Source organism: Centrocercus urophasianus, unplaced genomic scaffold, assembly GCF_019232065.1.
Source record: "Centrocercus urophasianus isolate 14NV4802_14NV808 unplaced genomic scaffold, USGS_Curo_1.0 seq_14, whole genome shotgun sequence".
NCBI classification, from domain to species: domain Eukaryota; kingdom Metazoa; phylum Chordata; class Aves; order Galliformes; family Phasianidae; genus Centrocercus; species Centrocercus urophasianus.
The window spans coordinates 30,363,953-30,491,890 of NW_024884586.1; the positions used below are offsets into that span (position 1 = coordinate 30,363,953).

The 127,938-nt window shown below is 38.9% G+C and overlaps 2 protein-coding genes and 1 long non-coding RNA gene across 8 annotated transcripts; 2 read left to right on the plus strand and 1 right to left on the minus strand.

The window, feature by feature from the left end:
- Positions 1-14,080: 14,080 nt before the first annotated feature.
- FOXA1 (forkhead box A1) lies at positions 14,081-17,862 on the minus strand. The gene is made up of 2 exons (XM_042814091.1): positions 17,509-17,862; positions 14,081-15,619 (listed from the first exon to the last, which is right to left on the minus strand). The coding sequence occupies exons 1-2, from the start codon at positions 17,578-17,580 to the stop codon at positions 14,363-14,365; spliced, it is 1,329 nt and encodes a 442-aa protein (XP_042670025.1). The 5' UTR covers positions 17,581-17,862; the 3' UTR covers positions 14,081-14,362.
- A 1,977-nt stretch (positions 17,863-19,839) lies between these two features.
- LOC122157894 lies at positions 19,840-22,479 on the plus strand. 4 transcript variants are annotated; one of them, XR_006168049.1, is made up of 3 exons: positions 19,840-19,964; positions 20,787-21,027; positions 21,274-22,479. It is a non-coding gene; the product is annotated as an uncharacterized LOC122157894 (long non-coding RNA). The 4 variants fall into 4 exon arrangements; XR_006168048.1 differs by lacking the exon at positions 20,787-21,027; XR_006168050.1 differs by lacking the exons at positions 19,840-19,964; positions 20,787-21,027 and adding an exon at positions 19,971-20,198.
- A 5,226-nt stretch (positions 22,480-27,705) lies between these two features.
- TTC6 (tetratricopeptide repeat domain 6) lies at positions 27,706-82,298 on the plus strand. 3 transcript variants are annotated; one of them, XM_042814977.1, is made up of 31 exons: positions 27,706-27,779; positions 28,144-29,007; positions 36,085-36,174; positions 39,137-39,276; positions 42,590-42,799; positions 48,856-49,012; positions 49,479-49,583; positions 50,579-50,677; positions 51,414-51,476; positions 52,968-53,392; positions 54,766-55,249; positions 56,522-56,651; positions 59,311-59,486; positions 59,880-60,016; positions 61,156-61,325; positions 61,788-61,908; positions 63,220-63,370; positions 64,614-64,696; positions 65,162-65,238; positions 66,036-66,196; positions 67,319-67,453; positions 68,682-68,831; positions 69,048-69,188; positions 70,312-70,425; positions 70,849-70,968; positions 73,556-73,629; positions 74,955-75,165; positions 76,798-76,950; positions 77,147-77,317; positions 79,194-79,419; positions 81,511-82,298. In XM_042814977.1, the coding sequence occupies exons 2-31, from the start codon at positions 28,453-28,455 to the stop codon at positions 81,645-81,647; spliced, it is 5,166 nt and encodes a 1,721-aa protein (XP_042670911.1). In that variant the 5' UTR covers positions 27,706-27,779; positions 28,144-28,452; the 3' UTR covers positions 81,648-82,298. The 3 variants fall into 3 exon arrangements, with proteins under 3 accessions (XP_042670911.1, XP_042670913.1, XP_042670912.1); XM_042814979.1 differs by lacking the exons at positions 27,706-27,779; positions 28,144-29,007; positions 36,085-36,174 and adding an exon at positions 41,502-41,506 and having other exon boundaries at positions 39,199-39,276; XM_042814978.1 differs by lacking the exons at positions 27,706-27,779; positions 28,144-29,007; positions 36,085-36,174; positions 39,137-39,276 and adding an exon at positions 42,116-42,474.
- The last annotated feature ends 45,640 nt before the right edge of the window (positions 82,299-127,938 follow it).

Here is a 127,938-nt window from a genome sequence, read left to right on the forward strand (position 1 = left end):
TGCAGTTGATCTTGTTGGTTTAGTTGTGTTCCATGGTGATTTTAATTGCACTGTAATTTGAGCTAAGTCAAAGGATGGCAAGAAGGATGGCTGGGCAGAGGCTGGTGGAATGTGCATGAGAAGCAGTGGTGCTGGTGTTGGTGTCAGTGCTGGGGCAGGATCTGAAGGCTTTTAGGGGGGCCTTGGCACAAAAAGGCGGTGATTGGCTCTGGGGCAGGCAGGGCTGGCAGTGGGGGTGGCAGCCACTTACAGGTGACATGATGATATAGTAACATGGTGCTGACCTTAGCAGGGGAGAAACACAGCACTGAGGATGTTTAGGAGGAAGTCAGAAGGACTCAGGGCTGTGAGAAGGAATATCACAAGAACAGGACTGCAGAGCTGAATGGCAGCATGGGGAATCCACCAACCCAGGCAGGCACCACACAGAATATCTGAGGCCATACCTTGAGTCTCTTTGAGTTTTGCTTTAGCTTACAGCAAGACCTGCCCTTTATAACAGGAGAGGCAGCCAGCCCCCAGGAGTGGTCAAGTGCCCAGGCCCAGCAGCAGCAGCTGCACTCTGTCGTTGTTATGGCATTGAGGAATCATAGATGACCACTGTTTAATTGAGAGATGCTATCAGGGATGTGTGCTCTGCAGCAATTGAAAGAAAGGTCATGTAAGTCAACTGGTATGGAGTGGCAAGAATTTTTGACCAACATATTCCTAGGAACATTAACTCTGGTTGAAATATAGTTGGCACAGCCACTGTGGGCTCTAAAGATGCAAAGGATGAAGTGAAGTTTCACTCCTTCAGACTGTGCTGCAGCCTTCTTACAGTAACAAGGTGCTGACAGTGAATATTAAGAGCACTCATTTCAGTGATATTTGATATTGATCAAACAAATGAAAATTGAAATGAATTTGTGTTTCTGCAGTATATACTATGCATGTGGCAAATATTTCAGAGGCAAGACATGGCAGTTTGTGCTGGCATGCAGCATATCTAGAGGCCTCATATTAGAAGACAAAGCAGCTGTAGGAACAAGGCTGGCTGACAGAGCAGTGCAAGTAGAGGTCCTGGGGCTCCTCTTAGAGCCAGGAACTCCCCTTCAGCAAACCCTTACTGCCTCAGGGATCGAGCCCACAGATTTCCCCTTTGATTTCTCAAGAGCCCTTGTCATACCAAAGAAAAGACAACATTAAATGTGTGCCACCTTTGTCCCTGAACTTTGGGGAGCTCTTATCACAGGAGAAACTGCATTTTGACTACAGATTTTAGCCAGGCACAGAATCTCCTGCACTTCCTCACAGTGCCCTGAACACTGCTTCAAAGCAGAACACCAGTGATGGACAGGTTGCAAAACAAATGCCATGGGGTTTTCTTTGTGAAGAAGCTGATCCAACTTTTTTTTTTTTTCCCACAACAAAAACTGTTTCAGAGGGACAGCTAGAAGCCTCGCTACCTTTTTCCCTTCAATGCAGCACCTAGTGTTATAGATTTAATAGCACATTTCATATTCAATTTATTTCTGTTACATACATGTACAGAGGAGATTTTAATTTGCCTTCAGATTTTCAAGCGCTGGAAAGTAAGAACTGTGACATTTTAGGAAAAATGACTTGAGCTCCATGTATTATTTTCATAATCCCCTCTCCTATTCCTGTACATCAGCATTTTTTCTGTAAAGACCCTGTGGCTTCTATAAGGTCCAACTTTCTATAGTGTTTCCTGCCAGGTGTTGCCAGGTGCTGAGCAGCCTCTGCTGCCGTGGCTGTGGGTGCGACACCACAACTCTGAGCTCCATTCTGTGGAATGCTACATTTGTATTAACATGTATTTCCCTTTGTGACTTTTTTTTTTTTTTTTTTTTTTTTTTTTTAGAACTGAAAATGATGTCCTTTAAAACCTCTTCCTGGAGAGAGAGAGAGAGGGAGGCAGGAGGGAGGGAGACTGAGAGAAAAAAATACACTCCCCCTGGAATTTAACCTTAATTTGAACCAAGATCAGTGAAAGAAAAGCACTTTCGTGCATTGTTCGGCAGCTCCACCCAGCCAGCCCCTTATCTAACCTGAGTCTCTATTGCCCACAGCTTTGTAACTTTTGCAGCAGGAGCTCCACATGCTCTTACATGCTTTAAAGCAGGCTTGGAGACAGGGTGGCATTGGAATAGCAAGAAACACTGAGCGATCCCATCTTGCTCATCCCCAGACTGCACAGCACTGCACCTCTGAGGGCATAGAGGGGCCTGGGAGCAGGGCTTGCAGCCTGGGGCCAGCCCCCGCCTGTACCCTGAACCAGGGGCTTTAAAACGTTTGTAACTCTTGGGTTTAACCCAGCTCCTTGGATTTCTTCTGCCTTCAGAGGGGCAGACAACCCTTGTATTGCATGACGTCAACTCGAGGTCAAAATTCAACCTTAAGCACACACATAAACCAGCGAGCTTCCTTGTTTGCTGTTCAGAGGCGGACTTCCACTGTACGTCTCCTATCGTCTAGGCTGGGGGAACAGCCCATGTATTGCCTTCCTATCTCTTCTCACTTCCTAGAGAAGGCAGGCAGCTGCTCCAGGTGTGGTCCACATTTACACCGTCCACAACTCCTGCCAACCACCTGCTCCCTGCAGCCACCTCCCGCTCCCTGCTCCTCCTTGGAACTCTCCTGTCCCTGCATGCCTGCTGCTTGATATCCGTTCCTCCATGTCCTGCTTCCTCCTCCTTCACTCTTGCCGTCCTTCAGGCTCTGCTTTTCCAGTACCACAGCCCTTTGGGCCTAGTGCTGCCTCCCTTCACCCGCACTTTTTTCTGTGGAGCAAATGCTTTAAATATGAGGGCAAGGCATGTACAGCAACTACTCAAAATAAAGACCCAATATCACAGTTATAGAATCGTGGAATCATTAAGGTTGGAAAAGACCACTAACATCATCTAGTCCAATCACTGACCCATCACCACCATCACCACATCATGCAGTTCACATGGAAAGGAGGATGCTTTTCAATGCAGAGCACTTTACCACGAGTCCTCCCCTTTTTAACAACTGTCGGCTGCTTTTCTTCCAAAGGGAAGTTTTGCAGAATGCTCTTTGGTTTTGTTTCAGATCGAATGCAATAAAACTCTCCAAGGAAACACGGCATGTGGCTCTGTTCTCATGCTCCTCGAGTATTTGAAGGACCCCTTGGAAGGAGTGTGCACTGGAAGATAGAGAGAGGAAGCAGGAAAAAAATATAAATAAGAAATATCAGGGAGACACGGTCAGCGTGAATCATTTCAGGCTCTCGATTGAGCCTGGGATGAGATCATGTTTCACTTCTACCCTCGATGGAGCATTCTCGCACCCTTCAAACCCATGGGCACAGAGTCTAGTGGTTAGCAAGGAGTCATTGGCAAATGTTTCAACCAAACATACACGAGTTTTTTTGGTGTTTTAAGGTAACCACTGATCAGAAGAGCAGTTATGCTTACGTTTATGCTTAAAGCAAAGAAATCACAGGTGCGGGCAGATGGGCAGCTGGGGAGGTCCCCCGGAGGGGAGCTGCAGGGGGGCGGGGCGGGAGGCTCCCTGGCAAAGCAGCCGCAGCCCCTGGAGCCGCCTTCCACGGCTTCCTCCGGGGCTCGGCCGGCGGCGGGAGGAGGAGATTGGGAAATCCCCGGCGTGCGGCGGCGCTCCGACCGCTGCCCCTCCCCGCTCCTCCTGGGCTCGGCGGTGCCCGCACAGTGCTCGTTGGGCGGGGGAGGGGAAGTCTCTGTGCCCTGCAGAGGGCGAGGGCTGCGGTTCGGAATCCCTCTCCTGGTCCCAAAGCCTCACTCCGTTCCTCCAAAGCACCCTGCCAAGTGCCGTCGCTGGGAGATGCCACGTGTTTAGTAGCCCGAGCGATCCGTTTATAATTTAAACCAGTGTTATTCTGCATACCCTTCTTTTCACCTTTTTTTTTTTTTTTCTTTTTCCCTCCTCCCGTTTTCCAGTACCCCGCTATGCCGACGCTGGCGCAAGCGCCGAGACGCAGAGCCCACGGAGCGCAGGTCCTTGCAGATATGGAAATCTCGAGGCTGCGACTGTGGGAATTGAGGAACTCCGTGTCCTCATGTGTCTGTGTATTGACCAATTAAGTAAGGCTCTGTCTGTGCTTGGCATCTCAGTACTCAAAGGCGTTATGATACTTAGAGGAGAAAGGCGAGAAAAAGATGGTATTGGTATTAATGGTATTGGTATTTCTATGGGTATTGGGTACGGGTGCTGGTATTAACGTTAGTGTTAGTATTTAGTTTCCCCGCTTCTGTTGTATTCCCATCTCCATGGAGAGGACTGCTGCACTGTACCTCCAGCACTGTGTGCTGGCTGCAGTCTGAAGGCTGTTAGAAATTTTCCATCCAACGCGTATACACTGGCTGGCTGTTGCCCTGTCACAGACAACGCACCCGGTTAGGTACAATGATACTCCTTTCTTTTAAATGAGAAATTTGAAAAAGAAAGACTCGTTTCCATGAATGGCTTTTCTGGTTAACGCACGCTGCGGCTTTTATTCTGTTCCTGTATTTCTAGGTTGGTGACAGTACATAGAGTGGGAAAACAATTACACTCAGAAAATTGATTAATGCACATTGAAGCCTTGCATGTATACCATGACTTGGAGACATTGCCAGGCATGCCAGCATAGCAAGTAAGGTGTTCTGATTTCTCAGATAAAGATGTATTTGCTACGAAGTTCAGAACTGCTGTGTGAAGAAACCTCATTATCAGATAATGTGCACGAAAATGTCCCATCTCGTTTTTACTTTTAGTGAAAGGCCATCAAGATGAGACTGAAAACACACATCATTTCTCTAAGCTTTTAAATCCTCACTGTGGTTAAGACTCCTTGAGCAGCTCTCGCAGGACCGTCCTGCACAGTACTGTGCAATTCGTGGAAGTGCCCCAAATCACTGTCATTTAACTTCGTGTTACTGGCTTATGGCATTCCCGTAGGGCACGAGCTGCGTTGTGCTCTGTAGCTGAGGGACTCCGCGGCAAGGTGTACCCCAGGGCTCCCCTAGACACCTACAGGTACCCCGCAGAGAGAGAGAAAGTGAAAACCACCAGCAACACTGAGCCCCTGGCATGCTTAAGCACCCTTGTCTTTCCTAAGAAGTTTTAAGACCTCAGTTGTCCTCGAGCTTACAGCAGGATGGTTTCGAGGAGAGATGGACCAGTCGGATACCTCTTTCATGTAGAGGGACACTGCAAATATCTCTCGGGGCTGTCTTTCCTACCCATCTCTTTTCCCAATTTTTACTGAACCAACTTGCATTGCATTTACTGAACCTGGTTTGGCTTATTTGTTTGTTAATTTGTTGGTTGATTCATCCATTCATTTATTCATTCGTTCGATCGTTCAGGTATTTGTTTCTTCCAGGAGATCACGGACCGTTCCCACCTCACTGTTGCCAAACGGCAGTGATGGGGAGAAGCTGAAGCACAAAGGGCGAAGGGGCCAGGCCCGTGCCGCTGCCCTCGCGGCAGCTCTATCCCAGGACGGCGGTGGGGACCCGGGGGAGCTTCCTCGAGCCCATGGAGCGGTGCTCTCGGGGCAGGCTGAGGGCGGTGGGTCGCGGTTTGGGGTGCGCTCGTCTTTCTCGTCCGCTGCGCTTTTCTTCCAAATTGCCGCCGACCGCAAGAAATGAAGAAACCGGAGATCAACGCAAATGGAACTGCTATTGTAAATCCAATCGCCATCGCATCTGTTTCACTGGAAATGCGGACTGCACAGTGAAATGCACGGAGCTCACTTCAATTCGTTATTTAAATCGTGACTGGGGAGGAGGGGGGGGAAGAGAGAGAGAGAGAGAGAATTCTGATTGATTTGGCGTATCTCTTACGTTTATTTTTGCTTAGCACTGCATGCCTTACACGCAGTTTTTGGCCCTGAGTTGTTGAAGGGCAGATTCAGGGCAGCGGATGCGCTGAGCAGTGTCCGCCGGGAGCAGAAGTTCGGGTTCTCCTCCTACCCGGAAGGGGTCCGGATTGACAGCAGGACCCTTGTTGCCTAGGAATTAAGTTGTTTCTGCTGCTTATTCCTTACCTGAAGCCCTAATCCTCTGTTTGTGCTGCAGCACAGAACAAATTATTTCTTATCAACCAAAGAGCTCCCTTGTAACAATTAAAGTCTATTGTGTAAAAGTATAAATGGCGCCTTGATCCTTAAGGGAAGATGAGCTGTAAAAAGCAATCTTTGGGCATGGTGTGGTCATTGAATGGATAATGTGGAGAAGTTCAGGGAGATAAGCTACAAATAGCAAAGCCCTCGGTTAGCTGACGTGTGTGTTTGGTCTGCATAGACCTCAGCAGAAAGAAAGTGAGGTTTGCTTCCATTTCTGTGGAAGATATTTTGCCACTATTTTCCGTGGGAGCATCCACATTATTCTCTACTTTTAAAATCATTATTATTATTATTATTATTATTTCTTAAGCAAAGAAACACACAAAATCCTCAAATAAAAATAAGCCCCAGGGCATTTTACAAAGTGGGACATTTTCTGAGATCCTTGAACCTCGGACTCTGCTGAGGTCAGTGCAATCTCGGTCCATACTCATTAGGGGAAAAAAAATCTCTCCCTGCCCGGGGAGTGTTTAAAAGCAGTGAGGATCCATATAAACCAGCGCTGTCAAGGTCAGCTTTGCCTTGTGAAAGGAAAGGCGACAGGGTCAGCATTATTGCACATGAGGAAATCCCCACGGGGATAGAGAAAATCATCTCTCTCTCCTTCTTTCTCCCAAATGCCAATGCGCCCCTATTTGGGGGCCGGACCGATGGGAAGCCCTCATACGCCCGGTTTGGGGCTCCTGGCTCCCGTGCAGGTTGGGAGGACTCGTGCTTCCCGAAGAGTCCTCTGAGTCGTCGAGATGCTGTTTGGGGCCCCTTTCCCTGGGAAACGTGAAGGGTGCCGTGGTGGGACGGAGGCACGGAGCTGAATCTCAGCCCACCGGGCACACGCATGGGACCTCACGCACCCCACGCACAGGGCCCCCGGCAGCCTCCCGCCCCACGTGCGATGCCTTTAGCCGCTCCTTGGGATATTTTGCTTGGCTTTGAAAATTAGCCTGTTTGGATAATACGCGATAGAAAACATTGACGCTGGAAGCCAAGCAGACAAATATTTTGATCTCTCATATGAACACAGCGGGTTTCCTATCGGTCGGGTTTTGTGCCCTATTATTTATTTATTTGTGCGCATGTTATTCATTCATCTACTGCGCTCGTTCATTCATCCACCCACTTCCGCCATTCACTTGCCCAGCCACCCTACACACTCCACCGACTTGACAGGACTCGGCGTTGGGGTGCGTTCGGTGCCGAAGACCCCTCCCCGACTCCCATTAAGACACATTCCGGGGGTCCACCCGCTCCGTGTAGGAGTTTCTGGGCGGAGGGGACTGCTCGCCCACTGGTTCTCGCCGGTCCCGTTCACTGCGACTAATTCGACGCTATGTCCCCTGCTGCTTAGGGGACTGCGGATGCCCCGATGGTACACAGGGTGTCTAAAGGCAGGGAGAGCCCCATGCCCGCCCGCAGCCCGGCCGCCGCGAGGATAAGTGCGGGGACAACAGGGCAGAGCAGGCCAGGTAGCGGCAGCCGAGGGCAGCGGTGGCCGTGGCCGTCCTGAAGGGAGACATGTCAGGAGTCTCTAACTCGCTGGGTGCCGACTCGGCCGGCAAAGGGAGGAATTCGCAGTCGGACCACCAACGCGCCTTGATCTGTACAATACACCACTTAATGCACTTCTGTAATTTAAACTGCCGGGGACCCCCTCCTTCCAAGCCGATTTTCGGTATAGGTGTTTTCTCATCCCCCCTTTCCCTTTGAAATGCCTCCACCCCCCCACCCTCTCGCTCCCTTTCTTCTGAGCCCCGCTCTCTAATTCTAGATGAGTATTACTTTGCTCTTTTCGTTGGCCAAGCACAATTGTGTTATTGGAGATAATGAATTCAATCCCCATCAAAGAGTATTAGGAGCGCCTTGGCCCTGTAGTGCCTTTTTTCAAACAGGGAATGAAAGGCAGAGAGAAAATTCTCTGGGTAGCCTCCGCGATGGCCGCTTTTGAAGTGAGGGGAGGCGGGCATTGTTGTTCACATTTTTGTCCATACGGCTGAAGAAAGCCCGGCGGCTTTTGATGAGATGAGAACCGCCTCGTAAGTTGAGCAACAAGTTCGATGGCGGAGCCTCAACCGCTGCCCGCTGCCTGTGGATAACATATGTCCCGCATTAATAAGGGCTCGGGGGAACAATTGCTGGGGGGTGGGGTGGACAGAGCCGTGCACCGCCTCACGGCCCCTTTCCCCCTTTCCTCTGTGCTTAAGGCAGAGACGGAGATAGGCGGGGAGGGGGAAGCAGTTCGGGGCTCCGCGGCGGGTACCGCACTGGGGCGCGGGAGGTTGGGGGTCCTTTGAGGGGGACATGGCACCCCCCTCTGCCACAGCCTCTGCCTGGGTGATGCTTCTGGGAGCGATGCTGAGCGTTGGCACCCCCCGCCGCCCCCCCGAACAGGGTTATCTCTCTTTTTAAAAAAAAATTTAATTTTTTACTAAATGTGTACTTGAGACTTCCTTTAGTTTCCTTGTTTGTCTGGTTTTTTTTTCCCCTTTCTGTGTTTTACAGCTTAATGTAATACCTGAAGTCTGCGAAGTACTTCCTCAGATAAAGCAGCCAAGCAAGGAAAAAAGGGCAGAGGGAGAACGTCTGTTGGTACTATCAGATAACCTCAGAACTGGAAAACTTGTTGCAGACATGTGAATGAGTTCGAACGCGCTCTTATTCCCATCTCCTGCCCCTCAGTTCAGAGATTCCCCGCCCCAGGGTCTTTATTATGCTAAAGAGGTCATTACTGGGAATCGCAATGGAGAGATGTCGGTGTGCAGAGTGGGGCCCACCTCCTGGTTACCGACCTGTTTACATTTTCCGCCGGTCAAAACCGGAGGAAATGCGTGCTAGCAACCTGCCGGGCAGGCTGGGTGTAAAGAAGGAATAAAAGGGAAAAAGAGATTCCTGCGTGGTAGCTCGCAGATGGAGGTGATGAGCCAGCAGCCCCCGGAGCTGAGGGCAGCGGGGCGGTGTGTGCCGCGGGATGGGTGGCGGCTACCGTCCGGACCCTTCCCCGGGCGTTGGGCGATCCCCGCGGGTCCACTCGCGACGGCATGGGAGCTCCGCACCCCGCCGACTGCCCGAGAAGGGAGCGTCCCTTTCCCGAGGGCAACCCCGCACCCTTTCATAGCCGGGAGATATTCAAATGAGGCTGATTTCCCTCAGACACCATAAGCACGATCAGCCTACAGATGCTGCCCCCCCCTCCCCCCGTAGCTCTCTCTGGTCCACAGGGCGCGAAGCCCCAGCCCTGATCACGCTGCAAGTGGGAAGGTGCTGCTGTCCGGCCCCGCAGCTGGTCCCGGTGTGACCTCGAGCCTGCTTGGGGACCCCGGACACCGGCCAGGCTGTGGGAGCACGGCGAGGCTCGGGCTCGCAACTGAATGCAATGGTCATCATCACCATTAATAAAAAATTCCGTTCTCTGGCAGGTTCCCCTTGGAATGAGGAGCAGGTGTAAGAGCTTTGATGGGTAAATTACAGCACCGATAATACATCAGTCGTGGCAAAATAACGATAAAAGGCAGCGAGGGGGTTGCCCCTAACAGAACCCTCCTGGTCAGAGCCTGTTTGAGCAGCACTCCCGCAGCGGAGACGCCATGCGGGAGTTCAGTGTTCATGTGGGAGTTTCGGGGCGGGGGGAACAGAACATTTTTGGCCTCTCGCGGAGACCGATGGATCCCGTCATGAGGTTATATGTGTTTTAAATCCTACTGCCCCGAGACAAAGGTGAGCGCTGGCAGTTTGATCCGTCCAAAGTTCAAAGTTCTGAAATCTCAGAGAGTTTCTATTGGAGGTGAAGGGAAGGGACACAAACACGGCGGCACGGGTCGGGCCGGGCGCTGTGCGGTGCGGGGCGAAACGCGGTGTTATGTACACTAATCTGCCCTTAACTGCGACTTTGTCACAATAGGCAGAATAATTAGCAGAAAATGACCAGGGAGAACAAAGGCAGGTTTTTTTCTTATCGCCTCCCATTTTCCACTCTTCCCTCATTTGTTTCTCCTCCTGTAATGATCCGCAAAGCGCAGAAAAAGCACATTCCATTTCTTTCTTTTTTTTTTTCTTTCTTTTTTTTTTTTAATGAGCTTTTATTCTGCATTTGCTGGTGGATGAGTTTGCCTTAAGATAAAAAAAAAATGACTCCTTTTCACAATGCCGCCCTCGACATTTAAAAAATCAAACTAATTGCGTTTTGATTTCAGCTGTTAGCCGTTATCCCGCATTTCCGAACCCAGCACCGCAGCGTGGGAGTGCGGCGCCCACATTCCTCTCCGCTGCCACTCCGCTCCCCTTTGTGCGGTGATTTTCTACCGGCCATTGTGTGCTGTGTATATTTTCCACTTGTCCCCCTGGAAACAAATACATATTAATTATCCATATGTTAATACATTCAATATACGCACCTATGAGCCTCCCGAGAGAACTTTTCATCTCATGTTTTATGAGGATAATTAACTTCTCTATGAATTAAGATGCTCACTCTGAATGCACACGAGAAACGTCAATTCCTTAAATGTCTGTTTAAAACCGCTTTTATCTTTTTTTGAGTAACCGAACACTTATAGGCACACCTATGTGTCCAGATCCCGCTTTGTCCCAGAGGAGAATTAATACTAGGTGCGCTACTCCCGCAACCAAGAGTTTTAGCTACAGTGTCTCTATAAAATTAGAAGAAATCAAATTTCGTCTTAAAGGAGAGTTGGAGCTGCAGCGAAAGGATGCCTTTATTTCTGGTTTAGCCATCCAAATCTTTAGCATCAACTCCACCATTCAAACCAATATCTGAAACCACGCCAAAGGCTGAAGTATTTTCTTGCGCCATCCCTTTACGAGTCACTTTTATCGACGCGACTCAGTTTCAAAGGGAAAAACTGACCGGGAAATATTTTCCCTCATCTTTCAGTCCCGAAAATTTTAAATTAATTCCTTCCAATAAATACACACCCGCGGCCGATGTATGTGCCAGTATTGTCCATCCGGACCCCGACACTAGACCGAGACGTTCATGTGCCTTTTTTTCCCATCCCCGATTTCGGTGATGGAAGAGCTTTTATCCTACCGAGCCCCATGGGTGGGGGGGGGGGGAGTCGGGTCGGAGGGACCTGGACAGTGCCGCGGGGGCCTCGCAGTGCCCGGGGGAAGAGCGGAGCCGGGGGGGCAGCGCCGGCCCCATAGAACAACGGGGATCGCTGCCGGCCCCCACTCTGCGTGCGGCATTCAGTGCCCGCTCTCTGCGTGGGTGTACAGCGATCCCCACCGCCCCGCATCGCTCCCCGCTCTGCTGCACTCCGTGAGCTTGTCTCTCTGCCTCGCACGTGGCAGAAGTAATCACCGTGAAGCAAAAGGCGAAAAGTCCCTGTGAGCGGCGCTGGCCGTGGAGGTTGCAGCTCGGCGGGTTCCGCTTTGCTATGCTCGTGGCCGAGCCCACCACTGGCCCGGGCACATCCCCGCACCTCCCTCCGCCTCCCTCCATCAGCGAACCGATCCGGCCGAAGGGAGATGCTCGCACGCTGATGGAGTGGGGGGCATTCGGAATTCGCCCTGTTTCTTATCGAGCCCATTTACAGCTTACTTTCATATGTTGCCTGGTGCTACTTGAGCGTGGGCTTAAAATGGGGCAGAAAGTACGGGGCTCCTCTTCCTTCTGTTGGATACCGAGCATTACACTGCACTCTGCAGTGCCCGCTGAGGCAAGGACCCTGATTTTTGCCCGGAGCCATATGCCTGCGGTGTCAGCGGGTCACTGCCCACCATTCGCCTGTAGCGAGAAAAGGAAAGAACAAGCTCTCGGCGGCGATGGGGCACACGCAGTCTCTGTGACGGGCTCTGCTCCTTATCTCTGAAAGGCTGGGAGCCGCGGCGCTCCGCTTAAGCCCTTTTACTACCCACGCCCCGAATATTTCCATTACACACGGTCTGTGCTCCTCAGCTGATATGCGAAACCCGTTGCCTTATCGCTGTCGGTCGATTGATATTTTCTGTGCACAAACCCAAGGCATTAAATCAATGTCTCCGCTTCGAAGCTGCATATTATCCATAGAGTAGCCTGTGGGAGACAAGCGAGGTCCTGCCGAGAACGGGCTCCATCCTGCCGCGGTGTCTCACCGAGCAGCTCTTGGCAGCAGCGGAATTGGTACTTTGAATATCATCCACCTGCCCGGATCCGGGGCCGCGCGGATGTGGGGCTGTGGGGACGAGCCAGGCGGAGGGCTGAGCCGGGGCCCCAGCTCCGTAAGCCTATCCGTATCACAGAATCACAGAATGGCCAGGGTTGGAAGGGACCTCAAGGATCATGAATCTCCAACCTCCCTGCCACATGCGGGGCCACCAACCTCCCCATTTAATACTAGAATGTAGCAAAGCAGAAGGACTTTAAAATATTTTTTTCTCCTTTTTCGCCGAGTAACAACGTTGGAGTGGGTTGGCTTAGGAGATTTCTGTGACTCCTGCTCGTGTGCTTTTTTTTTTTTTTTTTTTTTTTTTTTTTTTTTTTTTTTTCGTTGTCTTTGGCCGCGCCGCTCGGCGCCCCCCCCCCATACATCACCTTCTAAATGTAGTTTGTTGCCGCTGTCCCTAACCCATCAGGAGACAATTATGCGATAATTACGAGAATGACACAGAGCTTTCATCGGGCCGTCTGGCCCGAGGGGGCTGAGCGCAAGGAGGCCTGCGGTGGTGCCTCTCGTGGGGGATTGGAGCTGCTGTTGGTATTCCCGCGGTCAGCCCGAGCCGACACAGCGAGGGGTATCTCCCTCAGTTGGCTTCGTGCCTTCTTCCCGCCACCGGAATGTTAACAACAACAGCAAAAAAGGTATATATGTATATATACATAAATACATATGATACCAAACCAGGCGCAGGCAGCCCCTGCCCATTGCGTGTGCGAGCTCTACAAAAGGATCTCGAAAATCCACCCGCACCGACACAAGCTGCGCGCCCCCCAAAGCCTCGCGCTCCCGAGGCTCGCACCGATCGCCGCACGGACGGTGCCCCTCCGCACCCGCTCCCACGGCCGCGTCCGCCCGCACCGCGCGTGGCTCCGCGCTCCGGGGCCCGCCGCAGAAATTTCGTAAGGAAACGGTGGCAGTCGTTCATTGTTAACATTTGATTTATTTAAAGTCCTTAACTGCAAATGATCAAAAAACCATACTTCACGCGTTAAATTCTCAGTTATCGTTTTAAATCAAAATATTTTTTTTTCAATTACAATCACATTTATAAAATTAACAAAAAATTCTTAAATTCACGTGTAATTCTTTTTACTGTCATTTAAAGCAATTTGCAGCTGTAAAGAAAGAAAAAAAAATATAAACCATGCAATAAATTAAGGACATTGAGACAGCGAACAGGAATAATAATAAAACCCGTCTGGCTATGCTAACACCGTGTAAAACTGTGGAAAGTGCATTAACACTGGATGAAACAAGCTAATGATGGCGATAATTAAACGGCCACAAAAATGATGGGTGTGTAATGTATTAAACGAGGTGGGAAAGGGGAGAGGAAGGGCTCTCCTCTGTTCCTGGCGCTGGTGTGAGGGCCAGCGCCTCCCGGGAAGGGGATAACCTTGTTTTCAGTCCATAGCTCCGCTGGTACGCGACGAAGAGACCTTAAATTAAATAAGCATGTCATCCACACGTCGGCGAGAGTGCCTGAGGAACGAGAACCTTCAGTAACAGATGGGAAAGAAAAAAATCCAACTGGCTGTGACCTCTTGTAACTTTATATTACATCCCAAGACAGGTAACACTTGGAAAAAAATATAGGAAGGTTTGGGGGGGGGTGAGGGGGTTGTCTGTCCCGACCCCGGGCTGCAGCTGGGACGGGTGCGGGGTGCGGCTGTCCGAGCCGGAGGTTTGTTTTGCAAGTATCAAAAGGATGATCCGAGAGAGCAAACAGTCCTCTTGTTGCTTAGAGATTCTCTTAGTGTGTTGCTACTTCACAGCAGTATTGTCCTTCAAAGCCTTCTTAATTAAAAAAAAAAAAAAAAAAAAAAAAAAAAAAAGCCTTAAATCTCTACTCGCTTCTTCATCTCCGTATTGGTAAAGTATTGCCACATACCTTGTAAACTTACATGAGATTATAGAGCGGGGCAGGGAGCGGAAAGCACAACGAGTAGTTTACAAGCTCACCCATTTCTTTTCAATGACACCCTGCGGGGTGCGGGGCATATATACAGCGAGGGGGGATGCGGGACAGAGACAGCGCACGACCATCGGGAAGTAACAGTCCTGTGCACGGCGTGCGCCCCGATACAGCGAGCTACGAGGTGTTGAGCACGGGTCTGGAGTACACCCCCTGGTAGTAGGAGGGCTCCAGCGCCGAGGGCTCGATGCTGCCGCGGGCCGCCATGGAGCCGCCGCCCAGGGGCAGCCCGCCGGGGATGGCAGCCCCGTACGAGGAGTACTGCAGCGCCTGCTCGTAGGCTTTGAAGTCCAGCTTGTGCTGCTGCTCCGAGGAGGACATGAGGTTGTTGATGGAGAACGGGTGGTTGAAAGAATAGTGGGGGTCCCCTTTGAGGTGCAGCTGGGGTTCGTGGGCCAGGGAGTGCGGGGGGTGCGGGACGGATGCCAGGGCAGGCACGGAGCCGAGCGAGGAGGCGGCGGCCGGGGCTGAGGGCTTCAGTTCGGCGCTCGGGCCGCTGTGGTCCATGGGCTGGGGGCTGGCGGCTGGGTTGGGGCCGGGCAGGGGGGCGGCGGCGTCGGGCTGCGCCGCTTTACCGTGGGCGCGGGGCAGGGGAGAACCGGAGCCCGAGGCGGACGTCTGGTCCTTGCGGCCCTCCGACGGGGCCTTGCCGCCCGCCGGCTTCTCACACTTGAAGCGCTTCTGGCGGCGGAGGTAGCAGCCGTTCTCGAACATGTTGCCGGAGTCGGGGTGCAGGGTCCAGTAGGAGCCCTTGCCGGGCTTATCGGGGGAGCGAGCCACCTTGACGAAGCAGTCGTTGAATGAGAGCGAGTGGCGGATGCTGTTCTGCCAGCGCTGCTGGTTCTGTCTGTAGTAGGGGAAGAGGTCCATGATCCATTGGTAGATCTCGCTCAGCGTCAGCATCTTGCTGGGCGCCTGCTGGATGGCCATGGTGATGAGAGAGATGTACGAGTAGGGCGGCTTGGCGTGCGGGTAGCTCCGCTTGAAGCTCTTGGCGTCCCGCGTGCGGCCGAGGTTGGACTGAGAGTAGGCCATGGGGCTGACGCAGGGATTCATGCCGCCGTAGGGGCCCAGTCCGTTCATGGCAGCCGGCTGCCCCGACATGGCGCCCAGCCCTCCGGGGCTCAGCGCCGCGCCCATGGCCGCCACGCCGGCCGTCATCCCGTTCACCGCACCCGCAGAGCCCGCCGGCATGGCGGCCACCGCTCCGGGACTCAGCCCGGCTCCCAGCCCCGTGTTGGCGTAGGACATGTTGAAGGAGCCGGAGGTCATGTTGCCGCTGGTCGTCATGGTGTTCATGCTCATGTAGGTGTTCATGGTGTTCATGGAGCCCAGCCCCGAGTTCATGTTGCTCACGGGGACCGAGGAATAGGCCTAGGGCAGCGAGACGAGAGAGGGTTAGCATGGAGCCCGGCACCACGGAGCCTCCGAACCCGCCCAGGACGATCGCCGAGAGCCCGAATCCTCGTGACGGGAACGGAAAGAGACCGTTCGGTGCCGCCGAGCTCAGCCCCGGCACCGCGGGCCCTCAACTTGGTCGCCCCGAGTGCTGCAGGGCTCTGCGGGCTCCGTGTCCCGTGTTTGAATCCGTCCGATTACTGCAATCTATGGGCGCACGCCGGTGTGCTAGGGAAAACTTTCCCGGAATAACCGCACGAAGGTCTCCCTCCGCGCTGATTTATATTTCTGTTCCTACAGATAGTGTCTTGTCACAAATAAAAATATTTGAAAAAAAAAAAATTATCAGCTCTGTCTGCACATAGTACCTGTGGAAAGCTGCCCCTGTTAGCATTTCCGAGTCGGGCTTAAAGTTCAAACCCACGGCCCCAGCCTTCGAGAAGGACGCCGAGCTCCGGCTCCCAAAGCACGGGATTCTCTGTAGCCCCCAACGTAGGGTATCGCAGCCCGATCCCTCCTCACCGCTCTCACAAAATGCAGAACCTGGAGCCCCCAAAATGTGCGTTCCGGGTCCGCATCTGATTTCACGTGAGGGAGAAGGGCTCTGCAAAACGCGTTCCCGTTCACCTCGAACAAAGGCAATGCGGCCGAGGAAAGGTTGTTAGGCGCGGGTTAAGCGCTCTGTAACATTCCCCATTATTCCCTACATATTCCGCGAACTTCTCAATGCGGTTTGAATTTGGAGGATCTCAGTAATTATCCGAAGGGCTCAACACTGTGGGGCTCCCACCTCACACCCAAACAGCGATTCCAGTTCAATAGCACAGGAGGAGAAAAGAGCGGGGCTAAAAAACAGCAAAAGGGCAGGTCGTGTAATTTAAGGTGCGTGGACAACGAGCATGGCGAGGAAAAACGAGCGCGGTATTGACACCCCACGGGGATGCCCCCCTTTTCTCTGAGCTCTCCCCGCTGAGGAGGTAGCAGCGAGGTAACAGTGGCGTGGCAACGGGGTGGCCGTGGGGTGACACAGAGCTGTGCGGCCCTGCAGGCGTGGGGACGGCACCGTGTCCGGGTGCGCTGATGCAATGCCAGTGCGCACCTCGCGGCTCCCGCACTTCCTTAAAGCGGCTCCTGCCCGGGCACCGCTCCCGGTTCTTCCACGGTGGTGCCACGCTGCTTTCCCTCGCGGACCCCCGCAGAGGCCAGGCTATACCGGGGCCTGGATCACGGCGCTCCCCGGCCCTCTCCTAACGGCCTTCGGGCCGCTCCTCTCACACCACGCCGGAGCACGGGGGGGGCCCGGAAGCGGCTGCCGGGTGCCGCGGGTCGGCGGCGGGCGGCCGGGCCGGGCCCCCTCCGGGTTCCCCGGCCGCTCTCCGCAGCGCCGCCCGCCGGTATCGGGGAAGCAGCGCCCACCGCGGACTGGCTGTCTCGCAAAATCCGAACAAACGGCGATTTATTCTTTTTCTCTTCCTTTCTTTTCTCTCGGCTCTAACAGGTGAGGCCCCGGCGGCAGCCAGCAGCGTGGGGCCCCAGGGGAGGGGGGGGAGGCGTGGGGAGTGTGCTGCCCTCGGCCCGGCGCGCCCTGCGCCCGTGCCATATGCAGTGGGGAGTGGGACGGCAACGCAGCGGTCCCCTGCTCCGAACCAGGAGTTCTCTGGGGCGAGCTCAGCGCTGCCCCCCCGGTTCTCCTGCGGGCGGTGCGGAGTTTCTCGGGGCGGCTTGGCCGAGGAGAGACACGATGGCGCTGGCGGGAGCCGCAGCGCGAAGCGATCCCCCCCTCTCACTGCCCCCCTCCGCACCCCGGCCCTCCCCAGTCCCCTCTCCTCCCCCTCGGAGGTACAGCGGACCTGGGACTCGCTCACCTCCTGCGTGTCGGCGTAGTAGCTGTTCCAGTCGCTGGTCTCATGCCCTTCCATTTTCACAGTCCCTAACATTATGGAACCAACCTGCCCGGTGTAACCATCCAGCCCTCTTGCAAGCGAGCGACGGGTGGCAGGAAAAGAGCCCAGGAGGCCGACCTAGCAGGAAGCCAGCTCCCAGGAGGGGCGGGAGTGCCGAAATTGCCTCTATAATGAAGTCAAAAAGGAGGCAGGGAGTGGTGCGGGGCGAGACAGTCGAGAAAGTGAGGAAGTGCCGGCTGGGATGTGAGTGGAGTTGAGCTGATGTGGATCTTACGTCGCACAAAGTACCCTCCTCCTCCTCTCCCCATTTGTCCGCCTCACAAAGGCGTTCGCACCTACAAAGCCGGAGATGCACCTGCCAGCGAGGCAGCTCCCCTCGCCTGCGGCTCCCCCCGGGGCGGCACTTTATTTGCAAAGCGGCGTAATTGGTTTAAGCTTGCGGGGAAAGAAGGAGAGACGGAGGTGGGAGAGGGGAGGGAGGAACTCCCCCCTCGTAGACGGACAGGACAAGCTCTAGGAAGGCTCACTGGAAATGAAATGAGGTAGATAAGGGAAGGGCAGTCCCCTCTGTTTGAATAGAATGCTAAAGGCCATCCAGCCCTAAAACTCCGAGATTAGGGGCCATATTTACTGAAGTCTAGTAGATGCTCCTCTAATAAAATGGCAGGGAAGTCCTCGCACGCTTCCCCTCTTTCTCCCGTCGAGGCACGGGGGTTCGATCCGGGTCCCCGAGCCCTCAGCCCGCGGAGCCTTCCACCCGGGAGTGTGACGGTGATGGTGATGGTGATGGTGATGGAGATGATACCTCTTTCTTGTTGTCTTACTTTTAGAAACTCTATGAGTCACCGCGCTGAGCGGTAACACTCTAGACACCCAATAAATGCGGACAGAGACTCGAATGCGAATCCACAGAGGTCAGCCTCCGCCTGACAAACACCAGGTGAGTCATGGAACCATTTTATTTCTTTTCTGGCGAAAACCTCCAGGCCAGAAGGCTGTTTGAGAGCCTTGGAGAGCCTTCTCTGGGGCCGGGCACCAGGAAGCACCATTGCCTTCTTCCCAGCTTCTCTTGTGGAAAAAGGAGAATCTGCATAGGCTGGAGGGCGAAAAGGGGCCACAGAGATAAAGTAAATGGATATTGGACAAAGCTCTTTAAAGTATGGAACCTTAGTCTTCACAGACGGATCTAACACGCTCCCATTCTGTCCCTGCCCTGCCCGGCTCTTCGAACTTACACCAAGACCGCCGACTGTTACTGGGTTTCTTGCTTTGCGCTTTTTCGTTCCAATCGACATTTACCATCTGATAGCGAAAAAAAAAAAAAAAGAGTAAACAAACCCAGAAACAAAAATAAAACACGCCACACACACGCCAACGAAGCAAAACATAAAACCCCAAACTCAAGTAGCTGTTCGTGGAATGGCAATTTGAAGGGGAAATAAAGGTTGTTGGGATTTTGAAAACCTTAGGCGTACCATATGACACAAAATACAATGCCTGGATCTGATTTTTTTCCGGGCGTTTATCGCCCAGCTCCTGGTGCTCCCACACCAGTGTGTACTCCAAGGCTCTGCGAGGACGTCACCGCCACAAAAACGTTCTTTAAAAGAAGTTTATCATACAGAGACGCGGGACCGAAATTCCAAGTTATAGGTTATCTCCTCCTCGAGAACAATGTTTTAACTTGTCCTCTGAGTTTTCTGCTCTCCCTTTCTTTGTTCTTTCCCTCCTGTCTCGCCCCTTCCGTCCCCCTCCCCCCCGCCCCCCCCTTTTTTTTTTTCTTTAAATCTGGGAACAGAATTAAGTCAAATCCCTGAAACAGACGCAAACCTGGAATAATCCAGCTAGAAAAAGGGATGAGAATGTGTTTTCAAGGAAACAAAATTAAAAAGGTAAAAGCAGCGAGTTAAACTTCTCAAGTGGTCAAACTGCACAAATGGAGATCGGATAAAAACCCAGAGGAAAATCTAACAGATACTGAAATTGCGGTCTTTATGTATGCACCCTCTCTCTTTCCCTAGTGGAAACAGTCTGAACACAGAGACCCTTCGGTACCGGCTCGCTCAGCCCGGTGCTCCGGCTCCGTTCAAAGCCTCCCAAAGGGAGGGAGGGCTCCGGCAGCCCGCTGCCCGCCGCAGGGTGACCTCGGGGCGGTGCTGCCGCTTCCCAACACGGCCCCGCGAGAGCAACGCCCGGCGGGACGCGGGCAGCCTGTTCAGGGCTCGCCGTGTGCCGGGAGGGCAGCAGGCACGGACCCCACGGGCGGCACGTAGCTCTACGCTGGGGCACACGCTGAGTCGCGCTGACAGTGCCGTGCTGAGCAGTGCCGAGCGGTGCGCGGAAGCCGGGGTTGTGCAAAGCCGCAGCGCCTCCTGTTGTCCGGCCGCGGCTTCCTGCTCCTAACGTTGCCACTGAAGGTGAGACTCAGGCAGGCGGTCTGTTATCTTCTTAGAAGAGAGCGTTTCAGCTTATTGCACAGATGGATCAGTGCGCCTCAGGCAGTGACAGCCGGTCCTGGAAATCCCCCTCCCAACCCCGGCGGCCAGAAGCCTCCCGTGTGCGCAGCAGCGGAGCGCGGCGGTGCGGTGCTTCCCGTCGGGCCGGGGCTCAGCGCTGTGAGGGATGCGCGGGGACACCGGCGCGACGGGACTGTATCCTTCCGCAGCCCCCGAGGGGAGGGGAGAGCAGGGCTCTGCGGGGATGGAGGACATAGAAAGACTTCTGCCATTCTAGCCGTTAGAACAGTAATCGCGGCCCCAGAGCCTTTCCCCGAATCTCGTTAGAGCAATGCCGTTTTGTCGGTTTCTCATCAAGCTGTACCTGCTACATTTTTTTTTGGCCGTGGGATGGCATCAGGGCCGGCACATTGCAAGATCTCCGCACAAACCGGGAGACCCGGCCCCGCGCTGCTCGGGCACTGACCCACTCGTGGAATGGGAGAGGGAATAGGCGACAACTATCATTTTGACTTCATGGGGCGGATGGGACAGCGCTACTTCAATCCGCTCCTGCGTAAGAGCTCCTTTTCCTCTGGAAGAGGCAGCTCTTAGTTCAACTTGTAGGGTCTTGCTTGATTATTTCCAGTGGACGGGAACCTCTCGGCAGCGTCCGTGCGGGGCAGGTTTCAACCTCGGGAAGGAACCGCGAGACTGCATCAGAATGCCTTCCCTGTTCATCTCTGTCCGGACGCCTTTCCGTTTCCCCGGCTCTGACTCCTACCCACCCATCCCTCCCGGCAGTAGGAAATTCCCGTTCCACCCGTTTCCGATCTGGAATCCCCCCCCCACGTAAAAGTGAACACAGGAATCGCGTGCGATCGGTGCTCGCAGCCGGATGAAAGCCCCTGGACGCTGTCAGCGGCGGCGGCGGCCGGCGGCAGCCCCGCACCGAGGGACGCACCGTGCAGTCCCCGCCGGCCTTTGCCTCCCCTTCTTCGCCCTCCCTGAGCAGCGGGGCCACTCTTCGGCCACAGCAGCGCCGGTACGGAGCTCCCACTCGTACCGGGGCGCCCGGGGTCTTATGCATGGAGCACGTTGCCTTCCACGAGGCCCCGAGGACGCTGCAGCAGCGACTTGACGCTGCTGGATTTTGATTTGTTTCATTTTATTTATCTTTGTTATCTATTATGTTATTACTCTGTTTCAATTTATTTCATTTCTTTTTATTTTTCTCTCTTTTTATTTTTCGTTACATTTCCTTAACATTCATTACGTTTCTTTTTTTCAGGCATCATTCAGCACACAGGTAGCGACTTGATACACTCCTGACATGGAAAAAAATATGTTGCCTACACCCAAAAGCCCTCATATATCACAGCCCAGTTAAAGGAGAAAGAAGCACAAATAACGAATTGAAAAGCTACATATAACCTACTGTCCGACGGCCACAGCATTCAGAGTAAGGAAGTCCCTGGGTTTGGTTTACTTTTTTCTTCAGTGCAGCAATATAGTTCTTAAGCGGGTAAATCACACCCCGGTGTATTCAGTCACTTCATTTTTGTTAATAGGGCTGGCTGTGGGCTTGCAGAAGTTGAGCAAGCAGGATGCCCACCCTGCTGTGTGTTGTTGGCAAAGTCTGTTTTACTCTTCATAAAAATAAATGCATTTCATGCTTCTCACTTGAATCAAGAACAGCCATATTGTATGCATTTCAATTAGTGGGTGTATTATTTATGTTATATTTCCTGAAACACGAGTGGCAATGCTTCTGATGCTTATTTTAATCAGTGTGCCAATTCTGATGCAGCCACTGTCCCTTTCTGAAATTTTTGTTTGCAAATTTTTTAAAAACCATATTTTGTTTCAAAGTAACTGCAGTAATACAGCACAAAAGAAGCAGTATCAGAGGAGATGGGACTACACACAGATAAACAAATCTACTTCAATGGCACCCAGTTTGTAGAGTTTCACCTGAATAGAAAAATTAATTTTTTAAACAATTTTTTAAAATAAAACATACACAGACTTCTGCAACATAAATATAAGGAATAAAGAAATCAAAGCCTGCACAGTTAATCTACATAAACCAGTATCAGAAACAAACCTTGGGAGGAGACACACTTTTGTGTAGAACCTAGAGCTGGGACAGTGACTTCGTGGACCACTGTCTGTCCATCTTTTCCAATATTATTTGCTGATTGAACAAAAGGTATTTTCATACCCCATGAATCTTCAAACACTGTGATGAGTTCTCTGGGAGAATATCTGTTTCCCTGATATAAGCCAAATATTGCTGTACTGGTCAACTGATGCAGAGCTGATCAGCGACTTGGGATATTCACGTCAACAGAAACACATCAGTTCTTCTGCAAACTGACCTTCCTATGCAGAAGATTGAATTCGCAACTTGGATTTAGCACCACATTTTTAATTTTTCCCCCCCATTTTCCTTACCAAAAAATAAATAAATGAAATAAAAGATTATTTTCCCTTCTCTTTGTCTACAGTAGTTTTACAGAAGATAGAGAGCAGTATCCACTATAAATAGCTTCCTTGACTGCCTTCAGCTCTGAAGAATCAAATGTATAAAATCAAGGCTGGCTTACTTAAAGTCCTCCCCAGGGAGCAGTTCTGCAGTGTTACTTGGCTTGCACTTCTTAGAACACAAATTAGTTCTGTCTGTATTAACTGCACCTTTTTTGAGCTGCGTTAACAAGGACACCCAGAAACTGTGGGATATGTGGCAGTGTGTGATCACATACATACAGAAACACTTTGGCCATTTTCTCCTTCATGGGACATGCATGATATCTGCCCTGAAAAAGGATGCATAGAGGCTCTATGTAACAATGTCCGATAGTTGTACATTTTATGTTGAAAGTGAGACTCTAAACAGCATGAAATCATAAGCAAGACTTGTAAAATAGGACAGTCAACTCACTTCTATGGGAAAGTAGAGGGTGATCTGGATTCAGAAGCGTTTTGGGACTCCTCAGGAGCAGCGGTTGTTCAGCAGTTTGGAGAGTGGCTGGCTCACCCAGCAGTTGGTCTGAACTTCAGCTGCTCTTCAGGCATTTTGGGGGCGAATCTTCCTGCTGAGCAGATTTAAAGCAATGGCAACAGGAAGGTCACTTTTCTCATCACATGCCTTCCCTTCTGCCTCCACACAGACTCTGATCTCTGTGCAACTACTGGCGAGACAAGGAGAGCCAGGTTGGGCAGATGCAATTCATTCCTCCTCCACCCTTTCCCAGGCAATGAGGCAGGTGTCAGAATATTCCTGAAGTTCATGTGGTTTCAGGGTTACTCCTTTTTAGGTAGTAACTTAAGGTAGGATGACTGGGAGAGAATCCAGCGCTGCTTTCCTTCATCTCCTCCAAAGAGAAACTTAGTCTTCCAGCCCAATAATTTCATTGCTAGATGAAGGTGGCTTTCTTGTTATCTGTTGAACTTACAATCTTTTGCCTTTTTTCAGGATCAATACCAAGGAATATTCCATTCACTACTCGCTCTGTGTTTTTTTTTTTAACCTTTCCCTTAGATACAACAGAAACTTCAGCCTCTGCAGATCTCTCTTTTCACCCCTTGGAGGACATGTCCTTTTGCTGAAGAAATAGAGCAGATGTGAAAATTTTTCTTGTGATTAAATGGGATTTCTATGTTCCCCAATGCTGATACTCCAGCTGTGAAACCTACGAGATCTACAAACACACAGACTTGTATCTTTCTATATATCCACAGTCAAGCTGCTGTCCTACGAGAAAAGAGGAGTTGGACAGGAATAGGGGTCTGGAAAACCTGCTGTTTTCTAGTATTAACTGAAAGACAATGGAGAACAGAGATAATATGGTCAAATTTTAGAACTAAAGCAAGTAAAGGGCTGAACCCAACAAAGACTTCGGCAGGTGCTTTGCTGTAATTTCTCTGTTTATTGCTTACAGCCCTTTTTAAAGCCAGGAGTGCCTCTGACCTTGTGCCTATAATAAAGGCTGTGAGTGATGGGCTGCTAGAAAAAACTCATGTAATTTCTCTTGGGCTCTATAATAAAATGGCACATAACTGAAAATATTACAGTATCATCATACCAAAAAATAAACCTGGGATTCATGATCACTCAAGACAACCTGATTTTATCATTTCAAGTATAGTTGAAAATGAAAAGGTTTCATCTTGTTTCCATCTTCTTACTGCATTTTATTTTGAATTATAAGGGAAACATCATTATTTAAACAAAGTCTTTCAATTGTGTGGGGGGAAGCAAAGCTCAAAATCATAGGAGGAAGAAAAAATTTAACTACTTCTTCTGGCTTAGTACCAGCAAGTACAGATATCACACAATCACAATGGAGATTAGTAGGGGCTGGGTGTGCGTATTTGTAATGCGTCAAAGAGAGGATATAGTGATTAGAAGCATGACGATGCTTTCAACACTCACAGAGGGATTGAATGTATGATTTATAATACTAATTCTGCAAAACCTTTCTATGCTTGTGCTTACTGCTCAAGGGATTCAGCATGGATTGATCACCGAAAAAAAAAAAGGTGTTTTCTTCAGCTCAGCTGGATCAAACTCTTGCGACTAATCAAAAGCCTTTTCAGTATTGACACTGTCTGATCTAAGAGATTGTTTGCTACCTACATCTTTACTCCATTGTTCTGCTGCAGATTATTGTTCCTACAGTGTAATTGTCATAAAAGTTTGTTCTGTGTCCACAGTGGCAATACTTCACTGATCGGTATTTTAGATGATAATCATTTGATTTTCTCTGCGTATTTATGGCCATTTTTATACATATATGTGTTGGAAACATTAAAACAAAGATGTTGATGCCCTTAAAGAGCAAGCAGTAACCCATAATCTGAGTTCCTGGTCTCTGAAATGGTATACTGGACACTGATAAATAGCCTTGAATGAGTGAGTCTCCTTTTGAGGCAGGGCATGCTTTGGCTGTACCAAAGGGAGATCAAGAGCACCCAGCAGAGCTGCTGAGAATTTATGCTTTTTCAGGTGAAAAAGTTTTCACAGCCAGCTGCAGCTGGATGTTAAGGTGAGGCCCAGCCTCTAGTGGCTATCTGGGTGTAAGCCACAGAACTAACAACGTAATTCTGCCCTTACTTGCCTTTCCTTTAAGTGATTGCTATTTAGCTTCACAGGAACTCTTTCTGGCATTGCTGGGCAGCACATACCAGGTTGTGCATATTTCATGTGCTTTCTTCCCCTTATTCACAACTGCCAAGATCAAGATGGCTTCCAGAGAGCACAGTGCTTACTCCTGATTTCATGTCTGCGTCCTTCCAAAGCCTGAGGGACAATGCCATCAATGTTTCACTCCAGCTTGAAATTGTATTATGGCAAATGTGTGCACCGGGGTGCGGACTCAGATGATAAATGAGAAAAGAAGCTGCTTTCTGACCTTTTTCCAACCAACAAAAACAATTTTTAATAACTGCTTTTCTTCCTAGAAAGAAAAAAAAAACCACAATTCTCTGTAACATTTATGGACAAATAACCTAGATGGCAAAATTTATGTGATATTAGAAAGCTTAGTGATCTGGTAAGATGTAATTAAAATAAATAATAATAATGTGTACCAAGGGAATAAAATTGCACAAGGTTTTCCAAAGCTAGATCCATTTGCTCAGTATAAGGATTCATCTGCTCATTAAATTTTGGACTTTGCATGCTACATAGATGAGGCTTAACCTGTTTAAATAAATACTTCACATTAATAAAAAAAAAGAGAACTTGCTGGTCTCAAGCGGCACTGTGATTATGAAAGGAGGGGAACATACTAATAATACCTGGGGAAATGGGAGAAAGATTTCCATTAATTTCTGTGTATTGGGGCTCATTGTCATCTTCAGAGCTCAAGCTGAGGGTCTAGAGGATATACTTACTCCTGGGTTGAATGCTAAGCAATGTGTGGGGCTTAGCAGGTAAAATACGTCACATTTTGGATTTAACTTGTCATCAGCCACCCTTGGGTGCTAATTCCCTTTGCTACAGAACTGAGAACCTCAATGCTGTAGCACAGGAAACATTTTTGAACTACTGCTTGAACCTTTCATGCAACTTAACTGCATCTTCCTGTAGCCAGTCCCTGCTTTACTACAAGCAGAGCTGATGAATAGCAGACACAGTAAGATAATACAGAATACTTGTTTTCCAGCTGCACACGACCACTTTACCACAGCTATTAACCTGAAGAAGAAATCCATGCCTAAGGATTTTTTCTCCTTTCTAACATTTCTTTTGATGCAAATACTTCTTGCCATTCAGCAGCTCCTTCCTGGAACTTCCTGATGCAAATACCTCTTCACATGCAGGGCTTTTCCTCCTGCGTCCCACTGTGACTCCTGCAGAGAGGAGCTGCTCTCAGTAAACCAAATTGCTGGGGCTTCACTGGCTGTGTAACTAGTTTGGAATTGATCTTCCCTCTCGACTCAGAACTACATTAAACTGCTGATCAGGTTTATCTTCAATGAGGGAATTAAACACTTTCATTCCTGTTCAGAACATCTCCAATATTTTGGACAGGCAGTGGGAATCCTTCCACACAGAACAACTGCTTTCTTTTCCACCCACTCCTCTTCCTGCAATTCTGATATTCCTGCTAGGGAGCACGAGAAGTTAAGTAATATTAAATAGATAGTGTTCCTAGGGTGTGTTACATGGCTTTCATCAGTTATCTACAATAAAAAAGAAGAAAATCTACTTTAAATTTGGTTTTAATGTGGCTGGCTAATGAGTTTTTAATCTTTAACAAGTCCTTAGTTGCCTCAGGAAGCCAAAATTTGGTCATGAAACCTGGTGCAAGGCGTGTTGTCTGCAGGAAGTGCATTGGCCACCCCCTTGGGCTCCAGGAATGCAATTAAGAAGGAAAAAAGCTGAAGCTGAAAGCCACAAAGAAAGAAGAGGACAATGGAAGACACTTTTCCATTAGATCAGTGGAGGCTTTTAATCAGTTGTGTGGCTTATTTCAATCCAATCTGTGCCAATAGTTGCAACAACCCCTTGTTACATGGAGGTATTTGGTGATCCAAACAACAACAAAAAGATTTTATTTTTTACCCATCAAAAAGGCATACACTAGTTGCAAACTTAATTTCGTGAAGTGTTACAGCCCAGGGACTCCTGAAAAGCAGTTCATTTTTAAAGGTCCCCTCCAACCCAAGACATCATGGCTCTGTGAAGCCCATTTTCCCTCTTTATGAGCTGTGGAGCTGTGAACTGCCTAAGGGCCCCTGTGAGGACCTTGTAGACCTGTACTTTTCACACTTTCCTTTAATTTATGTTTTGCTTTGGCTTTTTTTTTTTTTTTTTTTTTTTTTGGCTCTTTTTACCTGGTGATTTTTGACACGTGCCATCATTCCCACAATTCCCCTAAGAGAGCTTTTTCAGACTTCCAGACACATTAACGCTGCATAAGATCTGCAAGAAGCCTATCCTACTAATAACTGACAAAGCTATTGGTGATGGTTAACCAGGCGCACGCAGCTGGGTTTATCCATTGCGCCCCAGCCGCGCCTCTGACAGCAGGAGTGTGTGTGACTGCGTGGCACACGCAGGTGTCCTCCCCTCCGGTAGGGGGCGCTCGCCTCCCTGCTGGCCCTCTTGCCTCCCGGTTGCTTGGTTACGGAGCGCGTCCTTCCGTACGACGGGAGCGGCGTGGCCCCGTCCGCGGCGCTGGGCGGGGAGAAGCGAGCGGCGGGGTCTTACAGGGTCTCGGGGGCCGTGCTGTGCCTGCTGGATGTGTTTGCTGTGTCGCGGCTGCTGGCGTGTCCTCGTGGGAGGTACTTTTCCTGCTGTGGGGGGGGGGGGGAGGAGGAGGAAGGGGGCTCGCAGGGGTCTGAGGTCACTTGTTTTTGTAAGTGGAAAGCCTTTGTAGTTACTTTAGTAAGTGCAGAGCTTCAGCCTGCCTCATTTCTTCCTCTGCTGGGAGTTTCTGTGCAACTTCTGGTTTATGCTCCCAAAGATAGCAACAGTTCAGTTCTTTCCCCTGGTAGAATGGTACTGTCATTGGTGCTTAGTGATATGCACTATGTGGTGGTCATAATGAAATCCATAGAGACTTCAGCAAAATGCAGTCCTCTTAAAGGGATTGGGTTCTGCATTGGTATATGAAGTATAAAAGCTAATTTCTGTTTGAGTTTACAGGTTGTGTACTGCAGGAGAGAATTGCTGGAAAATGTGAGCGCTTTGAACTGAGTTATCTGGAAGAGCTGGCTGTGGTTACAGGACCAGGCTGTATGTGGGGAATCTCAGTGGGACAGCCTGAAGATCAAATAGCAATAGTTACTGCTTCTAGGAATGTGAGCATGTGCAAGATTTAACACCAGGTCAATTGCACTGTTTAAGAATATTATCCTCTCCAGAGGTCAAAGAGTTCACATAAGCCTGCCATGAATATAAATAAAAATATTCCTTATTAATTGCTCAGAAAGTAAGGAGATCCTCGGAAGAAAAATGAAAAAACAAGCTTCTGATCACAGGGTAATGAACCACAGAAATAGAACTTTGGGAGAAGACAGTGATGACAAAAATCAAAGTTGCTCTGAAAAAGGTCACAGTGAAAATGCCACTTATGGAAGTTGCACTGTAAAACTTCCAGTAATAGCATCATTTGCAGGTACTGCTAAAAAAATTCCACCTCAGAAGCCAAGACATGGCAGATCTAATTTTTGCACCAGTAACTCCCCGGTCTTGTTGGAGAAGACAAAAACTGTTAGTAAAGTAAAGGATAGAGCACGTATGCTACAGGCGAATCTCTACAACTTAAGGAATGATAAAGCTGAAAAAATAGGTACTGTGATTAAAGATAGTGATGAGTTTAGCTCTGCAGACTTAGAGAGAAATGAAAACATTCCCAGGAAGGGAAAATTAACCAGGGAAAGCTGTAAGAAGAGAAGCAAAGAGATTTCAAAACTAAAGCAGCAAGATTTATGTGTTGAATTGGGACAAGTGCTGAGAAAAGGAAGCAAGCAGCCAAGTGTGAGGTCTGCTCAGGAACAGTTGGAAGAGGTAAGAGATGTGACTAGACTAGACACTTCAAAAATATATGAGAACTTCCAGCAGAGCAAACCTGAAGAACCTACTTCCACAGCAGCATTGCCTGTGAAAGTGGTTGCAAGGATTGTTGATGAAATAATCGCTTCCCCGCAGTCTACTTCTCCATCTTCCTCAGAACAGATGATCAAAGAACTCCTGGAGAGTGTTCTTGGCCAGAAATGCAACATAAAAATGGAAGTAGGTGAACCAGAACAAGAGCAATATTTTTGTCTTAGGTAAATATTACTTTTATAGGAGTTGTATATTTTTTTCCAGCTCCTACAACACAAAAGCCAGACAAAACAAACAGACGCAAACACTAATGTACCATAGAATATTCTTCACTGTTTCTTCTGCCAGATCTTTAATTCCCTTAACATATGAAAATGAGTCAATATCAAAATCTATTAAAACATAAATCCTCTGGGATGGGAATTGTTAGTCTATTTATAGATTAGTACAGCTTTTTCTTTTTTCTCTTTCCCCCTTTTTAAGATGGCAATTCCAGTCTAAGAGATGATGAAGTGCACTAAGTATACCTGAAGCATTGTTCCTTTCAGTTTGGCATACGAAGTCTCAAGAAAACAATTTCATTATTGTAGTTAAGTAGATTGTATCAGCTGTTGTAAGAGTCCCTTCACTTACAGTAAGAGGCACCAGTAACATCAATATCATAGAGGACTTTCCTGGATTCTCACCAGAGGGTAGCCTCTTTTGTTGCTGCCAGTTTATTTGTTAACTAGTAACTTAGATTTACTAGTAAATTACTCTCAGTACTTTGTCTTCTCTGAGCAAGAGTAATGGTTTTGTTAGAATGAACCATTTCACAAGGGCTGAAACTCGTGTTATGAAAATAGCTATCATACTTTGTATGCATACTAGCTTTTGTTGTGAGGGGTGGAGTACACCCATATAGGATGCAATACTTACAAGAAGGAACTGCCATTGCAAGGAGTCGTATGGAAGACTGATGTGTTTGTGTTGTAGGAAATCATGATGGAAATTGTTTCCTACAGCTATTAAAATGCTACCTTTTATGATTACGGAGTATCTTGCACAGAATGTAAGTGCAGTACCTTAATATTTCTTTAATGTGAGATTGATTGTCATTGGTTAGATTGAAAAAAAAAAAAATTAAGACAAGAAAGAATACAGAACTGATTTAATTATGTCTGAGTAGCAATAGTCTGAAACTCTATTTCTAATAGATTTACATCCTATGATTTACTTTTGTTCTCAGAGCTGTTTGTGTGGCTCAGGTACTCAGAATGCCTTTTACTCTGTATATTTTCTGGTGTATACTTGGGTTGAAATGAGAGAAGCCTTTCCTCAGTGTGGCAGCATTGTATAATCCCTCTTCATTGCTTTACTCTGATTTTAGCAATGTAATAATTTGAGTCTCTTTTCTTGTTAAGTGTGGTTGAAGTTTGCCGAAAGGCATCAGAGGAGATTGGGAAATGAAGAAGACTAAAGAAAATCCCAGACATGGAAAACCATTTCTTGTTCAACTTACAAAAAAAAAAAAAAAAAAAAAAAAGTCATTAGTGTTGTGGTAATTATGTTACATTGCTTGCCCTGTCTTACTCATTTACAATTGCATTTTATGTTTTATAGGTAAGATTTTCAAAATCTGGCCTCTATCAGGTCCTGGTGTTCTTGATTTGAAGTGAACTGAGTTTTCCGTTGTTTGTATTGGGAGTTACTGCACTCTGAGCTTTGAAAGTGATCTCTGGAGTACTGTGATAACTAAACATATCAATCAAATTTAAAGTAAAACAAAAGTTGAGACTTGGTGATCAGACTTTCTGGTCCAGTTGTTAGTTGTTTAGTGGTTTGTTTTTTTGTTTTTTTTTTTTTTTTTTTTTTTAGATATGGATTTATGGAAAATGCATATGAATGACACTTACTGATTGCACTTTTTAAATTAAAGGCATTTACAGCTGGCATCTTATGAACTGAAGTGACCTTACAAATAGGATGAGGACTCTAGCAATTCTTTATTATTATTATTATTATTATTATTATTATTATTATTATTGTGTGTGACTTGTTTGCTTTAGACTGAGCTTCAAGACTTGTCTTCTCTGATGAAATAAGGAGTATATTATTTTAAATGAAATAGAACAGAACTACTAAAATGAAAACAAGCTTTCAGAATTAAATGTGATTTTTATTCCCTAAAAAAAGAAAGAAGTATTTTATTCTCTTTATCTTATTTTTTATTTTGAATTAATGACTGAGTTTGTACTGCTGCTGTGGAGTCTGAGCATTTTTTTTTTTTTTTTTTTTTCCCCCACAGTGTTACAAAGAACATTACATGGGAAATGGGATGCCAGCTCTGTGGGACATTAGTACTTAGCCCTGTTTCCTTGGAGGAAATCTGTTATAAATAATTATTCCTATCACGTTTTCTGTTAAAAAGTGAAATGCTTATTATAATCAGAATATTATTTCCAATGCCTGGAGTCACTTTGTTGCCTTGGGGCATGTTGCACCCCTGAAGTATCTTGTTATCAAGTTGTATGTTGGATTTAGTATCCATAGGAGGGTGTTTATATTCATTCCAGAAATACATTTTCTTGGTGTTCATCTTCCTTAGTGATGAGTTTGCAACTCATCTTTTTTTAGTTGGCTTATTGTTTTCAGCAGATCAATTGTTTGGTATCTCAGATGAGCATGAGAAGGTGGTAACTAAAAGAAAATACTTTTTTGTTTTGTTTTTCTCTCTGGAAAAATAGAATCAGATTTGAATGTTTCTATTAAAGGATGATGGTACAGTGCACCATGCCATCAAAGAACAAACAAAATATTCTTCTGCTTTGGTACACATCTCTAACTCTTCAACTACTCAACAGAAAGTGAGGCCTTGAGGAGCCTTTCTCAGTAGAATATTAGTACTCTCTCAGAAGTACAGTTTTGTTTGCTTTAGCTACAAGCAAATATAAACAAGTATTTGCTCATCACTTTATAGCATCTTAAGTATTTAGTGTATAGCTTCTTTATATTTCAACTGACGTGAAAATTATACATCAGATCATGTATTGATTTATTTTCTTTTGACTAAAATGGTAGGAGGCTCACTGAAAATATATTTCTGAAGTGCTGTAAGGTGTATTCTTTTCTTGGAAATGAATGAGATTTCTATTTATTTGGATGTGTAAAAAGTTCATGAGTGACAATAATGAAGCCTTATATTATGATTTTTCTAGTGTATTCTTAATTCTGTAACTGCGTATTATTGATTATACTCAATAAGGTTAATCGTAGCATAGCAAAGGCAATGTTATTGCCTACCTTTGCATTACCAATCCTGGATATACGTTTGATTTTTTTTTTTTTTTTTTTTTTTTTTTTACCCCTGTGGAACAGTTGACCTGTACTACTTCAAATATATATTTTTTTAAGATATACAGTTTTAATGATGTTACAAGAAGCTGCCTAATTAGAAATGCTTATTATATGATATACATGTGGGAACATCTGGAATCTAAACTGTTTATCTCTTCAGAGTTACTAACACAGGTAACTAACTAAAGATAATCCAGCTGAGCAGTTTGTGAGATTTGTATCAACAATCACTTTCCAGTATCCTGGTTCTTTATGCTTATTAGCATAATTACCACATGATCACCTCTTGTTGCAAGAAATACTGCAGGCTTCATGGACTGTCTTTTTACCCTGAAGTCTAACGAAAGGGGAGAATACTCCTGATTAGTCTGGTGGGATGCTGTTATGAGAACAAACTGATTTTAATCTGATAAACTGTAATTTCATACGATTTCAAGATTTGTCAAAGGGATACAGGATGATTACCAATGCCTGTATAAATAATCTGTACAAGTTCACCAAGATAAAAGAGTGTTTTAGGGTATTTGCATGATCACACATCAAGACTACATTTATTCTGCCATTTATCAGAGTCTTTTCTACATTGGTGATGGCTTTCTATCATCAAAAGAGAGAAATCGTTTGCAGTGAATGAAGAACAAGGCTATGAAGATGATGAGGGTGTTGGAGCACCTCTTCTGTGAAGACCAGCTGAGGGAGCTGGGAGATTAAATATATGGAAGTTATTAACAATGGTGCTGAGACACTGGCATAGGCTGCCTGGAAAAGCTGTGGATGTCCTGTTCCTAGAGGAGTTTGAGGCCAAATTAGATGTAGCTTTGAGCAACCTGTTGTAGTGAAAGGTGCCCCTACCCACGGCAGGGGGATTGGAACTAGATGGTCTTCAAGGTCCTTTCTAACCAAAACCATTCTAGTATTCTTTTGAAATAAATTATTTTCATAGCATTTAACTATTAAAGGAGAAGTTGAAAATTTTTGGTAAGATGAATTTAGAGGTAATTATTAAAAACACTAAAAAGTCTTGATTTTTCTATATGTCAAGAGTCTCAAAGTTTCTTTTCAGCACCCAAGGATACCAAAGACGTATCAAAATCACTGGAAACTGTTCCAACATTTTTAGTTAGTTATGAAGGTACTTAAATCCATAAATTGATAAATTGTTTTTTACAATGAGGCGGAAGGCTATGACTACTCAAATGGCATTTTTTTTTTTTTTTTTAAAGGCACAATAAAATTTTCTGTCACAAAATATCAGTGCGGGAAGAATCAGCAGAATGCTTGAGAATGGACCCACAGGGAATAAGAGTTGCCGTGGTCTCAACACTTTTATTTCTAAATAAAATTGACTTAGTTTTTGTTAATACAAACACACAACCCATAGTACATATATACATGGTACACATTATGTTAAAATACCAGAACAGCATTGTGCCTGCAATTCTCCCATGGGGAGTGAACAAAAGAAGAAATACCGCACCCAGCAAAGAAAAGCAGTTGCATAACATGTACAGGTGTCTAAAATAGCATGAAAATACTGTTTGTTCATATAATTTTGATTAGGAAATTAGTATAGAAAACTAATCTACCTACTCTGTCGGTTTTGATCCAGCCTGTTTGAATGAAAGGATATGTGAAAAATTCTCTTTGAATTCATGCATTAGATAATAAATTGTGTGGGGGAAAGAATTCCACTTAGGTAAGATGGAGTCTAATTAATAGTCCATTGTAGTCACTGTGTCTGGAAATGTGCATGTATTGCAAAGAAAAGGAGGATTATTTGGCGTAGTTTGGGAAGGTATTGCTGAATCTGTATTTTAATCCAGGAGGTTTCATTCCTTTGTTTTTCCATAGTTATGAAAGTTTTATATGGAATAAGGTGTTTTTTTTTTTTTTTTTTTTTTTTTTTTTTTTTTTTTTTTAAATTAAGCTCTGCCTTTTCTGTCAAAAGTAACTATTTACTAGAGCTTTGTCTAAAAATAAAATCACCAGTGCATGCAATATTTTGCAAGTAAAGTTTTTTTTTTCCTTTTTACTATTTACTTTTTTTTTTTTTTTTGCTTGAAAACTCCTTTTGTATCATCTTCATTTTCTAATACGCAAGCAGAACAATGTTGCAACTCAGAATAACTTTTTACATGTTTTGTTAGAATGGAATTGAGTATGGCATGCAAAAAAATCCTAGGCATTAAAAATACGCTTTTAGATTACTGGTTGGACAATGCACAAAATAAGGAGTGAAATGTGTAGAAATCTTTTCAAAAGATCACCCTAAGTTTGTTTCTGCATGTGCATGTTGATTTCAAGTATATTTCAAATATATGTAATAAAGACCCAGCCTTTAATTTGTGCATGAATATTGATTTGATGTTTTGTTCTATTAGGTAGTGAAAATTGCACTATATATGTATATATATAGTGCACTCTATAGTATAGTGTGTGTGTGTGTGTTTGTGTGTGTATATATATATATATATATATATATGTATATACATATACATATAGCTTGAGAATCAGTTTTTATTTCCTTGCATTCAACTGGGGCCTGCTGCACAAACCAGAGGGAAAGATGTGTGTGTATGTATATATATATATACATACATCTATATATGTATATATACATATATATATGTATATGTATATATATATATACACATACGTCTATATATGTATATATACATATATATGTATATGTATATATGTATATGTATATATATACACATACATCTATATATGTATATATACATATATAGATGTATGTGTATATATATGTATATATACATATATATACATACATCTTTCCCTCTGGTTTGTGCAGCAGGCCCCAGTTGAATGTAAGGAAATAAAAACTGATTCTCAAGCTAGCAAGGAAATCCTGCCAAGTTTTCACCAAGCAAGCCTGGTAACATTCTACATTATCTAGGAATGTTGAAATATAATAAGTTAATTGTACTTCTATTTGCTTGTAGAGTTGTTAAGATAGGTAGATCATATTTTAAACTGATAAAACAGGGAAGGAAAGGAAATAGTGCTTGAAAACATTTTGGTACTTCATAAATTATAAATATACTTTTATTTTTATTTCTATCCCTTTTGTATCTCTTATTCCTTTCTTTTCTTTGGGGGCTTGATTCTTTAGTTACTGGATATGCAGAATTTCCCTCTTATTAAGTAGTATGAGGATTAGGGCAATGAACTTGCAAAGCATTCACTGATATTCATGTATATTAATGCTCATCACTTTGTCTTGCATTCAAATTGTTTTTAAAATTTAAATTTGTAAGCTTAGATGTGTTTGGAGATGTTGCTTAATGTTTAGAGTTGTTGATTTATTTGTTTTAAAGGATCCATATATATTGATACACATTTCTGATGTATGTTAATTTGTACATTTTTGAAGTATAATTTGTAGAATAAGCTTTTCAGAAGAAATCTCTCTATATATTATTATTTAGTGTTGATCATTGTAAACCCTTTGCCTGTTAGTGTACTGATTTTGTAAATCCAGTTCTCGATCGAAGAAATATTTGGCTTAAGACAAAATAGATACAGTGATCCATGTGCTTCATAAAATGCATGTACAATGAAAGAGTATTGAAAATAATAAATACTGTAGTGAATTATTTGTCAGGGAGTGTAAAAATGTGTTTTTAAGAAAATGCTATATGTTCTTCTCCTAAATGGGTTTTCCCTTTCTCATGAAAGATGCCAGTTGTTCAAAAAGAATCTCGAGTAGCAGAAAATGAATCTCAGCCTTCAGATGAGCTGTTAACATATAATAAGCAGATGAAACAGGTAAGCAGGCTTTGTACTATTGTGAGATAGTATTAGTTTTCCCATGCTTGAGGTTTTGATGTTTTAGAGCATATGGGGATTTGTAAGCTTTTTTCTTTTTCTTTTTTTTTTTTTTACCACCTGCCATTTAAAAGACTCTTGTATAATACAGGTCTCCATACTGGTCTTGCAGCTTAATGTTAGAGGAAAAAATAAATTAAGGTTCATTCGGTCATATGTTGGGTAAGGCTTTTCATTATGAGATTGAGAAGATTAGGAATGAAACAATGTATAAATAGAATCCTCATTTACATTTAACAACTGTGTGCCTTCCTGGAAAATGGCATAATGATCAACATCCTCTTGGTTATGTGATGTTTCACACATGACAAGAGCTTTCATTTGATATCAACCCCTTAAAGCTTTTCTAGTAAAGAACATATACCAAGATTACAGAGGCAGGACAAACTTGTTACAAAGACCAAAAAATGTCTTTGGCCACATATTGCTGGTTTTAATCATTCTGGTGTTTTGAGGATACCACCTTAACGTACTTCCTTCTGCTGCTTCTATATGAATGATTACTTTACCTTACAGTTACCACATTTGCTGAATGTATTATGTGAAGAACAACCAAGATTGGGGGTGTTTCCACTAGATAGTTATGTACCAAAAATATTCAGTAGCCTTGGCCGAAACTTAAATAGAGGTGAACACAAGGTTTGATATGGTACATGAAGACAGATGCAGGTATTGAAATGGAGGAGGTAAAAGGGAACAAAATGAAAAGGGGACGAGAGAGAGAGAGAGAGAGAGAGAGAGAGAGAGATTCCTATCAACAAGAAATCCATATTATTGGAGAGCAGATTGTTTCTAGGTCTAGTCATAAGACAGATCTAATCAAAATGAGAAACTTGTTGCATGCCTCGGCTGCTTCTTCAGTTTTTCACATTGACTGTAGTTTGGCTTTGGTTGTGTCTTGTCAAAAGGCACAGAGAAAGGCAAAGAGAGTGGTAGTCATACCCTTAGGAACCCAGAATAGTAGGGTTTCCTCATCAGTATTAGGGTAGCTAAGAACCTGTTCTGAAGAGCTCAAGGATGTGGGCTACTCTGAGAGTAAGTTACAGGGAGATAACAAACTCCCCATCATTCCTGGTGCTGCATTTTGTGTTGGAGCTATAGTGAATGTGAAGCAAAACCCTAAGTGGTCTGAGTAGTTCCAGTTGACTGGCATTTTTCTACAATCAAGTATTTGGTTGTATCTGTTCTTGGGGAAGCATAATAATTTCTGTTAGACAGATTAGATTGCTACTGCTGAAGAGCATGAATGATAACAGTAATTTGAAAAATTTCTTCTAAATTAGAAATAATATTCTTTTGACATTGTCCTTACAATATTTAGAAATTACAATTTGAAATTTTTCTAATCATTTGTACTGTCTGTTCTTGACTTTAGATAATTAACAATGATGCTTGCCATAGGTAGTTGTAAGAAATTGTTCTACAATCACACCTATGTATATATATAATATATATTGATCTGTTGGTTACAGAAGTAGGTACTAAATGATGTGTAAACAATATACAATACAATGTCAAATAATTTTTATAATATCTAAGACTATATTAAAACTACATATTCTAAATTATATACTGTTGTCTAACAGTATTTTCACAGTTAGTTAAACAGTACTTGGGTACTGTGATGGTTTTTAGACAGTATTATTTTGGGCAACATGCTACTTCTGTAATGCTCTAGCAGTGTTGTTGTAACAACACCCATCAAACATATGTTTAGTGAGGTTACAACAAAAAGCAGTTTCCAAGACAGGCACTTGGAAAGATAAAATACATTTGGTTCTACTTGATGTAAGTACTGCAGAATTTAAATGGTTTTTTTTTTTTTTTTTTTTTTTTTTTTTTTTTTTTTTTTTTTTCCCCAATTGGTTTTCCACAGTATTCTGTTTCTATCTTTCATGTAGCTTTTGTTATAGCTTTTAATTTTCTTGAACCTGCTTTGCTGTATTACGTATGGTAAATTTTCGGGGGAGCTCAGATGAATCCTTTTTATTGGTTGCAGTTAGTCTGTTTTGTGAAGATGTTTAGCATCTTGCAGGAAATAGAGTTGTCAAATGCTTAAAGTTGGAAGGGGCTTCTGTTTCTTCTAGACTATGATGGCCTCCAGCATATTCTGTAGATTTTGTTTAAGTTTATGAAACAAATGTAGATGCCTTGGGAACAGTAATATCTTTAAGAGGTTCCTTCCCCTTGCTGTTTGGTCTTGCTCCTGGACTTCAGTGAGCTGCTCCATGACAAAATTTTTTGGTGGAACAGGGATCAAAGATCAGGGTTAATTTCTGCCTTCTCCTTGCGTGCTTTTTACAGTGTTTTTCAACAGTTATCTGGTCTGTTTTAACTGTGTTGGGAAAAAAAAAAAAAAAACAAACCAAAAACAATTATTGGCATTAATAAATTGGAATGATCAGCTGTGGGTGGAAACTATAGCAATTCCTTTTGTATTGCTGTACTGAATAAACATAACCTTGAATAAACTTTTCTAAAAGTTTATCCTTTAAACCACATTTGTCTATCTTAATTTGCATAAAAATACAAATTGTAGATACTACTCAAATTTTAGGTAGTACTCATGTACTTCTAAGAGTAGGAGTTCTGAATTGTGATAATTTTGATGCTCTTTTGATTATTCTATTGATTATCATAGGGTACACTGGACACTTTGTTTTGCCACACTTTTCTGCGTATCCTGTGCCCTGAATAGCTGTGGGTGTTACTGTTACTGGGTGTAACTACTGCTCAAAGACAGTAGTTACATGCTACTCTTGTTTAACTGAATTTTGTTTTCTGTTAATCAGGGTTTCTTGTGTACCGTTGCTTTTTGTTCTTCTGTGGAGTGGGTATGAAAATATCTGTATAGCTTGCCATCTATAACACTGTGCTTATCTTTTGCTTGTGAACATCTTAGGCTTCATCCACAGATGTGCTATGGGTGGAAGGAAAAGCGATATCAAAAATTAAACCAAATGAGTTTCAGAAAGATCTACAAGAGGAACACAACTTGCAACAGTGTTTGTCTTTCCTGCCCACTCGTGCTTCAAATGTCAAGTAATACTTTAATCTTACTTCATTATAATGAAATTAATATTGAAAATGTGTTAAGTTACAAAAACGTATGATGGCAGATAAGTACGGAGAAGAAATATTGCTATCTCCCAAAATATGGATCTGAAACATAAAGTTCTAAGCAATTTCTGATCTATCAAGTTTAGCTTGGTGGTTTGTTTGCTACTTACCTCCTTGAAATGGATTTGATTTACAGTTTTTAAAATCTAGAGGGCCTGCTCATTCCTGCTGTATGCAGATGAAACTTTTTTTTGACCGCAGCAGAGACTGAAGTTGCTTATGCAGAGGTTGAATTTGTCCATACAATTCCAAGCGTAATCTAATCAAAATAATTAAAAACAAACAATGGAACATACCACAAATTTAATATAAGCAATGCCAGCTGTAAGTCATCATCTTTAAATAGAGAAGATATATTAAAAATTCATTAACTTGAATTTGTATTACAGTCAGTGCTTGTCTGAAATTCAGGAGATTTTACATAGAGCAGTAATTTAAGGACAACTGCTTATTACACTGCTGTTGTCATAGGTGGCATCTGTCATTCTCTAGTAGGAGTGCAGATTACAAAAGTAGTACAGCTTGTGTCCTGATTTAACTAATCTTGTCTTGTCTCATGTCGAGTGAGACTCCTCGATTTTATGGTGTTCACTACTAAGATCTTTATGGCTATCTTTGCTTAGGTATACCATAAGTTGCTTCTTCACTTCTTTCGAGTTTTTTTAAAGAGTGAGAGAAGCGGCTTTAATTATTAGCTTTTGTTGTTCTTAGGGTCTTGAATGGTCTGTTGGATACAGAAGAGAGCCTTTTTATGGGAGGTCTGAAGTTTGTAAATGGATAATACTTTCAATTAAGTAGCTGAGAATAGTCATGGGAAAAGAATGCTTAAGTTTATGAAACAGTCAAATTGGCATTTAAGTGACCCTTTGCATGCCATTGCTTATCTGCATTGCTTAAAGATCATTTGGTTAGCAAGATTATATATTAAAACAAATAGTGACAACAGACAATGAGTGTTTTACCTTCAATAAATACTTACTGTCAGATTATCAATGGTGCAGAAACTGCATGATTTTCTAAAAAACCTGTATTTAGTGCATTAAATGAGGGTAATGTAGGCCACACACAGAGTATTGTTTCTTCATGTCCACTTTTTCAAAGAATGATAAATAGTCTGTTTTAAGAGCGTGTGTTGTAAAAACATTCACCTTTACCTGAGGCATGCCCTGAATATTTTAGTTTACATTCATAAAGCATTCAGTTAGTTAATTCAATGAAATGATAAACTTCTATAAAATAAAAGTCATTATACTACAATTAAGATATCATTCAAGCTTTTTTAATTGATTTTAAATAATTTACAAAATCTATGTGAAAAAAGTTCCCAGATGATTTTAAAATAATTTTGCTTAGTTTTGTTTACATATTTTACTCCAACTGTTTGAAGTTCAAAGTTGAATTGTTTGCCTATTTTTATTTTTAAATGCGTATGTATTGATTTGCAGAGTAAGTGTACTGTTAGAGAATCCTGAAATAAAATATTTCATATTAGGTGTTCTTTTTTCAGTTAAAGTATCATGGAATATTTCTTTTTATTTTAAATTAGCATGATCTTAAAGCATGGATCTCTGGTTTCACACACTGGAACAATTGCTTATTTTCATTTGTGCTGTGAAATGTATGAATTTAGTTTCAAAAAACCCCAAGCCTATCAATTTCATTATATGGAACTGCTGTAAGCCTTACATTCTAATCAGTATTATGTATTCTATGTTGCTTTTCCAACTGGATATTTCATTTTAAATGTTTAGCTTCCAAACTTTATTTAATTCCTGTTTTCTTTTAGGAAAAAAAAAATCACAAATTTGAGTAGAGACTTTGGATTGCAGTTTATGGTAAAAATGTCTTGTTGAAGCGTGAAGTGGCTAGGCTTTCTTCTTTATCTTATTTCTATATATTACATATATTGCATAAAACATATTATGGCTTGACAGAAATTATTTTAATTAAAATGTTATTTTGTTGCCACTCATTTATATTCTGTTGTCATGTGCCTGTAAACATCAGGACTCAGTTGAGAATAATATAACTGATGTGATAAGCTCTTAATTGTGAGTCAAACTGATGTTATATTGCACTATTTTTTTTGTCTATTTTCTTTACATGTGTGGTTTCTTTAAACTTCTTTTGCTGTCATTGCTTTTCAGGAATGGTAAGTACATTAAAAATATTTTACATTAACTGGAATATGTATTGCATGATTAGACTGATCTTGTATTTTTTTCCCTGTTTTGTAGTTTTTACTAATTTCCCTTTTATAATCTCTTTATTAAAAAAGAAAAAGCCATAGTTATCAGGAAAATAGACAACTTGCTGAAGGACTGAAAACAAAAAGTTATACCTGAAAGCTAATCAGCATAGTTTCAAAGTGGAGTTTTAACCATTTTCATTTGAGAATTTATTTTCAATACGATGATATTTGTGAACTTTAATTAAAAGTAGCATGCATTTGGGGAGCCATTTTGGGGCTCGGATATTTTCTCTATACTGTTTTTCACATTGTAGCTGTCTGCACTTTTAGATACTTATTAACTTTGTAGAGTTCATACAGTAGCTGCAGACTGTTTTTAGAGCTTGATCCATGGCCTGTAGAAGTCAATAGACTTTCATCACTTTTAGCACAACTTAGATTGGAGGCTTAAATGGTAGATTTTTTTTTTTTTTTTTAGTTATTAACTTTTTAAAGATAGTCAAAGGTACTGTGTTTTACTGTGTTTCCTCCAAAATCAACAGCTGAATTGAAATGTTAGGAAAAATGTTCAAATGATAGCATAAAAAAAAACTAATTCCAAAATTTAAGAGTATTTACCTGGTATTCTGTCAAGAGAGAGAATGCACAGATGAATGTACACATAACGTTTTAACATAACATTTATTCAAATACCCAATTTAAGCTGTAAATATACGGTGCTTAGATACTTTAAGCTTTCAGGGCAGACGGTGTGAAAGCTCCGCTGTGGGAAAGTAAAAATGTGACTACTGCAGTTATTCTTTAATTTTAAGATTATTGCCAACATTTTTGCTTTTACCTGTGGGTCCCTTCGCCTTCACCAATACTCCAAGTGATATTAACTCTGCTGTCAGTAGAAGTCATCTGGATTACCAGGCAACTTTTGCCAAGTATTTATGTTAGCAATTTACATTGTGACGTTACAGACCATTGGATATAATGTTTCGATAAGTTGCATACTTTTACAATTCAGAGAATGGTTAAGGCTTCTTTTTCCCTTTCTAGACAGCAAAATTATTCAAGCATTCATCATCTATGTACTGCTTTTCCCGGATTTATGTTGCCTCCGTATCTACAAATGGCTTCAAGAATTTATCATACTTCAAATAGAAGAGGTCACAATATCTTGTTTACGGCAGAGGATATAGACAATAGGCAGAAAGAATCCATATATTCTGAGTATATTTACTTGAAAGAACAAGCTGAAAAGAAAAGGTATGAACTTATTATTGATGTTACTATGATTTAATTAATTTTGTAAATTAAGGGATTATATTTTGAGAAATAATGGTGTTTCAATATTTAGTAGTTTCACAGAAGTGGCAAATAAAAAGGCTTGATTTTTTTACCGTGTTTGTAAGGTATGCTTTAAATTATATAGCCCAAAGGTCTTATCTTGCTTAGAATGCAAATGGTGATGTTAATTTTTAAGAGTGAAATTCACTTTATGTTATGAATGAGTTTTTGTATTTAGCTCTACTAATGATGAGTCTCATTGTAATAACAAGCAATGTTGAACACTTAGACTAAGCTTCCTATGAATGTAAAATTCTGCAAGAGTAGGTGTATAAAGTGTACAGTCACTAACCCTTTATCAAATGGACAATCTTATGATCCTGATTGTTCAAGCACTTAGCATCAAGCGTAACTTCAAGTAATGTAATGAAGTTCTGTTGAGTTCAACACATACAAAATTAATATAAAACCTTGGATAGATCTGTAGTCAACAATACTAATTGTATATGTAAGAGGTACTCATGATAACAGCATTATAATTTTTTGATTGAATTCCTAAATCCTTACTTGTTGTTTTCTTAATGTATTTTACACTAAAATAATGCGAAATAAAGCTAAACAACATGAAGAATGTTCATTTTTCACTCCATATTATTTCAGTTACTTTTTTTCCTTTTTCTGTGTCTTTCTGGATGAACATCTTGGAACTAGAACCTTTACACTCAAGTTTTTTCCTTAAGATTTTTCAGACTGACAATTTGCAACTGAGTTTCTGTATTGCACCAGTTCCAGAAATATAAAATTATTGCTCGTAAATTTTGTAGTGATCTAAAGAATGATAGAGAGGTAAATAAGGATAAGGACGGGTCAGTTTTACAGGGCAATTTGTGTAGCTTGTTAACTTGGGCTCCCTTGAAAAACGTGCATTTTAGTGCAGCCAAATGCAAGGTCATAAGGCTAGGAATAGGGAATAGAAGTCATTGTTTGTAGGAGGGCAGATTGTATCCTGAAAAGCTGTAATTCTGAGCAGAGTTTTACGCTCTTGAAAGATAAGTAACTGAAGATGGCTATGTAATAGACTCAAACCTTCAAGCATGTATGTTAAAATGGAGATGAGACGCTTTGAATAATATAGAGAAAGTAATAGTTTTGGGGTTAGAAATCTTGTACAGAGCTGTTTTGCTTTGTTTTGTTCCAGGTAAGTGCTCTTACAACTGAGGCAATCATGCCACCACTTGTTTTTTCTCCTGGCTACGTGATTTTTGTATTCTTTTCTGCTCAGCAGCACAACTTCCTGCACCCAGAACAGTCAAATCATGTAGTGGTGATTGAGGTTTGAATCCTCAGATAAGCAATGAATTCTCATATCCTGGCTCTGTGCTTCAATAGCAAATTGCCATGAAGAAAGAAATAGTCCGTTGTTGCATTTTTTCCCATTGCTGTCTTACAAAACAAAAAAACCACAACCACCATACCCCTTCCCCCTCCCCCCCCCTCTTCATGGGGGGGGGAAGTGTACCCTGAGAAAAGGGCCTCATGTTCTGGATTTGAAATGGAGGAAAAATTCTGCCTGCAGTCTCTGAGAAATCTAAGTTTAAGAAAGGGGCAATAGACTTCCTACAGGTGTCTGCCATTCTTCCACATGCAGATTTGTGGGAAGGCTGTGCACTTAGCAGTGAGTTCCAAATATTGTTCTTGGGGAGCTAACAGAAATCTGGATTCCTGTATGTGATCTCTCTCTTACTTGAATGCTTGTTCTATGTGAAGACACTTAAAAAGATCATTATGTTGGTCTTTGTGTAAGAAATAAGAGATACTTTTAATCTGTTACCTAAGTGGCGTAGTTTCTGTTGCAAGAGAACTTGCGTAAATGAAAACTTAACAGACTCAGTAGCTGACATTTCAGTCTAGACAAATTTGAGAGTAGCTGTAAGACCTCATTGCATAGCAATGAGAGTACCTTATGAAACTACTCACTGATTGCAGTCTTTAAATCAAGACTTAATTTCTTTGAGTTGTATCCTGAGTTTCACCGAGGGAACTATGAGCTTAATGCAGGAATATTGATGAAGTTGCATAATTTGTGTTGTTTGGAAGATCAGTACGGGTTTGTCATAATATTTCTTTTTCCATAAAATCTGAATCCATAAAATTGTTGTATGAAAGCTTCTAGATCTTGAATTCTTTTGATGCAGTCAAGTTTCTCCCAACCATCAAGTATGGCGTTATTTAAGATTAGGCCCTCATCTTTCTGATAGGTTTGTGTCAGCTTCTGCTGGAGTGGCCAGAAGCCTGGCTGTTCATTGTTTTGCAGGTCATGAGGAAAGATCATTAAGGAAATTCTGAGAAAATAAGCTAATAGCTATGATTCTTTTCTCAAGCGTGGGAGGCAATTTAAGTGTGGGCAAAAAAGTGTTCATAAAGGGGGAAAATAAAACCCTTAGGAAGTCAGTGATGAAGTCAGAAGTTGAGTTGAAATAGCAGTTGGCACAGCTTTACTAATCTAGAGATAACAGAAAAAGGAAGGTCTTTGAGTGCTTTGAAAGCAGAGGACCATCTCATATTTGCATTAGCACTCTCTTTTGTTATCTCAAAGAATAGCATAACATTCAAAGCAAGGAGTTATGATCTTTGCAGTAGCACTTCAAATGAACAAGAACAGAACAACAAAATGAGTGAATAGAAGAAGGTGGTGCTTATCTGGGTTAAAGAAACAGATGCTGCAGCAACTGAGGTGATATTAAATACCAGACAAATAGCTTATTAGGGAGATTGAAAGAAAGCTTTAATTTTAGTATGTTGTGAATGTTACCTGTTGAATGATGGAGGTGCTCACCATAGTGATGAAAGCAAGTAGTGGGGAAACTGTGAATACTGCAAAGTCTTGTAAGATCCTTGAACTTCAGACTTGCTGAGCTAGCACTGGCATCTCTAGGAGGTGGGTAGTTTGATATTTCTGTTGGTGCAGAATAGTTATGAATCATACTGATTCATTATTTTGGAGAGGCGACTTGTACAAGGTGTTTATTTGTACATTTTACTAGTAATAGAGGAAATGAGGAGGATTTGACAGGATGCTGTAATGTAAAGAGATGCTAGTGAAACTAAGAACTGTGGAAGCTATGTGAAGATGGGGCTTGAAGGTGAAAATGGTTTTGTTTTCAAGGGTCGCTGATGAGCAAAGGATGAGCCTGAGCTTTATGTGTCAGAAAGGTTTCAATGCAGATCTAAATTCCCACAGATGAGAAGTTTTAAGATGCCTGTTTTCTTTAAAAAGAAAACAAAAACAAAAATATCCTTGCTCAAATTTGTTTAATCTGGAAAAACTAGAAAACGTAACTCTTTGGAGCACTGCCATCTAGTGGCGTAACCTGATACAGCCTGTTACTATTAAGAACTGGTTCACTTACAGGAGCATAAGATATCATTTATATGGTACTAATTTAAGTTTATTTACACTACTCACATCTATTGCTGAAAAATTCCTGGCACTTGTCTAATTTCACAAATACAAATAACGTAACTGAGAATAAGCATGATTTCTATGTAGTTCATAGTAAAATTTAAATGACTTTGTTGAGCAAGTTACAATTGTGATTTTTTTTTTTAATAGTGGATCAGATTAATAAAGCAATAATTATTTTGCTTTCAACATTTTTGTTTTTTAAACCTCCAGACATTTTTCACAACAACCTTTTCATTCACATCTGTGAAAAACATATAGCAGAGCAGAGTGTTACTTATCAATATACATACATCTCCAGGTCAGCCATAACCAGGAAACCAGGACTGACTGCACTGTGTTTATTTCGTGTATGACAAAGGCCCCTTGCTTTCTATGTCCTGCTTAATCTTGACATGCTCTGCAAGTATCAGTTGTTTGAGAGTTAAAAATGCTACTTTCTAGCCATAAAGACTTAAGAGTTAATCAGAATGTATGTTTATGAACATCATATGTGGATGGTCTAATCCATTCCTGGTAGAAATCTTGCAAATATTTTAACATGGTTTTTAGCTTCATCTTATCTTTGCTAAAATTCCTTCAAGCAGGAATGCTTTAATCTCCTGGAAACATTCTGATTGAATTTGTATTTATTAACCAGCAGGTGGAATAAGAACATTATTAGAATTTATTATTATTGCATTGAGCTGCTTTTCTTCATTTGTTTCTGTCTTCCAGAAATGAGAAGCCTGAGTGTTGTTTCACATTAACTCACATTTTATTAGTTGGTATAAACTCACTGAATTGATAACTATTTATGACAAAAGTGCCCTAAAAGAGTAACAACTCTTATGTTGTTCACTTAAGATGGTCAAATGCTAAAGAATCTTTTGGTTGTTTTATACCATTCTCTATCTTGTTATAACTTCTTGACATACTTTTATGCAGACTCTCACCTTGAAGACTCAAAACCACTGACCACTTAAATGGAAACAAAAACTAGGAAGGCCATACATTTGCCAAAAATTAGGCTTTCAGTTCATTTTACAAGAAACAGGTCTTTTTTCAAAGCTTCCACTTCAAGAAAGGAGCATTCCAGAAAGAGTTCAAGAAGTACTCTCAGGTCTACAATCTTTCTTTGCACTAGTGCTGCATTTTAAAGATTCCTTCTCAACTTGGGGTTGTACTTCAGAGGCATTTTGTTTGCTAAATCAAATGGCTGGTTCTTAGTTACAGTGAGACCTCCCCGCTGCTCCCATTTACATAGGGTTTTGATAAGTCTTAAATGAAATGCAACATATTTCTATTTTAAGTGAGAATGAAGCCCACTGCAGCAGATATACAGCTGACAGTGATGTTGCAGATAACTGGAATAAAGCACTTTAATTCCACGAAAACACAAGGAAACTTCATTATTTAGTGTTTGCAAACTACCCCAAATCTGATTAACACCAGTAGATGTCAGTGTTGGCATATGCCAATGTGCCAATATGTTATGAAAAATTGTGTTTATGTCATAAACAATTTATATGCTGTTTGCATGCATATACCTAGTTATGTTTTTCTTGTTCCTCTGTATATATAATAATAGACGAAACATTCAATATATTTTGTGCTTGTAATTCTGGTACTGAATAATTATACAAGTGACAACAGAAGTAATTATTGTACTGTCAAACAAGCAAAAACAAGAATAGCTAAATATACAAATGTATTTTCTACTCTCTTAAGTAAAAAATATTCATTATCAATTTTTACATAAATCCTGTAAAATACCTGTTTAAGTGATGAATGATAGTAGACTTGTAATTGTGATTGCTGCTATTCTCTAAAATAGTTTTACTAGTTTCTTAGAAGTAATATGTTCTTCAGATCTAAATCTCGCTTTTCAGGTGCCAGGAACAAAGGAAATAAAGATAAGTTATTATAGGATTTTATATGTATATATATATATATGTGTGTGTGTGTGTGTGTATGTATGTATAATATATGGACTTATACAGATAAGTATGAGTTACACTGTGTTGCTTAAGTGTTCAGTATTTTTGAAATTGAAACATTGACAGAAAATTAAGATGCATAATTACTTCAGCAACTTTCTGAAGTGAAATTCTTTTCCAAGGTGATTGCCATAGGTGAGGTTATTTAAAATAATAAAGGGCAAGCAAACAATCAGAATCCTGTCCCAAAGTAATCACAAAAAATACTGCTCAAAACCAGCCCAACGTTCCTGCTGATAAAATTTCTCTTGGTTGTTTAAGTATATCTAACCATAACCAGTTCTTGAATTGTGTATTTGCCATGCATGAAGTTACTTATTTTATAAAATGTACTTCATGCTTGGAGGTTACTGTTATATTGTGACTTCATTTACAAGTAATATACACCATAGACCTAGTTGTGGAAGTCTTAAAACTAGAGGCTTAGCAGCAGTTTTCTTGAATGAGTTAAGTCATTTTAGCCTTTAGCTCTTTCCTTCTGAGAAAAAATAAAAGCATTTCTAGTTTGATTAAAAATTACCTACTTTTCTATTTTTCTAATTTCAAACCTGACAGCATCCAAATAACTTAAACCCTCTTCTACGTTGCTGCAGAATTTGTTATGAAGGAGTTCCTGCTTCAGAACTGTTTCAGAATGATCAGAAAGATGGGATTTGCTCTCTTCCACCTCATACATCACAAACGCTAGCTGAGTGGCAAAAAGCTGATTGTAGTGTTAAAAAACCACAGCTTCAACTGGTAGGAGAGAAAGTAAGAAATAATTTTAATAATTATGTCATGTAATTGTGCAATTCTGCAATTGAAGCACAATATTTTGGAAGTATTTTTAAAATTTTTTTCTTCTGTTGCATGAAAGAAGTAAAGATTTTTCTTTTTTGACATTTGACAAGATGCAGTGTAACAATATTTAAAGTTTTTATTGATGGAGAGTGTTATTCTAAAATCTCATGGCTCAGTTCTCATCTGTGATAATATTATGCTAATGTGCTAATAACAAACATAACTACAAACAGTGTAATTCTTCTGGGTGGCAGAGCCCTATCAGTCACAAAATTTCATTGTATTTGATGCGCTTTAAAGTGGTGTGTCTTTTGTTTTTTTTTCTTATGAAATCATGTACAAAATCATATTTTATCACCTAATAGTTTAGACTAAATACTGACAGAAATAAGCTTGATTTGTGTTAGTTGATAACTGCATTCCATTGGTTTTGAAGGTTTCCATTTATCCAGAAGCTTTGAAAATGTTTTGGGCTCCTGTTCCACCAAAGTTCTTTGCTCCAATTTCTTCTATGAAGGAAATTTTATTTCCTAAATATGAGGTAAATATTCTGAAAACATATCTTTTGCAAAAATATTTGATTTTCTAATGTTATATTTGTTGAATGTCATAGTTGCATTTTGAACTGCTATTTTAATAATGCTTCACTATTTCTAAGTGTGGTATATAACTCAGTGTACAGTTTGTATTAATATACACTACTTAGTATTATTTAATTTCCATTTTAACAATAAGAAAGTTTCTGGTAGTAGTTCTTTAGTAGAATTAGTAGTTACTAATTGCTACTCTATCTGTCTTACTGGCTTTCAACATAAATGTAAACATATTTTTGCACAGGCTTTCTTCTGCTGTGCTGGCTGAGGTATATATCAAAGTTTAAAAAAATTACAACATCTATCAAAGTCTATTTTATCAGTTGCCAATGTTTTTGAATTATGAATTTCTTGAATGTAAAAACTTCTCTATGTTATGTTGTTAGGTTATGTTGTTGCAAGAGATTAGCCTTTCATATAAAAGGCCATGCCTACTGGAATCCCATATTCATGGTACATTGCACCTTCCTATGGCAAAGCTAACAGAAAAAACAGCCTTTCACAACCAGTCCACACCCCTGTGCAAGATGTGAAACACACTTACATCTGGATTAATTAACAGCAGGAATAAACTTTGTTATTTGCTATTTCCTAGCCTTACTTTTACCTGAACTGAAAGCTGTGTTAGTGTTATTATATGGACTGCTGTGAGCTGACATAAATTACAAAGGCTACAGATAAAAACTTTATGGAATCAGGTAGCAATAACTGTTTATTTCAGGTTATATGCCCCTTTTGCACCATATCATTCTTGATCTTAATGTGTTCCACTGCCTGTCCTTCAGTAGTTTAAGATAAATGGCTTCTATGATGTTGATCTTGATCATCATATCTCTTTAGCTCAAATATGGAATAGGCTTGGCTTGTCTGTTACTATGGTTTCTGTAGCTGACAAATAATAATGTTGTACTTATTTAAATATGTGAATATATTAATATTTCAGAGCAACGTTATTGAAGATATCACGTATGAAGACTTCTTAATTGATTATGAAGAAGAGTTAGAAACTGAGCAAGCTGATCTTGATTTCTATGATTTGCCAGTGTGTATCATGGTATTTTTTTGAATGTGATTAAGCTTAACAAAACAATTCTTAGTTTGAAGTCGTAAAGTGATATATGTATGGTTGACTGCTGATATGTGTGCAAATGAAATACAGTATTTAAATTTGGTTCGTTTTTGAATATATGGAAAATGCTAGGTTTCATGTTTTAGAACCCAAGACTATTCTTAGTTGTTTTTGGAGTAGGAGCTATAATGTAAATGAGAGATTTCTGGGGTACAACAGAAAGGTTACTGGATGTTCCATTACATACAGCCATCTAAAAAAAACAGTGGGAGGCAAGGAGGAGAACGGGAAGAGGAATATTTCCACATATATGAATTTTTTATGTAGAATTTCTCTGAAGGTATTAAAAATGTTAAAGAATAGTCAAGAAATTCTGTGCAGGTGATTTGTAAACAAGAACTATGAATGTAAGTTGTAGTGTGAGTCTGTCCATTTATAAAATCGTGCACATTTTAAATGGCTTTGGTCTTTGGAGGCAGTGCGGTAATGAGACCCATAGGCTTCACAGAGAGCCTCAAGTGCCAAATTATGCTATTCACTTCAAAGTGCTAACTCTATGTAAACATATTTAAGTGAAAGGATCTGAGAGGTAGAAGTAGGTAAAAGCTTACCAGATCCCACAGGAATATCTGAGTATTTGTGTATCTGAAACAACTGAGACCTGGTTTATTATGATATGATTTACTTTCACTTTTTGTTTTACTTATAGACAGAAAATCAGCTGAGAAGATGCCAGTCTTTCTCACATTTTTCTGACAGGGAGAGCTCAAAGGTATTTTATATTTACTTGTTCCCAAACTGTGATTTTCTATTAGGAGAAGAAATTCTTATGCTGAACTAAACTGAAGTTAATATTTTCGTATTAAATGAAAAGTGAACACTTCAAAGATCTTTTTCAAGTGCATTGGTTAAGCCAAACCTTTCAGTTTCCTATTAGGAGAACATAGCTTTGTAATGAGAAACTACCATTAACTTAACAGGCACTTGGAGAGAGGTAAGTGAGAGGAGCCTGTACTCCTTCAACGTGATATAAGTGGACCAGTGGGCCAGTAAAGATTTGCAGTATCTAGTTCGGATTTCTGACATATAGTGGGGTCAACATTAAGTTTACAATCCATAAGATGATGTCTTCTAAAATTGAAGTAATGTTAGGTGTTTCATGAAATGCATTAAGCTGCAGTAAATCATGCACGTTTTACACCTACACAACAAGGAGTTTATAGTTTATATAGGGTTTAATTGAGAAATTTGATTTTGAGTAAGAATTTGCAGAGGCTATATTTAAAAGTTCTGTATAGGTCATAAAAACCTGCTTAAAGTGTTATGGCCATTTTATTTGTAAGAGGGATAGGAAGCATGGTAGCAGTTCAAAGTGTACGTAATAATAAATTGAGTAACTTAAACATTGTCTGCAGTTTGAACTGAGCATTGATGCTTGATTTTTTTTTTTTTTTTTTTTTAAATTATCAGATTAACAAATGTTTTCTTTCCTCTTTAACCTTCAGGTAGTGGATATGAAATTGCATTTTAATTTCTTTGACAAATTTATGTCAAATTTATACCTCGTATTATAGTGTAAGACAAGTGAAATGGAGTTATCTAAAAGATTAAGATGCAATATGCTTTTAAATTGCAGATGTTATATAATGACTACAATTAAACACCAGATCATTACAATTATTCTTCTTTATTTTTTTATTTTTGTCAGGTGATTCGGGAATTGGGACACAAAATATAAGGATGCCTAATTCAATTCAGGTCTCAACTGTATTTCTAGTTAGTACAATTTCCAGTATTTCCAAACTTCACAGTTGTCCCATCTTTTATTCTAGTGTTATGAATATATCTCTGTTCATCTTTTTTTTTTTTTTTTTTTTTTTTTAATTTTTAATTTTACCACCAGTGGTGTACATTTTTCACTTTAAAATTTTTCCATTCCTTCTGGGGGGGGGGTTATCTACTTCAAATTTCTCATGATAACATTCTAGAGAAAATTAATTTTAGCCTTATACGACCTTCAAATAACTTTCACTTAATGTTTCAGATGCCCTTATTTTGATACATATCTGGAGGTGTGTGGCTCTTTTGTCCCATTCAATACTACATGGTTTTCAAGTATAGTATCCCGGTTGCTTTTTTCTTTATAATTCTATTCAAAATAAAATCCAGTCCATTCAAACCAAGGAAATGTGATACGTAAATATTAATACAAATGAACATTTAAATGAAAAATAATTTCCTTTTTTTTTTTTTTTTAAACCAGATAAATTTGATTAAAAGATCAGCCTCTGCGCCGGAGATGACTGCTTTCAAACATGATACTATATTAAAGATGTCAGCTGATTTCAAAACCAGTATGAAAGAGTTGAAGTTTATGAAACAACAAATAGCTGAGTCAAAGGTTGAGACTGAGACTGCGAACAGCTCCCCTGCCAAGCATCTTTTGAGCCAAGTCTGTGATGATTGCCACTCAAAGACGACAAACGCACCAGTGGAAAAAATGCCTACTTTGACTGGACAAGAGGATAGTGAGAATACTGTACTTGCAAAGAGAGCTCAAAAGGCTGGAATTAAATATGTTATTGTCCCAAAAGGAAAGAGGAAGAAGAAATCAAGGAAAGCAATAAATACTAGAAAATTAGAAGCTGTGATTAAGAAATTAAATGAACCTCCAAGAATTCTTAAAAGGTCTTTTTTTTACTGTTTTGCCATTTTAAAGAATGTATTTTAATTTGTAGCTGTATTATCTAATTACAGCTGTTATTTTTTTACATAATAAGTATTGCTCTAAAACACTGTTCTAGTGAATGCTTATTATTTATATATGGGTTACCTTAAAAAAAAAAAAAAAAAAAAAAAAAAAAAAAAAAACAAAACTTTTGTTTTTATTTTACCAAAATGATACTTTTTAAATACAGCTGCTTAAAGTGTAAGCTCAAAAAACCTCCCAAAGTTATTCTTGTTTTGTTTGCAGTCATGCTTTGTGTCCCCAGTGTAACTTATATTGATTCTTTGGCCTGGTCTTTCAGGCCAGTTTCACATTCAGTTTCTCCTTTTTCTGCCTTTACACTTTTCTGTATGTTTATTGTTAAGAAAATCAATATACTGAAATTACTGAGTGATAAACTGCTATAATAAGAAGAAACTTAAGGAGATGGTGGCCTTTCTCCAAAGTTCTGTTTTAGACAGTACTATGAAGTTGTTAAGTATTTTATATCAGTTCATTTAATCCACAAAGCTTTTATCTTTGTATTATTTTACATATTCATACACAAGATTGCTTTATTTTTCCTTCAATTTCTCTTTTTCTCAGTGGGAACTTCAAATTTAAAATATAAATATTATAATTATGTACCTTTTATATAAAAGCATTATAGATTTCTTAGTATTCTCTCCTAGTATTTCATTCTGTGTTAGCAAGGCTAGAGTATTCTTTGTGAAAAATATTGAATGTTTTTGTTAAAGATTTGTTTCTTTCACTTTGAGGTCCCAAGCAGATGTTAATCACGATCCTTTGTGGAGGCTCTTTTAGAACAGGCAGTTTTTCTTAGCTTACAATTTTGGAAGTGTCCTTTTGAGTTCATGTGGTCTTGTTGTAGTTGTTTAACTTTGATTGCTAATTCTTATATTTTCATGGCCTTCTTTGAATATATATCATCCATATAGATAGATATCTGTATCATATATATATATATATCTATATATGTATCTATTATCAATATATTCATCTATCTAGTATTTGTCATCAACATATTTAGCCAAACTGAAATATTGTCCTTTCTTAAAGTTAGCACTGTCGTAAACTGAAGTAAGAAGCTTTTGGAGGAAATTAACATGAAATTGCAAATAAGCACTGAACTACTTGGGATCATGGATCATTCAGGATTCTGCTTACCTCCTAACTTCAACAGTATTCTTTATAAGTGGCTGGTGTTTAAAAGTCATTATTATTCATAAATGTATTGTCAACTCTTTTGTTAATTATTGATTGGCAGACTGTAATTTAATATCATTAATATAGCTGAAAACATTTAGTTGATTTTAATATATTTTTTCCTTAGGTCTGTGTCTCTAGGAAGACTTCTTATTCATAATGAATTCATTATCAAGGTGTCGCCAACAATCAAACTATATCAAAGCCCAAGCGTCCCTTGTTTGTTGGATTTTGAAAAGTTTGCTAAAGTGAGGGGTGGAATTCCAAAAGAAACTTCTGCTCGTGCGTGGGTCAGTGGAATCTGGAGCTGCTGGTTTGATGAGACATTCCCTGCTAGTGGGACTGTTCCTGAGAAAGGTCCTGAATTGCTAGAAGGAGCTAAGGCAGTTGGCTCTAAAGAAACAAATCTACAAATAGAACTAGTTGACTCAATACAACCTGTTCTGCTTGATGATGCAGTAGTTAACACTGAAGATTTAGAAGAAGAAGTAAGAAGACTGACTGATCTAATAGAAAAGGTTGAGCATCCTTCAGCCTTTCAATATTGCAGGCGTGGAGCAATACGAAGAAAGTTAGGCAAGCTAAAATCAGCTATGGATGACTTGGAAAAAGTAAGCTTAATGCCAAGCTTTCCTACTGTGTCATGGCCCCCTGCCCCCTCTATTCTTTTTTTTTTTTTTTCTTTTTTAAACTGATCTTAGGACTCTTGCTCAGGATACAGTGCTTAAGACCTGAAGTGATACGATGTATGTTGGAGAGAGGATAGATGGAAAGGATGGAGGCTATTTGCTTCAAGTAATGCTACTGACAAACATATTTTTAATTTCCACAAAAGCATAGTGAGAAATTAAAATGGAAAGTAATGTATTTTCTTTCTATGATTGAGCTATCATTTAACACTGATGTTTTATGCAGTAGTATTAGTGGCTTTCTGTGCATATTTGTTTATATAACTTTGTTTCCTCTGTACAGGGGAACAGCAGGACTACAAAACCTGCTGTTAATTCTGCCAAATACCCTGCACAACTAGTCAGAAGTAATCCAACAGAATAAAAACACTGACAAAAAGGAAAAAAAAGAAATGAATTTTTTACCTTGAACTTCAGAAATGGGCAGTCAAGTGTCTGAAAAGGCCGAAAATTCCACACTGACAAAATGACCAATTGACCAGTGGGCCCCTTTTAACTACTTGCAAAGCTACTGCATAATTTAGTGAAAACATTGACTGTTATTTTCATGGTACACAAACGCAATCTCTGCGTAGTTAATGGATCCTAGAAATGGCTTACAGACCCAAATCTGAGAATTACTTTTGTAGCAGACCAGTCTCAGATGTGTATCTGTCTATATACTTATTTCCATATGGCTGTTAAGTTTGTATTATCTGCACAGTGATATATATATATGGATAAGATCTATCAAATAATATCTTAGGGTATTAGGAATATAGGAATATTAGCATATACTAGGAAATGTGAAGTACTTTTATAGGAATGGTAACAGTGTAGTTTGAAAAATGGATACATTTTTAATGGAGACATACCTATTCAAAAGTAAGAAATAAGCAAGCAACATTGTTTCACACAGTTTCTAGAAATAATTCAGGTAACTACTAAAGAAAGAAATCTGGTAATATCACAACTGATCTGTTTTATACTGAATTCTGGTAGACTGATTTCTGATTCTGCATATTTGTAAGCATATATTGCTTTTAAATGGGTGCATCAGTCAAACTCTTCAGATTTATGGGTTAAATAGAAGTTTGTCTAAAATTTATTAAAAATCATTTTAGTACAAAAAGATTTCATTTCCCATGTGCTATTGTTAGCACACTTCAGAATTTTCTTCTGCAAAACAAAATATTATTCTTATTTTGTTTGTAGGCTATAAGCTTAGAACCACTACTACTTGATGCTTATTGGCATAGACATTTGATTTACCTCTTTCAAGATAAATTCTCTGCTGCTTTAAATGACCTGAATTTCATTACTAAATGGAACAAAAATAAAGCAGGTAAGTATCTACTGAAGCGTAATTTAACTTTCTAAACAGCTGGCTTTTCATCCAAAGTAGATATTTAATAAACTTCAGTTGGTTTATCCCTATTATAGGAAAACTGTGAAGCTGACATCTTCAAGTATTTGCGACAGGAAATTGATTTCTAAGAAAAAAATAAGTACTTAATTTCATTGTACTTAAAAAAAAAAGAAAAAAAAAAAAGAGAAAAAAAGATTATTATACTCATTAATTTAATGGGGAAAGCTGATTTCCTGTAGTGGGGACAACGTGCTATTTTGCATTCGGTCAGACCTGTTCTACTGTGAGCTTTATAGTATGGAGGAGGACCTTAAAAGGAAAATCAAGTTTGGTCCATGTCTTCTAAAGAAGAATTGTATAAGGTTTTTAAGTGCCTGTTATCTGTATGGATTGGGAACTGGTAGCTGAGTACCAGCCCTCCAGAACAAGTTATGCGAGTCATCAGTGCAGCCTTGCAGCAGGGGAGGCTAGCTGTGCTCTGGATACATTGAAAAGTGTGGCCCTGCAGGTGAGGTAAAGTGATTCTCCCCTGCCTGATTGTGGTGTTGAGTCTCCAGTACTGTGCTTGATATGACAGAGGGAAACTGGAGAGAGTCCTTTGAAAATCTGTGAGGTGCCTGGTCATGTGCCTCAAACGTACCTTTTTGTATGGAAAGGCTGAGGAAGCTGATTTAGCTTTGAGAAAGTGAGGCTAATAGGTAAATGTTCTCAGCTATGTGATGCATAGTAATAGGAAAGACAGAATCAGACTTTTCTTTGAGATGCTCTGTCAAATGGGAGATAATATGTGCAAGTTGCAACAGCGGAGATCTTTGGGCATGAAAATATTTGCTGCAGGAATGGTGAAGTACTGAAGCAGATACTTCTTGGAGATTTAAAATCTGCATAAGGCCCTGCATTGCTTGACCTAAAATTTAGTCCTGAAATTAAGCCCCTGGACTAGGGGAATTGAAAGCTCCTTTGTGATCTACCTTTTTTTTTTTTTTTTTTCTTTAATGCTTCTTCAACTAACTCAGATTTTAATTTGCTGAAACCATTTCTATGTGCAGAACATCCGAAGGATAGGTAAGCAATATGTTAAATTTTAAAGTCACTGTATTGTTGTTTTGACCACAATAAATTCATTATATGATCTCATTGCGTTGTTTAAATTGTTAGAGTTGATCAGAAATGCCTACATTTGATGATAAACATCTATATACTGCAAGTAGGTGTGGGAAGTATTTTTCATAAGGAGAAAAACTTTAAATTGAAGGATGACAGTGCAATACATGTGAGTGTACATTTTTCACGGACAAATGTTGAGTTGTGAATTAGGGGAGATTTCTAACCATTTTAGGAATGAAACTCAGGAGTGGCTTTCTAAATTGAGTAATGTAGTTAAGTGAGGATTTTAAAGCAGAGCTCTATAAAGTGAAATGAATTTTATAACAGTATTTAGCAGTGGTTATACAGATGTAAATTCATACTGGTCTTTGGTTGTCAGGTCCTTTACTTTATTGGAAGTGAGGGAAAAGTGACTTGTTTCTTGCATTACATCTATTACATGTTACTCAGGGCTTTGGCTAAGCTATTTGTAAGGACCTGCGGGTGGTGTGGCTTTCTTTATTTTTTTATTTTTTTTTTCCACCCTCACTTTCAAATATCTTGCTTATGCTCTACTTATGATCAGTTTTAACTGATCAGTGGCCAGCCTTGCTTAGGGCTAGGAGAAACTATTTTACTCCTTCATCAGATTGTCAGTGTCTACTGGAGAGTTCTGTTTTCTTATTGGTATTGTGGTTGAGGCTACAGAACACAAAAATGAGAACATTGTACTTCTGAGGATCATTTGGAAGTTTTGTATTACTTGCTAGTGTGGAGGCTTAAAAGATTATTAGTGCCTTTGTTTTCTGCTGTTCTGGTGCCACTGTCCTCAGTGCTCTATTACAATTTTTTCTTTGAATTTTTTTCACTAGAAGTTTGTTAGAAGGCGTTGGGAAGTGTTCAGCCATTTGTGGTTGTGAACATTTGGGGTGAGTTGACTCAAGCCAGCACCTAAGGATCTGTATAGCTGTTCCCTTGCTCTACCCCACCCCTGGCAGGATGGGAGAAAATAGGTAGATCAAGAGAGAACTTGTGGCTTGAGGTGCTAACACTTTAACAAATAAAAAGGAAAGATACAAAGGAAAGGGAATACAATCACTCACCACTTCACACATGCAGTATTGATACCCCTAGTTTTAGCCCCAAATTCAAAACATAGCACCACATGGGCAGTTAAGAAGAAAGCTAGCTCTATTTGACCAGGCTCAGTAACTATTTACAGTTACTGAAAACCAAATCTACTCTGTCTGTTTGTGGTCAACATGACTAACTCAAATGGCTTGATGGGACATTTCTACTGAGCTCTGCAGAGAGGAAAGAGATTTGAGCTCTTGTGGGATTCATGGGTACTATCAGTTTCCATCTATATGGGCTTGAGGACAGAGCACACAGCTTTAAATTTCTGAGCTCTGTTCCTCAGATTAAATGACTTCCAAACTTTTTGGTTTAATTTCTACTGCTTGTTTCAAATACTATGTAAGAAGGAGATGACATTATTTTGGACTGCTAAATAAAATAGTGCCTTTTCTGTTTTGTGGGATTATTTCAGATGCATACCTGTCAAAGGCTGAAATTTACAGAAAACAGGGTGATAATACAATGGCAATCTTCAATTACAGCTCTGCAATACAATGCAACTCTACAGATGATGACATGTATTTCAGAAGAGCTGAGTTGTATTTTGAGGAAAATCAATTGTTGTTGGCTGTAGATGATTATGCCAAAGTAAGTTAACTTTTTTGTATTGTTACAATAATGTCGTAGTTCTTGTTAACTTTGAAAATAAACTGTATGTGAATATATCTGGAAAGTAGCTTTGAGCACAGATATCCTTTCTAATAAATGATGTTTTAAAAGAAATCAGTGTCATAAAAATTATTTATTTCTGTTATTCCTGTCTGGTAATTCAGTAAATTACTGAATGTCTACACATTCTCAGGCACTGATAAGTTTGCATCATTGCTACTCTATCTCACTGAACTGTTAGTGGAAATGATAGCAGAGAAGAGAATTAGGGGAAAAAAAAAAAAAAAAAAAAAAAAAAAAAGAGAATGAAGAAATGTAATTTTATAACATTATTTTTATAGCATTATGTAATTCTTTATTTTTTTATTATAGTGTTTTCAGTGTAACCCAAAAAGAACAGATGCACGTATGAAACATGGAATATATTTCTTTGACCATTCAATTTTGACTACAGCTATTCAGGATTTTACAGCTGTGATTAGAGAAGACCCTAGCAATGCTCAAGCAAGGTATAATATAGAGTATGACATAAATATTTGAATTTTGATTGGATTATTAAAACATTACTATGCAAAAGACTAAATATGCATTATACAGTAATAAAGCAATTGCATTTTCAAAGAGGCATATGTCAGAAATAGAGTAAGACTATTAGGCCATGATATTCATTGAGGAATCTTTGTATTGCTTTAGTGACTTTGGATTAGTACCTAAACCTTAATTTAACTAAGGATAGAACCATATATTCAGATTCATCTGAAGTATTGCAAATATACAGTGGGTTGGATTGTGCTTTGCTGTAAAGAACTGGATTTAAATAAATGCTTAAAGTGAAGAATATCTTCAGTATTGTGTAGATCTATGCTGAATTTCAATTTGTTTTCTTGACACTTCTTAACATTATGCTTAGTTAATGCTTTCTGCAGGGCAAAAAAAAAATCCAAATATATGGATGAGAATAATCTTTATTTTCAAATTACAACAATGTTTTTGAGTTTTGACTCTGAAAGACTGTTTTTTTTTTTTCTTGGTTTTTTTTTTTTTTCATTGGGAAATGTGTTCAATTTTTATTAAAGTTCCTACAAAGTTTTACATTATTTCTATACTGCAATCTATGAAATAATTAAAAAGATGCAAATACCATATGATGACGCTTCAATTTTGATGTAAGTGCTATTTCCTTGAGATGAAGAACTTTGAATTTCATTGAAGAGTAGTATAATAGGTGACTGTAAACCTGTCTGCTTTAAATATTGAAAATAGAATGGATGTTTTCAGAAAGCTTTAATATAGTAATGAGACTGCTTTTATTTCTTGTTTATGTAAGATTTGAGGAAAATTAGAGTTTTCCATACTCACACTGCTGCACCAGTACTCTGTGGAACTCAAGAGAGTCTCCCATTCAACTCATCTTTAAGCTGATAGTGCTGTGTTATATTGAGCTTGGATTATTGAAGTGCAATAATCTGCCTATATGGTATAGGTTGTATGATCTTGTTCCTTTAGACTTCTTTTAATGCACTGAGAAACAGAATAAGCATTTGCTTATATTCTTCAACATTTTCTCCTCTAAGTGCTTCAAATTTGCATGGCATTAAAGAAAGGATGCTTGTTATTAAGTTGACTCAAATTATTCCTTCTTTATTAGGCTATATCGAGGAAGAGCATATGCTAAACAGAAGCAGTATAGAAATGCAGTACAAGACTTGGCAGCAGCAATTCATCTAGACCCCTCTTGTTGGTTAGCATTCTACTATAGAGGTTGCATCTTTCGGGAGATTGATCCAAAAAGAGCTCTGCAGGACTTCAGTGTTTCTGGTACTGTTACTTCTAAAGCTGCACATCTTTGTTTAAAAAGATCATCAGCCATTAATTACTATATTATAGTACAACAAAATTATTTCCTGTTCAGTTGCTGGAAAATATAGTTGTTTTTCAGTATATGCTAATAATTTGTTCCTTTTCTATTAAGTTAATTACATCAACTGTTGCTGCTTTTGCTACTCCTCAGGTATTTTCACTCTGATCCCTAAGCCTTTTTTATTTCAATTCTAACAGTTTGAATGAATGTAACTGAGAATTCTATACACCTTGAAGATATTTGAAGCACTATTAAAACTAACTGTATTATGATATAATGTGTTGTGTTACAATGCTGTTAAACAATTATATTTTATAAAACTCTTGGAAAGCTAAAGAGTGAACTGTAGGTAAGTTGAGTGGAGTAACAGAAATACATGAGGATATTTTAACTATTGATTTTTCATTTCTTTTTCACAGTACTCATCAATGACACTCAGGAGAATTTTTCTGCTTTTCTTCATCGTGGGGTCATTTACTCAAAGCAACAGCAATGGTCATTTGCAATCCGTGACTTTGAAAGCGTCATAGCTTTGGACAGGTAACTGGACTTGACAGTTTCAGTGTATTTTTTTTATATTCTTATTAACTTAAAGCATAAAAATACTAAAAAAAAAAAAAACAAAAAAAAACACCCACCAAAAAACCAAACCAAAACAAAACAACACACCAAACCCAAAACAAACAAACAAACAAAAACAGCCAAGGAAATAAGTACTAATAAAGGAAAGTGAAGTCACTACTTAGAAAAGAGATTGAAATTAAAACACAATGTAATACGATGCTGTCTCTTCACAGTATCTTTCTTCTCTTTTAACCTAGTACAAAATACAATAAAAACTATTTATTTGTTTTGGATTTAAATTTTATTTTACCTTATATGGCAACTTGGCAAACAAATTGCTATTTGGCAAATGAAAGATGAAATTGAAATCTTAATTAGAGGTGATCATTCTTGCTAAAATTATTTCACAGGTCTTCTGAAAGGAAATTTACATTATGCAATTATACATACAATGCAGATGAAAGCACCTTTTTTTTAAAAAAAAAAAAATTGTTACAATATTTTGCTTAGCAAAATCAGCAGTGTCCATGAAATAAATTAAAACAAAAAATTCCTGATAACACAAAATAAAACAAAACTGCTTGTGATCTGTTACAGTTGGTGACTAAAGCTCATGCTGTTTCTGTGAGTTGGACTTCTTCCTACCACTTAGCACTCTATAAACAGGCTGTTTGCATGGTAGGCTTCTGCACACAGTCTTGCAAATTGAAAAAAGCTTCCTATTCCAGTTATTTAGATTAGTTACCCATTCTTTTAAGGTAGAGTTCTTTCAGTTTCAACAGTCTTGTTTTGAGCAAATACTTCCATTTCAATCTGTGGCGGATGTACAATCCCCTCAGCTCGCCTTTTTTCTTGGCTTTTTTGTTGGGAATCTAGAACTTGCCTAGTAACTTTCTCCAAGAGATGGCTGCACAAGATATTGTAAATCCTGGAATCCCTGATCTTTCACACTGCTAGCCAAAGAAGTAAAGGAGCAGGCTAAATGGGCGATGTGTATGTTTTGTTGGAGTCTTTTATAAGTAAACTTTTATGCTTTTATGTTGGAGAGTTCAGTGTTTCTTGGTGTATTCAGAATATGTGAATTACCATCTATGTCTACTGTTAATCTATTCTGTGCATAGAAGCTATCTCCTCAGCTGGAAATTAATGTTATTTTGCTCAGTGTGATCACAATATGTTGTAAATTTCATAAAAGCAAATTAAGCCTGTTGCAGAGTTTATATAGTTATGTATTTAATGAAATAACAAAAGAGAAATCTTTTTTTTTTTTTTTTTTTTTTTTTTTAGCTCTATCATCTGTGCTTACTTAAATACTGGTTTGATACTGCTGTTGCATCTGGATCAATACTATGAAGCAATTCGGCAGTTTACTAACGCTATAAAAATTGATCCTCTCAATGTTCAAGCCTACTTGTGTAGAGCACAAGCATATCACAAGGTAATACTCCCCTTTAGTTTTTGATCATCACTTATACAGCTCTATATTTGGTGTTGTTGCAAGTATTTTAATATTTACAACTTGATGTTGCATCGTTATAACCTGTTTATAGCTATACACTTCAAGTAGTCCTCATCACTATAATAGAATTACGTGCATTTTGAATACTGTAAAACAAACTTGGCATGTGATGCAACAACATAAAATATTTCAATTTTCATTCAATTTTCTTCTATGTCAGTGTTCATCTACTCAGAGCTTTAATAAAATATACTCAAAATAAATTAAAATAAATTGAAATACTTTTTTCTGGACCTAGGGTTCCTGAGAACTTTTGTTTTTCAGGAAACTGGAAGCTGTTGTAAAGTTTTAATTTCCCATTAATATATTTTACATCTGTAACAGCTTCGGCTAGCAGTTGCTTTTTGTGAACTTCTCAGGAGCATGAGAAACATAGTCTTCAGTGTGACCTAATTTCTGTGGACTGTCATTGGAAAGATGGAAATAATTATTTCTCATTTAAGTGTTTTGAGGATTATTTAACACTGTTCACTTTGTTTGTCTAAAGAAAGCTACTTTTAACTCATCAATTCACTTGGATGGACTCTTATTAAAAAATAAAATTTAAAGATATGATACTGACTTTAAGAACTTGTCTCATAGTTCACATAGAATGTCTTCTACTAATGCTCAGGTTGCTTCTAGTTTTTTGAAATATGTAGAGTAGCTAAATTAAGATTAGTATGTGAATTTCAGCAATACTATTTGATGGCAGTTCCAGCAGGCACCTAGCCATCTGGATAGATTAGTCCCTGGGATCTTTTCTGCAATGATTCCTGCCATTTCTCCTCCCCTTCTGAAAAACAGTGAATGGGACCACAGACACAATCTTGACAAATCATTGCTGTAATGATTTGCATTTAAAATCAATCAGGAAATATGTTCATGTGGATCTCATTATCTACTCTTCTTCCCAGTAGTCCAGAATCTTATTTGGATTTTGGAAAAGTAAAGAAAATGTCTGCTGTTGAAGTCTGCTGTGTGGGAGAGTATGGAAATCTGTAGGTGGCAGACCTTTTAATTAAAAAGCGTTGAGCCCTTACTTTAGAAGGCATATCCCTCATGAGTTGTTATTATTACATGGGTACTATGACCTGTAGGACCACATTTACAGAAATAATTGTCTCCAAGTTGTGTTCATAATACCAGCTAAATAGTAGAGTTTTTTTGTTTTAAATTACAGATTCATAATTTATCACATGCTGTGAAAGACATAAATCGAGTAATTCATCTTTATCCAGATAAGTCAGAACTGCAGATACTAAGGTAGGAAAGTGTTTAGTGGAAGTCTTCACATGTACCTTACCCTTAACAGCATTTCCCATTGGAAATATTTTGGTAGATGCTTTGTGTGCCTTGAACCCTGCTCTCAATAGGTTAAAAAAAAAAGTATTTTAATGGCATTTTCAAACCTTAGGAACTTTATCTGTATAATGTCATCCTGTTAATATAATCTCAAAGGAAATGTAATTTTGTAATTCCTACAATCTGCAAAGAAGTAAGCGTATTGTTTCTTGGTGCTTTTATGTTAGAGGAAAAAAATAAAATTGAATATATACTTCTGATGGTCATAAAAAGGAAAAAATTCAAATGCTTTTATTGAAATGCATTGTTTCTCATTTTTTTTTCTCTCTTTCTATAAAAGAAAATATATTGCAGCAGCATTTGCATTTTGACAGAAATACCTGGGAAGAACTTTACTAATTGCATCCAACAAATATTTCCTTACAGGGGACAGTATTTGTTGGAGTTGAAGAAATATGAGCTGGCAAGTTTATGTATTCATCAACTTGCAAAAATGAATGAAGGTAATGTCAATTTGCTTGTGTTGTTGTGTGATCTCTAATCAAGGAATTATGATTTTTATAAAAAAAAAAATGTTCAAGCGCTCTAATAGGTTTGTTATAATGAATCAGCTACAATATGATAACTTGATATGTACATTATTTCCTGATTACCTCCTGTGATTTCAGAATTTCTTTCTTTTGAGTTCTTGTGGTGGTGTTCTTTTTTGAGTTTGTGTGGTGGGTTTTTTGGTGCTTTTTCTTCCTTTCAATTTTGGTGACTTCTGCTTTAAAAGGAATACTGAGTAAGGATTCTGTACTGTACTTCTTTATGGTCCATCCTAAAGAATACTACATAGCTCCAGGATTAAGCCTCTGCAATGCATTTGAACAGTAAAAATGTTGCAGTATAGAAGTTCCTTTTTATGTGATGAGCGTAAGGTGTCAGTGTCAGTGCATCCTTACAGTTATTTAGGAATCCTTATCAATACCTATTCTGCTCAAGATGAATGATCTGTCTCTGGTAGGGACAAACTGTTGGTGCAGAGTATAATAATATAGAAATGATGCAAGTGTGTGGTGATACTTCAACATAGCACAGACTTCCTAGATAAGGGGAGAGGAGGGTTTGTGGATGTTTAGCTGTTGAGCTGCTTATTAATAATTGTTCAGCCTGAGATTTTTATATGGAATTTTGTTAGTCTTTTTGAAACAAACTATTTACAATATTCTGAAATTCGTATGTAATTTAAAGAGATTTTATACTGGAAAACACATGTTGAAGTAAAAGATTATAATTTTCTGTGATGGTTTTCTTCCAGTGTCCTTTCAGATTCAGCCTGTTCAGCAAGCACTCATACAGTCATTTTGTCAAAATCACAGTAAAGCCATAGAATGCTTACGTGAAGCTGCTACAACTCAACCTGAGCCTTCAATGTTTGTCCTCTTAGGAAAAATGCAAATGAAAGCTGAGAAAATAGAGGTTAGAAAGATTTGTTATACTCCTATGCCAAGCAAGACAATGTTTTTTCTTAATTCTTTCCATATTTGATATCTTAGTATGTAAATAAATCTTTGGTGCACCTTACTGCTAAAATTTAAGAAGACTTGTGTAAAGCTTTTCAATAACAGCAATTCTGCATAATTTAGGCAATTTGAATTTTAAAACATTTTTGTTAAAATAAATTATTAATATTTTTGTTAAACAACTGACCTTATTCTATAACTGTATATAACAATTTTTCTTTTTTGTGAAATAACTATAATATCTAGTGTTCTTTTTCTAATTACTGTACAAATATTTCATTAATGTATATGTAGTGAATATATAACATTGCAAGTATTTTTCAACTTCTTGAATACTTACATGTCATAGGATTTAACTAATACTGTCACTTCTCTGGCTCATGTAGTTAGCTAATGCTTGAAGCCTGCAGAATTGTTGAAATCAGCATTATGGATATGCAATTTCTTTTTGTACAGTCCTATTTATTTATGCAGAATGTACAGAGTCTTGTTTCCTTAAATAAAAGCAGCAAGCAACAGGCAGATCAAGAGTGACTTGAATCTACCTATATATTGAGTTGTGTATTTGACCTGCATGGTCCTTCTGTTTCATTTTAGGTTTTGTTCGTGCATTTCTTTAAATGAATGTTAGGTATACTCTATGCGAAGACTGTACTCCTCTGTGCTTGTATCAATTGAAATATCTTGACACATTCAACTAGTTTTTGTTAAGCTTTTGTGTTCTGTTAGTCTCAAATCATAATGGAGCAATATTATTTCCACTGTTTTTGAAAGAATGCTAAGTGGAAGATGGCAATTGTTAGTGCCATCTGATCCAGCTTTCAGCTGTCACGGTTAAGAGATGTGTATTAGAGTCCTACCCTGATTCCTCAGAGTATTAGTCCCAGGGAGGGGGCCTCACTGCTGGACAGGAATTAGACAATTCTTCTAATATGAGTAAATGACCAGACATCAGGCTATGCTGCTCCAGCATTAAGGAACTTTGTACTTGTCATTTTTGCATTTATGTTTCAAAGACTAAAACATTTAAAAATTTCACTCAAGTACTTTAAAATTCTTAAAATTCCCTGTATTGTAGGATGCTGTGGGAAGTTTTAAACAAGCTATAAATCTGCTGATGACCTCAGAAAAAATCCTTCCTCCTACATTTGAAGCTGCAGAAATGTATTATCTCATGGGCCTATGTTATATGGAACAAATAAATTTATTAGAGGTTGGTACTCGTTATATATATTTGACTTGTTTGGCTCTAGTGCCTATAGACAGAAGTGATAACCTCAGTATTTCCAACAGCCTTAACTGCCTGAACAATTCTTTATAACTTATGATGTACATTAGATTGTCTTGTGAGTTTGTGAATCATTTTTCAGTGTTAATGTTCTGATTTTTAATGTATGAAAATAATTCATATTCTGATATCATTAAAAAGTGGCACTAATTTCTTTCTTATCAATACTTTCACAGATCTTATAAATACTCATGTAGTAATTAGTGGCTTTGTTAATAAGTGCTGAACTTAGACAAAGGAAATCCTAGATTATTCTATTCATTATGGAGTTTGTATTTTAATTGTCTTTTGTATTACTGTAGCTGAAAACACTCCCTAGATGGTTCTATTTGGCACTTAACTTACATATGATACTTAACAAAACAAATAGTAATAACAAACATTTTTCAATAAAATCAATACCACACATTAGAGGTATTGAAAAAAAAAACAATCTTCTTGAAAAAAACATTAGAAGTATTAAAGTCTACCTGTGAGCTCTGTGGCAGGCTTAGGGCGGGTTCTTGAAAATGTTTTCTATGTTGATATTTTAGTAAATATGTGTCAGTAGCTAATTTACCAAAGGCTCAAGACTGTAACTAAAATCATTTGAAACATCAAATTTTCACGGGGCACAATGTTTTTCCGTGTCTGCCTCTGATCTGAGTTGTGGTAAGTCAAAGTGACATTCTTTTGGTAGAAGGCTTTCAAAGTCGTCATATGTTACCACACCAGATAATCCAGACAACTGATGAAGTTAACTCTGCCATTGCACATCTAACATTATAGCTGTACATCCTGGAAAAGCCCATGACTGTGTAATGAGCAGTGTGGAAGGAAAAAATGCCTGGATGAATTATGAAGGAGTTTCACATCAACCACTGTCATAAATAATTGCACAATTTCAGGTTTTACAGACAGAAGACCATATGCTTTATAAGGTTCACTGAAGATCATAAAATGAGTTAGATTGTACCTCCCTGTGGTTGTGATTGTGCTATTAGGGCATTTTAAGTTGCAGTGGGCAAAAACAATAAGAAAGTGGACACGTATATAAATTATTTATGCATTTGGAATATAATCTCCCTGTAAAAATGAATCAGTTAACTGGCAGCCTATGGTTTCAGCTGTACAAACCAACTGTTTAAGTCAGATGATATGTAATTTTTTTTAGGCCTGTGATGCTTTTAGTATGGCTATCAGACTACATTCAAGTTGCCCTGATGCTTTTTATCAACGAGGGCTGTGTCGAATGCAACTCGGACAAACAAAGTGCATCCAAGACTTCAATCATACACTTGAACTTTGTCCATCACATTTCCAGGTAATATAAAAACTCCTGATGGTTTGTTTCCTTGAGGCATGTTAGGATAGGTTCAGAGTATGACTGGTTCTGCATTTATGGGTATGTTGCCTCGTAATCTGCCAGCAAGCACAATGATGGATATTTTTATAAAGCTTTTTTATTTCTTTTATTTAACCCTTGTCTTAAATAAGCAGCTTTTTTTCTTTTAGCATTATTCTGTCTTCAATTCTATAGGCATATATGGGTCGTGCTGCTTACTATGGAAGTAAAGGCAGATATTCTAAGGCAATTATGAATTGTAATGAAGCAATCAAAATTCATCCCAACAGTGTAAAAGCTTATTTTTACCGAGGAATACTGAAGTATCAAAATAAGGTAGGTATCTCTTGTTGCTGTACTGTTGCTTTCTCCCTTAGAGCTCAGTGTATGAGGGCCACGCTGAAAGTAATCCTTCCTATTTTATTATGGTGGCCCACAACATCAGAGGTAGCTATTGGTGGAATGGCAGTAGAGGTTGAACCCTCTGCCAGTATTCCATCACTTGTTATTGCTATGTGACAGGTGGCAGCAGAGGGGCACTCTGACACAATGATGTCTGACATGGAAATGTGTATGAAGCAAAGGCATGGAATTAAATACTTCCATGTGGAAAAAAAATTGCATTTGTTGACATTCATCAGTTCTTGCTTATGAGACCAAAGAGTGGATGTGTACGCAGTGAGGCAGTGGGTGGTATGTTTCAGCAGTGGCAATGTTTGTATGAAAGACAACCCATGTCCAGGCAGGCAGACTTCTGTGAGTGTGGCATGCAAACTCTTGTACAATGCTGGCAAAAATGCACAGCTAATGGTGGTGATTATGCTGGGGGGAAAAAAGTGTTTTGTAAATGAGAATTTTTTTTATCAAATAGCTACAGAGAACACTATAACACTATTATAATTTTCATGGAAACAGATAGGAGGCATTACTTTTGGAGCAGCCATCATATCTTACTTATCACTTCATAATAGTAAAATAATGGTAAAACTTTGGAAACCAGTGTTACTAATGGAACCTAATGATTATGTTGCTTTCTTGCCTGAAGCCACTCTGATCTGTATAGTTTTAATGATGAATTGAGCAAGCTACTGGGCATCTATCTGCATGTTCTATTCTGAAGTTCTACGGCATAGATTCTCACTTAATAATAGGCATGATATATACTTTTTGGGTTAAAAGATAAACCAGAAAAATTAAAGGTTGATTATGTGTTGCAACATATGAAAATTTTCTAAGCAATCAGTAAAAAATATTTGGATGTCCTGACTGTCCATATAGAGCTTCTGAAGAAGCATTCCCTTTACATAAACTCATTTCTGGTGAAATGATACCTTCCAGTACTGATGAAGAAATAAGAATGGAAAACTATGAAATCAAATTCTACAAAATGCTATTATTTCAGGAAGAATATATGATGCTGTGAACTATAATTTGTACTTGATGTGTTTTTCATTTCCAGACATTTAAAGCTGCAATTGAGGATCTTTCAAAAACTATTGTCCTTGACAATACCTGCATTTTGGCATATTATAACAGAGCAATCTGTTATCATCAAATAAAGAATTTCAGAAAGGTACAATACGCAATTTTACAACATCACATGATCACTCTGTTGTTAATACCTAGTCATAACACTACTTCACAAAAATTAAAAGAAAAATTCAGTTAATGCAAGTAGTGCTTAGTCTTTTCAGTAAAAATAAAATGTATTTGAAAATAGTTCTAAAAATACCTTATTTCAATAATAGATCAAGAATAATGCATTTATAATATTAAAAATAAGAATATAGACAAAAATTTTAGTAGTAGAAGCCACTATGAATTTGAGTTGGTAAAAAATTGAATTAACAAAATGAGTTTCAATGAAGTCTGTTTAATATATCTATATTATGTTTAATTTTGTACTCTGGGTTTGGATATCTATGTAATTATGGAAGGCAATGTATGTATCTCTCTGAATAAACAGTTGTTTAAAAAAAAAAAACATTTTACACAGGCTTTGAAAGATTACGGAATTTTTCTTCTGCATGAGGAGCACAAGGAAATAGTTTTAAAAGTGTTCATCAATCGTGGACTACTCTACATGGAACTTGGTGATTACGCTAATGCCTGTGAGGTAAAATAAATAAGCAAATGAATCCTTCTTTGTGTAGAGCAAATCTAGAGTTTCTCTTAATTATGAGCCCTTGGTTACATAGAGATAAATTTGCCAGATTTAGTATTTCTAAAATAACTTTAAGTTTTCCTTATTTAATTTGCATAGCATCTAATACCAAACTAGGCAGTGAATATGCAAATATAAGGCAGTCCTAGCCATTTTACAATTTTATACAGCTGGAGTTGAGCATAAGAATTGCAAGAAATTAATGTAATGACAACTGACTTGTCCTTTCTGTAAAACAAACAAACAAAAACAACAACAACAACAACAAAAAAATCCAAAAGCAAACGTAAGCAAAATGCAACTTTGTCATTTATTTTAGGTCTAAATAAGTACTGATTCATTGCAGAATCCAAAGTAAATGCAGGAATCTGTCTGTGTGAGCTTGTTTTCTCTTTGTCGATGTTTGTGTGCGTAAGTGACTTTTACTGAAAGACAGGGAGCCTCAGATCTCAAGAAAGAAATGTCTGACACAGTGCAGATGACTCATTCAGTGGGACTCCACCTGGTATTGTAGCAGCAGGCTTAAAACCTAAGTATTTAAAATTACTTTTTCAAATACAAGTTTTTTATTTTTCAGTTCTAGTTTGCAAGTTTTCTAAAACTTTTTTTGGGGCATGTAAAGTAATATATGTATATGTATTTTTTTTTTTTTAGCAGTAGTTGGTGCATTCATTGACTGCTGTGGACCGTTAGCTTTAAACTTCATTATCTTTGTCACATGATAGCAACAATGTCAATATAAGCATTCTAAAAATTGAGTAATGACTAATATTTCTTATTTGTAAAGAGATATTAAAGAAAGAATATTAATCCCTTTCCATTAACCCAAAAATATCTGGAAGCGTGTGCCAAAAGCTCTTTACAGTTGGCCTTGGACCTTATTTAGAAATAAGTAGAAACATTGCATAATTGGTCTCATGCTTCAGGATGAAATTGATCAATACAGTTCAGAAAGATGCTGAGAGTAAAAGGAGATTAGGAAATGGATTAGAACTAGCAGGATGAGCAAAGAATTACTTGATTATAAGGAAGACAAATCTTAAAAAGGCAATTGAAAATAGGCACAAAATTATATTAGCTAATTTAAGAAAAAAATCAGTGATTATAAATGTGCTAGAGTTCTATCAGTTCTGTTACTTCATTACAGGTATATCTGTATACATGTATAGTGCTTGCTGAAATAAGATGTAATTATTTTACCTCTACTCAAAGTGAAGGTATTTCTGAATTGTGTACACTGGAAGAAAGACAAAAAGTTTGCAGTTCAGTTTATGAAAGATCTGAATTGATGCATAGAGGTGCCTGTCTTTTCTACATGATTCTATAAAGAGTGTGTGGTGATGTTTAAGGGTAGGACTTCTGGTTTAAGTAAGCCAAACCTAGTCCTTGGAATGATCCTGCATTTGCTGTGCTCCATGAATGCAGCAGAGTGCATAGTTCAAACTGTACACATGAAGAGAATCACATCAGCTTTGGGAATTCACTGACAGGGCTTGGTAGGTTGGAACATTGCTGCTCAATAGTGGTTTTTTTTTAGAGTTTTTGTGATATAACTTTATGATGGCATTTCATGCTTAGTGAAAGAAATGTTTTAACTGACATACATACATACATATATATATATATATCTCAAAGTATTTTGTCACTTTCGTTAATCTAATAGTACTGAAATCTTCTTCCACGCTTTTAAATTTGCACAAGTAGAAAATGCTTTCTGACTTGTAATTCAGTGGATACATCAGCTAAACCACTCCTACTGCCTACTGATTTCTTTCCTGTTAAAAAGTCCTGAAGTGCTTCCTTACATCCTAACTGAAATGATTGCATTTGATTTTTAAATCACTTTTATGGTTTTTACAATTGAGTACATTATCATTCAATTGTGCAATTGAACTCATTAAGCGGTGAGTACTAAGGAAACTACAATTGGAAACTGGCTTAGTGGGCTATGTGGGTGGTAGGGGGATGACAATACTAGATTTTAGAGGGCTTTTCCAGTGTTAATGATTCTATGAGTATGAAAGCCACAGGCGTTTTGATAATGCTTTGAGTGTTAGTAAAAAGGGAAAGTTAAAAGCCCTGAAACAGTGATTTATAATAATTTATAGGATGTGCTTCACTAGAACATTGTGAGTAGAGTTCTAATACAAATATGAATTTGGTTTACTGTAACTTGAAAAAGTAGTAATTAAATAATTTTCTTACTAAAAGAGTTCTGTTGAAATTGCATGTAGCAAAACATACTTTCAATATTTGTCTTTAAGAATAGCTATCATTTTTATTAAAAACAATGTCCCTCTGGGAAGCTTTTTTCCCTCCCCTTGGAGATAGTACTTCCAGCTTTGTGAGAAATACTGTGATATCATGTAACATCAGAGGTTTCATTCTATCAGAGCATGGGCCATAAAATATGAAAACAATTAAGTTATGCAGTACTTCTGATACGCACCAACATCAGAAGTTACCTCCCTTTTCCTGTGGAGGTGTAGAACTGTGAGTGAAACAATGTAAATTCTCATTTTGGATCTATTTATTTCAGGACTTGAAAGAAGCAGTGCTGCTTAGTCCAGGTGATAGCCAGATCTTTCAAGCTATTGGAACCTGCCATTATCGGTAAGATATGTAGCTTCGGTGCAGAGTAGAAAAATGAAATAATTCCTAGAATTTACTTTTTTCATATTGAGGGCACTGACAATGGAGAGAAGGAAAAGTGGTAGAGAGGACTGCTTATTGTAGTGACACAAGGAGTCAGTCATTCCCATTTCACACAAATATCACCTAGGGTAAAAAGGGAATTTTAATGATTCTCTACCTATTAGTCAATTTTTTTTTTTTTTTCCCTAAGGTTACTGTGTCATCTATCTCTGTATAACCTTATTTCTTCTGAGGTAGTCTGGAAGTGGACATGTTCAGGTTTGTAGCATTAAAACTTCTTGTGTTACTGTGCTTGTAGTTAAAGCACTGCTGGCTCCATCTTTCAGTGTCTGAATGATTCTGAATTAACACAATGCTGAGTCCTGCTTCTAAAAAATGGTTTGTGTTTATATATATATATATATATATATATATATAGCTATTAAAAGATTCACTGGCAACTCATCTATTATAAACTTTTAAAAGTTTGTTTTTGCAACAGTTGTTCTACTTGGAAGAAAATCTACAACATTTAGTTTTTATCCTTTTGTTTCTTTGTTATCTTTGTCTATAATCCTTCCTTTTTTGTCAGGCTGTTCTTCAGGTAGATTCAAAACAGGTAGCTTACAATCAAAGAACATCTTTCAATTTTTTCTCAGTGAAATGCTTATTTATTTTGACACGTTGAAATTTTTGCTTTGTATGTAAAGGCACCTACTAGCACTCATTGACATGTCAGGTATTTCTGGAATTCTGTTTCTACTTGGAATACTCTCCAGATATATAAAATATTGTTTAAGGATGGAATTCCACATTTGGCCTACTCCTAAAACTAGAATTGGCTGAATATTGGCTCTTTTTTGCCCTGCCGTTTTTAACATAGTTTGGATAATTTTGAGAATCGATATGAGGGAAGTCAGATAATCTTAGATGTAGATGATTTATGACTGAAAACCTCTGCCTGAGCAGAATGCCAAAAGTATGTTTGGTCATGAGATTTGGATAGTGTGAATGACTCAGATGAAGTCTGTACTAGACTCTGCTCAGGACAAACGATGAAAAGTTGAAATCTTTGCCCAGCAGAAGTTGAATGAGTTTTGCTGCTTTCTTCTTCAGGCCAAGGATTTTAAACTGATGTTTGACTGTCTTCTGTTTATAATAACCATCAAGGTGCACATATAGAAAGCAAAGTTAAGAAATAGAGTATTCTCAGTCAGAGCTGAACTACTTCTTGAAGGCATTACGGCAGTCTTGTTTATAAATTTTCTAAGCATTGAACAGAGTTAATATTAATCTTTTTTTAGACTTAATGAGTTTGAAGACGCTGTGAGATCATTTAATCAGGTTCTCAGACTAGAACCCATTTCTGTGGAAGCCTATATTGGACGAGGAAATTCATATATGAAAACAGGACATGAGCCTAATCTTGAACAGGCACAGAAAGATTTCTTGAAAGCAATTCACCTGAATCCAATGTGTATGAAAGCCAGAATTTGCTTGGGGTACAACTTGCAGGTAACACATCAAAATTCATTGTAAATATGATGTATAATCTAACATAAAAATTAATATTATGTGTGTATTTCTATAGAATCATAGAATGGCTTATGTTGAAGGGGACCTTAAAAATCATGTAGTTCAAACCCCCTGCCATGGGCAGGGTTGCCAGGAACCAGACTGGCAATCCTTTCCATGCAAAATGCAAAATATAGAACAATCTGTGTACTTAAGACAGATTGTAGTGTTTTCTTTTTAAATCAGTGGATAGACCACACTTGTACCCAGTCATCTTGTATATCTGTTCTTAATGAAATAGCAAGTAACCTTACGTTTGACTTGCATATTTGATTATCTAGTAAATGAACATTAAGAACTTGTATATTTTGTGTGTATGAGCTGTTTACAGATTTAAGTGGCAAAAAAAGGAAATTGGTGTAAAACCATCTTATCTGTTCCAGTTATCTGTAATAATGTTAGCAAATCTAACAATATCCCTTGGAAAAGAGCTTGTGATCACTGAAAAATACTTAACTACATAGAAAATGTAATTCTATATTAGCAAAGGGATGTGAAATATGACTTGACAGTTTTCCTTCTTCTGTGTCTAATTCCTATGATTTACATACTCTGATTTATTATATCCACTTATCTGAAATGTCTTGAACTGTCATGAATCTTGCTGGGAGTTATTTTTACCAATGTAGCTGAGGGACTAATGTCAGTGGCTTGGGTCAGATCGTTTGGCGCAAGTATCAAAAATTTCCTTTACCTTACAGACTTACTAGTACAGTATTAGTACACTGCTTTCACAGTGGTCTGTGAAATAGTGTGAGAAAAAACTTGGAGGGGCCACATGGTTAGAAATTAGATCTCTCAGAGGCAGGAGGAAATCCAGAAAGTTCACGTATTGGCAGGTGCTTAATTTCAAGAGGCCTAAATCTCACTAAATGCCTTTTCTTCAGCCTGATCATACCTTAGGACTTAAACATACATGTGTGTGAGTATTTTGATGTGGGGAACTAGATATTTAGCTTTCCACCTTTACAATTAGTCTGTATTATTGCCACAGGGAAAGGGAAATCTGGAAGTATAAGGAGGGTATTTTATCAATGTATAAAAATACATAATGGAGGAGCACAGAGGAAAGAGGAACCAGGTTTTCCTAATGGTGTCTAGCGATAGGACAGGAATAAAAGGGCAGTAACTAAAATAGAGTAAATTCAACTGAAAAGTCAGATTATCATTATTATTTTTACTGTGAGGATGAGCTAAAGCTGAGAGTAATTACACACAGGCTGTGAAATCTCCATCCTTGAAGTTGTTTAAAACACAGCTGGACATGGTGCTGAGTGACCTGCTCTAGATGATCCTGTTTTCAGCAAGGAGTTAGGAATAGCCTCAACTATTTGGTTAATCTATGATTTAAGAAAAAAAAACATGTATGGTTGATATATAGCATAGTTATAAAGTCAATGATTATTGCACAATTAACAAAGCCTTGTAATTTATTTATTTATTTATTTATTACAATTTAGTAAATATAAGCATGCTTCCATATTCTGCTGTAGTTTTTTTAAGTTGGACCGTTAGTAGGGTTTTTGATACTTTGTAGATTTCTTATTGTGGGCATATTGCAATTCATTTTAGGCCATTGGAAAGCTCCAGAGTGCTTGGAACCAGTTAACAATTGTCATTGCTATTGATTCAAAATGCAATGCTGCATATGAAGGACGAGCTTCAGTGTCTCTTCAAATGGGTGAAGTTTTTTCTGCGCTTCAAGACATAAATGCTGCATTAAAGGTAGCTATTAGATTAAAGTGGTTTTACTAAGATTAACCTATTTCTATGAGGTCAGCCAATACTGTACATTGAACAATTGATGATTTTGATTAGAAAGTGTTCTTCTACTTCAAATAAATGCATTTTTGAAAAATGGCAGTTACTACATAAGTGTAAATTTTCCCTGAATAAGAGTGTCTCTGCTATCTCCTTCTAGCTCACTACTACTGCTCCACTGCTAACAAATCGGGGTATCATCAATCAGTTAATGGGGCATTTGTCCTGTGCCATGAAGGACTATCAACAGGCAATTTCTGTTGACCCCACCTATGCATTATCTTATTTCTGTGCAGCAAATATCTACTTCCATAATCATCAGTTTTCACAGGTAAGTCTTCAGAAAATTTATACTGTCTTTATGCTGTCTTCAGAGAACTTTTTTATTTGACTTATCTTTGTACCTACAGTATTTATTAATGTCTTCTAATATGCTTAACTTGACACTTTTTTACATTGTTTTTTTTGTGATCCTCTATCAGGACATTAATTTCAGTGTAGTAATTAGTAATAAGTAATTGCCCTACTATTATTTATTGCAGCATTGATATGAATTGAGATTCATGACAGTTAAGATACTCATCACAGAAATTTGTAATGGAGCACGGTACCAAAATCTCACTGATGTTAAGTAAGCTCCCTCAAGCCTAATTGCTGTGTGTTAAATAACTTGCCCAGACTCACCATAATACCATCAGGAAGAAAATTAAGAGAATCTTCTGCTGATGAGCTTCAGTCAAGAAGTCAGATCTTACATCTGTTAGTACAGTAACTTAAGAACTTTAAATAACTTTAAATAACCTAATTCTGCTAAAATACAGTATGCATCTTCCAAATACAGAGAAAATATTCAAATTCCTCCTGGGAGTATTCAAAACTTGAAGGCAAGAACCACTTGTTTTTCTCTCTGTGAGGAGGGCCCAGATTTTTTTTTTTTTTTCCATTTGGCTTTCTGTCATGCTGCTTATCACATTTCATGGGTAAAATCAGGCTTTTGACCAGAACATTATAGTCCAGCAGTTGTAGGAATGCAGAACCAGTAAAGATGCTTCAACACTTCTGATCAACTTGAATTAATCCCATACTAGAATTGCATCTGTAAACACTTCAGCCTGTAATTCACATGTTGAGAAATTCATCATGTATAGTACAGACTTGGCATATGGTTTGAAGTTGAGATTGTACTTCATACAGCACAAGAAATCAATGATGTCAGAAAGCAATTTACTGTTCCTGTTTGTTTCTCTGAATTAGACTCCTGTTGCTCAGTCAATAGAATTAGTCAAACATGGATCATAAATTCCTACAAGGCTACAAGACTACAAGGCCAGTGTCCTGCGTGTGGCTTCTCCTGTGATCTTGTACTCTCTTTTTATCTGCGTCTGGAATCATTCACCAAGACTTGTCTTGGAAGGGTTGTGTTTAATCTTTCCTATAGTTCTGTGATTCCTTACTCTGTCTCCCAGAAGCTGTTTCTTTATGGAGAAACAAGGAGTTGGACTATTAATTGCTTTGTATGTTAATCCAAACTGTCCCTAGTGTGTGGTTCATTTATTCTGTGCTATACTTACAATTCAGTGAAGCCAGCTGTTCCTTTTTCAGAAGTCTGTCTAGGTGACTACTGACCCTGTATTGGATGATGTGGTTAACTCTGGTAGGCAGCTAAGCTCCATGTAGCCGTTCACTCTGTCCCTACCAGTGTGATGTGGAAGAGAAAGGGTTAAAGTAAAAAATTCGTGAGTTGAGATAAAGACAGTTTGTAATATGTAAACTGTATGACAGTTTGAAATATATAAACCAAAGGCTGTGTGTACAAGCAAAGCAAAACAAGGAGTTCATTCACTACTACCCATTAGCGTGCATGTATTTAATCGTTTTCAGGAAAACAGGGCTTCATTGTACATTATGGTTACTTGACAAGACAGGCACCATCAGATTAAATTTATCTCCTCCATAGTTCTTTCTCCCAGATTTTGATGAGCTCAGTGCTGTATAGAATCATTAAGGTTGGAAAAGACCACTAAAAGCATCCAGTCCAACCATCAACTGTGGTGTGAAATATCACTTTCATCAGGTAGGGCCAGCTGTTCTGGCCATGTGGATGCTGTGTGTGCCTCTTTTCTATGTGCAAATAATGCTAAACAGAATGTTAAAATTTGAGGAATGTTTATTCAGTCTATTTTATCTCCAATTCATGTTTTTTATAGGCTTATTGCTATTATTCAGAGGTACTAAATCTTGAACCAAGAAATGAATCTGCTATCATGAATCGTGCTGTTACAAATACAATATTAAAAAATTTTGAAGAGGCAAAAGAAGACTTTGAGAAGGCAGTCTGCCTCTGTCCATGCTCTGCAGCGGTGTATTTTAACAGGGCAAACTTCTATAATGCATTAAAGCAGTATGAGCTAGCTGAGAAAGACATTTCAACAGGTAATCTTTTTTACCTACTGTATAGTAGCATACTGGAAATTATGGTAAGCAACTTGGTTTTATTTCATAACTCAGCAACTGTGTATGTATTTTTGCTAATGCTTTCTAACTAATTTGATGTGATATTGTGATGTGAATAGAAAGAGGAAGACTGATTAATTTCAGACTTTGTTCCAATCTTATAAAGAATTATGTAGATTGGAAGGAAAAAAACCTTCATATTGTCATAGCAGCTGAACGTGTTCGGAACCATGTTCTAAACAAAATTGCTGAAATAAGTGCAGGAAAATACGTACCAAAATTTTTGTACGTCATGAGGATTCTAGGTGACATGAACCAGGGTTTCATGTAGCTTATTTCATGTATTAGGAAGAAATTTAGTGTGTGCTTATCCTAGAACAAGTTTTAAAATGGTATTAGTCTTCCATAAGATTTTGTGGGAGAATAGCATGGTTTGTAGAGAAGAGGAGCTGAATCAAGTTTTTATCAAGGTCCGGCACATGGGTTGGGGCAATTTCAAGCACAAATACAGGTTAGGTGGAGAAGGGCTCGAGTGCAGCCCTGAGAAGAATTTCTGGGGCGTGCTGGTTGATGAAAGATTCAGTGTGAAATGGCAATGTGCGCTTGCAGCCCCAAAGGCCAACTGTATCCTGGGTTGCATCAAGAGAAGCATGACCAGCAGGTTGAGGGAGGTGATTCTGCCCCTCTACTCTGCTCCTGTGAGACGCCACCTCGGTCTAATTCTGGGACCCCAACAGAAGTAGGACATGGAGATGTTGGAGCAGATCCAGAAGAAAGCCATGAAAACGATCAGAGGGCTGGAGCATCTCCCCTTTGAGGACAAACTGAGAGAACTTCAGACTGGAGAAGAGAAGGCTCCGAGGGGACCTTATGGCAGCCTTCAAGTACCTGAAGGGGGCATACAGGAAGGCTGGGGAGGGACTTATAAGGTCAAGTAGTGACAGGACAAGGGGAAATAGTTTTAAACTGAAAGAGGGTAGATTCAGACTAGATATTAGGAAGAAATTGTTTATTGTGAGGATGGTGAGACACTGGAACAGATTACTGAGTGAGGCTGTGGATGCTGCCTCCTTGGAGGAATTAAGACCAGGCTGGATGGGGCTTTGAGCAACTTGTCTAGAGGAAGCTGTCCCTGCCTATACCAAAGGGGTTGGAACTAAATCTTAAAGGTCCCTTCCAACTCAAATAATTCTATGATTTTATCTTGATCTTTGTGAAATAGAAACATTTTGTTTAGGTTCAGAATAGCTGAACCATATTACTCCCTTGCTACTGCTATCCTTGATACTAACCAGAGATCCAGCAACTCTGGACACACAGGCCACTTCTTCCTGGAAACTAAAGCTGTATTTAGTTTGTATTAATTTTATGGAACAAAATTTAGTAATAGACTTTAATTTGACAACATTTGTTTGCACAAACAGTGAACTTTCTATAAAGAATAACTCCAAGTTGTAGATTTTCTTTTTGAAAAATTAGCTATTTTTACAGTAAGATTTATCAAAATTATCTTGGTTTTTGTGACTAATAATAATTACATCTTGGCTTTAATGACTATTCCATAGTGTTTTAATAGTGAAAATTGACTAGACTACTAATTTTCTCTCTAAAGCAGAATTTAAAACAGCAGATGAAACTTCCCATCAATTTCCCAAGTATTTCTAATATAAAAGAGAAACTGAGTAGGATATTGGGTTGCTTGCCATGTTGTAAAATGTGGATGGTGAGAGTGTTTTCTCTTTAAGATTTTGCTCATTTTACATAGGACAGCATAGTTCCTGCTGTTAGGGCAGTGTTGAAGGTGAGATGTGTAAATTGCATCAAAAAGAAAATAAAATCTAAGAAATAAGTGTTGTGACAAAGTTGCCTACCTTTTCATGGAACATCAGCACAGGTAATGTTTTCTCTTATGAAAACATGCTTGGAGAAGAATCAGAACACAAACTTTTTGACAATGCTTCTTTGCCTGCATTAGCAAGGGGGGTTGGACTTGGTAATCTCTGAGGTCCCTTCCAACCCCTGCAATTCTGTGATTCTCTTTACCTAACATTCTATTTCTGATTTTTACAGCATTGTCAATTCAGCCTAATGATGCCATGATGTACAGACTTAGAGCTGATATTCGTGCTAAATTGGGTTTCAGTAGAGAAGCTATAGAAGACTACAAGCAAGCAATCAGCATACAAGAACAGACTGACTACACGTGAAAAGACATTGGTTCTATTTACACATTTCTCACACTTTAATTAAAAAGTCCAATGTGCAAGAAATATTTTAATATGTTTTATACACATTGTATTTTCCTAACTACTGTAATTACTTTGTTTCAGCCAGAGTTATGAGAACAGAATGCCATATTTTAATTGTTACCTGTTATAAATCGTTCTTTATTTCTTAATGGTTGAAAAAACATTTAATTGTTTGGTAAATGAAAGTAGTAGTAATTACAAACAAAAAGCTTGAAATTCTGGTGACAGAAGGATGAGAGAGATATGCTACCAACCAGTATAAATGCTTACAGTGATGGTGGTTGTATGTTGCCTGGACCATCTAAGAAGTAATAGTTTTAAGGTTGATGGCTATCAAATGCTGATAACTGCTAACTAGGTCTCACTTTTTACTTCATTGTACTTCTACACCTCTTAATAATATTCCCTGTCCCCTGCCACTGGCAGTAGACAATGTGTAACATATGCTGTTGTGGTGCATGAAAACTGCTCCAAGAAGTTGAATTTGAGAGGAAGGTGTAATTCATCCTGAAAGCAAAGTTGAGATCACTTTCTTCTGTGTAAATGTATTACAGTGTATCAGCTTTGAAGAGCCATATAAAAATCACAGAATCACAGAATCACAGAATCACCCGGGTTGGAAGGGACCTCAAGGATCATGTAGTTCCAACCCCCCTGCCTAGCAGGGCCACCAAACACACACATTCAGATCAGGTTGCCCAGGACCCTGTCCAACCTGGCCTTAAACACATCCAAGGACGGGGCATCCACAACCTCCCTGGGCAGCCCGTTCCAGGGCCTAACCACTCTCCTTGTATAGAACTTCCCCCTAACATCCAACCTAAATCTTCCCTCCTTCAACTTCGATCCATTTCCCCTAGTCCTGCTGTTGTCAGCCCTTTTGAAGAGTTTACTCCCCTCCTGGGCGTAGGTTCCCTTCAGGTATTGATAGGCTGCAATGAGGTCACCCCGCAGCCTTCTCTTCTCCAGGCTGAACAAGCCCAACTCCCTCAGCCTGTCCTCATAGGGGAGGTGCTCCAGCCCCCTGATCATCTTAGTCGCCCTCCTCTGGACCCTTTCCAAAATCTCTATGTCTTTCTTGTACTGAGGGCTCCACACCTGGACACAGTACTCCAGATGGGGCCTCACAAGAGCCGAGTAGAGAGGGACGATCACCTCCCTGTTCCTGCTGACCACCCCTCTCCTGATGGAGCCCAGGATCCCATTTGCCTTTCGAGCTGCCAGAGCGCACTGCTGGCTCATGTTCAGTCTCTCGTCCATCAGGACCCCCAGGTCCTTCTCTGCCGAGCTGCTCCTGAGTAATAGACCATAGGTTTTGTTCTAAATTTATAAGAATCAATAGATATGGAGATATAAGTATGAATCAATGTGATCAACATTAAAAAAATGTCAGGCTCTGCTCACGTGCTAAATTAAACCCCCTAGTTTTGGCATACTATAGAGAAGGATGGAGCTAAATTGTTGTCTTTGCCTTAGAAAAGTGAAGAATTTTTTTTTTTTTTTTTGCACTCCAAAAGTGATTTTTTGTTAAGTTGTATTGTTGAGATGAAAGTAAAAAATGTCACTGATTTTTGTCATTAAAAAAATCACATTTTATTTTCTGAGTACTTAACACAATGCTTTACACTCTTTTTGTGTAGTCCCTGTTCTTCATACCTATGTGGTAATTGTGTAGCCAATATAACAGACAAGAAGTTTAGCTTTGTTCTGGCAGCTAAATTTTGCATTTGTAATATCATATTACATTATGAACATTTCTATGCTTGTCATACTTATGATTTTAGGCTGAAAAAAAAAAAAGTACTGGAAATTGAGTATCACAACTAATGCCTTAATTCAGAGAAGCATTTGACTCTATCCCTGCTCTCCTTGATTGCCCTCTTATTTTGGTGCTTAACACCTACAGTGATGAGACTTTGTACTTTGTAAGATCTGTTACGTTATGGTTGACTGGAATAGATGAAGCGAAATGCATACAAGTTAAGAAAAAAGAATCCCCATGTATTCTATACTTAATTTTTCTATATTTATGATTAGTCTTTCTTTAAAAACAGACATTTATAAGCTAAATTAAAACAGGTATAGATGTTCTATGATGATACATTAATATTAATGTTTGGTATTGTAACATGGAGTATTGCAACCTACACAAGTAGATCAAGTATAATTTACAGTGTATACATTTACATGCATCTATACTTAAATGCATGATTATCATGGTTGTTAATGCAAACTAGGAAACTATTTACCTGATTTCCTGTATGTGCTCAAATCCAAACTTTTCTTGCAAAGTGGTTTCAATGTGATGCAAAAATGGGGTCTTTTTTCCCTTTCTCTTTCTCCACATTTCTCTCAGTTCTCTTTATTATCTGAAGAATTGTTTATTGATGAAATCGTTAAATTATGCATGATTCTATGGCATTTTCCTTTCTTTGATCTCCTTATGAATTACCTGCTGATGGGTTGTGAGATAGCAATGCCCTCATCGTGTATAGAACATCATCAAAGTTAAATCAGAATGAAGAGGTCAAACTTTTCCCTTAGATCCTTTTCTTGAGGTATTCAGTGCTGATTTTCTTTAGCTAAACTCCTTTTGAATGTCAAACACAAATGGGCATTTATAAGATTTTTATCTTCACATTTAAAACATGAAACTAAGGACAATCCGTTATGACTCACTATTGAGAGAATAACTTAAATGACACGGGTTATTGTTTTCCCTTCTGCTTGTTCTAATTTTATATTCTGGATGGTATTTCCAATTCTTAAAAAGTGAAAAACTGTGTCATTCTCTGGCTCCATGGAGGTTTGGGTTTTTTTTTTTCTTCAGAGTTTTTCATCTCAGTGGTGACCCAGTGTATTTCTGATTTCATAATTTAGCATCACACTCATTCACAACTTAGGGAGCATGCTAGATGCTTGTGAAAGATGCTGTGGATGAAGAATATATTTGCACAATATAACAAGAAGGGTTCAGGTTGCATGATTAAAAAACAACAACAACAAGCAACATGATTTCTTTGAAAAATAAATTACTGTCTCTTTTCTTCAAATAGTTCTTCTAAGTTTTCTTTATAATATAAATACTTTCTAAACCTTTCTGAAAGTCAGTGGAAGTGTTTTGTGTAATAGTACTTCCTTGTTTTTTAAAATAAAGTTGCTATCAAGGATAATAGTGATTCCAGTCTTCTTTCCACTAAATTACAATTGTATTTTGCAGGCTGTACAGTAACACTTGAACTTCTATGTTGGAAGGCACTAGGATTGCTGCAGCCTGGACTTTGCGCAATTCAAAGTGGGATGGTTACTAAAGTCTGAGATTTCTTCCACTGCTAGTAATAGATCCAGTGAATTTTAATACTTGGTACTACCAAAGCAAATTTGCTTTCCAAACTCATTTTAAGAGAAGCTCTTGTCTGTTGTTATATAGTGGTAGTAGTTCTTCCTGTGTTTACAATATTTTCAGTGGAGCTTAATTTTTTTCTGTATTTCTTATTTTACCCCAAACAAATCCATTTAACCGTAGAATCCTTATTTGGAAGGGACACATAAAAGTAATTTTTTCCATCTCCCTGCCGTGAACAGAGATGTGCACTGCTAGATCAGATTTATGTAATGAAGGGCAAAATACATAAGGAATGGAACATCTCTCTTGCTTTTGTATTGCATTTGTATGTGTTATGCTTTACTGTTAAGGACTGCACTACCTGTGATCCAACAGAGCTCTACTTTGCTAAACTAATTTTGCTGTAGTATCAGTGAAATTGTGGTGTTTTTACACAGTCTAATAGTGATAGCAGAAGGGAAAATGTCTTAAGATTAGATGTTAAGAGAAAATTTTTCACTCAGAGTGCTGAGGCCCTGGCACAGGTGCCCGGAAGCTGTGGGTGCCCCATCCCTGGAGATGCTGAAGGCCAGGCTGGATGGGGCCATGGGTGGCAGCCCGAGCTCGTGAGGGGCAGCCCTGCACATGGCACGGGTTGGGGCTGGGTGGGCTTCAAGATTGCTTTCAACCCAAGCCTTTCTGTGATCCTATGTGCTCTGAAAGAAACAGTGCGAAGAAGACAATGTGTTAAGAAACCTTTTTTCAAAAGAAGAATTTATGTGAGAGTGCCAGCAGATGGCAGCCTGTAATCTCAAGTGGGAGAACTTTGCTGGGAGTGGGAGAACCAGGACAGATCAGTTATACTGGCATCTGCTGCTCCTTGTTCTGAGGAGGGATTACTGTATAACTGATTGGTGTGTGCTAGGGTCTGCTGCTTAATTGACAGTATTGTTCTCTTACTTCCTTTTTTATATGCTATATACAATTATTTTACAATAAAATAAACACCTTGCAAGATTTTAAGTAATAGACAATGTTAATATTCTGAGTTAGTTATGTATTACTATAATATAATATTTAGAGACTAAACATATATTTACATGTGTGCATGCTTGTATGCAGGCATATAGAGTAATGCAAGCAGTAAACAGCACAAGTCTTGAATAACAGCTCCAGTTGTGTGCTGTTTTTTTCTCTCCAATTTTGAGGCACATTTCTACAAAATGAGGCATTCAGAAAAGAAGGGGAAAGAGCGTGGAAGCTTTTAACTGCTCCCAGCTGTTATATTTTACAGCAGGTTGCTTTAGATTGTATGCCACTTTTTATTTGCTGTATGAAGTCTGTAATTTAGTTTTGTTACAAAGGGAAAAGTGACCTTTGTGAGACTCTCTCTCTTTCTCTCTCTCTTTCTCTCTTTTTTTTTTTTTCCATTCTCAAGATTGGCACAATGTTTCATTTGCAGAAAGTGAAAATGAAGCGCCTTCTCCCTGAGAGAAAAACAAAAACCAAGCCCAACCAAACCAACCAACAAACAAAAACAACAATGCAACAGACAAGTTTAACAGCAGTGTGGCAAACAGCTTACTTACAACTCCCCAGATGTAAATCTACAGTGCGTAAGCAAGTTTATATTGCGCAAAATAGTTTTATCGAGTAGTGTGTGCAACTTCATTTTGCAATCTCTTAAACATACTGTTTACTGACTTTGTTCACATGGGGAGATAATGCGCAAAGTCTGCAGGGCAAAAAATGTGCTAGAAATGCATATGCCGTATTACTTGAGAGTAGCTTCCCAGGCGGGCTACTGTAGTGTAAAGGATGTCATCATGTGCTGGATTTAACTCTAGTCTTGCTAAAAAGTCTGGTATAAACTGATGAAAAGCTTGTATTGGACATGGCAAAGTGGGGTTCTGCTACTCTTAGAGATCCCTTTTCCTCAAAAATACTAGGTGGCAACGAATGTTGGAGCTATTCTGTGTATCCTTCATACATATGCCTAGTCACAGACCCTTTTCCAGTGATCTTCTATCCTAATGTTGTCAGTCAAGGAAGAGCTTATTAAGAGTATTTATATGTGTATCCTTAAATATAGCAAGTATTTACCTTTTTCCAGGTTGAGATGATCATCCTTGTAATTGAGAACGTGGTTAACTAGAGGAATCCTTAACAGCAATGCTATGACTAAGCTTGTCTTTGGAGACAGAAGCTTCTTGAGACAACATGCAATTAATTAGAATGCATAGCTGGTCTGCAGGTAGAGAGAAGAGCCCTGTCTTTAACAGACTGGCTGGAGGTTGTATTGGAGAAGTGATCAGGATATGAAAGTTTATTAACTGATTAAAAAGCACTGTGAAAATCTTAGTTTGTGCTATCACTGTGGGAGACAATCTAAAACTAAAACTTGTGCAAATTTGCAATAAATCAGTATCTCTTTGTGCACACCGGGCAATGAAACTGCCTTTGGGAGAGCACTAACTGAAAACAACAGTGGTACAATGAGTGATAAAGCTTTTAGAAAATTATTTTTCATGGTGATGTTTCTTATTTTGAAAGTCCGTGTAGTAACCAGACTTGATGTAGGTCACATGGCTGCATTTTCCCAGACTTCATATCAGAGTCCTTTCATACAGATTCTTCTAAGCTTTGTGTTTATAGCATTGCCCTTTCTGATCTGCTTGTTCATTGTGAGATAAATTCTAATTTATTGTTTGCAAAATGAAATCTGTAATGTATTCCTCCAGTGCTTTATTTCATAAAACTATGACAGCCAGTATGGAATATTAATTACACTGGAAGTAGTCTACATAGTCTTCACAGCCAGTCTCTGTCATGACAACTAAAAAAATTCAACTAAGTCACATTTTCACTTAAAAAGTGGGAATAGTATCTTATTTGTGTGTTTAGTAAGGCTTTTGCTTGGCCCTAGATAACATGTTGACGAATCTGAGAAAGCCAATCTGTACAGTTAGCAACTGTAAGCTGGGTTTTAATGAGAAATGTTTATGTGTGTCTTTAAATAATCAGTTGTCTTTAGGTAAGTAATTTTCACCTATTTTTGGGCCCTCCAAATAGTATTTTAACTCTGATTAGTGTTATTCGGAAGCCATGAAGAAAGAAAATCTGCATCATTGAAGATTAGCTCTTTAGATACTATGCTGAGTATCAAGTAGAACCAATGTGCTAAGGTAATATCAATAGGGAGGTAATCAGCTCAAGAGCCATTAGCCTTTTTTTCTAGTAGTAGCATTATCTAATATGCCAGCCTTCCCTCCTGGTTGTTTTCACGATCTCGTGGGGAGAAAGTACATTTTATTTTCTAACAGTGCCGTAAACTTGCTGCCTTGCTTAATCTCATTAAGTAATAGAGTGTTATTTCTGTATCAGGGGACACTGCCAATTTTCAGGTGTTAAAACATACATGTGAGACATTTGGTATGTGCATTTAAAAAGCAACAACAGAACAACAGTAAGTAGGATGTGAGTATAGAAAAGGGTAGAAGATTGAGAATCAGCTTTTTGGAGATATAAATCCCATGATAAATTAATCATCCCAAGCAATGTGGCTATGACTGTGCAGTATTTATGCAATAAATCCTTCTTCAGCTATTGCTCTCAGTCACAGGATGGGGTTCTGGTTTTGCAGTGTTTTGTGCAAGAGGACTGGGTCTGTGCAAAAGCAAACTAGCAGCCCTTTTTCTGATAAGGAAAGGCTACCATTGGCTGCAGATGTAGAGAACAGCTGGTACTATCTTCTAAAGGCTTAAATGGTCTGCAGGTCCTGGTGTAGGTGGTGTACTAAGATAAGGAAGTGGTTGCCGCTAGTCAGAGATGAAACTGTGCAGCCTCGCAGACATCCCCATGGCACTTGAAGGCTTCTAGTGGTTACAATCAGCTTTTAATGCCCAAGTTATAACTCACAATTTCTGGCAAACTGTTTTTTGCTCTTCTTGCTATATTATTACATGGGTTTTGGGAGTGTGAGCGTCTGCAGTGTTGAGCCATAACAGTGGAAGTGCATTCACAACGGAAGGCCTTAGCACTTCTTTAGCAGTCCTTCTCCATGAAATATTTAACAGTGCATTCTAGAAGAACTGCTGTCCACTGCTGGCCCATTTGCAGAAGTGCTCTTAATTCATGAATTTAGTAAACAGAAGTCCTTCTGGCATGGCACAGCAAGGTGTGGCAATTCAAAGATTCTGCCCCAAATAGAAGAGATGCACAGAGGACTTATTCCTATTGCTGGAGACAGTATACCTCTTATCTTCAGAAAGGCAAGTGAATGCCAAGGAAGGAACCCCAGCGGAGTGTCATCTTGAGGTGGTAACATTCCTCTGATAAAATTTTGCAGGCTCTGTGCAGAAATGCTGGGGTACAAAGGCTGGTGTGCATGTTAATAAGTGCATTAATGTGACTGTCTGAAACAAGACTGCCCATACTGTGAGGCTGGACAGACCAGCAGAATGAAAAGGAAGAAAATTTTTTGTGAACAGTATGTATGCATTGTGAGATATACAGGTCAGTGAGGTAATCGTGCCTGTTCAGCTGCAGGAGGTTGCTTCTTCCTGCAACTTGGTTGTAATGGATGCATGCGCATCTTCTTTCTTTCCTGTTTTGCTGTTCTGTGCTGATTTATCTGATATTCATTATGCTATAGCAAAGGTTTTCTGTAAGGTAGCATCCTCTTACAGCATTCGAAAGTACTGAGGTAATCTGCAGAAATGAGAGCTGGACTTGGATAGATGACCAGAGCTCACTGTTCTAGACATGCTGGCAGTATCTTCCATCAGTTGCCAGGAATGAGGATGACTTGCAGAGCTGCCAGCTCAGTCCAGTTGGAGGGCACATGGATAGCATAGCTCTCAAGTTCCGGTTATTAGTTTCTCCTTTAACTTCTGGAAAATAACAACAGATGGATTACTTGTTTAGAACACACAAGAAAGCCAACAGTAGAGCAGAGCCAACTGTGCTGGTATCCTAATCATTCCCTAATGATCCATTAGTCCTGTGACTGATGTGACTTTGTGTTGTCGAGCAGGAAATTACAAAACACAGTCCAACATGAATGGTGGAGCTTTCCTGCCTTCTGTTCTGGAGCACAGTGGCCAGGATTTCCCAAAACATTTTTTCTTTAAGCAAAATATAATTACAACATTAAACAGTTGAGCTTAAAATGACTATTTTCTGTACGTTCCCTGAGAGAGAAGGAAACGAGGGTAATTCAAAATGTGATGATCAGATTTAAATAAATTTTTCAAAAATACCCAAATGTGTCAGAAGGTTATTTCTCATTTTTGAAAGTGATGTATATATATTCCAGCACTCTAAAATATTCCAGTTAAGAACTATCTGCATGTTCATGTGCTCAAATAAATCTGAAAATCAGTGATGCTACTTTAACATTTGTTGAAAGACTGAATAATTAGGGTTCTTTGACAGAAAGTTTTTCTATCACAACTCAGACATTCTTTGCAAGTGTGTTCCTGTCTCAGTATTCTTGTTTAGATGGAAGCCGGTTGAAATAAAATATCCCACTGACTTTCTATTTCGATGTTTACAGAACAAAGTGCTTTGACTTTTGCTTCAAAACAGTGCTTTTATTTTTTTGAAAAGCTGTATTTGCTTTACTAATAAGGTTGAAAGGAGTATAATTGAGTTGATAACATTTTTAATTAGCCCAAAAGAAAAATCTTAGTCTGCCAAAAATGAAATTTCATCTGGAGTATTAGTTCCAAAGGGGACTTACACTTCCTCTCTGAACCATATAAAGATTTCAGATTCATTTTACTTTCATTTTACTAAAAAAGTCTAGTTCTCCTCCCAGTCAATGTGAGGATACTACATTTTGAAAATTTAAACCAAACTTGAGATTTTTCTTGTGCTATATTTCCAGTCAGTAACAGAAGACTTACGTTTACCGACTGTTTTCTGAATGTTTTTTGTATGCTTTGCAATCTTTTAGCGATTTTTAAAATTCTGTGTTCTTACCATTTTTGTTTTTCTCTCTGCATTTTGTTTCTCTGCAGCAGAATGTAGCCATGGTGAAAGAAACTAAAGTAAGAAGTGTGAAGTTTCGGAAAGCTCATAGTTTTTTTTCCTTTCATCCTCATATTTTGTTTCTCTGGACTTTTGAGGCAGATTCTGGTCTAAAACTACAAGCATAAACAAAACTGTAAGCTAAGAAAGATAAGAAATTGTGGTGAGGCAAAAAAAATTCTTTCATTAGCTTTCTGGAGGAAAAAGTAAAAGAAAAGACATAGTGACAGAAACAAATCAAACAGTGGGAATCTCACTTCATAGGGAGAAATATCCATAAAAGAATAAAAACAAACTAATTAAGTTGAGATAAACCCATTACATTTTTATGGTAATGAAAATATTTTTATTTATGAACATTAGAAAAAATACTTCAGAATATAGCATGGCTATTTTCCTTCTTAATTGAATTTTGCATGCTTAATTTCAGCTGCAGTTCATATTGAGATCTGATTAGGATTTTGCAATGAACAGTTTAAAGTTTTTGTATGGCTTTTGTTTCCTCGGTGAAAGTTATTTTTGTTTAAATTAATGAAAATCTAAGATCATTATGCGCATAAATGATGATTGCAAAGACCACCAACCCTATACCACCAAGCCTATTTCATGCTGTAGATTGCACTGAAAGTTGGTGTTTACCCGTCATTTTCCTTGTGCCATAATTTAATAAGATTTATAGTGTGGAAATAATGCATTTCTATGATTGTACCAAAAAGAGTTAAAAGGAGCCCAATTGTCTTTGGTACCACAATGGTAAATGCATGGGGTTTTTTATGGTTTTTTTTTTTTTTTTTTTTTTTTTTTTTTTTTTTTTTTTTTTTTTTTGTTAAGTGAAGTGAAGCCTGGGGAAACAGCAAAATAAATGAAAGCAGAACACCAGATGTGGAAAACCAGACATACTGGTTACCACTTGCTTTGGTAAACCCTTGGACCAGGAATTGTAAAGGAACAGCATGAAGAACCAGAAGCTTTGGAAGCCCCCATCTGAGAGGTGAGGTGGCTGGTTTTAGAGCCCCCGGCTGACCTCGGGCACCTGATGCCAACCTCACACACTGTGCTTCCCAGCACTCCAAGAGCTCTCAGCACTGAACTGCACAGAGTTCCTGGGATCTGCTCTGACACTGCTGCTAAATTGGATGCAGACAATGTTAAGTAGTCCTTTAATCAAATAACAGTTTTGAGAATGATGTTATGTTCCATGAGAGGTCATATTTTAACCTTTCCTGTAGAATAAAATAAGTCATTATCATTTTTATGTGCAGCTCTTTGCATTTTATGCATTTTGTATAGCAATTGTCCAGGGTAAGGTTTTCAAAGCCATTTAGGAGACATGAATTTTATGAGTGGTGTTCTTGTCCTGAGTAAATGATCAAGGCTGGGAGATTCCTTTTGGGTGCTGTAGGTTTTGCAAGGGCCAGAATGAACAGTGTTTTGATGATTGCCAGTGATTTGACTTCCTCCCATAAGCAGATGTTGGGTACTGGAGATTTATTTGAATTAATTGACTTTGTCTCTGCCATTCTTCTTACTGTTTGCTTTTCACTCACTTGAGTTAATATAATATAACCATTTCTAGGTGGTCTCGCTCTTCACAATCACTAGCACAGAAAATCATGCCCAAGATACCCCTGCAGCAGTTTTTGTAAATGTTTTTATTTCCCAAATGTTCGTTTTTTCAAGGAACTACAAATTGTTCATAGATAATTAAAAAAAAAGAAAGAAAAAAAAAAAAGAAAAAGAAAAAAGAGGACTTAAAGCAGAAAAAATAAGCTTATTTTAGGTTGCTTGCAAAATAACTGATCAAATAACATGGCAATTGTCACTAGATGTTTAACATAATTCCACAAATCAGGTCAGCATCGAGTCTTCTTTCTGAAGTTTCTGAGAATATTTTCTGTCCATCACTTCAGTAAGAACTACTTAATATTTAATGCCTATATAACAGAAAAAAGTGTGCTTTCAGAAGTTCCATGCCCATACACACTTCAACGTGTGAATGGCTTTCACAAAATACTAAGAAATGTATTTCTCTTACAATATCTAATTGACTTTTTGAAATATGTGAAATTAATTTGTATGATCTCTGACAATTCTGCTAACATAGGAGGGTGATTTTCAGTGGAAAGACAGAGTTACCACAGAGTAGACTGGAAGATTCTTGAAAGTGTAGACTTGTCCGGATGACTCAATAAGGGCAGGCAGGCATACAAAACCTTGGCATGAGTCAGGACTAATTAATTTACCAAAGCTTTCATCTACTACTTGTGCTCTTCTTTTCAGACTTTTTTTTTTTTTTTTTTTTTTTTTTTTTTTTTTTTTTGAATTCCCTATGCTTATGCCATGAGATGTATCTAAAATTCTTCCAGAGGTCAATTTCTGTTTTTTTTAAGCTTGTTGTATTACATGGCAGCTTCTTACATAATAGTGAGGATCTGGGGAAATCCACTAGTGCACTAATTAGGTGAAAATTGGCAGTCTTAGTGCTTAATACATCTGCCATAAACAGTGTTTAGGGCATTACTGATTCATAGCCTTACATCTTTCCAGGGGAGAGTCACTACCTTTTTAGAGAAAAAAACAAACCCTGGGGAACTACAATGTACAATTCAATAAATATTATTTGTGTGCTGTGCTGTACAAGAGGAAATTTTGTCTTTGGAAGCTGAATGTGATATTTTTCTAAATCTTGCAAGTTAGAATCATAGAATCATGGGATCGTTTGAGATGGAAGGGTCACTTAAAGGTCATCTAGTCCAAATCCCCTGCGATGAACAGGGGCATCCACTGCTAAATCAGGTTGCTCAGAGCCTGGTCCAGCCTGGCCTTAACTGTCTCCAGGAATGGAACATCCGCCACCTCTCTGGGCAACTTGTTCTGTAGCACTCACTGATGTTATTGTAAAAAAAATTTCTTCCATATGTCCAGTCTAAATTTCCCCTCTTTTAGATTGAAACAATTTCCCCTTCTCCTATCAAAACAGAGCCTTCTAAGGAGACTGCTTCTTACTTATAGCCCCCCTTTAAATATTGAAAGGCATACCTCCGGTCTCTCCAGAGCCTTTTCTAAATTTTCAGATGTTATAATTAGACACATTATAATAGATCTTCCTTGAAATATGGATTTCCTTCCTTTAAAACTTCACTAAGTTATTATGGAATATTTTCTATTTAAAGTTATCTATTGCTAATCATTTCTTTATTTCTATTTTGATGAAAATTTGGCACATATTTTAGATAAAGGACAATCATCAGAATGATTAATCAAATTTCTGCAAGCTTTGGTGTTTTTTTTTGCAATCTTTTTCACTTTTTCAGTCTAATAGTGACTGCAATCATACCGAAATACTATGAGCAAATTATAACGTGGCAGTGAGTGGGAGAATCAATTTACCCAGGAGAAATGTAAAACAAGCCCAACCAGACAGTGAGAGCGAGCCTTTCTTTGTACCATGCCTTGTTGTTGATTGAACCCGAAGAGTTACTTTGTTAAGCTCTGAATCTCACTTGCATTTTCCTTCTCTCCATAAACAGAAACTTGTCAAGTTCCTTCCAACCCAAACCATTCTATGATTCTATGAAATCTTGTGTAGTCTGTATGAAACATACGTGACCTGTTTCTTCACATCACCTCTTCTCCCTACTGTATCTGCATAGAGAACTCCTGTTGCTTGAGGCAACCATGGTAGAGCAGATCTTGGGGCCATGCTCTTGGGAAAGTGGAGCCACAACCATCATCTGCCACTGCAGAGCCCCTCCAGAAGGCTCCTGCTCCAGCTGAAGTCAACAGTCCTAAGAGTAGGATATTTAAAATGGAGTGAATTTATTGTTTTGGAGACACTTTAAGTATTTGCAAAAGTGTGTGAGCTAGATTAGTCTGTAAGCTTTTGGGACATAACTTTTTCTTTTATGTGTAATTAATAGAACCTTTTGCAACTACTGCCTGGCTATAGAAGCTGCTGTAATTCAACAGTAATTATAATATGTCTGCAGTAAAAGGTTTGAGTGCGCACTCGTAACATATGCTATAGGAAGTTACTTCTTTGTTTTGGTATGAAATTGCTCACTAGGTGTCCTCACAGGATCAGAACTCAGGATATTTGTTATAAGCAAATTTGGAGAGTTGTGTTTGCCCGGTGCTGAAAGATTATGAGCTATAAAGGGGGACCAATGAAGTGTGTTTGTCTCTGATTCAGAGGGGGGATTAAGGCAGACAGATGGAGGTGTCCAGATCTGTATCCATTGCTACACTGTAGGTTTAGAATTGACATGGATTACTCTACAGATAATTACTGTGCAGAACCAGCACAGGAAATTGAGCTAAGATCAATAATAAGTATTTTATATACTTTTATATATATATATAAAAGTATATAAGTAGCATATAGATAAAAAATACTGTAATAATCTTTTTGAGGGAGATAAAAGTGTGGAGTCATTAACAGGCAAGGAACTAACCAAGAATTAGTAAGCCATCCTGTTCTATATCATCCTGTGGAGGATCATGTAGAACACAAGAATTACACAAGTTTCAAGTTAAAATTGTTAGTTCTCCCAGAAAATATTTTATGTTCTGCAGAGGTAAGTGCAGATTTACTTTGCATCAACTGAGCAATTGTTCCTGTGCGTCTCTCTTTTCTGGTTCTTAATTCTTTGCCATCAGTATGACTGAAAGTACTCCCACTGTAAGGCCTTCTTGGGAAGCCAGTAACCATCTTTTCTAGGCTAGTTTAATATATAATAGAATTTTCAATTGGAACACCAAAACTGGCATGACATCAGTTAACGTCTTCCATAACATAAATCATAAATGTTCGGTAAAAGTACATCTAAACAATAGTGGACTGTTCCAACTGCACATTTAGAGCTGCTGTCTTTGAAAAGCTTCTGCATATAGCAACCAGCCAGAGACTAACTTATTCCTTCATACAGATCCATCCTGAGCTGTTCATTTTTCCTCACATAGGACCTAGGAAAAGGGTTGCTACGGAACTGCTAGAGTGGTACTGCTCTATATGAGATTAACACACTTTCCCATTTTATTTTCACTTCTAAGACAGAGACCTGAGTTGTGGTGTGAAGAATCTTTTTCTATTTGCAATTAGCTACACATAGTAGCATGAGTAGAATTTTCTTTACTCATGTTCTTAATAGTTTCACTGATGAAGATGTTTAGGCAGTTACTCCCTAGAAGTGTCATTAGTAAACTGTACCCCACAAAAACCTTTCAGTGGAATGTGCTTCTTTTTGTGAGATAGCAAATCAATTGGCCTTCAACTATGTCAAAGATGGTTTTGGCTGGGGAAAAAAGAGACAGGAAAAAAAAGCAGGTATTTTGAAACTCAGTAACAAAACCTAGCTCAGAATAGGGTAAAACTTGTACTTTTCTGGGTGATAAACTTAGTGTGTAAAGCACTTTGAAGTGCAGACATTTGCATCAAATGCTTTGACAGTCTGTGACTTTATCTAACAATGAACAGCAAAGTGCTTCAGTTGCTCACAAGGATGTGCTGACCTCCTGCAAAACATAAGTTCCAGCATGGCATAAAGTGAAAAATATTTTCTTTGCAGCTGTCCATTTCCTCATGCACTTTTCTTTGTCTGGAACTTTTAAAATGAAGCTCTGACCTCAGATCCATAAGCTTTGCCTTCTGAGTGCATTCATTATCTTTCCATGGTTTCACTCTCGGCTTTTCAGTTGATAGCTTTCCCACTTACTGCCAACTCCATTCTCTCTTTGGTCAGTCTTGTGGGTGATGGCATCCACCTTAGTGAGATCAACCAAATATGTAGCCATGAGGACTCCACTGCAGGGCACATTGTTTCAGCTACTTTGCCAATTTTGATTTAGAATGGCATTGCTTTTTATAGTTGTTTGCAGCCTGTGGCAATGTTTTTCTACTATACTTCTCATAGAACATGAAACCACAAAGTAAAAATTTGTACTATTCATATCAGCATAAATGTTTTTTTCAGCAAGACCCATAAAAAGCAGATAGCAGTAAGTGTTTATGTGTAGAATGTTATTCAGTAAGTGCAAATATTTCCTCTGTTTTCTTATGGCCATGAGCTACAACTGGGCTAAGGCTCTGCAGCAGGATCTTGAACTCCCTGAGTAAAAATTGCACAAGTTGCCTCCAGGCAACAGTGTGCTCTGTTTAATTAGTCATAGGACAAGAGGCACATGGATATTACATGGCTCAAGTATCCTTCCAATGTACCTGTGCTGTGCCTTGTAAACATCCTGGGCTATTTAAAGTTTGGCTGGGGACACAGGAAATTGTTTGACGCGTTCCTGCATTCTTGTTTGTAGACACGCTCATTTGTCTTATCCTTCAAGGGTTAAATGTATTCACAGATATGCCTATGTAGAAATATATGGCAAGTTAGGGCAATTACATAGTGGTTTATACAGAAATAGAAATGACAAATGGAGGTGCATACTTCTTGGAAATTGTACTTACCAAGAGGTATCAGGAAGCAGAGTGAAATAGTACCTGGAAGGCAGCTGTGCTATAGTAAAACTAAATTTCATCATAGATGATGGTTTAATGTTAAAAAGAATAGGAAGTGGAAAATTTGAGCTGTAAATACTAAAACATCCTAGCAAAGCCCAACTCTGCCAGCATCATAGACCTAGATTTTCTTCTGATAAATGTGTGTTTACGTCTCATTCAATGTTTTCCAACACTTGGAAAGTACTGTTAGGCATTTGGGTAGAAGGAATGAGGGTGGCATTTCACTTCACCTGCTGGACTCCTAAACATAGCTAGGAAGAGGGAAAACTCTTATCTGTGAAGAAGTGCTCAGCCACTGTGGAATCCCTAAATTATTCTGGAAACAGGGACAAGAGAATCCTGGTCTAGAGAAAGAACAAAATATTACGTACATGGCCTGCCAGAACTGCAGTGTTTTCAAAGCAGAAATGGAAGAAAAAGGAGGCTGTAGATGCATTAGCAACACTCTGAAATAAGTTATCTGAGAAATAAGCACAGAATTTGTAGCTATCTGAAAAAGAAATTAGAACTCACAGTGGAGAAGCAGGGAAAGGTATGCAAGAATGGATGCCTCCAAATAGATGCAGACTGAAGTGTTTGGCTTGATCAGGAACATCAAGCATCAACTGACAGACTTACTAAGAAAGAAGACTGAAAGATTTCAAATAGTGCTGGGACTCAAAGTGCATGTTTTGCTGAGTCAGCAAATGCAGGTAAGAGAAGGAGACTGAGCATTTACTGGAGCAAATTTGAGAGCCTAAGCAGCTCATTGCAGAAAGGCAGGTGTAAAGACATGAGTTCTGTCTTACTTTCTGTATGACTCAGGGACTCTAAGAAAGCAAGCACTGAAACCTCTTGCTGGTGCATACCTGTGCTGCTCTGTTCATGTCACTGTTTTTTCTTTTTTACTTTTAGCTATTAGTACCTTCATGCAAGTGAAAGCAGAATTTTTTCTAACTTTGCTGTCTTCAGTTTTGTGTTTTGCACAAACAGTGATGATCTCAGGTGCAGCATTTCTGTTATCTGCTGCAGTGACAGCATGACCCAGTGGCTGCTTTTTCAAACTAGAAACTAATCAAGCAATACTTTCAGCAGATAGCAGTACTTGTGGGAAATTATCTGAAGATCAGACAGTTTTTTCCATAGTATTTCTTTTCATGAAAAAGAGGAGATATTTTGCTTTCATTAGTGTTTTCTGAGCTGATCAGAATAGTTCTGCTAGTAAACCAAATGGTCAGCCATGCAACGGTAGGTTAAGTCTAAGTGTGTGTGATTGCTGATGATGCTGTGGTGGTTTGGTCTCCACTGTAACTGGGAGTGTCTCCATAGTTTCTCTAAATCAAAGATAGCAGAATACCTATATTATAGTGTTATCTTACAAATAAAATTGCCAGCACAGATCATCTCTGCGATAGTCTGTTGGCTCCTCTTCCTTTTCAGTGCAGTATCAACCCTACCCTAACTCAGGCATGCTATGAAATTTTGTGTCAAAACTCAGAAAGTACGAGTTTTGATCTTGGTCTAATTCGCAGAAATTCTGTTATTTATTATGTCTGTGATGTGATATCATTAATCCTTGGCACTGAATTCAGTAGGCAACAATTACTGCAAGAATTCCTCCTAGAAGACTGCTAGAGACTTCAGTGAGCAGAAGCAGTTGCAGTGAACCCATCTCTGAAAAGATAATAAAAAAAAGCATCAGTTCAGGCAGGACTATCCTTGTTTTGTGTGGATTGGTGATTTATTCCAATCCTTCTTTCTTCTGCAGTTTCTACCTCTTAGCTTTGGAGCATACCTGGGCTATAGCTGACCTGCTCCTATTTAGCTCACACCACCTTAGGTAATATAGGGATTTTAACAAGGATGACATTTGTTTTCATCATATTGAGTTCCAGCCCTATGTCTGTGTGCAGCCCCTGTTGAGTGCATGGCTGCAGCTGTCTGTAATTCTGTTAGTACAGTCTCCAGCATTGTAAGCAGGCAAGTGGTCAACATGGAGAAACAGGCACAATAAATGTAATTACAGCAAATAACAGTGAAATAGGAGAAACTACTGCACAGGAGTCTGTCAGTAAGACAGAATTTTTATCTTTTATGTATGCTTTTTCTTTTCAAAATCATACCCTGACATTGAAGAAAGAAATAGTACTTAATTTTAGCATTACATTATTTTTCATCTCTTCAGTTGCTCCTATAGGGAAGTACATCTCAGTTTGTGACCTTTACTGCAGTCAGAAAGGTTGTTTGAACTTCAGGCACCAGCATTAAGATGAAATAGAAAAACCTGAAATAGCTCTTTAAGTAAGAACTAGCATGAGAAATTACACTGAAATTTATTTTTAAAGCCACTGCTATGCTTACCCTTGTCTTTTTTTGGTATTCGAAAGGTCCACAATCACAACGGCCCTGAAGCCTGGACAGCCCAACTTCTGCTGTGTAGTCACTGGACACAGCTGAGGCACATGCTGAACAACCCGCAGGTGAGGCCACAGAGTTGCTGCATAGGCAAGAGTGGCATGAGAAAATGAGATTGTTTATGTGTTGCCTCAGCAATGTCATTTTTTGTTCTGCATGCTCTTTCAATGTGTAGGAATTGGGTGTGGTGTAAGGGCACCCTATCAGTACGCAGCCTAGGTCCTGCAGAAGTTATAAATCACATTCAAATAAAGTCAGGATAAGTGGTTCGTGTCGGTTTTGTGTCTACATGTAAATCTCTGTACATGTGCACGTGTGTTCGTCTATTTTTTTTATATCCAAGTAAGACTAAGTGGAAGTTGTTCGTCTAACAATAATCTATTCATTGGTATATTTTTTCCACATTAAAATATTTTTAGGAGAAGATACTGCATTGCAAACAATTCAAATTATCGTTCTAATGGTCACACTAATGCTGTGTAAAATGGAATGATCTTTTCTCAGGGCCTCAGCATGATGTCTGCCATAACACATAATGTTTTGGGACATTACTTCATTTTAGGGTTTTCATCTTTTAGTCATCATTACCATCATTAATCCATCAATTTTTCAGCCAATGCAACAGATCTTTTAGCATCTACTACACAATCAGCATGAAAGCTGAGGCACTAAGATTACAGTTGTTTTCAAGCAGAGGCATTCAGACTTGTAAATGCGTATCTGAGATGTCAAAATGCAACGACTGTTAGACATGTGAAGTATTAATTCTGTTGGAATTGTGAAATTTAATGCACAAATATGCACAACTTAAGAAATATCAACCCACTTGAGTTGTCCAGCATTATTCAGGACGTTTGTAGCTGAGCTGAAAGTGAGTGTGAATCTCTCACCTTTCACTCTTCTAGTTTATTTACTATAACTCCCTCTTTCTGTGTTGACATTTTCTAACTAGATTTTTCCCAATTGTTTTTAGAATCATATAATTGCACCCCTTCCTACATTTTGCTAATTAGTCAGCATTTTATCTCTGTATGTCTTTCATTGACATTTTAAATGTCTGTTGATGTCATTGCAATGCTGTTATCTGAGATGCATGTTGGACCACATGATGAGAATGGGTTTTGTGGTTCCGACATTACTTTTTTTTTTTTTTTTTTAATTTAGAAGAAGTATGGCTAGAGTAAAAGCAACTGTTTCGGTATAATGGCTATATCAAAAAAAAAAAAAAAAAAAAAAAAAAAAAAAAAAAAAAAAGAGTGGAAAAATACATTGGGTCTCTCCAAAATGGATATTGTTCATTATTTTATTTTCAGTGAAACAAATTTAATTTCTGAGCCTGGAAAAGAGAAGGCTGTTGGGAGACCTTGCTGCAGCCTTCCAATATTTAAAGGAAGTTTATAAACATCAACTTTTTACATGGATAGATAGCAATAGGACAAGGGGGAATGGTTTTAAACCATTAAACACTTAACTAAACTCTTAATTGTGGGGTAATATTGATCCCTTAGAGGACTAATATCTGATATCTTTAGAAAAGGACATTAATCTTTAAATGAATTTGCAAAATATTCTATTTTCAGACAACTGAAACCTATTAATTTCCCATTCTACATAGTTGGTCTGGAATGTAAATCCTTTCTTCCTCTTTACTTATGTTGCTTACAAGAATGAGATAGGTGCAGTGAACAATAAATGTTACTGAGCTCTTTCTGTGTTCTCATGGATATAATAAATTAAGCAGTCTGAACTACTTTTGGCAGGTCTTTCACATGCAGAAAAATCAGGTCAGCTTGCTCAGCTTTTGTCTGGTTACTGTGACACTGGAAAAAAAGTACAAACATAGTGTACAATGGGTACTGGAAATCTGTAGATGTACCATACCTGTACCATTTGACATGTAATTTGTTGGGAACAAGGCACACCCCAGGCACAAGTGCACTTAGAAATAGGTTGTGTTTGTCACTGGAAGTAAAGTGGTACCAAGTACATCATCAGCCTGCTATAAAGACTGCCAATGCCAAATGCCCAGTGTCATGGAGTTCCCAAATAGCAGCTGACACCAGTGTTTGGCTGTTATATGGCATGGATCAAATTCCTAAATGGTGAATAATTTTGAAGATAATTGTGGAGAAAACTATTTGACACATTTTTTGCAATGTCTTATCCAATATGTCTGTTCAAATGATGAAATGATATTATTTTGGCAGAAATATGACAAAATACTGAAATCTGATATGGACATAGCAAATTTTCAGCATTGTTGTCACTATGTTTGGGCACAGTTCACTGGTTATCCTCTATTTTCTCTTACTATTACTTCATTATTGTTTTAGAGTGCTTTTCTTTCCTCTTGGCCCTGAAATGTCTTATGACACTGTGATCCCCTATTCCTCAGCCCAGCTGCAAATGAATCTATCTGAGAGAAAAGGAAAATAACTTCTCTGTTACACTTCTGAACTTGTCTTGGAGTAGGCTGTGTTCTTTCCCAGGTTTCACTGGACCTGTTTTAAAGTGTCATGGCTTCCTAATGAGACTCTAAAGAACTCTGGTATTTTTTTGCAGATCAAGACATACCTATGTCCTTGAAGGAAGGAAGGGTATCCTCTTCAATTTTTTTACCTTAAGAAGTAGTTATTTTTTATTTGCCTTCTGATAGATGAACTGTTCCTGGTTTACAAGAACGCACCTGTTCTCATATGTCCTACAAGTCTTTCTGAAGCTCTGTGACAACTTTGATACGCGTAATTCTGAGGGAACAGCTGATCCATACTTTGAACTAAAGTTCAGTGACAGTAGTTCGGCATTTTATCATTCAGCATACAACAATCAGTTGTGTACTGTGTGGAGAAACTTTGATCAAAGCAGTTCACTTACCTTTCCTTTATGGTATCTATTTGCATAGAAAGATATTTAATTTTATGCAATAACAATGCTGTTTACCCACCTGTGAGGGCATTAGCAATTTCAAGAGATGTTTTTATTTCCAAACACTGGAGTAAAGCTAAAAAATCAAGTACAAAATCTTCAGAGAGTTTATAGGAAAAGAATCAAAGGATCTAGTTTTAGTTGGTGTGGCATATTGTCAAGTCCCAATATAGATGATTTTGCAACAGTCTGTCCTACTTTCAGGTGGGATGGAATCGTTTTCTCCAGAGTGCCTCATATGAAGCTATATTTTTCTAGGAGAAAAACAATGCTGATAACATACTGGTGTTTATAGCTGTGTGCTAAGCAGAGCCCAAGAAGCAGTGAGAGAACAGAACTAGAACAAATATGACTTAAACTGCAAAGGGATATTCCACATCATATGACATCTTGTGGAAGGAGTTCTAATGGGGATGGAACTTAATCTCTCTTTTGCTGCTCAGGGAATGGCTGGGCATCAGTCAGGGAATGATGAGGAATTTGTGCTTGTGCATCATTTGTGACATACGCTCACACACACACACAAACATACACATATATATAATCATAATTATTATCCTTTTCCTTTTCTCTATCTTAGTAAATAGTTTTATCTCAACCCAGAATTTCTACTTTTTTCCCAGATTCTCTCCCTAATCCCATTGAGAAGATGGACAGTGAGCGAGCAACTGTGTAGTGCTGAGTCACCTGTTGGTTTAAACCACAACACAGTCCCATAGGGATGTTACTGTTTCTTGTTTCAGGAAGGATATCCTACTTAAATAAATGACTTTAATTTCTCAGCACCAGTATAATTCCTAGTGCTGGACTAAGAAGAAGTTTTAGTGGAAACATCTGTGTACATGTGAAGTACAGTTCTGGGTAATATTATTGATCTTTTATATTTCCAGTTGATTGAATTACACAGTTGGGAGTACAGTAAAACTTTGATCTATTTATCATGGAATGGGTTCTTTTATGTCTATTTTTGGAGACAGTTTTTCTTCCGCAAAGAATTTTTAATTAGACATCTCTTTTTCTAGATTACAGTAAAAAAAATGTGTAATTTAATTTCTCTTTATTACACGTTTGCTGCTGACTTGGAAAAATGAATAACTGAATTATTTCAGGAATACTTATCAAAATTTGGAGCGGACATGGGTATCTGGTGAGGAAAGATAGGGTTTAGCTGCTATGCAACTGCAAGTGTAGAGGGGAAGTGCCATATAGAAAGAGCTGCCTTTCGGACTAACTGAATTCCTTCTGAAACAGGAAACCTATTTGCTTACTTTAAGATTGAACTGATTCATATTTGATGGGTTGATGTTTCCTGCCAGTAGGGTTTCCTGATTGGCTTAGCTGGTGTTTGTTTGGAGGTCAAACATGAGGATATTGCCTTCAAAGCAACAAAGAGGAAGCAGATGAAGGTAAGAAAAAATGAGTCTGTTATTTGGAAAGATCTGGCATGAGCAAATTTCAGATAATTTCTAATATTTACTGTTTTTTGTGACTTGTGAATCATCTGTGTAAATTTTATTTGTAAATACAAGGTAGATAATTTTTAATGAGCGGCTGTTGACTGATCCCTCTAATTGTCCCAGACAGGCCCCAAAGACATTAGAGTGCATGGCTGGCAAAATAATAGAGAGTGATTACATAAAATTCTATTTAGAAATTAGCTTTGTGTGGTACTCCGTCTAGCTCTACTTATTGACTGTCCAGACAATGTATTTTACATCTTCTGCACTTGAATGAATCACAGCATGTTATTAAAAATTGGCTCTTATTATCTCTCATCCTCTAATCACTCTGTGCTATGCAGCAGTAATGGTGCTTCTGATAAGTTTACATAGTTAACATGTTGCTCTTACATTGTATCCAGCCCTCTTTTTTAAAAAAAAATTTAAATTTTCTACAAAAATTGTGAAACAAAGGGCATGGCATCTTTGTGTTTTGCCTGCAGCAGAAAATAGGGGAGAGGAGACCAGTATCCTGACATGACAAGAGCTAATGGTGAAGGCACTGTTCAATCTATTTCAGAGGCATTTTTTCTTATAGTACTGTTGTGGGCCTTTTGGAACTTTTGACAAGTATTAAGAGGAAAGAGAGGGAAATTACACAGTATAGTGAAAGCTTGTGAAACATGTAAAAGAAAATTCCACGTATGCAGATGAGTCAGTTGAAGAAAGATGTGGAAAATGAACATATGAACATACATGTACAACTATCATAGAATCATAGAATGGCCTAGGTTGAAAAGAACCACAATGATCATCTCGTTTCAACCCCCCTGCCATGTGCAGGGTCACCGACTACTAGACCAAGCTGCCCAAAGCCATATCCAGCTGGCCTTGAATGTCTCCAGGGATGGCGCATCGACAACCTCCTTGGGCAACCTGTTCCAGTTTGTATACATAAAAAGGATGCATAAATGTGTATGCAATAATATATTTATATTTATAAAGTATTTTCAGTAATGATAAAGAGGATCAGATCACATACTCTCAGCTTTTGCAAAAAAAATAATCATGTTAAATGTTTCTCAGGTTCTCAACGTTGTCCTAAGGGGGGAAGCTGTGTAGGTCAATACATTAGGATTAGGTAGTGACATAGTGGGATTAGCAAATAAAAGTCATGAGTAAAAAGGAGCTGTTCCTCTCAAGAGAACTTTAGTCTTGTGCCTAAAACCCAGTGAAGTTTGTGAGATTTATCTGATAATGGTAATGCAGCTTCTGAATATATTGCAGGACAGAAAATATACTGTGGAAATCAGTGTTGTACTGTAGAGAGGAGGCATTCTAATTTAAATATATAAGAAATATTAATGAGTGTTCATTAAATCTATGACTAATGGAAAGATAGTTATTCAATAACTTTCTCTGAATCCTTAATGCACACTGTAGAAAAAAATTAAATCTAATATTTGTTTCTGCGTTCTGTTCAAAGTAAATAAAATTAACCCAGTGAAACATTGTCAAAAGATGGAGAGCACACCAAACTGGGCGTATTTATGTGGACACAGGAATCAATTAACTGAAAAAAGGAGGATGTTTTGTGCAGCCCAAACTATGGCAATGTACAGCTTCTCTGTTTAGTACTACAAATGTTGTAGTTTAGAAAAGTACATAATTTTCTCTGGAGAATTCCACTGAAACGGCATCCACAGCTTGGAAACAGCCCCTCTGCCATAGCTCTGCATATAGGACTCCAGAAGGACATGTCTTTCACATCTCATTGAAAATGTTTCTACATTGAAATCTCCTATTTGGAACTGGGTGAACATGAACTAGTGCATTCTGAGGCATTTCAAGCATCTTAATTCCTCAAGTGAATCAATGGGGATTTTTCCTTTTTCTTTTGTGGTTTTTTTTTTTTTTTTTTTTTTTTTGCCTGCTTCAGAAATAAAAAAAATTGAAAGTGACAAGTCAATCAGTTAGAAAAATGAACAAATCTCTGTAAGAACTGAACTTATGAAGCTTATCTGGGATTATATTACATGCAATTAATTTAACGAGATCAGCTTAAGTAAGAGGTGAGTTTTAAAACCTCTTACTTCTTTTACTTTGATTTTATTTACTGTTTTCTTATGAACAATTTTGTAAAGTGAGACAGTCCCACAGAGAGAGACAATGATTTCTGCAAGTAACCATCTCTCTGACACTGTCCGTGCCCATTCTTTAGAGAGTTATTCTCATATGTGACACGCAGATGGGATAAGACAATCTTTATTTTCTAGTATGAATGGCCTCCATCTTCCTCCATTGGATATAGGAAGTTTCAAAAATTAGCTTTTCACTTCATCTTGATGTCGGTGGCTTACCCAATCTTTAGTTACTCTAAGATCACACTCTAGATCAGCTGGAATCTACAAGTAATGATCTACAGCATACAAAAAGGAGTAGGAATTGTTTCCACTGCATCATGTGTGACGTTTACTGGACTCAGATTGAATTTTAAGAGAAAATCACTCAAAATTTGTTCCATAAGTCAATGCCCATTGATGTAATCAAGTGTTAGAACTTTATTTCATTGAGTGAGGTTTAAAAGGGAATATACTACTTAAGAGAGAAAAATACTTAGAGACCAGTTATTTTTGCCACTAGAAAACTCATCTGTTTACTTACTAGCATATTGCCATATTTTATACAGTAAAAAACTATTCAGTGTTCTGCACATTGCTATGGTTATTACACTAATGCTAACTAGCTCATTATCCTATAATCTTCTTTAAATAATTTGATTTTATGGTTGGCTGCTTTGCCTGAGAAAATTAAGTAAATGTGCTAAGAACGGAGATGGGGAATAAACTGTTATCTACACGTGAAACAAAAATAGCTGATGTTCTGAGGTGAATTGTAGTTATAGCACTCCCTTGTAAAGATGTCCTCTGAGTTTGGTGAATTTGAAAAAGATATTTCACAAAAACAGGTTAGAAGACCTTGAAAATACAGGTAGAAATGCACCACATGCTGCTTTACAGACATTCATGCAGACTGTGGTTATGTAGAAGGTCACTTGGTTAAATATACATTAAATGCACAAATTGGGAAAAGGCACAGAAAAGAAGTAAAGAGAGGAAAAGAAAATGAGACCAAGAGAATATGGCTTCTTGATTTTCATTGAAAGCCAAGTTCTGGCAAAGGATTTTCTCTACTCTTCACTCATGCATTTTTACAAAGATATTTTGATGTGTTTGGCAGGATGCTACAGGCTTTTTTCTTTTCATTTTTGTTTTCAGCTACTGACTTGCTTTTAAAATCAGGTTCACAGCCCTTAGAATAGCCTGACATAAACAGTCACATCTCTCACTTTCAGTGCACTCCATCAGAGGAAGTATAGCATGCCATGATGGTGTCTCTCTACAACCATCATTTAATCAAAAGTGCATTAATCCATCACCTCAGCATAGGCAAGGATCATTGCCCAATCAGAGCATTACCAGAAAGATGAATATTTTTTATATCCTCCTATTTGATTTATGGAATGAAGGTAAAATAGTGAAAAGCTGATGAACAGCATTTCAGACCATGGTACAGAAATGGGAAAGAATTTTTAAAAAGCCATTTGTATCTTGGTGCTGTTAGTTGTAGGGAGCACTTAGGAAGGTTCCTCTGGTAAAGGAATTGAGATGTCATATCAAGAGAAACATATACAGATGCTAAGTTACTGGTTAGAAGCTAAATCCAAAATTGTGGCCAAATGATAATGATGGCTGTGTAGTAGACATGCAGGTGAGCTGGCTGTGTCTATTCCATTCATAAACAGTCATAAAATCATCAAAGTTAGAAAATACCTCAAGATTGTGTAGTCCAACCATCAGCCCCTCCCCAACATACCCACTAACCATGTCCCTAGGTACTACATCTGCAAGTTTCTTCAACTTCTCCGGGGACTGTTGGTTGTGGATGCCCTGTTCCTGGAGGCGTTCAAGACCAGGGTGGATGGGGTCCTGAGCAGCCTGGTCTAGTATTAGATACAGAGATTGGAGGCTCTCCCTGTGGCAGGTAAGTCGGAACTTGATGATCCTTGAAGTCCCTTCTAACTGAAGCCATTGTATGATTCTATGACTGTGATTCCACTACCTCCCAGGGCAACATGTTCCAATGCATCACTGCATTTCTGAGAAGAAATATTTCCTCCTCTGGTGCAACTGGATGCCATTTCCTCTTGTCCTATCACCAGTCAGTGTCCCCTTCACAAAAACACAGCCATAACTGATTCTTTTCTGAAAGGTTTTTGTTGGTTTGCTTTTCCTTTCAAGAGAAGAACATACATGAGAGAGATAATGTAGCTCTTCTGAGACCACAGCCTTAGGCGGGATCTCTTACTGGGAGTTTTGTGCCTGCCAGGCAGCACCAAGGACTTAAAGCGCAGTTCCTTCTCCTGCTGACTGAAGGAGGTTTAAATTTCTATTGAGGACACATTTAGACTGAAGCTGTGACTGAAGCAGATAATGCAGCCTTAAGACTGATGCATCCAGGTCACTGCTCCTGCTATCTGCCAGTGCTTTTCTAGCCCCAGAAGAGAACAAACTGCCCAGGTAACACAAGCAGTGATGTCTTCTGCATGTTGTTCTTTATTTGAGGCAGCGAAGATATTTCCTCCAGATTCTTCCTCTGTGCGTTCATGACCAAAGTCAGTTTTAAAGTGGTGCATTCCTTAAATATTCATGGAATAGGAAAAGGCTATATCCAAGGCAAAGAAGGGGGAAGATTGATCCTCAGGTATAGAAATGCAGCAGCTCATGTTTCCTCTCTGATATATATTGTGTCATTGCAATGGAGTGAGGTATTAAATACAAACTCCTACTTAGACAATAGGTTTCAAAGGGTCCTGAAAACTGCTTTTTTTTTCATTCTCCTATAAAAGAGACAAATCTTTACATTGCTTAAACACAATTTCTAGAAAAATGACTAAAGTCTGTGTTTGTGCAGATAGTTTTGCATGTATCTGTTATTTTTCTAAACAGAGGCCTGTTCGAAACAATGGGTGCACATTTTAAAATTTGTAGGCACATACCTGAACTTCTGTTATTGTCAACAATGCTTGTGACGACAAGTTCTACCATGTTGGCAAGCAATAGAAGGTACTGTGAACAGTTTGGGGAGTAGTCTTCCTGTGAAACTCTCTTCTACATTCTATTATTGGCCTTATTTTTCTACCCTTTTAAGAAATAAAATGATACAATGATTTTCATGCTATTGCCATTATTGTAGTTATAATGCTACTTCTCTCACTGGCGAAACATGATGTTTAGAGATCTTATTTTTAACGAGAACAAGAAAACATGCTTCATTGAAAGAAATGAAATTTAGACTGAACATATCATGATCGAGTTTAAATTTAAAGCAATCGAGAAGTTTTGGAACACAACAGCTGAAACATAGAGTTTCCTGCAGAGAAGGGTTTATGAAATGCTGCAGGGGGCAGGGAAGGATGCATTACAATATGGCACTTCCCACAGAGAAGGATTTTACAGAAATCTAACCTAAAATTGCCTCTCTTCTATAGGCATCTTAAAAGAAGCACGGTTCATTTACATGCAGAAGTGTCTGGCCTCCGCTATTCCCCAGAGAAACCACACAGAAAACCTAGAAGAGTGCCTGTATACTTTATATGTGACTGGCTACTTCCAGAGCTTCTAAATTAAGCTGAGACTTTCAAGAGGAAATCTTATTCACTGCTTTATATTTCAGTTGGTATTTTCTGACTTTGCCAGTATCTGATTCCTCTGTGACTACTGAACCATATAGTAAGATTTTGTGACCACTGCATTAACTTTTCCTAAAGCAGCAAAGGAAGCAGTGCTCTTTCTCTCTTGAGAAAGCAGAACTGCAGAACCAAGAGATTACTAGCCTTTCAGGCCAACAGTGTCTTCTTCATTTACATCTATATTATTGTAAAAGAGCATCTGAGGGGAAAAAAAAAAAAAAAAAAAAAGCCTGCAGTAGGATGATTAATGACCTGTGTGAGATGTATATAACAGATTACTCCTGTGATTTCCAGAAATACTGCTGCTGTATTAAGTTATTCCTGGTACCGCATCCATGCTGAGACAATCCTCACTGTGGTTTCAGGCCAGTTTTAAGCCTTAACCTTTGTCTCTTATGTGCACTGACATGCAGCAATTGTGTGTGTAGTGCAGCACATATCCAGATGAAATATGCATGTCTTGGGTCTACTTAGTTCTTTGTTTTTGGGCTCTGGTGTCAAATGAGCATAAGTGGCTGGTGGTCTGGTTGTTACATGTTGGCACACATCAATTATAGGCTAATGTGTGCTGAGGATTATTATGGCTATGAACTGCTTTACTGTGCACTATGCATTGGATTTGTACAATAAAAAGCAAAATCTCCAAAATGGAATGAAAGGGGCAACAAGAGTTGATTTCCATGCCAGTGGTGCCTGTGTTACTTGTGAATGAAAACCCACCGTAGAACTATCAGAATTTGCAAAGACAAGGCTATGAAAGCAACAGTAAGAATGCAGTGGACTGAGAAGAGTTAGGGAAAAATATTGACACAGGCTCTGGTAATGCTGCCTCAGTGGCTTAGGAAAAGGTTACAGAGTTGTACATAGCTCTTAGTATTACTAAGACTAAGGCACCAAGTTACAGACAAGACAGATTTGGCTTTTATTACATCTGCATCCTTGAAAGAAAATGGATGCACTTGGGAGGCAGATAAAGGGAATATGAGGACATTTGTCAAGGCTCAGGCTCAGCAGAGCATTTAAGTGCAGAAGTGTTCCTGTGAATATACTTGGTTGGCTTTTCATGCTCTGTGAGGACACCCTGTGTACACAAGAAGAAAGAGAGCAATCAATATGCTTTTTGGTTTCTATCATAAATCTGTCAGTGATGTTTTTCTCTCATCAGCAAGCAAAAATGCTTGGAAGGGATTCCTCTCTATTGAATGCATATCAACATGATGTAGTTGTGAAATGGCATGCGTAACTACAATAGGAAGAGATGAACTTTCATAATGCTTCCTTTACAAGTAGGTTAGCCATAAGCAGCTAGGATACTACAAGTGCAAACATTTTTCTGGAGATTGCATGGACATCACAGAGAGACAACACAAAACTATGGATGGGATGAGTGCACCTAACTCTATCTTCTTGGATGTCAGATATTCTTGTCTCTGCACCAGTACTCAGACATTGGGTAGCACAGAAGTGCCAGTACCTCTAAGACCAACTTATTCTGGTTGTTGTGTAGGATTGGTTTAGAAATGCCAGATGAAGGAAGGACATGAGCTGCCAAGGCCTGGTGCTAGATTAAAAAAGATGTTAGCATGCTATCAGCTGGTACTTCTAGTTTTAGAGCAACTAGCTCTGATTCAGCAAAGTGACGGACAGACTCATGTCTGAGCCTGCCTTCGCCACGGAGAAACATTGAGGGAGTTCACAGTGACTCACCTCCATTATTAATCAGCATCGGTGGTGTTTTGCTTTGGGTAACTCCTCTCGCACTGCTGACCTTGAGGTACTATGGTGACCTTCAAGAGCGTGTTGAAAACTGTCACAACTCTTGTGAAATTAAAAAAAATGCTGCATTTTTTGTGTTTAGACTCATATTTTTTCATAAGGTGAGATGAGTCAAATTTCCTTTTCTGTGTGTGCTGACATAAATTCTGTTTTGTAATTTCCACAGCTTCTCTACTGACAGTGAATGAGTTTTCTAACAGCAGAACAAATTTTTTTTTTACAGTTCAGCTATAGATGCTTAGTAATAACCTACACTGTCTGTTCTGCCTTTCCCCAACATGAACGCTGCTGGATAGCTGTGCTGTGTCACAGCCAGCACTGCCCATTCCGTGTGGAGATGAGGAGGGCAGCAGCTCTCTGCAGGGATGTGGCAGCACACCAGCTGTCTCGCTCTGCGTGTCACCTCATTTGCACACAAAGCTTCCAGCCTGCACAATATGAAAGATGGGGAAGGTGATGGATCTAAATGTACAAGTACCTCTGTTCTGTAGACTCTGTAGGCCTCTGAGAATGAACAACTCAGTGAAAATTGTGATTTTGGCTGAGTATTTTTATTATTCGTGTTACATTCCTTGCAGTAGTGCTGCTCAGATTTGCAGCAGGGAATGGATGGTATTTGTTTCTTGATTTTTAATACTTTGTTCAGTAGGTACTGCCCATGGTTTCAGAGTCTCCTATGTGGACAATGGGCTCTGGAAAGCCATTCTACTGCTATGCAAAATCACTCTGAATTTCAGGATACACCTGCCCACATCCTTACGTACATAGATATAGGTAGGAAGACCTAGATCCACAAAGATCTAGAAACTGGACAAGTGCAGAGAATAAACTCAGGGCTGAGGTTTCTCTTGAGTACTCCTGGGTGCAAAGTGCTAGAGGACCTGTGGACTCAGATGGCTATTATAGCTGGGTGAAGTTGGAGGTGTGCTCTTTGGGCTACCTCACTGCAAAGACTGGTATATTGCTCTGTTGGGTTACCCAGCAGCTTCTAGAGCCCACGGAACTTCTCACTCCTCATTTCCTACCCTTGAAATAATGAAAATGTAAGCGTATTTGGCTTTTTCAATGGCAACTGTATTACAGCTAAAGAGAAACTGCCCAGATTTAAATTTGCATTTATTGGATTGGTCTAAGAGCATAAGATTATGTTTCTACTTTCATTTAGAAGTCTGAGGCGATTTTAGCCAATGTTTTAGGAAAGCATACTGAACTATTTAATTTCGCAAATACGTATTTACTAGTATAAACATTAAATAACCATCTTGCTTTTTGCAGAAATAGCAATTACTTAATTTCTCATTTTTTTGAGAAATTTCTCAAAAACATTTAATTTCTCATATTTTATTTTATTGCATAAGAGACTCATTCCATAAGCACAGTGTTCCCAGCTACAAACTGAACGCAGGGCAGAAATTTTGCAGAATCATTCTAAGCATAAAAATAGATGATAAGTTCAAAATCCTGATGTAAAATATTCAAAGCATTATACCCATTAACAAATGTTACTGAAGCTTAGCTTACCTACATTCACTTAGGTAGATCCACCTTAATAGAAGTCTATTGGGCTAGGTGATGTACTAACATTGAAGAAAATGTTAATTGGCATAAATCAAAAACACAGTCCAGCAAGTTATGTAAAGAGACTAATAATTTACCAGAGCATGTTTTAGAGTGAAAAGCAATTGGAAATTATTCTAAGAACTATTATTCCAGGTACGAAACGGAGCAAAGTTTTATTAAAGTTCAGAGAAAGAGATCAATCAATAAATTACATCTCAGTAGCTCTGCAGCTGAGGGGAAAGCAAAAGGTTCTCGTGTTTGTTCAAAGCATGCAGCACCATTTTAAGCTTTTTAATACAGACTTGCCTTATTTTCAACTTGACCTAAAGTTACATTGTTAGATTACTCATGCTTGGTCAGGGGTTGCAAGAAGGTATAATGATTAGAAATTGTCTATAAAAAAAAAACAAAAATAACACACAAACTATGAAACAGGAAAAAGCAACAACAAAAAACAAGCAACAATGCCCTTCCAAGTCCTTCAAATTTAACTAGTTTTCTTTAAAAGCTGGATTTAAAAGTCAGCTAATTAAAGAATCAGCTAGAATACCAGAATATTAGTGACATAAAGAGGCTAGTCAGGTTTTTAATAGGGAATATTTCTTGCATAGAGTGCAGAGGAATAGGAAGGTGTCAAAAAGTCTTTAAGGCATGCCATTCTGTCTTTGCTTCTGCGTTTTTTCTTGTGGAAAATTAATTCCACAGGAGGCATTAAGACATGGATAAGGAGAAGACTCAAATCAGACTTCTTTTCTGCTAATTTATAATGTTTCATCTGCCTGATCACCTGCAGGGAAAACTTTATACTACTTTTTGACATATCATTAGCATAGACCACAGGTTCCCAGCTACTAACTGTGTCTGTTTTATCTCTGCTGTCAAACTTGTTCACAATGTGAGCAATCTCTTTTGCATCTTCAAGGATACCTGGGAAGCTTTTTATTGTCCCTGTAGAGCTCACTATTGGCTCTTGTTCTGTTCACAGCTTATATTCTAGCGACAGTACACAAACAAGTCAGAATAAAGACATCTAAGAGTTGTAAACAACACAAGCAAATCCCTTTTTCTCCGCATCTTCTCCAGGTTTGATGAATAAAATCTGCTTCAAGCAAATGATAAAAGAGGTAGAAAAAGAAACACTAAAGAAACTCTTTCCTTCTCTTTAGTTTTCCTCTTCCTTTCAAGCAGATTTTACTGACTTATCAGAAGCTACATTTCTCAGGAATAGGTGTATATCCCACATATCCACATATCTCCACACTGAGAAACACGAGGTAGAGCAGTACTTCTGCTGTATCTAAGCAAAAATTTTTCCCATGAAGTTTCAACTACAAATGCTGCTTCTGAGCTAGGAACTTCAGAAAAGTGCTTCAACATTCACTTAACTCTTTGATTTATTTTCAAATTTATTAGGCAGAGAAGCGGATTTGTTTCCAAACAGACAAGCCAAGAGCCTGCCATAGTGCAGAGCTGCATGGGTCGTAAAAAGGTTTTCAGCATATTTGTTTACCGTATGGAACAGTAGAGCTTGAGCAGCTGTTTTTCATTGCTCTTGGTGCATTTCTGTAACTGTAGCATAGGTCTATAATGGAATACTGGACAAGTGGATACAGAGATTTCTCAAAACGTGCTCTCAAATAAGGTCTGACTGACTGCATGATACTCAGCCAGCTACATGCTTTGTGGCAAACAAATCTCTTTTTCTGCTTCAAGGTGTTAAAACCATAAAGAATTTCCTGGAAGTAAATTCACTATAGATGGCAGTCCTTTTTTGGGAAGTGGGGACTGCTTTTGTCTTTTTAATCTTTCAGTTTTGTAAGAACTGGAAAGGTGAAGTAACAATGGGAGGATCTCACCTGTTGCACACTGCAGGACTCTGATTCCATGAACTTTAAAACCCTGGAGACTGGTTTTACTGTGGATATGACAGAGCAGTCTGCTCTTCATCAAGCATAATATCTTTTGTTTGTTTTGCAAAGATATCTTTCCATAACAAGCGGTCCAAATTCTACTGTTCCTGAAGAGAAGGCTGCAAAATTTTTGTTTGAAGGTGTAAGTCCCCTGCAGGGTTAGGCTGGTAGTTCATGCAGCTCTTTATTCTGCCTTTTGACAGAGACAGAATATCCATGGCAAGGGCTCGCCCTTCTCATGGGGAGTGCTTCTTTTGCAGGGTTTGTCTGCCTAGAAAATTGCTGATTGCACCAAGAGGGACCACTGGGCATGCTGTTCACAGCAGTATCTGAATCTCCCTTTGTTTGTCTTCTTTGGCAGCTCTCTACTATATGTGCAAATGTTGCTTGTTAGAAAACTGGTTGTCATGCAAATGTCAGTGTAGACATGCCCCAAAGTGTTTTTAAAAGTTAATTGCTTTATTCTGTGTTCCATTTTCTGCTACAGGATGTATAAGTAAAATAATTGTTTCACTACAGTGTGATAGCTAAAAGACTGAAAAGGTTTCTTTCATTAATCGTTCAAGTCCTCCACTACTGTAGCTAAGATATAAAGTCATTTCCAAAATAGAGCAAATTAATATTCTCATATGTATTCATATATGTATTTTACAATATCTAGATCTAGTGCCATTTTTGCTCTCACAGCTCTTACCAAGTCTCTTCTAGAACAAAGGAGCAACAATCTCTATTTTCAGCTTGTGTTTATTCACAACCAATTTTAACTTAACACTGCTTGAGATGACACTTTTTGGATTCAAAATCCAATTTTTCCTTTTTCCTATCTGTTGAAAAGCCTGTACGTTCTTGTGATTATCCTACGAATCCACTTCAAGACTCATTCATTTTGAAGACTAGTGGAAATACTTTACTTGATGCACTTCATAATTGTATTTCCCTTTTTTCCACAGCAACATCGTATTGGTGGCTTATGGACATCCTATAACCAAGAAAAACACACTGTTTTTCTCTCTGTCATTCCAGATCAATAAGCCTCTGGTTTAATTGCAGAATTTCTTGCAGTTAAGTCCAGAACACCTGCTGTAAAATAAGAGGGCAATGTCCAGTTCTGTACGGTCCCATTAAAAAGTGCTTCTAGCAACCAGAAATAGCTCTCTCCAGGAAACAGAGGAGCATGCAATATAAAAGTAGTTTCTCCTGTTCCACATTAATCTGGGTGCATTTATTTCTAACAGCAATGTGCGGATTACTACTGCATGTCAGAGGAGTTATTTGTAACCAGGGACAGTATGGCAAGCAATTGGCATGCAGATGAATGTTATGCTTAGTCAATTGCACAGCTTGAAGGCACACGTTTATGCCCTGCTAGAATGCATAGCAACAACTTTGTTCTGTCGTGACCTCTTCAGGTGCCACTGTCATATCTCACCCAGAAGGGTCTTAGGCATCTTCCGTAGCCTTAAAAGCATCTAGATTTCTGAATTGCTTGCATTACTTAACGTGTTTGCTCCAGATTCTTTAGCTTCCCACTGCTATTTGTGATTTCCACAGTGCTGTAGGGGATCATACATACTATCAGCAATTAATACTTGTGATATTAATTGGCTTGAAATTAATCCTTGCAATTTTAATGGTTCTTGCAATTTTATAATTATAAGGGTCATACATAACGTTTTGCACTTTACTGTGTGAAAACTAAAGTAGAATTGATTGCTGAAATGTGTTTCAGAGTTATATCTATGCCAGCATAATGATTTGGGGACACAGAAAAAGGTTCTGCAAGGTTCTTTGTCATTTCTGTTGCAAAAGGATAGGTTATCCTAGTCACTGCATCAGTGAAGGATTCTCCTTCAAGTTCTCCACTTTCATTTCCAGGGTCCCAGCAGGCCAGCCAGGACAGGAGTGTTTGGTTAGAAAGTTCGGTCAGGCTGAGATGCCTGTGGGGCCGGGCTGGTAGGTATATGCATTTCAGAACTTGTATCTTTTTACCGACATAAATTGGTAATATTAGGGAACTACAGTGCATCTTGGTTGTATCTGTCCTGAAATATTATTCCTTGGAACTACAGTTACTGTTACTTGCCTGCATTTGAAAAGTTGTCAGTAGTTCCAGAGAAGGAGCTAATTCCTCTTCTTCCTCCCATCTACTCACTCAGATTTCCAGAGTATCCTGAGGAAAACCAGTACTTGGCCTTCAGGACTACAGAAAATGTTACTCTTTAACTGCTCCCTGGTCTGAAATGGCTTAGAGTGCCTTATCTCCTCTACCACACATCTCTGCCAGAAGATCTGAAGCACCCTGCAAACATAACACCTTCCAGGAGGTACAGTGTACTATATATGACTGGTGGGTTTTGTCTTGAGTAAAGAGTATGAGAGGGCTCTTACTACAGCCAATCCTTATCTCAGAAAAATATTTTTGTTGATGAAAAGGTATTTGCCATTTCTGTTGATTTGAAACCGTAAGATAAAGCTACTGGACTTTTGCCTGTCCAGTTAGTTACACTGGTACAGAAGAGAGTCTAACTCCAAAACACACACATAACAAACGGGGAGCAACTTGCAGCCCATAAAATAGGACACTTGCAGAACAGGGTCTGATAGGTAACAATGCATTTATTAATGGCTGTTTGAACCCTGGACGTGTTATCTGAACAGACTTATTGCTGTTATTACTGCTACTATTCTCCTATTCTATGGAAAAAAATCAGAGCTGGGAAAGTGGTCCAAAAAGTACTTAGAGCAAGCAAAAACATGACATTACTCCCATGCCAGAACACCATAGGTGCAGGGAAGCTTTTTGCACGGCATTTCAAATTTTGAGACTAATTCTCGTGTAGACATTCTCTTGAAATTATTTTCCCTTGCCCATAAGGCTGAGTTTGAACAGCAGACTTGAACATACTGAGAAATGCGCTCAATCTTTGTTAACATACTGAGTTCAAGCTGCACCAAGAGTGAGTGTTGATGGAAGGACCAATTCTTATTCACAGAGTCTGTGAGCAAGGTTACTGTTTCCCACCTAGTTAATTTTGATAGCTAGTCATTTATTATCTTGCTTTGCAAGAAGATAACTAAAAATAAAGTCTATAAAATAGTCCATTTCCACGCAAGATTTTGAAATTCTTAACTAACAAAAACAACAAAAAAAAAAACAGCAGTACTGGGATCAGGCAGGACAGTGGAAGAGACACTCTCTGGTATTCTTGGAAATCTCTCTTGGTATTCTTGCAGGCAAAATCCTACGCTAGGTAAAGGCACTTCATTCTTATTTCATATCTTGGAAGGAAGAAAGCAATCACAAAACTGGGTAGAATATTTTAAACTATATTTTAGCAGACTGCTAAATATATTCAATTTATGCAGAATTAACTATCTTTTTAAAAGCTCAGCTCTGATGACTGGTTAGTTCATAACAGATTTGAAATAGTATCAAAAACTACTGTGGGGGGTTTATGGGACTTGAAAGTCTTACTAAATGTCTTTCTAGCCACCTCTTCAGAGCCTCAGTAAAGAGGTGCTTAATGCTGAGGGTGTTCGTGTTTGTATCTAGAAACATAATGTGTACATTTATATGCATGTGTACACACATAGCTCTCTTCAAAAGTAATGCCTCCCATTTATTTTCATGGAAACTACAACAGACACAAAAAGCATTATAACACTTCATGATACAGAACATTCTCAGCTACATGACACCATTTTTCAACCCAGTCACTATCTTTAGGTGTGCATTTTTGCTAGCCATGAACAAGAGCCTGCATGCTGCACTCATGAACATCTGCACCAGTGGAGATTATGTGCTGTTGCCACTGCTGAAACACACCACCCACTGCCTCACTGTGCTCACATCCACCGGTTGTTCTCCACAAATGTTCAGAAGTATTGATGAATGTCAGTGCATGCCATTTTTTCTGCATGGAGGAATTCAATGACATGCTTTTTCTTCAATGGTACTTCCATGTTAGACACAATTTTGACAGACTGCCCCTCTTCTGCCATCCATCACATAGCAACAACATGTAACAGAGTATTAGTGGGAAAGTTCAGTGTCTAGTGCCATACCTCCAACATCTGCTTCTGACACTGTGGGCCACCATAATAAAATAGGAGACATTACTTTTGGAGCAGTACTATACTTACTATATTTTCAGCAATGCCCCACCTTCCCTGACTCTGAAGTTGCTTCTGCTCTCTGCATTCTCAGATCCCAACGTGAGCTATGAATGCACAAATAGACTTTTTTTTTTTTTTTTTTTGTTAACGGATAATGAGAACATCTTAAATTGTCTAGCAAATTCTTTCCCATTTTTCTTTTTATATTCAGAGAAACCAGGTAGAAATGGGCTTCCTCGAGTTCCCATTTTAAATTTTCCTTACAATTTCCTTCCAGCTTTTTGCTGTGACAGTACTCTGGCAGTTATGAACTCATCTTTTCTCATTGATGTAAATCATTAAGGCAATACCCTTTTCTGCTACAGACACAATGGCCATTTACTGGGAGTTTCTCTCCCAATTACATGCTTCACTGGGCCCTTTTTTATTTAAATATTCTCTCATTTTTTCTTTGTTCTAAGCTATCAGTGTTGCTCCTCAGCAAAACCGAGTTGGAAAATCATACTATCAGTTCCCACAAGATATTGTGCCTTTTGAACTGTGCCTTACTCTTCATAGCAGAGTATTTGTTGGTCTTAAGAAGCTTCTCTTTCTGGTGTGGCAGAGTGCAGTGCATGCTTTCTGTCAGCACTAAGAGCTGTGTCTGAAAGACAGGTTTCAACTGAAAAACTGTAACAAAGGTGAACATCCTAAGAATAATCCTTCAGTCTTCCAAAGAAGTGCTTTGAAACCCAGCTGAAGTAAATCCTCATGGTTTCTGGAAATATTTAGATGTGCTCTCCTTTGTGATTTCTGAAGTTTGTACCCATTGCTGAACTGCTTTTGAAATGTCATGCATGAGAGGGGTGGGGCACCTCCAGCTAGCAGTGGACTTCAGGGCTGTTAATCTACCCTCTGTAATTAATCACTAAGGCCCTTTCTTAGGAGGGTGGGACCTTGCTAGGTGATTGGGGGCATGCTATAAAACATAGCATGGTTGTACTGAAAACAGTCCTTCAGGGCATATAATGATATATATATTTTTAAACACACTTACATGTCAGTTGTTGTCTCATTGCAGAGAGCGGACCCTCTGGGCTACATGATGCCAAAAAGAGGGCTCAGTCTCAGACTCATCTGTAGCATAGGGTGGAAGGGCTGACTCCAGGCACCTGGACAGCATTGGGTCACCTTTTGGTAATTACTGTCCCAGACTGGTCTGTGTGGCATTTAGGTATTAGTACTGTTGTATGCACATCCAAGGCTCTATTTGAATCAACTGTGTGTTATGAAACCCGGGAATGTGGGGGATGCATCCTATGTAAGAATTTTGTGTAGCTTATCCTATTGCTTTCATGCCCCATTCTCTTCGGGTCAACAAAAATGCTTTGATTTATTCTGATGTCAGGAGATTCAAAATTGCATCTGCAGCCTTTTTTTTCTCTGGGTCTGGAGAGAAAACTTCAGAAGTTTTCTTCACCTAGGGTGAAAGGTGTAATTGAATTGTCCTACCCTGTAAAGCTGTTCTTTCTTTCTTTCTCTTCTTAAGAGTGGAATAAGGTCATACCTTTGCATGCAGTTCAAAATTAGATGCTCACAACTTGACTAGTGAACTTTATTATGGAGATGGAAGCCTGCCAGCATGAAGTCAGGGTTAGCCAATATTAGTTTGTGTGAAGTATGAGAGTCACCTTCACAGTTGTTGGGATCTATGTTTTGGGCACTAAGAAGACTGTGCATCTTTCTTGAAGGAGAACAGTAAGGACTTTACACAGAGTCAGCCAATTATGCAGTTTGCTCACAGTTTTGCCAATCATTCATTTTAATGAAGAGAATTTGAACTTAGATACATAAGTATGTCCTTGACATTTTTAGTAGTGGTGACATTAACTGAGCAGCTTGTTCTAAGAGAAATACCAGACAAGCACAAGTATGCCTACCTCTACAGGGAAAAACACTAAGCAAAGTGACCTGCTTAGCAAAACCAGCAACAGCTAATTATATATTGCTGGAATACAGTTGTCTTCTGCTCTGTTAATTTATGTAGACTATTTGAGACAAAAAGCTGCAACAGACGCCTGTAAAATTACAAGATTCAAAAACAGCTTTAAGAATTGATGCTAAACAGATAAAAAATGGTAATTAGTAAGCATTTTTTCCTTAAAACTAATACCCAGAGTTCCTGCTTAACATTTGCTGTATAAAGGACCTCTGAAAATGGAGACATGCTGGAATTCTGTTCATCAGTGTTACCTATAGGGAAGTCTTTGATTTATGATGTCAGTTAATAGAATCATAGAATCAGAATCATTAATGTTGGAAGAGACCACTAAGATTCTCTAGCCCCTGAGCCCATTACCACCATCAGAACTAAACCACGCCCCTCAATGCCACATCGCCATGGTTCTTGAACATCTCCAGGAGTGGTGCACAACCTCCCTGAACAGCCCATTTCAGTGCCTCACCACTCTTCTGGAGAAGAAGCATTTTCTAACATCCAACCTGAACCTCCTTTGGTGCAATTTGAGGCTATTGCCTTTCATCCTATTGCTGTTATCTGGGAGAAGAGCCTGACCCCCATCTCACCACAACCTCTGTTCACGTAGAGTGTGAACCTCCCCTTTTGCAGGGTAAACAATCCCAGGTCCCTCAGCTACTCACTCCTCACAGAACTTGTGCTCCACACCCTTCGCAGTTTCATTGCTCTTGTCTAGACGTGCTCCAGGGCCTCAACTTCTTGTAGGGACTTACAAACCTAACAAAGTACTCAAGTTGATAATACTATTTCTCTTCTGAGAGGTATCAAAGCATACTCTTTTTACCTCATTAGAACATTCTTCTTGTGAACAGATTGTTCTAATTTTAAATAGGAAAAGACATTTTTGTTGGACTCCATACTATTTATTCATTATAAAGCAGGTATCTCAGCAAACTTAATTTCAGTGTGTTAGTGGCTATAAAAGCTGTGAGAATATAGGCCAGGTTTTTAGATGTATTTTGACATTTAACTCTGACTGAGCAGAATTGGAAATAGATACCTAAAATATATCTTCATCCATCTAGACAAGGCATGTGAAAATGTTAGGTGTGCATAAAGAAAGATTCACTAACTATATTTCACTAACTGATAGGGATTAGAGACATGGAGCTCAAGGTTTTGTGGCATATTTTGAGGATACTGCAAAGACTTAGATGTATAGTGGATGGGTGATGGCATATCAGAATGACTTTCCCAGCAGGAAATCCCCTCCCCCTCTTTTTTGTTTTGTTTTTCTTTCCATTTTAAAGGGGAGCTGGGAGCTTTGGCCGTTGATACACTGGGATCTTGATTTGTGAAGTTCCTTGATGCCGCAGACAACTAACTTTTCTCATAAATATGGATATTATTCCATCTTGAGAAGAGCAGGTTTTCTCACATTTCCTGTACATAATGAAATTAGCATTGCACATTTTCCTCTAATTTACAGCTTTCATTTAGTTGGGACAATCCGTATTTATTCACTGTAATTTCAATTCTGGTACGTTTTTGCTAGTTCAATAGCTGTTCTCTCTGGGTTGTTTAAACTTTGAGGTATTTACAGCATTTAATTCTAATTTCTTTGTATTTCCTGGTTACGATGTAGAATTTTTACATTCTCTGATCATTCCATTTGTGAAAATTTGGAGTAGTTAAGCCAAATAACTGAAAAAGTAACAGGCAGATTCTGTATTTATAATTAGCAGTCTTGAATAGTGAAAAACTTTATCTTAAATTTATTTGACTGAAACGGTTTCCCTCCTGTGTTTGCTAGTGAAATAGGCTTTTTTCCTAAACTTGACACATTGCACCAATGAAGACCTGTTTATTATTATTATATTTGTACTTACTTCCACTTTTTCCCCCCACAACTCTGTGGATGATTGTATGTTCTATAAATTACACTGAAGGTTTTCCAATTCTGTTTCATGCAGATGTTGGTATCCATGTCATACACAATTTCTTCAGTTTTGTCAGCCAAGAAGTAGAAGTAGAATTGCATTTTCCCTGACATATGATGTGCATTTCATGATATCAATAGTTTGGTTTCCCATGGCCTTTGACAATGTAGGTAATAATTTTTGCCCTTGAAAAGTTCCAAAGATGAAGTTGATGTTAAATATCTTTAACTTGGTTTGTCAAGAATGGAAAAAAAAATTCTTTTTCTTTTTTTTTAAGCTTCATGTTCTAAATTTGTTGGCAAGATTTGGAATAGTTGGATGGAACTAATTTTTATAACTATGTAGAAGTTTTTCAGAGTTTTTAGTACGATGATGACTGTGGACTATTTCTCCTAGGCAACATATTTTCCCTCGATATTCACCTGGACTGACAGGCCAAATTTTGTTCTCTCTTCCTTTGAATTATGGAATCCCAGAATCACAAAATCTTAGGGGTTGGAACAGACTTCTAGAGATTGTCAAGTCCAAAACTCTGCTAGGCTTCATATGTTTCTTTTAAACTTTTCCACAGCAGAAACAGAACCTACCACAGTGTATTTTTTGAGTTTGACCTACGTAATTCTTCTAATGACTTCTTCAGTGGTAAGTGTGGAGTGAATGACCTTACAAAGCTAAGAGGCTGTGCTTGTTGAGTATGTTCTTCATTTTAGAGCTGCGTCACGTCACAGGTCACTGAATCCTCAGAGAATCACTAGTCTCTGAGAATGTGAGAATGGAAAATGGAGCCATATATAAGAAGGTTATGGCAAGGTCACTGCTACAGGAAAGCAAGCAAATTCTAAACTAAGAGTGAACTAAACACTGTCAGACTCAGCAGAGACATTTGTAAAGCTAAAAATTCTTCTTGCTGCAGATTTAATTTATTTCTTTCTCAAAGAAGGTGCAAATAGCTGTAGCACGAAAGGAATCACAGACTCTCTTCCACTCTGCCATATAACCCACACTTTTGTAGGGAATTTGAAAGGGAATCTTGGCATTTTCTGTGCATTGACTGTAGCTGTGGAGTAGCAAGCCTGGTCTGATTTTAACTGCAAGATAAGCTAGATGATTTTTTGGAAACAAAAGTTTGTTGGTTTAGCTCTCTGTTTTCCAGTGAAGATCACCAGAAAATGTCAGTGTTACAGTCAACAGTCAAGGATTCACCTGATTAGTGGCGTGAGGAGTTTTTGCGCTGCTGTGATTAACACGGCAGAAAATTCTAATGTAGTGAGTCAGCTTGCCCAAGGCAAAGGCTTTTTTTCCCGCCAAAAATTTCCCACCATGCGGCAGATGCAATCCTGTTCTTTGAACAGCTTTAACTGAACATCTCTCAGTGCTTCATAGACACCAAGCCTGAAATATATGCTGCAGCTTTAAGTCTATTATGGCAATTCATATTCCCATACAAGATCCTTTGTTCTAATCTGAGAGTTAAAAAAGGAAATAGGCAAAGTTAGTACAAATTTGAAATACTTGACCATTTCTTTGGAATAGTTTGTTTATAGTGCCATCAAATGAACAGAAAGGCATACTGTAGAAGTTGAAAGTAATTTATCTGAAGGCTGCTGATAGAAAATGATGAAATTAAATTAAAAATTAAATTAAAAATCCTTAGGTATCATTTCTTTCTCTGCTTCAAAACAATCCAGGAATAATTCTTAAGCATCTCACCAACATCCAAGGTAATTTAGAGGAGCAAGTGTGTAAATTTCTCAGTAAAATCTACTATTTTATATAAAATTCACTCAAATATTTACTACTCCTAAATTACTAACTACACTTTATGTTTGGTCACTGAAAAAATTTTAGATTGTATTTACCTCTAAATGCGTGGCTTCTGAATGAGCTGGTAAGTCCATTAAAATGTATAATCATATGAATGCACACCATACTTGTGTGCATTTAACATGCTTTTGGTTTGGTTGGGTTTTGTGTCTGTGTGTGTTGTTTTTGTCTTTTTTTCTCAAACGTGCCCTTATGAACAAAACTTTATTCATATATGAAAGTTCCCCTCATGTGGGTGAACACTGTTCATGAATGCCTTCAGACATAGTTTGATTTTTATTTGAATCAAGGTTCTAAACACCATTTTATGCAGTATTGTTATTTCCATACCACAGTAAGTTTCAAAGTGGATTAACCCACAGTACCTGAGCTTTAATACTCTTTCATTCTCAATTTGAATTTATTAGCCACAGAATTTCAGACTGGGAATATCTTTAACCTTTTAATTAGTTCTTCATTGTGGAGAACAGAACAAGCTGGCAGACTACAGTCACAGTTATCAAAAGCAAATACAGACAGCATTATACATCCCAGCTTCTGATGAAAAAGGATAATGAGAAATATGATTTGATCCACGACAAACCATGGATCAGCAAATCATGCCTGCTTCTTGTGTTCCAAACCATGCATTTTTTTCACTAATTTTAACTTCAGGCTTTTTTTCAGAAGGTCAAACTCATGAACACTCACACTTTCATCATCTGGGAAGTGCTTATAACCACCATTCGATAATTTAAAATTAAAATATCCCCCTGTTGCCTTTTCTGGGTGTAGTGCAAGACTTTTTTTTTTTTTTTTTTTTTTTTTCTCTGTAAGAGGATTTTTGAGACCTCAAATGACCAACATGTGGTCTGCCATTAGCTTCTGTGACCGGAGTAGTGTGGCATAGGCACCCATGGGAAGCCTAGGAGGATGTTATGAAGGCTTCAGACATTTGTCTGAGGCAACTAATGGAAGAATATAATCATTACAAACACCTTCAGTAGTCAACAGAGAAAGAGATAAGCCTTCGCAGCTGCACAGCCAGCTACTCTGCTATGAGTCTCTTTGTTCCCTGCATTTTGCTCCAGAGCAATCAAGTGCCCTCACTGTTTGCTGACTAAGAATTCTACTTTTATTAAAAAAGTAAATTTGCCTTGGAATCAGCAGGTATCCTACAGAAACCCTGCAAGGGTGCAGGCAGTAGGCGCTAGAGCAGATGCAGTTGCCACATAGAGATTAACCAGATGAGTGTTTCAGATGGCACTGCTGGGATTTCTTACTGCTCTCTGATGTCCAAACACTGCGGAAACTATTATGAGAGTGAAATTTGTTCTGTGTGGTGCTGCCACAATACAACTGCTGTTTCTTTTCATCAGCATCAGAACATGAAAATAGAGCAAAGAATCATGCACAAGCTGCAGTGAAGCTCATACTGAAGATCTTCATATATTTTACAGCTAATAATGAAACACTGTTCTTCATACAAATGCCTCATTAACTCATTATTCTAGGCAAGGTGCAAGTTCATATAACTCACAAATTATGTTATTTCAATAATAGCTGTGGAAGTTAGAATGGAAACACTTTAATCTTGCAGAGGCAAATGTCATGACAACAATCAGTAATGTTGTCTTCCCTGTATTAAGCCAAAAGCTGTGCTAGAAAATGAATATGCTCCATATGCTGCTAGGCACACCCAGAGCTGCATGATAGCAATCTTTTTGTTATAAAGCAGGATTTAAAAGTGACATTTATACCAACATTTTCCTTTATAACAAAATTTTGTTTAAAAACCTCCAACATATTTTGCTTATAAATGAGGACTTTTTTTTTCTTCTTTTTTCTTCTAAATACAAAGCTGGGGAACTCTGGGCTCAGGAGTTCTATGGCTATTATTTTCTGTTTTATAAGTTTATAATCCCTCACAGGTTCAGTTTATGTTTCCGTAGTTCTCATACCATAATACACAAATACAAAAGCAACTGTAAAGAAGAAAATCTGAAATATTTTGACTTTGGTTTTACTGTATAGGGCCCTGTATAGGGCCCTATCCTCACTTACACCATTATTAACTTTTCTGTTATAGTTGTGCATATTTCTTTTACCAAAACATTCTTTTTTTGCAATTTATTTTCTGAATACAGGGATATGCAGATAGTTCCATAGTGTTCCATTGTTTAAGCTGGACTATGGTTTCATTACAAAGTAAAGTTTTTTCTCAATTGATCATTGTTAACATGGCATACCTAGGACAAAATTTTGCTTCCCCTTCAAACCATTTCATTCCTGATGGCTAGAGGCCTGGAATTTTGTGCACACACCCAGGCACAACAAAATCCTTTTGGATTTTGCAATCTTCTCTTCAAGTTGGTTGTTCTAAAGTTAATTAGAAGCTTGTGGCAGCAATGAATAACAGAAGAGTAACATGTTAGGCAACTCTTGACTTAAAAAAAAGACAGAAATTTGAAGGGGATGGGGACAGTCGACTTTGTTGACTGTGCTGCTAACAAATAGTCAGAATGATGGGAAAATGATTGCTGCTGATTAGAGGGGCCACCCTTCTGTCAGACCCACTCAAAAAATGCAGCAGCCTGGGAGAAGTTTTCAAGACTCTTGTGTAGAAACACATGGTTGTTTTCCTGCCCCAGCTATTTGTAGCCATTAGCAACTGCTTGTAGTACTTATCCTACACTGGACCATGTATTTACATGCACACAGGTATGTAACATATCTGTGTATATAAATGTGTTATATATATATATGTATACACACACACACACACACACACACACACACACACAC

Excerpts from the sequence above, each read along its gene's own strand:
- TTC6 (XM_042814977.1), top strand. The coding sequence starts at position 28,453 with ATGAAAAAACAAGCTTCTGATCACAGGGTAATGAACCACAGAAATAGA. Across the intron at positions 53,393-54,765 it reads CCTCCAAGAATTCTTAAAAG|GTCTGTGTCTCTAGGAAGAC; the intron begins GTCTTTTTTTTA and ends TTTTTTCCTTAG. Across the intron at positions 61,909-63,219 it reads AGCGTCATAGCTTTGGACAG|CTCTATCATCTGTGCTTACT; the intron begins GTAACTGGACTT and ends TTTTTTTTTTAG.
- FOXA1 (XM_042814091.1), bottom strand. The coding sequence starts at position 17,580 with ATGTTAGGGACTGTGAAAATGGAAGGGCATGAGACCAGCGACTGGAAC. Across the intron at positions 15,620-17,508 it reads ACTACGCCGACACGCAGGAG|GCCTATTCCTCGGTCCCCGT; the intron begins GTGAGCGAGTCC and ends TCGCTGCCCTAG.